The sequence below is a fragment of the Macaca fascicularis genome, chromosome 3 (genome assembly GCF_037993035.2).
Source record: "Macaca fascicularis isolate 582-1 chromosome 3, T2T-MFA8v1.1".
Classification (NCBI taxonomy): domain Eukaryota; kingdom Metazoa; phylum Chordata; class Mammalia; order Primates; family Cercopithecidae; genus Macaca; species Macaca fascicularis.
Genome location: NC_088377.1, coordinates 59,691,652 through 59,816,568, shown reverse-complemented (window position 1 = coordinate 59,816,568; position 124,917 = coordinate 59,691,652). Strand labels below are relative to the sequence as shown.

Here is a 124,917-nt window from a genome sequence, read left to right as displayed (position 1 = left end):
AGTTCTAGGGCCCGTCTGTCCCTCCTTCCTTCGGCTATGTTTGCTGATTTTCAGGGCTCTTCCCAGGGAAATAAGAAAAAAAAAAAAAAAACACCTGTACAGATACATGCAAAATTCAGTAAGTTCCCCAAAGTCCCTCCATGAATCTTCTAGTTAAAAACCTGCTTTATGGAACAGGCGCAGTGACTCACGCCTGTAGTCCCAACAATTTGGAAGGTCATGGCAGGCAGATCACCTGAGCTCAGGAGTTTGAGACAAGCCCGGCCAACATAGTGAAACCCCGTCTTTACTAAAAATACAAAACTTAGCCGGGGGTAGTGGCACATGCCTGTAATCCCAGCTACTTGGGAGGCTGAGGCAGGAGAATCACTTGAACCTGGGAGGTGGAGGCGGCAGTGAGCCGAGATTGCACCGCTGCACTCCAGCCTGAGTGACAGAGCAAGACCCTGTCTCAAGAAAACAAAAACAAAACCCCGCTTTATGGAGCTGGACAGAAAAGTCCTCAGGAGGCCCAGAACTTTCTGTAGCAAATGCAGAGGGGTGGCACCTCACCCTGATGTTCCCAGAAACAATCAAGAGACCCAGGGCTGCCCCTCAGGACCATCTCCAGGAAACAAAGTCAAAGGCGGTTCTCAGCCGGAGGCCATGGAGGGGCTAGGTAGTCCTAGCCAGGGAGGGTGACCCAAGGTCGCACGTTGACCCTGGATGGTTTGATGGAAAAGGAGGGTACCCAGCTCTAGAAATTTGGGACTGGAGTGGTCATGTTGTTGCTGAGCAGTCCTGGGCTGAGGCACCCACCCTGGTCTCCTGCTTGAGGTATAGAGAAAAGACCGCTGTTGGAGGGGATTCGAACTCTAGGGCTGAGGGGCGGAGTGTGGGGACTGTGTGCAGGAGGACGCCTCCACACCCACAGTGCGTGTACAAGATGGCAGGGCTCTGCGGCGCTTACTCATTCTTTATGGTGTGCTGACAGCCAGGCAGAGCTGCAGAACACTTTCTAAGCCCATCTCTGTCCCTTGCGACTGGAGTTCTAAAGACTGGCTATGGCGGTCAGATGACTACCTCCTGGGGCTCCTGAAAACGGGGCCAGAAGGTTTGCAAACTCCTGGAAGACATGGATTCACAGGGCCACCTGCCCAGGACTCCTCCCTGTGCAGGCGGGGGCTGAATTCCCGGGGTACCCCCAGCCCTGCTGAGAGCTGCAGCCTCTGTGGCCCCCCCAGGGCATCTCCCTTTGCACCAGGTCCTGGAATCTGCACACTGGAGAACAGCCCGGAGCCCTCTGGGGCTGGCTGAAGAAATGACAGATGGGACAGTTGTGGCTGAAAAGGGAGAAGTTGAGATGGGACAGTTGTGGCGCCCAGGATGTGGACACAGGGCACCCATCTCCGGCGCTTTCTGACCCTTTCTAACCCATTTTCACAGACCTAAGCTGGCAGGGGGCTCCCCCGAGAGACCTTCAGAGCCTGGGGTGATCAGGCTGGATAATCCTCTCTCCCTGTTGCCCTCACCTGGCTGCTCCAGACCCTGAGAAACTTCCACCTGTCCCATACCAGCTGAGGGTGTCTGAGGAGCTGACATCAACCCCACGGATCTCCCGGACTGTGCTGGAAGCTAGAGACAGGCAGGGAGGCTTCCCAATGGGTCAGGAGACCCTGACCCCACAAATCAACTGATCCTCAAGAGACAGGCTGGAGGGAGGGATCATTCTGGAGAACCCTGCTCCTTGTTCCTCCCTGTGGCAAAATCTGGCGCCAGGAAGAGTTTGAGTGTGCAGGCGTGTGTGTGCAGGCATGTGTGTGCAGGTGTACGTGTGCAGGCGTGCGTGTGCAGGCATGTGTGTGCAGGTGTGCGTCTGCAGGTGTATATGTACAGGCGTGTGTGCAGGCATGTGTGTGCAGGTGTGGATGTCCAAGGTGTGTGTTTGCAGGCATGCGTGTGCAGGTATATGTGTGCAGATTGTGCAGGTGTGCGTTTGCAGGCATGTATGTGCAAGCATGCGTGTGGGAGCTCCTTGAGGGACACAAACCCTGACCTGGGGCTGCCCCTCTGTGTCCCAACTCACACCCTGCACCCCATCCATCCTGAGCTGCTGCGCTCATTTTTCCCCGACTTTGCCAAAACCTCAGCTTCTGCTTCCCTTGCCAGCCTTAGCTCCTCCTCCCACTAAGAGCTCCCAAGGGAAACAGCCATGTGGTTGATGCAGGGCAAAGTGTGCAAAGGTGTCATGCCCAGGGTCGTTCACTCCACCGCCAGGCCGCAGCCTCATCTGTGTCAGGCCGCATGCTGCCACCAAGGGGTGGGACTGGTTATTGCTGGTGTGGCTTGGAAGGGTGGTACAGGTGGTTAAATATCTTGATGGACATTCAGAATGAAAGAACACCTGCCTTTGCCAGGAGGGAGCCCACAGTCAAGAGGCAGAAGCAGGCAGACAATACTAGAGCATTCTAAGTCCAGTGTTAAGGGGCATCGTGGTGCAAGCCTGTAATCCCAGCTCTTTGGGCGGCCAAGGTGGGCGGATTGCCTGAGCTCAGGAGTTTGAGACCAGCCTGGGAAACATGATGAGACCCCATCTCTACTCAAAATACAAAAAATTAGCTGGGTGTGGTAGTGCCTGCCTATAGTCCCAGCTACTCGGGAGGCTGAGGCAGGAGAATCACTTAAGCCCAGGAGGGGGAGTTTGCAGGGAGCCAGGATTGTGCCACTGCACTCAAGCCTGGGTGACAGAGCAAGACTTTGCCTCCAAATTAAATAAATGAATGAAACAATCAATCCCAGTGTTCAGTAGTGTTCAGCAGGACTTTGGGGCTTGGAGGAGCCATCAGCCCTATCCAAGGCTCTTGGGGTGGGATGAGGGGACAGCTTCTAAGTTAACTCCTGAAAGACCTATAACACACCCCAAAAGGCTGTATGGCGGGCGTGGTGGCTCACCTGTAGTAATCCCAGGACTTTGGGAGGCCAAGGCAGGCAGATCACTTGAGTCAGGAATTGGAGACTAGCCTGGTCAACATGATGAAACCTCGTCTCTACTAAAAATACAAAAATTAGCCGGGTGTCTTGGTGAGTGCCTGTAATCCCAGCTACTCAGGAGGCTGAGACAAGAGGATTGCTTGAGCGTGGGAGGCGGAGATTGCAGTTAGCTGAGATTGCGCCACTGCACTCCATGCCGGGGGACAGAGCGAGACTCCGTCTCAAAAAAAAAAAAAAAGGTTGTAGTGACAGAGGAGATGGATGATGCGTGGTACTTCCAGACAGAACCAGCAGCATAAGAAAGCCCACAGGCAAGACAGAGACATCTGATATGTTTGACAAATGGGTTTTAGCGTCCACAGAACAGGGAGATGAAAGCTGGAGACATGGACTTCTGCCAGTTGTCGTCTACAGAGCTGGGCTAGAGGAGCTGAGGTTTGCCTGGGGACAATAGTGTAAGCAGGGGAGTGACATGATAAGATTCGAGTTGTAGGCTGGGCATGGTGGCTCAGCCTATAATCCCAGCCCTTTGGGAGGCCAAAGCGGGTAGATCACTTGAGATCAGAGTTCGAGACTAGCCTGTCCAACATGGTGAAACCCCATCTCCACTAAAAATACAAAAAGTAGCCGGGCATGGTGGCTTATGCCTGTAATCCCAGCTACTTGGGAGGCTGAGGCATGAGAATTACTTGAACCCAGGAGGTGGAAGTTTCAGTGAGCTGCGATCGCACCACTGCACTCCAGCCTGGGCAATAGAGCGAGACCCCGTCTCAAGAAAAAATTAAAAAAAAAGATTCAAGTCATAGCAAAACCATTGTTCAATGAGGAAAGCTGATTGGGGAAGAAGCCTTCCCCTACCACATACTATACACCAAAATTAATTCTAAATAGGTCACGTAACTATTTGTAAAAGCTAAAATGATTTTTAAAAATTTCTAGGAGAAAACTGGGGGGAAAAAGAATTTTAGTTACCTTGGGCTTGGTAAATACTTCGGAAATACAATACAGAAAGGACAAAGAATACAAGAAAACAAATCAATAAATTGAACTTCACCCAAATGAAAAACTTTAGCTCTTCAAAGACACTATTAAGAAAATGGTAAAGGCCAGGCGCCGTGACTCACACCTAGGATCCCAGCACTTTGAGAGGCCAAGGTGGACGGATCACTTGAGGCCAGGAGTTTGAGACCAGTCTGGGTAACTTAATGAGACCCTGTCTCTAGAAAAAAAAATTTTTTTAATTAGCCAGGCACGGTGGCATGCGCCTGTAGTCCCAACTACTTGGGAGGCTGAGGCAGGAGGATAACTCGAGACCAGGAGTTCGAGGCTGCAGTCAGCTGTGATTGCACCACTGTACTCCAGCCTAGGTGACAAGAGTGAGACTTGTTGAAAGAAAGAGAGAGAGAGAAAGAAAGAGAAAGAAAAGGAAGAAGGAAGGGAGGGAGGGAGGACCAACGAGGGAGGGAGGAAGTTAAAGAAGGTAGAAAGGCAGGAAGGAAGAGGGAGGGAGGTAGGAAGGAAGAGAGGAACAAAAGGAGGAGGGAGGGAAGGAGGAAGGGAAAAAAGAAGGGAGAAAGGAAGGAGGGAGGGAAGGAAGGAAGGAAGGAGGCAAGGAAGGAAGCAAGGAAATGATAAAGATATGCGCCACGGACTGAAATTTTTTTTTCAGTTGTATTTAGACAACTCAATGTTAGGAAGACAAACAACCCAATTTAAAGATGGGCAAAACCTGGAATTCTCGTTCATGACTGGTGGGTGTGGAAAAAAACACAGCCACTTTTGAAAACATTTTGGCAGTTTCTTAAAATGCTAATAACACACCTACCATAAGACCCAGCCACTCCACCTGTAGATATTTCCCAAGCAACATGAAGACGTTTTTGCACATATTATACATGAATATTCATAGCAGTGTATTTGCAAAAGCCAAAAACTAAAAACAACCCAAATATTCATCAGTGGGTAAAAGGATAAACAAATCCAGCTATAAGCATACAATGAAACGCTATAGCAATTAAAAAAAAAAAAGAACGAAACTGGCTGGGCGCGGTGGCTCATGCCTGTAATCCCAGCACTTTGGGAGGCCGAGGTGGGCGGATCACAAGGTCAGGAGATCGAAACCATCCTGGCTAACGTGGTGAAACCCCGTCTCCACTAAAAAATACAAAAAATTAGCCAGGCATGGTGGCGGGCGCCTGTAGTCCCAGCTATTCGGGAGGCTGAGGCAGGAGAATGGCATGAACCTGGGAGGTGGAGCTTGCAGTGAGCCGAGATCGCGCCACTGTACTCCAGACTGGGAGACAGCACGAGACTCCGTCTCAAAACACACACACACACACACACACACACACACACACACACACACACACACACAAAACAAAAAACAAAAACTATTGATACATGCCGCAACATGGATGCATCTCAAAATCATCATCATGAATGAAAAAAGCCAGGCAATAAGAAAGTATGTAAGATTCTGGAAATTGCAGGCTAATCTATAGTGCCAGCAAAGCACATCAGGGGTCCTTTGGGGATAGGCGTGAAGGATTTGGGAGTTAGCAGCATCTCTTCTTGTGGTTCTCAACTTTGGCTGGAGATTAGAATGAGAGCTGGAAAGGTTTTAAAAATAATGATGCCTGGGCTCCACCCCCAGACCAATAGAACGGCCGAGGATTCTGCTTGGCACTGGACTTTTCTCAATGCTCCCCCAGGAGATTCCAGCCTGTAGCCTAATTGATACTGACCATAGCTGGTAATTGAAGAAAGGGAACAAGGTGAACCGCACCCCTGAGAAGGGTGTGGGGAGTGAAAAGAGAGGAGGACCCAGGACTGAGCCTTGAAGAGCCCCAACTTTAAGGGCTGGAGAAGGGAGAGTAGCAAAAGATCGGAGTAGCTGGGGAAGAAGTAGCCGAAAAAGAGGGGAGGAAAATCAAAATGCAGGTCACAGAGGAAAAGAGAAAGTGGATTCACGAAGGGAGAAGTGAAAACTAGTGTGGATGCACGGTCAAGAGATCGAGACCAGCCTGGCCAACACAGTGAAACCCCATCTCTACTAAAAATACAATAATTAGCTGGACGTGGTGGCGGATGCCTATAATCCCTGCCACTAGGGAGGCTGAGGCAGGAGAATCACTTGAACCTGGGAGGTGGAGGTTGAAGTGAGCCGAGATCGTGCCACTGCACTCCAGCCTGGCGACAGAGCGAAACTCCGTTTGACAAAAAATAAATAAATAAAACTAGTGTGAATGGCTGGGCGTGGTGGCTCATGCCTGTAATCCCAGCACTTTGGGAGGCCACGGCGAGTGGATCACCTAAGGGCAGGACTTCAAAACCAGCCTGGGCAACATGGTGAAACCCCATCTCTACTAAAACTACAAAAATTAGCCAGGCGTGGTGGCGCACACCTGTAGTCCCAGCTACTCAGGAGACTGAGGTGGGAGAATCGCCTGAACCTGGGAGGTGGAGGTTGCAGTGAGCCGAGACTGTGCTACTGCACTTGAGCCTGGGCAACAGAGTGAGACTCCATCTCAAAAAGAAAAAAGAAAAAGAAAAAAAAAGCTAAGATGAAGTGCTGCAGCAATTTTGAGTAAAATAAGGAGTGAAAAGAGTTCACAAGATTGATCCACAGAAAGGTCATTGGTGAACTTGAAGAGTTTTGGTGGAATAGGGGTGACAGAAACCAGGTTGGAGGGCATGAAGGAGGAAAGTAGTAAGTGAAATGTGTAAACAGTGAACACAGGCAACTCTTAAAATTACTTTGGGCTGGGTGCAGTGACCTGTAATCCCAGCACTTCGGGAGGCCGAGGCGGGCAGATTACTTGAGGTCAGGGGTTCAAGACCAGTCTGGGCAATATAGAAATACCTCATCTCTACAAAAGTTTCTTTCTTTTTTTTTTTTTTTTTTAATTAGTCGGGGTAGTGGAGTGCGCCTGTAGTCCCAGCTACTCTGGAGGCTGAGGTGGGAGGATTAGCCTCAAACTCCTCAAACTCCTTGCCAGGAGGTTGAGGCTGCAGTGAGCCGTGATTATGCCACTGCATTCCAGCCTGGGCAACAGAACAAGATTCAAGCGATCTCCTGCCTCAGCCTCCCTAGTAGCTGGAATTACAGGCACCCGCCACCACGCCCGGCTAATTTTTGTATTTTTAGTAGAGACGGGGTTTTGCCATGTTGGGCAGGCTGGTCTCGAACCTCTCCACTCGCCTCGGCCTCCCAAAGTGCTGTGATTACAGGCATGAGCCACCGCACCCAGTCCCATTTTACTTATTTATTTTTAGAGACAGGGTTTTGCTCTGTCACTCAGGCTGGAGTACAGTGGTGCAAACATAACTCACTGCAGCCTTGAACTCCTGGACTTAAGCAATCCTCCTGCCTCAGCCAACCGAGTAGCTGGGACCGTACACCACCATGCCTGGCTAATTTTTAAAATTTTTTTTGTAGAGATGGAGTCTGGCTATGTTGCCCAGTCTGATCTCAAACTCCTGGCCTCCAGCCATCCTCCCTCAGCCTCCCAAAGCATTGGGATTACAGCCATGAGCCACCATGCCCAGCCCCACTATCCCATTTTAGACATGAGACTGAGAGAATGGCTGGGAGTCCCTTTAGCTGGCATCTTGCAACTTGAATTGCTGAGGTTTCGGGTGCAGGAGTGTCCCCAGATGGTTGGGGTGATGGAGACCAGGTTGGAGAAGACCCTCTGGGGAAGGGGGATCAGCATAGGAAGTGAGGGCTGCTGTGGGCAGGGGGTGAAAGCCCAGCAGGGCCAGTGTGGGAGAATGTCACTTAGGAAGCTACCAGAAAGATATGCCAGACTCCTACCAGGCCTTGTCACTGCAGAGCCCCTGGCAAGAGAGGGACATTTGTGGACCCTGGAGGCTTGCATGGGATGGGCCTTAATCCCCACTGTCTTCCCTGGAAGATCACCCCTTTAAAGGCAGTGCAGTGGGCGCAGGTGCTACGGCTTAAAGCAGGCCTGTCTGAATTCTTAGCAGTGATCTCCAAGGGCACCGTAACCTTGCAAGAAAGAGGCTGCCAGGCCTGCATCAAATGCAGAAACCAGGGCCCAGAGAAGGTGAGTAAGCTGCTTACAGCCACATAGCTGTGAGTAGCAGATCCAAGCGCAACCTGTCTGTCCCAGGAGCTTGTGGAATAGCTAGACCTTTGCTGCCTAGAAGGCCCTCTTGTGAGTCCCCTCCCTGAGCTCAGCAACCCAGGAGGGCATGACTTCTGGCTGGGTTCTAGGGCTGGAGCCTCGGTGTCCTCTTGTCTTCTTTCCTTGTGCGACTTGGTTTTCCAGTCTATGAAATGGGGTGGGTGCGTCCAACTCCAAGCCTGCCTCTGCCCTGGGTCCTGGAGCCTGGAGGAGGAATGAGGTCATGTTTGTCTAGGGGCTGGAGCATCTTGGACGGAGAAACCTCGGCAAAGACAAAGGCCCACTGTCCCCCTTCCCCGGCCTTCTGCCAGCTCCCTCCCCAGTCACCAGACGAGGCCAGCCCTGCCCACAGCTGCCAGGGGCTGCCACGTGCCAATATGGGGTGACTCAGTGCTCCCCCGCTTCCCATTGGTTGATGATGCCTGGAATCCCACCATCAGAGCCTTGTAAGGTTGCTGTGGGATGGGTGGGGGTGAGGCAGAAAAAGACAAGAAGGTGGTGGGGGCCTCTGGCTTGTGGATTTTATAATCAGACCTTTATGGTGGGCTTGGGTGGGAGATCAGGCAATACTAAATAATAAAACCAACAAATTTCACACTTGCTTTTCAGTAGCTTTGGCATGAAACCTTTATAAGCATTATCTCAATGAATACCCACCACACCCCTAAGGGAACGTTGTTTGATACCCCATTCCACAGATGCAGAAACTCACATAACTAGTAGATATGGATGGCAGAAGCGGGGTTCAAACTGGAGTCTATGTGGTTCTAAAGAGTTCTGCAGGGCTAGGTGCGGTGGCTCATGCCTGTAATCCCAACACTTTGGGAGACTGGGGCTGGAGGATCACTGGAGGCCAGGAGTTGGAGACCAGCCTAGGCAACATAGCAAGACCCCGTCTCTATACAAATTTAAAACTTAGCTGGACATGGTAATATGTGCCTGTAATCCCAGCTTTGGGAGGCTGAGGTGGGAGGACTGCTTGAGGCCAGTTCACGACCAGCCTGGGCAACATAGCAAGATCCTGTGTCTATAAAAATGTAATAGCCAGGCATGGTGGCGTATGCCTGTGATCCCAGCTACTTAGAAGACTGAAGTTGGAGGATGGCTTGAGCCCAGAAGTTCGAGGATGCCAGGAGCTGTGATCCCACCACTGCACTCCAGCCTGGGTGACAGAGACCCTGTCTCTAAAAAACTAATGAAGAGTTTTGCAGAGTGGATCCAAGGGGTGGGGGCTGAACTAAGGGGACACGGAAGGGGGCAGGCCCAAGGCCTGGAGCTCACAGCAGTCGGGGGATCCCAACAGAGACATGGACACCTTCCCACTGAGCCCGTGGGACAAGGCTGAGGTCTTTCATTGCTTCAGAATGAAGTGATTGGGGCCAGGCGCAGTAGCTCTCACCTGTAATCCCAGCACTTTGGGAGGCTGAGGCGGGCAGATCACCTGAGGTCGGGAGTTTGAGACCAGCCTGACCAACATGGAGAAACCCCGTCTCTACTAAAAATGCAAAATTAGCCAGGTGTGGTGGTGGTGCATGCCTGTAATTCCAGCTACTCAGGAGGCTGAGGCAGGAGAATCGCTTAAACCCAGGAGGCAGAAGTTGTGGTGAGCCGAGATCGCGCCATCGCACTCTAACCTGGGCAACAAGAGTGAAACTCTGTCTCAAAAAAAAAAAAAAAAAAAAAAAGAGAAGGAAGAGGTTGGGGCAACTCAGGTCTTCTGCCACTGGGAAGGTGGTGGTGGCCCCAAGAAGTGGGGCTAGAGGATGCTCGAATAATTGCAGAGCCTTGAAACACCTCATGGGGCCACACATGAGCAGGAACACAGGGGAACAGGGGCGACTTCTGTAACTCTGAGGCCCACAGAGCTCTGTCAGTCATTAGCCAGGCAGGACAAATAACAGCTAGAACATAATGCGTCCAAAAGTCAACTCTTGGTTCCTTCCCCAGCCTGCCCCTGCCTGTGACTTCCCCATCTCGGGAAATGGCACCGTCATCATCTGCCTGGTGGCTTTGGCCAGAAAACTGGGAGGCATCTTTGGATCGTCCCGCCCTCACCACCCACACCCTGGCCACCGCCAAGACTCATCAATTCTACCTCCAAAATAAATCCCACATCCACTTCCCTCTGTTCTCGCTGACACCCCTGTGTTAAGGCACCACCATCTTGGCCCTGGAGGCCAGCACAGCCTCCTCCCCGCCTCCCTGCCTCCTCTCCACCCCCTCCAGCCAGAACAACCTGTGGAAAATGTAAATCAGGCCCTATCTCATTCTCCTGCTTAAACCGCCCCATTCCCCAAGGGCTTCCTATTGCATTTGTACCAAAATTGACACCCCCCTACCCCAAATGGCTCTCAGATTCACCATGACCTGATGCTGCCTCACCTCTCCCAATTTCACTTCCCCCAATTCTTTTCCCCTGGAATCTGTGTGTTTGCATATGCTGTTCCCTCTGCCTGGATGCTCTTCCCTGCAATTCTTTCCCCACTGGTCCCTTCTCATACTTTAGGTCTCAGCTGGGAGTTTACTTTTTTTTTTTTTTTTTGAGACGGAGTCTCGCTCTGTCACCCAGGCTGGAGTGCAGTGGCATGACCTTGCCTCACTGCAACCTCTGCCTCCCGGGTTCAAGCGATTCTCTTGCCTCAGACTCCCGAGTAGCTGGGATTACAGTCGCCCGCCACCACATCCGGCTAATTTTTGTACTTTTAGCAGAGATGGGGTTTCACCATGTTGGTCAGGCTGGTCTCGAACTCCTGACCTCAAGTGATCTGCCCATCTCAGCCTCTCAAAGTGCTGGGATTATGGGCATGAGCCACCGCACCTAGCCAGAGCTTACTTTCTTCAGCAACCCAAACTAGGTTTCCCTCAGTCTTTTCCCTAAGAGCCCCTTGTGTGTCTTCTTCATGGGAATTTACCTTAATTTATAATGTCATGTTCACCTTTTGTCTCTGCCACCAAACTGTAAGAGCCATGAGGGCAGGAGCCTTATGTGTCTCACGCACTGCTGTGCCCCCGGGAGGCACTCACATCTGCTAAATGAGTTTGCAACTGAAATAACAGTGTGAAAGCGTAATGAGGTAATATAATAATAACAGCATTAGACCGTGTCTCTAAATGAAAAACATTTTTGCAAGCAGCTAGCACTTATGTAGTGCTTCTCCTACTGGATCTAACTCAACCACCCTATGAGGCAGGGAGTATTGGTTCTTCCCATTTTTCAGATGTGGAAACTGAGCCTCAGAAGATGGGTTGGCTGGTCGGGTGTGGTGGCTCACACCTATATTCCCAGCACTTTGGGAGGCCAAGACGGGGTGGGGGGCGGCGGGATCACTTGAGGTCAGGAGTTCGAGACCAGCCTGGCCAACATGGTGAAACCTCATCTCTACTAAAAGTACAAAAATTAGCCCGGTGTAGTGGCATGCACCTGTAATCCCAGCTACTCAGGAGGCCGGGGCAGGAGAGTCTCTTGAACCCGGGAGGCAGAGATTGCAGTGAGTCGAGATCATGCCACTGTACTCCAGCCTGGGCCACAGAGTGAGATTCTGTCTCAAAAAAAAAAAAAAAAAAAAAAGCCTGGAGCCCATCTTCCTTTGCTAGGAAACATCATGTCCCTCCTTGTGGTTGGGACAGAGAGCGAGAAGTGGCAGGGCTGTCACTAGACTGACAGTGATGGTCCTTCCAGAGCCCACAAAGGAGCTGAGGCTGCATCCTGCAGGACAGGGGATTGTGAGGACATCAGGCAGCAGAGTGACAGGGCTTCCTCTGTAAGCTCGGGGGATGGAGTGAGGGTGACAGGGAGGCTGAGGGCAGCATGGATGCCTGGGAATGTCTGGGCAGATGCTGTCAGTGATCCCCAGCCACCCTTGGGCTGGACGGTCCAGGTGGCCTGGGCCAGTTGTTTGTTCTTGGATGCTTCCCTGGCATGACCAAACCCCCTGGAGAGAGGCCTGGGCCTCAGATGGAGTGAGGGCCACCTACCCCACCCAGGCCTGGAAATGTCTGGGCTGGCAGAGGGCCCACTGGAGGCTGGTGAGAGGCCCACTTACCATGACGGATAGGGGCCCCATCAGGCCACACCAATTAGGCAGTGCCAGGGCGGGGCTATAAATATCTTGGCCGCTGACTGGCCTAGGAATGTAAATGGGGTTGTTCAACAAGCAGGGAAACATGTTCGGTTCAGACAGGATGGGTTTTTTGTGTTTTAAAAAACATGTTCTGCCCTCCACGAAGACTTAGAGGTGGGCGGCAACGAGGCCGGTGCCTGAGGACTGGCTCCTTGTCCAGTCCCAGCTGGGGAAAGGGCCCATGAAATCAGAGTCTTGCAGGGGAAGTCCCTGGAAGGGCCAGTGCATTTGAAGCCCAGAAAAGGCCTGAACCTGGCTTGAAGCTTTGTCCCTGGTCACAGGGGACCCTGGGTGAGGGAGCAGCCTAGCCATCTGGTTTGGGGACACGCAGCCCAGCCGGGTATCAGGGGCACCAGCATCAGGTAGAATCGTCTCCCAACACTGGCTACTCTTCAGAGGTCTCTGCCTTGTTGTGGGTGTGTGGCTGGACAGGGTGTCGTGTGCAGGTTACAGGTCAGGCAAAGAGATGCAAGGGCCAAGGGAGAAGGGCAGGTACTTGGCGTGGCTGCAGTGTGGGCCTCTGCAGAGGGATGGGAAACCTTGCAACTGATGCACCTTACAATCAATGACTTTTTTTTCTTTTTTTTTTTCAGCTCTGTGGCCCAGACTGGAGAGTAGTGATGCGATCCCAGCTCACTGCAACCTCTGCTCCCCAGGTTCAAGTGATTCTCCTGCCTCAGTCCCCCAAGTAGCTAGGATTACAAGCATGTCCCACCATGCCTGGCTGATTTTTGTATTTTTTTTTTTTAGTAGAGACGGGGTTTTGCTATGTTGGCTAGGCTGGTCTTGAATGCCTGACCTCAAGTGATCTGCCCATGTCGGCCTCCCAAAGTGCTGAGATTACAGGCATGAGCCACCATGCCTGGCTAATTTTTGTAATTTTTTTAGTAGAGATGGGGTTTCACCATGTTGGCCAGGTTGGTCTCGAACTCCTGACCTCAAGTGATCCATCCACCTCGGCCTCCCAAAGTGCTGAGTTTACAGGCGTGAGCCACCATGCCCGGCCCCAAAGGAGCACTTTTGTGGGAGACCAATGGGTGCATGATATTGGTGTCACTTCTCAGTCTTCAAAAATGATGGACACTGCTGGCTGCTGTGGCTTCCTCCTGCATGGTCGGTCACTCCTGCACATGTCCGCTGTAGCGGTGTTCCCGGGGACCCCCTCACCACCCCACAACACCACTCACCACATGGCCAAACAGGTTCGTCTTTTTCCGTGTGATTTCTTCTTTTGCTAGAACATTTATAAAACTCCTTAGGAAGTTTCAGGAACATTAAGGAAGTTAAGGAAAAGTTATAAATGCTTTTCCAGAGGCTAAGAAGAATTAGATTTATTTCCTACTAGCTAGTCTAGAATTTCATTACTTATTTATGTAAGTTTTAACTTTATAATCTGTCTGGAGGTTGTTTTAGTGCCAAGAGTGGCATAGTCTCCTGGTGATGCTGAGCCCATGTCCCAAGGTTGGGGTCCTGGTTCCAGTGTCCAGCTCTAACCCCGGCCACTGTGTGTGTCTGGGCAAGCTGCCAACCCTCTCTGGGCCTCAGATTCTCTTTGTCAAAGGAAAGGCACCTCTCTGTGCCATGATGCTGTGAATGTCTTCCCTGCTAGTGGGGTATCCCTGGCACCCCCAACCCACTCTTCCTTTTCCTGGAGGTCACTGTTGACCTGGGTGAGAGTGTTTGGGTGGCGGGTGAGGGCCACAGTCAGGCAGGAGCCGGCCAAGGAGTGAGCAGCAGGTGAGAAATGGAAACACGTGTGCAGACAGCTATTTGCAGTTTGGCTGTGACAGAGAGGTGAGAGATGGGGGCAGCCAGAGGCGGGCATAGGGTTCAAGGAGAGGTTTCTTTTATTTTGCTCATGGAATGCTTAAATGCCAACGAGAAGGTGCTGAGAAAAGCTGGCGTGGCTGGAACCCTAAAGGTGGTGCATGGGCTGAGACATCTAAGCAGGTAGAGGGGAGGGAAGGGGAACCAGAGATGGGTGGGGTAGAAGTGGTCTCTTGTCAACAGGGAGGTGGCCACAGGCTTGGACATTTGGAGACACAAGGGCAAGGACAGTCCCCTAGAGCTAGCCTCAGGCTGAGGACGAAGGATCAGCTCTCAGACAGCGATGGGTGTGGTGGCTCACGCCTGTAATCCCAGCACTTTGGGAGGTTGAGGAGGGTGCATCACTTGAGGTCAGAAGCTCGAGACCAGCCTGGCTAACATGGTGAAACCCCATCTCTACTAAAAATGCAAAAAATATTAGCCGGGTGTCGTGGTGCATGCTTGTAATGCCTGCTACTCAGTAGACTGAGGTGGGAGAAGCATGTCTTGAACCCGGGAGGTGGAGCTTGCAGTAAGCCGAGTTCGCACCATTGCACTCCAGCCTGGGTGACAGAGTGAGACTCTGTCTCAAAAAAAAAGTTCTCAGACAGTGAAGGGGGAAAGGATTGCTGTGCAAGAGCTCAAACAGAGTGAAGCCCAAAACCAACTGGGACCTGGGCCACAAGTCATCGTGGGCCTTGTTCAGAGGACACGGTTGACCTGAAGCCAGGACTCAGTGCAGTGAACAACCTATACCACTATATGGGGCCATTTAACTTGCCATATAGACAGAAGAAGAAGGAGAGTGGTAAGAGCGTTTTGGGCAAAGAACACAATGTGAGCAAGGGCATAAAGATGGTAAATTCAGGAAGTGAAAGGACACTGAAGGCTTGCGCTCTAGAGCAGCGATAATGGGGTTGAGGTGGAGAGACCTGATTTAAGAGCTATCAGGGTTAGAATGGGTAGGACTTGGCAAGTGATGAAGGTGAGGCAGGTGGATCACTTAAGGCCAGGAGTTTGAGACCAGCTCACTACAACATGGTGAAACCCCATCTCTACTAAAAATACAAAAATTAGCCGGGTGTGATGGTGGGCACCTGTAATCCCAGCTACTCAGGAAGCTGAGGTAGGAGAATCGCTTTAACCCGGGAGGCAGAAGTTGCAGTGAGCCAAGATCGCGCCACTGCACTCCAGCCTGGGCAACAGAGGGAGACTCCATCTCAAAAAACAAAATAAAACAAAATTTTATTTTTATTTATACACACACACACAGACACATACATACACACACACAAATATACATGTGCTCTGATGCAGAAAGAGAGAGAGAATTTTGCTGTTGCCCGGACTGGTTTCAAGCTCCTGGCCTTAGGCAATCCTCCCACCTTGGACTCCCAAAATGCTGGTATTACATTATTTATTTTATTTTTAGGTGGTTTTTGTTTCTTGGGGGACTTTTTTGAGATAGGGTCTTGCTATATTGCCCAGGGTGGAATGTAGTGGCTGTTCACCAGTGCCATCATAGCTCACTGCATCCTTAAACTCCGGCTCAAGCAGTCTTCTCACCTCAGCCTCCTGAATAGCTGGGACTACAGGCATGCGCCACCACACCTGGCTATCCTACGCAATATGAGACCAGGAAGTTGTCATCTGTGTGGAGAGGAATAAGTGTAATCCCATGTTGGGGGGTAGTCTAAAACAACTTGGAGAGTATCTTTAGATCTGGATTTTGGGGCTCAGCCTTGCCATGGGAAGGAAACGTGTGTAGCAATGGTTACCAGACTTCTTCAGTAGTTTAAAATAAAAAAAAAAAAAAAAGAAAGACTGATATAGTGTTGTTCTCTTTTAATTTTGCCAAGGAAAGTCTTTAAAAAAAAAAACAAAAAAAACAAAAAAACCTGTGTTGTTCCTGTCATTTAACACTAAAACGTGGCAAAACACAATCTCAACAACAGCAAAATAGCAGCCAGGCGTGGTGGCACTCGCCTGTAGTCACAGATACTTGTGAGGCTTAGGTGGGAGACTGGTTGAGCCCAGGATTTGGAGTCTGCAGTGAGCCATGATCCTACCACTGTGCTCCACCCTGCTACTGCTAAACAGGTTAGCGGTGTCAGGAGGGTCTTCCCTCTTGCTGCTCGGTGTCTAGAACATTCTTGCCCAGATATTTGCATAGCACCACAGCTGGCTCCCTCATCTTTTATTCAGGTCACCTCACGAGGCCACTCCTGTCTATTTTGAAGCTGCAAACTTCTTGGTTGCAGTTGTTTTTTTTTTCTTTTTGAGACAGGGTCTTGCTCTGTCACCCAGGCTGGAGTGCAGTGGCAAGATCACTGCTCACTGCAGCCTCAACCTCCCAGGCTCATGTGATCCTACCGCCTCAGCCTCCAGAGTAGCTGGGACTATAGGTACAGGCCACCATGCCTGGCTAATTTTTGTATTTTTAGTAGAGATGTGGTTTTACTATGTTGGCCAGGCTGGTCTCAAACTCCTGACCTCAGGTGATCAGCCCGCTGTGGCCTCCCAAAGTGCTGGGATTACAGGCATGAGCCACCGCGCCCGGCCAGTCCTCTCTGTCTTAACCTTCACAGGAAACTTTGAATTGATATCCACTTTTTGTTACTGCTTTCCTCAGGCCTTTTCTATCTTTAAAACCAACCTCTTCTGCTCAGCCCATTGAACACCCATTCTGGGCCCAGGGGCCTAGGCTCATGCCTGTAATCCCAGCACTTTGGGAGGCCGGGATGGTCAGATTGCTTGAGTCCAGGAGTTCGAGACCAGCCAGGGCGACATGGAAAAACCTTGTCTCTACAAAAAAACACCAAAAACTAGCTGGGTGTGGTGGCACACACCTATCATCCCAGTACTGGGGAGGCAGAGGCAGGAGGATCACTTGAGCCAGGGAGTTGGAGGCTGGAGTGCACCGAGATTGCACCACTGTGCTCCAGCCTGGGCGACTGAGTGAGATGCTGTCTCAAGAAAAAAAAAAAATAATAAAAAACACTCATTCTGTTTTACAGAATGGTTTATAGAATGGTGTGTTGCCTGATTCTGTAATCACAAAAGTCTGTTAAGATCTTTAAAGTAAATGTTATTCTGTCTTTTGGTAATAGCAATTACCACCATCTAATGTACTACTGTAAATTTATTGTTTATTCCTTCCTCCACCTCCTCAGCACAGGAACTTTGTGTTTTGTTTGTTTGGTTTTGTTTTGAGACGTAGTTTCACTCTTGTTGCCCAAGCTGGAGTGCAATGGCGCAATCTCGGCTCACTGCAACCCTCACTTCCCAGGTTCAAGTGGTTCTCCTGCCTCAGCCTCCCAAGTTGCTGGGATTGCAGGTATGTACCACCACCCCTGGCTAATTTTGTATTTTCAGTAGAGATGGGGGTTTCTCCATGTTGGTCAGGCTAGTCTTGAACTCCCGACCTCAGGTGATCTGCCCGCCTCGGCTTCCCAAAGTGCTAGGATTACAGGCGTGAGCCACTGCACCTGGCCTTACTTTTGTTTTATACTCTGTTGTACCCTCAGCACAGCACACATTAGGCACTTAGGAAGAATCTGAGAAACGAATCAATTAATCCCCACTTTAACAATAACGAATAATGACTAGAAATTCGGGCCGGGCGCGGTGGCTCATGCCTGTAATCCCAGCACTTTTGGAGACAAAGGCTGGTGGATCACTTGTGGTCAGGAGTTCAAGACTAGCCTGGTCAATATGGTGAAACCCTGTCTCTAGTAAAAATACAAACATTAGCAGGGCGCGGTGGCTCACGCCTGTAATCCTAGCACTTTGGGAGGCCAAGGTGGGCAGATCACTTGAGGTCAGGATTCAAAACCAGCCTGGCCAACATGGTGCAACCCTGTATCAACTAAAAATACAAAAAAAAAAAAAAAAAAAAAAAGAACTGGGCGTGGTGACAGGTGCCTGTAATTCCAGCTACTCAGGAGTCTGAGGTGAGAAAATCGCTTGAACCCAGGAGGCGGAGGTTGCAGTGAGCTGAGCTCCCACGACTGAACTCCAGTTCAGAGTGAGACTCCCAAAAAAAAAAAAAAAAAGACGGAAAAATTAGGCAACCTGTCCAAGAACACCGCAGCGACAATTAGCAAAGCTGGGATTTCAACCCAGGTCTATCTCACAGCCACAGCACAGTATTTTCTTTTTTTTCTTGCTGTGACTGCACGTTACGCCATTGATGGCATCCAGGACGCACAGCAATTAGTATTTACTGTTTTAACATTCCTTACATGGGAATCACGTAAAGAATCACGTAAACAGGATTCAATTTGTGACTCAACCATTAATACTTTGTGACACTGGCTAATTTATTTCACTTCTGGGTGTCGAGTATGTTGTTTTTGAGACAGGATCTCGCTCTGCTGTCACCTGGCCTGGGGTTCAGAGATGGCATCTCTGCACCCTCAACTTCCTGGGCTATCAAACGATCCTCCCACCTCAGCCTCCCCAGTAGTTGGGACCACAGGTGCCCGCCATCATGCCCGGCTGATTTGTAAAATTTCTTTTGTAGAGACGAGGATCTTGCTCTGTGGCCCTGGTCTCAAGCGATCCTCCTGCCTGGGCCTCCTAAAGATTCAGCTGCTTTTGAATCAACCGATCGCCTTAAGACCTTTTAACTCGAACACCTGTCACATCCTAGGATCCGCGAAGGGCTGAAACTCATAGTTTTTGAAGCGTCCCTCGGCGCAGTGGCTCCGCTCCACCTGCCATTCGCGCTACCACCGCGGCCGCAGCGTCGCCCTCCGGCTGCTGCGCGTCGGAAGCCGGAAGCAGGGACTGAGCCACAGATTAGGAAACGCCGGTTTCTCCAGGGCTCCCCAGCGCCCCAGCTTTAGCCCGGAGGCCGCCCTCTTCCATTTGCTCTTCGGCGTCAGGGCGTTACCCCACTTCGCTCGACGCTTTGGATCCACTCGCACTTCCTCCCGTCAAGAACCAAAGGCCCCGGAAGTGACGTTTACGCGCCGTGCGTGACGTGCGCTCGCTGGCGGTGCCGGGGGCGGGGCGAGCAGGAGGGTGGGTGTGAGGCGGGAGCGAACCTGGGAGCCCCGACTTACCCGAGCGAAGCGGGAGAGCGGCGGTTTGGACGCCGGCGGAGACGCGGGCGAGGTACGGAGCGGACGGACTGGAGCTAAAAGCTGCCCAGCTCTCAGCTACGGGAGCGGGGCGGCGGGGCGTCTCGGGCTGGGGGCGGCGGGGCGATCGGTCCGTGCCGTCCGCGGGGCCGGGGCAGTTGCGCGTCGGTGCCTCCCGCTGTCCTTAGTCCCACATTCCGTCCCCCGTCACTGCCGCCTTCCCCGTTCCAGGCCGCCCTCGGCTCCCTTAATCCTCACAGTGCGCGGCCTCTACGTCCCAGGCGCTCGTTGCCGGAATCTCCAGCGCCGGCCGAGCCCCGACGGCCTGACGCGGAGCATTTCCTGGCCACCTCCCTCTCCGGCGGCTCCCCTCGGCCTGGCTCCCACCTTCCGTCCAGGCCGCTAGCTCCGAAGCAACGTCTGTGGTCGCGCGGGGCCCCTCCCACGACCTCCCCGGAACGCGCCGGTATGGGACACTCGGACCCAGACCACAGCCCCCGGCTGCGGCAGGGGCGCTGGTACTTGATCCCGCGTCACCCTGGGGGGACAGAAGCGTCCCGGAATTGGGAGGGGATTTGAAGCCTGTGGTGTTGACTTCCACCCCGTGGCTGAGGGCGAGGCTGCGGGGCTGGGGTTAGGAGCAGAAGTCCCTACTTCCGAACCGTCTGGGAGGAGAGCCGAGGGATGCCCATCACGGAAGTTTAGGGAGAGAGAGGGAGGTACTCTGCCGCTTTGGAGGCTAGGTCATAGGCAGCTGGCGGTGTCTCAGCGCGGGTGACCAATCCTTGTGGTTGGGAAATGTGTCGTGGGCGCCCGTGGGCTCGTTTTGCCTTTGAGATTAGATAGGAAATTTTCCCAGGACGAGTTCACAGGAGCACCTTGGGAGTTGGTTTTTGGCTTGGAGAGCTACTTTCCCCCTCTAAACCTAAAACTGCTTTGTTTTTCTTTATTATTTTTTTCGAGGTAGGATCTCACAGTGTTGCCCAGGCTGGTGGCAAACTCCTGGTCTTAAGCGATCCTCCCGCCTCGGCCTCCCAGAGTACTGGCATTATAGGCGTGAGCCAGACTCTTTAACTGCTGTTAAAGAGTCTGTTCTGGCCGGGCGCGGTGGGTCACTTCTGTAATCCCAGCACTTTGAAAGGCCGAGGCGGGCGGATCATGAGGTCAGGAGATCGAGACTATCCTGCCTCACACGGTAAAACCCCGTCTCTACTAAAAATACAAAAAAAAAAAAAAAAAAAAAAAATTAGCCAGGCGTGGTGGCGGGCACCTGTAGTCCCAGCTGCTCGGGAGGCTGAGGCAGGAGAATGGCATGAACCCGGGAGGCGGAGGTTGTAGTGAGCTGAGATCGCGCCACTGCACTCCAGCCTAGGCGACAGAGCCAGACTCCATCTCAGAAAAAAAAAAAAAGTCTGTTCCTTAAAATTGTTGTACCAAGATACTTGCCAGAGATGCAAGAAAATGTGATTATATTATTAATATTTAATGATAAATAACATTTTGCTTTTAAGAGTTACTGATTCATATCCGCAGGATTAAGAAATGTTCAGGATTTGAATTTTTAATGACCTTCTAAGCAGTCATGTTTCTGCTGTCTAGAAGTTGCCCAGTTGAGGAGAAGGGACAGTCAAGATACTTTGAAAACAGTGTGGTAAGCAGTGTGAGCTAAGATGGAGCACCGAGGAAGGAGCCGGGCATTTAGGCCATGCTGTTGGGTGTGGAGCCTGGAAGGGATCAGGGAATACTTTCTGCAGGTGTCCTGAAGAATGAGTAACATTTAGACTAACAGGGTGGAGTGAGGGAGATGGGCGAACCAAAGGAGAGGAGACCAGTAACTATAAGGAGGTGCTTATTTATTTAGAGACAGGGTCTCACTTTGTCACCCAGGCTGGAGTACAGTGACACGATCATGAGTCACTGAAGTATCAACTGCCTGGGCTCAAGTGATCTTCCCACCTCAGCCTTCCGAGTAGCTGAGACTGCAGATGGGTACTGTCACACCCAGCTGATTTTTAAATATTTTGTAAAGATGGGGTCTTGCTGTGTTGCCCAGGCTGGTCTCAAACTCCTGGACTCAAGTAATCCTCCTGCTTCAAGTGTCCCAAAGTGCTGAAATTACAGGCATCAGCTACAGAGCCTGGAGGGTGGTTATTAAAGAGAAAAAGTGCAGGACAGAGATACAGGAGCTTAGGATTTATCTGATGGTAACAGAACCAGGGAAGGGTTTTTAGCTGGGTCCTCGTGTGGTTAAAATGGGTTTCTCTGGCCGGGCGCTGTGGCTCATGCCTGTAATCCCTGCACTTTGGGAGGCCGAGGCAGGCGGATCACGAGGTCAGGAGTTCGAGACCAGCCTGAGCAACATGGTGAAACCCCGTCTCTACTAAAAACACTAAAATTAGCTGGGCGTGATGGCACCTCCCTGTAATCCTAGCTACTCAGGAGGCTGAGGCAGGAGAATTGCTTGAACCCAGGAGGCGAATGTTTTGGTGAGCTGAGATTGCACCAGTGTACTCAAGCCTGGGCAACAGAGTGAGACTTCATCTCAAAAAAAAAAAAAAGGAAAAGAAATGTGTCCGTCTCTCTCTGTCACTCAGGCGGAATGCAGTGGCAGGAACACAGCTCACTGCAACCTCCACCACCCAGGCTTAAGCAATCCTCTTGTCTCAGCCTCCCAAGTAGCTGGTACCACAGGCCTGCCACCTACTAATTTAGCTTGCCTAGCTAAATTTTTTTTTTCCTTTTTTTTTTTTTTTTGATATGGAGTCTTGCTCTGTCGCCCAGGCTGTTGTGCAGTGGTGTGAACTTGGCTCACTGCAAACTCCGCCTCCCGGGTTCACACCATTCTCCTGCCTCAGCCTCCTGAATAGCTGGGACTACAGGTGCCCACCACCATGCCCAGCTAATTTTTTGTATTTTTAGTGGAGATGTGGTTTCACTGTGTCAGCCAGGATGGTCTCAATCTCCTGACCTCGTGATCTGCTCTCCTCGGTATTCCAAAGTGATGGGATTACAACTGTGAGTCATCACACCTGGCCTAAATTTTTTTGTAGAGATGGAATCCCTATATGTTTCCCAGGGTGGTCTCCAACCCCTGGCCTCAAGTGATTCTCTAGCCTCAGCCTCCCAAAGTGTTAGGGTTACAAACATGAGCCACTGCACCCGGCCCTAACGTGGAATTTTATGTAGCTCTTACACACAGGCTGCTATGTAGCTGATAAGGATAAATGTTTTCAGTGTAGTGCTTGATTATTTGCTTTTTTTTTTTTGAGACAGTCTTGCTCTGTGACCAGGCTAGAGTGCAGTGGCGTAATCTTGGCCACTGCAACCTCTGCCTCCTGGGTTCAAGCAATTTGCCTGCCTCAGCCTTCTGAGTAGCTGGGACTGACTATAGGCATGTGCCACCACGCCCAGCTAATTACTGCTGTCTTGTATTTTAATTTTCTCTGCTTATTAGATGTTTGAAGTGATGCCAGGCATGGTGGCTCACGCCTGTAATCCCAGCACTTTGGGAGGCCAAAGTGGGAGGATCGCTTGAGGCTAGGAGTTGGAGACCAGCCAGGGCAAAATAGCAAGACTGCATCTCTACAAAAAAAAAAAAAAGATGCTTGAAGTGAATGTATACTCATTTTCTAGTTGTTTCTTTCTGTAAGGATGTCTGACCCAGCTAATTTGTAAACAGGAATTCTGCATTCATTTATCTCTACATTCTCAACACCAGTTGGGCACACAAGTGTTTAATGAGTACTTAACTGATTTTATAAGAATAATTCATTGATTTCTTTGAATTTTGTTGCTGGTTTTCAATGAAAAAAATGTTATCAGTACTTACTCATTGTGATGTCTACATATAGAACTAAGATTCTGTTTACTTATGTGAGTGTTTGGCTAGAGACATAGAATTTCTATCTTGACTGTGAGTTTAATTTCTGGCACTTGTGGTTTTATTGGCTGCAGAGCAAACATCTCTAGCAGAGATATCCCTCAAATGTAGGAAATACCTGTGTAAACCTAACACCTGTGACTGAGATAGAAATGGTACCAAGTGAGTGGCTTCTTAGCCCATCAGTAAAGGTATCACACCGTAGGCCGGGTGCAGTGACTCATACCTGTAATCCCAACACTTTGAGAGGCTGAGGTGGGCAGATCACTTAAGGCTAGGAGTCTGAGACCAGCCTGGATCAAGATGGTGAAACTCTGTCTCTACTAAAATACAAAAAACTTAGGCATGGTGGTGTGCACCTGTGATCTCAGCTATTCAGGAATCTTTGGCACAAGAATTTCTTGATCCCGGGAGGCGGTGGTTGCAATGAGCCAAGATCGTACTACTGCACTCCATCCTGGTCAACAGAGTGAAACTCTGTCTCAAAAACAAAACAAACAAACAAACAAAAAGTGATCACACTAAAACCAAGAGTTTCAGGCTGGTGCAGTGTCTCATGCCTATGATACCAGTGCTATGGGAGGCCGAAGTGGGAGGATCGCTTGAGCCTAGGAGTTCCAGGCTGCAGTGAGCTGTGATCAAGCCACACTGCACTACAGCCTGTGTTGGCAGAGTGATACCCTGTCTCTATAAAAAGAAGTTTCATAGTACAGACCAAACATCTTGAAAGTCTTATTAAATGCACACTTCTATCATAAAGCACTGTAGAAACATCATGTGTGTTACTTCACATGGCTGAAGTGAGTTTAAATAATCTGAACTGGCCGGGCGCGGTGGCTCAAGCCTGTAATCCCAGCACTTTGGGAGGCCGAGACGGGCGGATCACAAGGTCAGGAGATCGAGACCATCCTGGCTAACACGGTGAAACCCCATCTCTACTAAAAAATACAAAAAACTAGCCGGGCGAAGTGGCGGGCGCCTGTGGTCCCAGCTACTCGGGAGGCTGAGGCAGGAGAATGGCGTAAACCCGGGAGGCAGAGCTTGCAGTGAGCTGAGATCCGGCCACTGCACTCCAGCCTGGGCGACAGAGCCAGACTCAGTCTCAAAAAAAAAAAAAAAAAATAATAATAATAATAATAATAATCTGGACTATTGTTACAATATGTAAACATGTGAAATTACAGTTATCCCACTTAATACTATTTAACTTATGTTTATCTGTTTGATGTTTGGATAAAGGTCCTAAAATGCTTTAGGAAAACATTATACTTTTATGGTGCTGTTTTCAAGTTTCCTGTGAAATTCCTGTTTTCAGTGAAGTTACTGTCAGTGGGATACAAAGTGTAATTTATAGTAGACCTTTTTTTTTCTTTTTTTGAGACAGAGTCTTGCTCTGTCACCCAGGCTGGAGTGTGGTGGCGTGATCTCTACTTACTGCAACTTCCGCCTCCCCAGTTCAAGTGATTCTTGTGCCTCAGTCCAACCCACCATCTTGGGCTCCCGCCACCATGCCCAGCTAATTTTTTTTTGGTGAGGGGGTGTGGTGAGACTGAGTTTCACTCTTTTTGCCCAGGCTGGAGTGCAATGGTGCGATCTTGGCTTACATCCTCTGCCTTCTGGGTTCAAGTGATTCTCTGGCCTCAGCTTCCCAAGTAGCTGGTGTTAACAGGCACGCGCCACCATGCCGAGCTAGAGACGGGGTTTCACCGTGTTGGCCGGGCTGGTCTCGAATTTCTGACCTCGGGTGATCCACCTGTCTCGGCCTCCCAAAGTGCTGGGATTACAGGTGTGAGCCACCGAGCCTGGCCCTAGTGGAACGTTTTGTTTCTGGTAGCATAGCTCTCTTGGCAATGGATACTAAGATGACCAAAAACCATGATTATGATCAATTAATTAAATGTGGTTAAAAGTCAGAAGTTAGAGTAAGTATGTGTTCATGAATGCGTAAAATATTACACACTGAGAGAGTATTAAGCTTTTTATTTTCCCCTGGTAACAGTGAGGAGATTGCTGAAATCTCTGAAGCAGGAATGTAGCAAGAATTTTGAGGGCTCTAAATTCTCTGCTGTTTGACACTAAGGAATGGTTTGGCAGCATGCTCTATGCTAGGCACAGAACAACTCAGGAGGAATTGTACAAAGACCTTCTGAACCACATTTGAAGCTAGTCTATTCAGTTCCCATTCAAAATAAATACACAACTGTAATTGAATTTATGGTATTCTAAAATTAAAAATCGCTTTTGGGGGATTTTCACATAGGGGTATATTTATAATTTTCTGTGTGCTTTGCAGTTAAAAATACATAATGAAAGTGTTTTATTTTTGTAGTTCCTCTGTTAGAATTTTCTAATTTTAAGCACTTTCATTTTTCCTTTAGAAGGTACTTTGGAGCACATAAAAGAAAATGCCTTTAGAAATTGAACATAGAAAATGTTTATTAATCAAAGAAAATGTTTTCTTATTGAGCTATAATTTTTTTCAGTGGAATATATCATTTACTTGTTCCACATCTTGTTCCAGAAAGGATTTGTAATGACTTACAAAGATACGTGCGAAATGCTGTTGGTAACATACAGAGATAAGTGGGTGAGGAATTCAGGACTGAGGGGAAATTAAGATGGAAACAGGAATGAACTGTGTACACAGAGCACTTGGACTGAAGTCTTACGTGTTAGAAGGCCACACATTTGGCTTTGCTTTTGAGTAGCCAGTTCAGAGAGAAATATAATCAGTTACATGGGTCAGTGACCATAAGACAAAAGAGATCATTTCTGGTTTGGATTCCCAAAGACTCTTTACAGCATGCGTTTCAAAGGCCTAGTTGTCGAGTTTTACTTTATGTGTTAGTAAAACTCCTTATTGGCTTTTTGTGTAAGACGGTGATACAACATCAAAACATTCCATAAAAACATTTCTCTTGCTTGCAAAATAATGTGATCCGAGTACTTAGATCTCTAGACTGATTTAAGGATCTGTTTTAGATTATCTAGATAAGTAGGTAAATTGCACATTCTTCAGCTACCTTCCATACTTTCTCAGTGGATCTTTTGTAATGAATTTATCAGCAGTGGGGTTTGAGTTTGTGCTTCCTGACAAGTTCCTTGAGTGCATCTGTTTTCTGTTGTTGGTGAATCACGGAGCCATATGTTTTAACAGGCATGCTTTATCATGGGGGTATCACAATGGAACAGTCTGACACGGGCACATATTTGTTTGTTTTTTGGAAGAAAATCACTTTATTCTGATTAACTCAACAAAGAATAAAATCATAACAGCTAGTTTAAGGGTGCCACACAAACATCTACCCAGCCATCTTAATGAAATACTGCACAGTAAGAACACCCTTTTCCATTGCAGTCCTGAAGCAGGGAAGCTATGAGAGAGGAGAGGTTTACCTGACGATTATACTTTATACCTTCACTATCAATTGTATTTGTGGGCTAAATAACTTGGTTATGAGAGCTGATTTTCCATTTCTCCAATTCAGACTTTCTGATTAGACCAATCTGTTTGCAAGTCTGTACTGTTTCAGCACCTTATTGAAACCCTCACAGAGTTTCCTGTCACCTTGGTTCTGGGCACACTCCAAAAACTGTTTTATGTCATAGGAGCAAGACCGCTGCTGCCATGCCAGCTGGGTTCCCTGAGGCTCGTGGTAGGTGATATCAGGCCTTGAGGCTCACCATGACTTCCTCCACCAAAGCCTCAGTGGTGGCATGACCCAGTGTGTGTCCGACAGGGGCACATATTTGAATGAAAGCCATTTCACCTCCATACAGAGATGGGCTGAGGGAATACCAAACAGACTGAAGATTCATTTCTGGAAGTAGGTTTTGCGATGCGAGCGCCAGCACAGAGAACATTGGCTTGAAAGCCCAGGCATATGATTTATTTTTAAAATGGGAGCAGATCCACTCATCTTAGATGAAATATCCAGTAAGTTGTGTTGTCTGTATTTTGCTCCAGCTGAAGAGTTGCACTTTCAAGTAGTAATAGTTCAGATTTATCAAATGCTAACAGGAGCCAGGCATTGTGCTAATGGAGAGAGACCATCCTTATTCACTCCTACTCAGTAAACTGGGTGAAACTGCCTTTGCCTAAATATAGTTATGTAATGCTATCTTTCCTTAATTGTATATCTGTAAAGCTTTTGACATTGTTTTCTAAATGTGTTCGTCAAAAAGGAGTTGGGCTGGTGACCAAAGCTTTGAATAGAATATTGTAAGAAAGCAAATACAAAGTGTAAAAACAAAAAACACCTGGCGAGGTGTTGTTCACCTGTAGTCCCAGCTACTTGGGAGGCTGAGGCAGGAGGATTGCTGGAGGTCAGGTGTTAGAGGCTGCAGTGCACTATAATTGTATCTGTAAATAGCCACTACACTCTAGCCTCAGCAACAAAGCAAGACTCCATCTCTAAAAACAAACAAACAAACAAAACCATAGACTAACGAAATAGAATGTCTAAAACTTATCATAACTGGTGTCTCAGGAGATAATATGCTTGGGTCCTGTTTAGCAAGTTGGATTATACTTTTATTTGTGTAAATTTATTGGCCATTGCAGTTGGGGTTGTATTGAGAATGTAGATTTTGTCTAGTGAGAGTATAGATTTTATTTGTAATGAGTGCATGTGGATTTTATTTGTCTAGGGTTTTAAATGTTGTATAGTCGGCCGGGCGCGGTGGCTCATGCCTGTAATCCCAGCACTTTAGGAGGCCGAGGTGGGTGGATTGTGAGGTCAGGAGATCGACACCATCTTGGTTAACACGGTGAAACCCCATCTCTACTAAAAATACAAAAAATTAGCCGGGCGTGGTGGTGGGCACCTGTAGTCCCAGCTACTTGGGAGGCTGAGGCAGGAGAATGGCGTGAACCCGGGAGGCGGAGTTTGCAGTGAGCAGAGATCACGCCACTGCACTCCGGCCTGGGCGACAGAGCGAGATTCTGTCTCAAAAAATAAAAAATAAATAAAAATAAATAAATGTTGTATAGTCATGAATGGACACTTTTTAATACCATGTATGAGAAATTCAATGGCAAAGTGCTTTCATACCCATATGCTAACTGCTGATGCTTTTATAAAACATTGTTAAGGTGTTACTTGCCCCAGGAAATACAGTGTTTTATGACAGAGACAGTACTGAAATTCAGTATTTAAGTTCTTTAAATATCAGCTATATTGAGTAGACACTGCTTTCTCCCAAGAGCCTATTTTTGGCTTGTGACATATTAGGGAACAAATTGCAGACACAGTTTTTTCATTACCTGTAAGAGCACTTATAGGATGTAAGCTATTTCCTTAAAGAGGAATTTTTGCCTTTTCAATACTTCCATCTAGTAACTCAGTGCATTAAAAGATACATATTTTTCTAGTGCTGTAAATACATTGGTACATTTAAATATACACACATATAATGGTGCTTGAGAAATAAGTTGAGATTATTTTAAGGTTAAGGTTCTTAGATTCTGACAGAAAAACTGGTCAGCCAGTTGGACTACAGGTCCAACCAGTTCAGCCCCAAACATAAGCAATAGTGATTATGATAGTGATTCTGCCATTTAGGTCAGTGAAATGCAAAGATTTCAGTTTCATTCTTCAGCAAATGCTTTACGTGTGTTTGGAGAAGAATCTGAGTACTAGAAAATACTTTTCTTCTGTGTTTGTTCTGCTGTTAAATATACGGTTTGAATTCTTAATTTTAGAAGTTATACTTTTCAGATCTAGAATTTCAGTTTGACACTTAACAAATTCCAGTTTGCAGTTGAAATTCTTAATCTTTTTATAAGTTTTCCCTCTTTTCTTATTTTTTGAGACGGAGTCTCTCACATTGTTGCTTAAGCGGTAGTGCAGTGGTGTGATCTTGGTTCACTGCAGCCTCTACCTCCTAGGTTCAAGCAGTTCTTCTGCCTCAGCCTCCTGAGTAGCTGAAATTACAGACGTGTGCCACCACACCTGGCTAATTTTTGTATTTTTTAGTAGAGATGGGATTTCACCATGTTGGCCAGGCTGATCTCAAACTCCTGACCTCAGGTGATCCACCCGCCTCAGCCTCCCAAAGTGTTGGAATTACAGGTGTGAGCCACCGCGCCCGGCCTTCCCTCTTTTTTTCTGTTTTTAAAAACATACCATTAAGTAAGTCTTTCTGGTAAAATCAAGTATAAATCATCTGAGCATCTATTTCTATTATCTGCTTTTTCTGTTGGTTTTTAGTTTTCTGAATGTGAGGCATTGTGAATACAGTAAGGGTCTGGATGATGCTGTTTTTCAGAGAAGAAATCACTGTTCCTTTTGCTAGGCAGGTAGAGTGGGGCTGATCACCTAATACTGCTAGAGACTGAGCTGAGGGTTGAGGTTGTGTTGCAGGTTGGATAAGGCTGCATTTCACTCTGATTTGCCCTTATTCCTAGCAGGTACCCACCTAAGCCTTTCAGTTGATAGTCTGGTGAGTTTATAGGAGTCCCTCCCCAACAGTGGTTTTATACTGTCATACTTGTCTTTTGAGAACAGTGAGATTGCTGAAAATTTCACTCTTGATTTTCAGAGGCTTTCAGTTTTGTTTTGAAACCTTCCCTGTGTGGCTGTAGAATTTGGATTATATCTTCAGGGGAAAACCAGCCTCCTCCCCAGACCTTTGACTCCTATTTCACTGGGCTCTTGAGCCCCAGAAGTCATAATCTTAGGCTGGGCGCATTGACTTACATCTGTAATCCCAGCACTTTGGGAGGCCAAGGTGGGAGGCTCACCTGAGCCCAGGAGTTCAAGACCAGCCTGGGCAACAAAGACCTCATCTATATAAACAAAAATAAAAAAAAAAAAACTAGCCAGGTGTGGTGGCTTGAACTAATGGTACCAGCTACTCAGGAGGCTGACGCTCAAGATTGCTTGAGCCCAGGCATTCGAGGCTGCAGTGAGCCATGATTGTGCCACTGCATTCCAGCTTGGGTGACAGGGAGACTCTGTCCCAATTTTAAAAAGTCTTGGCTGGGCGTGGTGGCTTATGCCTGTAATCCCAGTACTTTGGGAGTCCGAGGTGGACGGGTCACAACAAGGTCAGGAGTTTGAGCCCAGCCTGGCTAACATAGTGAAACCCTGTCTCTACTAAAAATACAAAAATTAGCTGGGTGTGGTGGTGGGCACCTGTAATCCCAGCTACTGGGAGGCTGAGGCAGGAGAATCACTTGAAACTCGAAGGTAGAGGGTGCAGTGAGCCGAGATCACACCACTGCACTCCAGCCTGGGGAACAAGAGTGAAACTCCGTCTCAAAAAAAAAAAATAAATAAAAATAAAAGTCTTGATTTTTGTCTCTTCCAAAAGCTCTCTCATGGTTCCTCATATTCAGAAAAGGGAGTCTCCCACTGGGAATGAAGTCATGAGAATAAATGGACATTTTCGTAATTGTGGTGTTTTCTTTATCTCAAAGGTAGTTCCTAGCAGTATCACCTGGAAACTTGTTAAATTCAAATTCTCAGGCCCTATCCCAAGCCAGCTGAATCAGAAACTCTGGGGTAGGACCCAGTACTCTGTGTTTTAACTAGTCTTCCAAGTGATTTTAATGTGCGTTGAAGTCTGAGAACCACTGCTTGTCAGGTTAGTTGTTTGCTGTTTAATTTTTTTTTTTTTTTTTTTTTTTTTTTGAGATGGAGTCTCGCTTTGTCGCCCAGGCTGGAGTGTAGTGGCACAATCTCGGCTCACTGCAAGCTCCGCCTTCTGGGTTCACGCCATTCTCCTGCCTCAGCCTTCTGAGTAGCTGGGACTACAGGCGCCCGCCACCACGCCAGGCTAATTTTTTGTATGTTTTTTAGCAGAGACGGCATTTCACCGTGTTAGCCAGGATGGCCTCGATCTCCTGACCTCGTGATCTGCCCGCCTCGACCTCTGAAAGTGCTGAGATTACAGGCGTGAGCCACCGTGCCCGGCCTGCTGTTTAATTTTTTACTCCCACCTTTACTGAGCCCTGGAGAGTGTGTAAGGGACAAAAGTGAGAGAACACTGTCTCTGCATGTGCTTTGCCAGTCTTCTGGTGAATCGTTTGAGAAGCTTAGAAAACATCTGTTGAGGCCGGGCGCGGTGGCTCACGCCTGTAATCCCAGCACTTTGGAAGGCCGAGGCGGGCGGATCACAAGGTCAGGAGATCGAGACCATGGTGAAACCCCGTCTCTACTAAAAATAGAAAAAATTAGCCGGTTGCAGTGGCGGGCGCCTGTAGTCCCAGCTACTCGGGAGGCTGAGGCCAGAGAATGGCATGAACCCGGGAGGCGGAGCTTGCAGTGAGCCGAGATTGCGCCACTGCACTCCAGCCTGGGCGACAGAGCGAGACTCCGTCTCAAAAAAAAAAAAAAAAAAAAAAAAGAAAACATCTGTTGAGCACCTGCTCAGTTCCTGGCACTCTGCTAAGTGGCTAAGAGCATGGGGTGGACATGTAAGCAAGTAATTGTAATAGGACATGAGTATTATAATGGCTGTATTTATAAAAAGCTACAGGAACTGGAGAGAGAATTATCCTGTCAGTGGGGAAGATGGAGTCAGATGTCCCTTGATCCTTGAACAAGGTAGGATTTGAAGGTGAACAGACACAAGGGTATTCTAAGTGAGTTCATAAATAGGATGACCATGTAACTTACTATCCACAGGAGGTCACTTTTGAGAATCAAAGCGGGTGCTTTTAGGCCAGGACTGTTGCTTGCTAACTGGGGTGTATGACTGCCCTATTTGTAAAGAACAAGTGATGCTGTGAACCCAGAGTTTGATGTAAATTTGTGGAAAACTCATTTCTTCTAATTATTTGTAGAGTTTATAACAATTCTTATTGGATGGTATATTTTTTTCCCCAGGGCTACTGTAAAATATAACAGGCATACTTTAGAGATATTACGGGTTTGGTTCCACACCACTGTAATAAAGTGATTCACACAAATTTTGGGGTTACCCAGTGGATAGAAAAGTTGTATTTTGGGCCAGGCTCCTTCTGCATCTCTGTGTTCTAGTTGGGGTGGGGTAATTTTCCTTTCAGTTTGAAGAGCTCTCCCTGGTATTTCTTCCAGTGGATGTCTTTGCATAACAATTTTTTTTTTCTCCTCTGAAAATGTCTGTTTTTTGCCATCTTTTTTTTTTTTTTTTTTGAGACGGAGTATTGCTCTGTTGCCCAGGCTGGAGTGCAGTGGTGCAATCTTGGCTCACTGCAACATCTGCCTCCTGGGTTCAAGCGATTCTCCTGCCTCAGCCTCCTGCGTAGCTGGGACTACAGGCGCCCACCAACACCCCCGGCTAATTTTTTGTATTTTTAGTAGAGACAGGGTTTCACTATGTTAGCCAGGACAGTCTCAATCTCCTGACCTCATGATTTCCCCACCTCAGCCTCCCAAAGTGCTGGGATTACAGGTGTGAGCCACTGTGCCAGGCCTTTGCCATCAGTTTTTAAAGGAAATAGTCACTGAGCACTGAATGCTAGGTGGGCAGGTTTTATCTTTCAGCCTTTTTTTTTTTTTTTTTTTTTTTTTAAGCCATTCATACTTTAGAATCTTTCAGCATTGTCAGGTTATCTTCTGGCTTCTATTATTTCTGTTGAGAATTTAGCTCGGGCGTGGGGGCTCACACCTGTAATCCCAGCACTTTGGAAGGCCACAGTGGGCAGATCACATGAGCCCAAGAGTTGGAGAGCAGCCTGGCCAATAGGGCGAGGCCCTGTGGCAACGTGGTAGCTCTTTTCCAGTACATTGGCCTGTCCAGCTCAGTTAGATGTCATTTACATATGTGTTTTATACTTTAGATACAAGAGACTTCTTAAAAGCTTAGAGCATAGCACGAATATTTGATTGCGCATATCTAACAAATCTGAATAAATGCATTTCAGGTCTAGGCATTGCGTTTTGTATTTCTCTAAACCAGTGTGCGCGCGTGTGTGTATATCACTTTACCCAGCCACAGCAAGTGATTACGGATGAAATGGCTGCAGCAAAACTAAAACTATGATATGCCTTTGAGAAAAAAATTCTGAGCTGAGTGCATTGGCTCATGCCTGTAATAGCAGCACTTTGGGTGGCCAAGATGGGAGGATTGCTTGAGGCCAGAAATTAGAGACCAGCCTGGGAAATATAGTGAGATCCTGTTTCTGTTGCCCGGGTGCAGTGGCTCACACCTATAATCCCAGCACTTTGGGAGGCCAAGGCGGGTGGATCACAAGGTCAGGATATCGAGCCCATCCTGGCTAACACGGTAACTGTGTCTACTAAAAATACAAAAAATTAACTGGGCATGGTGGCAGGTGCGTGTAGTCCCAGCTACTCTGGAGGCTGAGACAGGAGAATGGTGTGAACCCAGCAGGTGGAGATTGCGTCACTGCACTCCAGCCTGGGCGACAGTGAGACTCCGTCCCCCCAAAAAAAAAAATTTAGCCAGGGATGGTGGTGCACACCTGTAGTCCCAGCTACTTGGGAAGCTAAAGTGGAGAGGATCACTTGAGCCCAGGCAGTCATGGCTACAGTGAGCTGTGATCATGCCGCTGCACTCTAGCCTGGGTTATACAGCAAGACCGTATGTCAAATAAAAGAAAAGAAGAAAAAAAACATAAAGAAAAGAAATGCCTTTAACAGAGACCACCTCATGTATTGCAGGTTGCTGTTCCTTTAGGTGGAGTTAGGAGAAATAATTTTTGGTCAGTAACTTAGTGAATAAATGGACCATTTGTGCTGCTTCCCTGGGTGAGAGCATAGAGAAATGGTACAAAGTAGGCTACAGTAGCCAGATTATCTTGTATGTAATTTTGAGCTGTTAGTCCAGAGAATGGCATGCTCAGATTAGAGTTACAATTTTGCTTAACCAAGGAGGGCTTGATCTAGTACAATAGAAGACTGTTGTCTGGAACTCATTCCTTAAGAATGCTGCCCTGCTTGCTCTGCTCATTCCAGCAGCAATCAACTCTACATTATGTTCCAGGGAGTTGATTATCATTTGGAATTATTTGTCCAGGCTAACGTTTGGACAAATATTGTTTTGTTATATTTAACATTAAAACTCTGACATTGACATTCACATTCATTTTGGAAGCATATTTAATCATATGAAAGTTGGTGAACCTTGGATTACAGATTGGAAATACTAATAAGCCTTTTATTAGAATGATGGTGTCTTCATACCATGAAGGTGAGGACTGAAAGATATATAAGAGGCCGGGCGCGGTGGCTCAAGCCTGTAATCCCAGCACTTTGGGAGGCCGAGACGGGCGGATCACGAGGTCAGGAGATCAAGACCATCCTGGCTAACACGGTGAAACCCCGTCTCTACTAAAAAATACAAAAAACTAGCCGGGCGAGGTGGCAGGCGCCTGTAGTCCCAGCTACTCGGGAGGCTGAGGCAGGAGAATGGCGTAAACTCGGGCGGCGGAGCTTGCAGTGAGCTGAGATCCGGCCACTGCACTCCAGCTTGGGCGACAGAGCGAGACTCCGTCTCAAAAAAAAAAAAAAAAAAAGATATATAAGAAGAGTATCTGGGCCAGGCGCGGTGGCTCAAGCCTGTAATCCCAGCACTTTGGGAGGCCGAGACGGGCGGATCACGAGGTCAGGAGTTCGAGACCATCCTGGCTAACACGGTGAAACCCCGTCTCTACTAAAAATACAAAAAATTAGCCGGGCGCGGTTGTGGGCGCCTGTAGTCCCAGCTACTCGGGAGGCTGAGGCAGGAGAATGGCGTGAACCCGGGAGGCGGAGCTTGCAGTGAGCCGAGATCGCGCCACTGCACTCCAGCCTGGGCGACACAGTGAGACTCCGTCTCAAAAAAAAAAAAAAAAAAAAAAAAAAAAAGAAGAGTATCTGTAAATCGAAAGAAAATAGTAATGATATGAAAAATGAGCAAAATCAGTTAAAGAAAATATGCAAGTGCTAATAAATATCTGTAAAGGTGGCTAACCTTAGGGAAATGCACATTAAATGATTTTTTTTGTTTGCCTGTCAGAGTGACAAAAAATTGAAGTTCAGTAATGCTATGCTTATGAGGTTATGGGAGACCAGATTCTCTCATACACTGTAGGTGGGAATGTAAATAGTATATTTTGTCAGACCAGTTTGGTATATGTCAGAATTTTAAAGGCACATACCTTTGGCATTCCGTTTCTGTTTCTAGCACACTGTTCACATTTTGTGGTCTGTTCAAGGTCATGGTCTGCCCATAACCTTTTCCTGCTTGTCTTTCACAGATTTATAAATTTTGTTAGTACTATTTCTGAATGTAATAAAATACTTCATTGTCCTGTTTACTTCAGATTTTTTTTCTAGTCTCTTATTTGCTTTTATGTTTTGGCTACAGATAGCCTATTAAAAACTAGCTAGACGTTTCAGTTTATGTGTTTTAAGTCTTGTTTCCTTTTTGACTTTTCCTGCAGTTTGTAACCTTAGATCCTCACCTCTTTAGGACTTTCATGAATACTTAATTTCAGTTCTTTCCATTTTCTGTTTGTCTCTAAAAACTTTAACTTTTTAAAGATACCTGTAATTAATGTAGGGGGTATCAGATTGCTGACCAGTTTTTGCAACACTATTTATTGAAAATTTCTCCTTCCCCTCCTTCTTCTAACATTAAATTACCTTATATTAGATTCATTTTTGAGTCAGTGTATACTGTAATGGTTTGTTTGACAGGTCTGTGAGTTCACAGTCTTCTAACTAGTTTGCAAATAAATTCAGAAAATTAATTTAGAAAATCAAAAAATAATTGAGTCTGTTTATTTTTGCTGACAGAATCATTTTGTTGAGTTCCAAAAAGTCTTGTGGGATTTTTATGGCCATTTGTAGTAAACTTACACATTTCGGAATGTTTGACATGGTTATAACATTTATTTTCGCACATTGTGTTAAGTATATTTCTGTATTTTTATGTGGATTATATTTTCTCATTAAAATGTTTTCTACAAGACTTTACATATTGATGCTGTTATGACTGAGATCTTTTTTATACTTTCTAACTTGTTATTGTCTGTTACAAGAGTTCCACAGATTTCATGTACCTGTTTAGCTTATTTCACATAAATATGAATTCTTTTTGAAAGTTAGCCATTTTAAAGTTAATTTCTCAGCATTAATAGTGTTTTATTTTCTTCCTTTAGGCCTTCCAAATATATAGTCATACTCTCATATTACACAGTAAGCTCCACAATGACTGAAACGGTTTATTTTTACTTAACATTTGTATCCCAAGTGCCTGTCGTACAGTAATCAATCAGTATATAAATATTTGAATGAATGCAGAGGGAACACTATAGGAATATGTACCATATACAGTAACTGTCTCTGGATGATGACTAAAACATTTTTTTCTGCTTGTCTATATATATCAGGTTTTGTAAATAGTGAGTATTATTTTCTAACTGGAAAAAAAATTAAGGGAAAACAATCACCCATAAGTTTTATTTCTTAACTGAGGTCAAAGGATAGCTTATCGTTTTGCTAGAATTGATTGGATGTTTCCTGTAAGTCCCAGATGAGTTGCCTGGAGGAGAGGAGTGACTTCTGAGGGCATGACATTGAACCCAGGAATAGGAAGCGGACCCTCAAGAAGGATAGCGGGAAACTACTCACATCTGCAAAGTGTTTTTGTTTTGCTTTTCTGAGACGAAACTGGCTTGCATCCAGAGCCTTAAGAAAGAGTACTAATAGTTCTGGGAGCTTTGTAAGTAAGCTTTGTACCTCTCTGTCCTTTTTAGGGTACCTGGACCCGGAATAAATCCTAGCCCTGGGGCACGATTTGTAGAATCCTAACTGTCCCAGCAGCAGAGATCATTTTTACTCTGTCTTGTCTGACATCAGTGGGACCAATTGAATTGTGCATTCTTTATGTCCAGGTTGCTCAATCAAGCTCCTCTTTATTGGAATGCAGTGCTCCCATAGGAGCTGCGTGTGGCCCCTCAGAGCTCCCTCTGGAAGCAGTGCTGGTGGTGGTTACCTGTCTAGGGAAAGGTCTGTCTACCCAGGAGAAGAAGAGTTGAGTTTCACGCAGTTGATCCTCCATGTTTCTTCCTGTGTTTACAGGATATGCCGTCTGTAACTCTGATGTCCAGTCTGGGTGTGCCAACTCTTCTGCCTTCTACCATAACAGACACTGTCACCACCACTACATAGCCTTTCAAATGATGGCACTCTCTTTTGGTGGTACCCTTGCTCTCTTTTTATACTTGGAAGCAGCAGAATGAGTGGTGTGTTTAACTGATACACATTGGTCCTGTGATAGTTGTTTATTTTTATTAAAAAACGTTCATGTGTGAATTTTAACAAAACTTTAAAATTTGGAACAATTAATGACTTCAAATCCATACGAAGCTGTGAAGATAGTACAGACAGGTCCTGTGTACTCTTCTAGTTTGCTTAATCTTACATAACTGTAATATGATGTCAAAACCAGGAAATTGATATTTGTGCAACGTATGTGTATAGTGTCATGCACATTTTATCTCATACGTAGATTCCTGTAGCCACCGCCATAGTCAAGATACAGAACTATTCCATTACCCCAAAGACTTCCCTCCTGCCTTTTTAGTCACATCCTATGTCAGCAGTCCCCAGGGCTGCCCCCAGGTTTCGTAATTCGCTTGGGGCTCTCACAGGTCATACTTACTCCTTGCTATGGTTTGTTGCAGTGAGGGGATACAAAGCAGGATTAATAAAGGGTAGTTGTGCATTGAGCAGATTCTACAGGACACCAGCACTGTTAAGATTCGAAGAGTCTTCTCCCAGCAGAGTTGCCCAGGATGTGCTTACTTCCCCAGCCATAAACTCTAGCAACACGTGTGAAGTGTTTTTTATTGTGAAAGCTCAGGTACGCCTCAGAATCCAGGGCTTTTACTGGAGGCTGGTCACATAGTGTATTCGTTCGTTCATTCTCACATTGCTATGAAGAAATACCTGACACTGAGTCATTTATAAAGGAAGGAGGTTTGATTAGCTCACAGTTCTACAGGCTGTACGGGAAGCATTGCAGCTTCTGCTTCTAGGGAGGCCTCAGGAAGCTTCCAATCACAGTGGAAAGCAAAGGGGGAGCAAAGTGTCTCCCCTGGTGGGAGCAGGAGCAAGAGAGAAGGTGCTACACACTTTTAAACAACCAGATCTCACAAGCACAGAACCACAGGGGGTGGTGCGAAACCATTCATGAGTAACTGCCCCATGATCAGATCACCTTTCACAGGCCCCATTTCCAACACTGGGGATTACAATTCAACGTGACATTTGAGTGGGGACACAGATCCAAACCATATCACATAGGCATATGCGACTTTATATCACATAGACTTTATATCACATATCACATAGGCTTTGCGACTGACTCCAGAAGGAAAGCAGGTGTTTACCATAAATCATACAGTTTGCACAAAATATCTAGACAAGCTGGAACAGTGTGGTTCAGTACCATAACCATACAAAACACCCTTATCACTTAGGGCATAGGGCTAGTAAAAGACCTCAGTTTCTAGGAGCTGACCAAGGGCCAGTCTCACCTGCAGGCCCGTCTGAGAATGTGCATCATTTGAGCAAGTCAGGCTTGCTGGGTTAACTGTTTATACCATTTTCCTTCCCCTCCTCTCCCTTGCTTTCACCACTCTTAACCTGGAAAAAGCACTAATTTGTTCTCCATATCTGTAGTTTTGTCATTTGGAAAGGTTGTATGAATCCTAGAGTGTGTGAACTTTTAAGATGGAGTTTTTCAAAAACTCAACATGTTGCCCTTGAGCCTCCAGGTTTTTACATGTGTTAATGGTTTACATGTGTTAATCCCTTGTAAAGTTGATTAGCATGTATAATTTTTTTTTTTTTTTTAAGACAGAGTCTCACTCTGTTGCCCAGACTGGAGTGCAGTGGCACGACCTCAGCTCACCACAACCTCTGCCTCCTAGGTTCAAGTGATTCTCCTGCCTCAGCCTCCTGAGTAACTGGGACTACAGGCGCATGCCACCACGCCCGGCTAACTTTTGTATTTTTAATAGGACGGAGTTTCACTCTGTTGGCCAGCCTGGTCTCAAACTCTTGACCGTGTGATCTGCCTGCCTCAGCCTCCCCAAGTGCTGGGATTACAGATGTGAGCCACCATGTCCAGCCAGCATGTATAATTTTAACATAATGGCTAATCACTCATGAGGGGAAGAGATTTTTGAACATTTTTAATTAATAGAGAGACAGGGTCTGCTGTGTTGCCCAGGCTGGTCTTGAATGCTTGACCTCAAGCCATCCTCCCACCTTCGCCTCCTAAAGTGCTGGGGTTATAGGCATGAACCATTGCACCTGGCCCCGGGGAAGGGATTTTTGTATTTATTAAGCATTTAGTATGTATCATTGCTTTATAGCCATGTTATTCTGTGGTCTCTACAATAACCTTATTCATTCAGTTATTGTTCTTTCAACAAAGATTTGAGAACCTATGATATGCCCAGTTGTGCAGGGAAAAACCTCCTCAAACTGTGTTTTTCCTCTGCTCATGCCAAGCAATACACAGAAGACTTCCATGACCATATGTGTGCGGATTCTTCCCCTACACACCACACCGACTGGGTGTCTTCTAGTTCACTTCCTGCACTATCTACCAGGAGATAGTGTCAGATTGCCCAGGGTGAGGACTCAGTCTCCATGACTGCCCCTCCTAACCCCCATCGGTTGCAACTCCGGGCCTCCAGAACTTCTAACTGACCAGCTCCAAGTTCGGGTTCCCATGGCTCCCTTTTTAGGTTCGATTAATTTGCCGAGGTGATTTGCAGAACTCAGGGAGATGCTTATGTTTACCGGTTTATTACAACAGATATTGGAAAGGATCCAGGTGAAGGAGATGCTGGGGGTGAGGACTAGGGGAAGGTGCGGAACTTCCATGCCCTCCCTGGGTGTAAGCCCTCCAGGAACCTCCACTGTGTTCAGCTACCTGAAAGCTTCCTGGGCCCAGTTCTCTTGGGTTTTTATGGAGGCTTCCTGACATCAGCATTCGTCCCTCAGAGTATAGAGCTGGACCCTCTCTGGGGAGGGTTTAAGACCAATCCAGAGTAGAGTCCTGCCTTGGGGCAGGTAAAAGGAGGGTAGAGAAAAGTCAGAGAGGCTGCCCATGAGGCCTAACACACCCAGCCTTATAACACAAAAGCCTGGGGCTGGCCATGGTGGCTCATGCCTGTAATCCCAGCACTTTGGGAATCTGAGGTGGGCAGATCACTTGATGTCAGGAGTTCGAGACCAGCCTGGCCAACATGGTGAAACCCCGTCTCTACCTAAAATACACCATGGGCATGGTGGCAGGCACCTGTAGTACCAGTTACTCAGGAGGCTGAGGCAGAATTGCTTGAACCTGGGAGGTGGCGGAGGTTGCAGTGAGCTGAGACTTCACCACTGTACTCCAGCTTGGGCAACAGAGCGAGATCCTGTCTCAAAACAAAACAAAACCTAGGAGGAGGACTATGGTAGTTACCAGCCAGGGACCGTGGATGAAAACCAATATATAACATCACACTGGTACTATTTGAGTCACTAGAAATGTAACAGTGGAGAAGGAAAATAAGGTCTCTGTCCTCAGCAAATTGCATTCTGGCAGTGAGGGAGACAGACCAACAGGTAAAGAAGTAAATAAAAAATACTTATTAGAAATAGGACATGGAGGCTGGGTGCAGTGGCTCACGCCCATAATCCCAGCACTTTGGGAGGCCAAGTTGGGTGGATCACTTGAGGCCAGGAATTCGAGATCAGCCTGGTCAATATGACAAAACCCTGTCTCTACAAGAAATACAAAACTTAGCCAGGTGTGGTGCCACATGCCTGTGGTCCCAGCTACTCAAGAGGCTGAGGCAAGAGGATCGCTTGAGCCTGGGGAGGTCGAGTGTAGTGAGTCATGATTGCACCACTGCACTCTAGCCTAGGTGACAAGGTGACACCCAGTCTCAAGGAAAAGAAACCAAAAATAAAAAGAAAAAGGAATAGGACATGAAGGCTGGGCATGGTAGGTCACATCTGTTCAAGCCTGGGCTACGTGGTAAGACCTGCCTCTAACCCACCTTGCGCCCCTCCGCCTGCCCCAAGAATAGTAAGAAATAGGATGTGGAGAAATGGCATTGGGTCCACGACAGAGGTGAGGGTGGGGTAGGTTGGGTGGGTAGTATTTCACAGAGGCTGGGGAAGGCTTCTCACAGTCTGATGTGAAAGCTTAAACCTAAACGATGAGAAAGAAACCACCTCCTGGACAGCAAGGGCCACAGCATTCCTGACATTGGAACAGCGCTTGCAAAGCCTCTCCCAACAAAGGGGGAAGTGGAAAGGATAGCAGTTTGAAACACTCATTTATTTTTTGTTTTTATTTTTTTAAAAGAGAAGGTCTCTGTTGCCCATGCTGGAGTTCAGTGGTGCCATCATAGCTCGCTGCAGCCTCAAATTCCCATTCTCAACCAGTTGTCCTACTTCAGCCTTCGTAAGTGCTGGGAGTAGAGGCGTGAGTCATTGCCCGTGTCCACAGTACTCATTTATTATCTCAAAGTTCTGTAGATTAGAGGTTCAAGCAGGCTCCACTGGGTATTCTGCTGAGGACCTCAGGAGGTCAGAATTAAGCATCGCTCATCCTGGGTTTTTATTTGGAGGTGATAGGGAGAGTCTCCTTCCACACACACTCATGTTGGCAGAATTCATTTTCATGTGGTGAAGGTGTGAGGTCCTTATTTCTTTGCTGGCTGTCAGCCAGAAGTCATTCTCGGCCTCTAGAAGCCACTCAAATTTCTTGGCTTTTAGTCTCCTCCAGCTTCAAAACCATCAATAGTGATTTGACGCTCCCTAACTGCACATTTTGTCTCTTCTGTTTTTGAAAAAGACAGCTTTATTGAGGTATAATTCACATACCATACAATTCTCCCTTTTCAAGTGCACAATTACAACCATTACCACAGCCAAATTTAGAATATTTTCATCATCTCACAAAGAAACCCATGCCCTTTCTCTATCCCCTTTATTTCCATCCTGTTCCCTCTCAGTACTAAGTGACCACCAGTCTATTTTCTGTCTCTCTAGATTTCCCTGGTATGGATGTTCGGATGAATGGAATCGTATAATGTGTGGTGTTTTATAACTGGCATCTCTCACTTAGCATGTTTTCAGGGTTCACCATGTTGTAGCATATATCAGTACTTCATTCCTTTTTATGACCAAATAATACTCCATTTTATGGATATACCACATTTTGTTTATTAATTCATCACTTGATGTACATTTGGGTTGTTTCTGCTCTTGGATTATTATGGATGATGCTGATACAAACGTTCATGTACAAGTTTCTCTGTGAACATATGTTTTTGTTTCTCTTAGTCTAGGAGTGAAATTGCTGGTTTCTATGGTAATATTGTTTAATCATTTGAGAAACTGCAGGGCTTCTCCACAATGGCTGTACCATTTCACATTCCTACAAACAGTGTATGAGGGTTCCAGTTTCCCCACATCCTTGGCAACACTTGTTATTTCTGACTTTTTGGTTCTAGTCATCCTACTGGATGTGAAGTGGCATCTCATTTTGGTTTCGTTTTGCATTTCCTTGATGACAGATGATGTGGAACATCTTTTCACATACTCATGACTGACTGTCTTTCTGGAGAAATGTCCATTCAGATCTTTTACCCGTTGAAAAAATTGTTACTTAGTTTTTATTATTGAGTTATAAGAATTTTTTATATATTCTGGATGGAAGTTCCTTATTACATAAATGACTTGCAAATGTTTTCTCTCATTCTGTGGGTTCTATTTTCATTTGATAAGGTCCTCTGAAGCACAAACATTAAAATTTTGTTGGAGTACAATTTATCTGTCTTTTGTTGCTCCTGCTTTTGGTGCCATATCTAAACATCCTTTGTCAAATCCAATATCATGAAAATTTTACCTCTGTATTTTCTTCTGAGAGCTTTAGTTTTAGCTTTTACATTTAAGTCTTTGATTGATTCTGAGTTAATTTTTGTATGTGGTATGAAATAAGCATCTAACATCTAACATCGTTCTTTTGCATGTGGCTGTCCAGTTTTCCCAGCACAATTTGGTGAAAAGACTCTTTTTTCCTCCATTGAATAGTCTTGGTACTTTTGTGGAAAATCAGTTGACAGAAGACGTGTGGGTTTATTTCTGAAATCTCAATTTATTCTGTTGATTTCTATGACTGTCCTTGTGCCAGTACCACACTGTAGTAATTCCCATGGCTTTGTAGTAAGGTTTGAAATCAGGAAATGTAAGTTTTCTTACATTCTTTTTCAGTATTGTTTTGGCCATTCTGGGTCCTTGTTCTCTTCTGCATTTTAGGGTTCGTGTGCTTTCATTGGGCCCATCTAGATAATCCAGGATAATCTCCTTATTTCCATGATTAGTCAACTTAATTATATCTGCAAAGTCTTTTTGCAGTGTAAGGTGACTTAATCACAGGTGTAGCACCAGAGAGTGAAGGTCATGGGTACACAGGTCCTGTGAGGCTTAGTTTGGTGAAAAGGTGGAGAATGATAGGAGCAGAGAGGTTGGAGAGGGACATCGGAAAGGGAGTTTCAGAATAATTATAGTTTGCCTAAAATCACATTTCCAGTACGTGGCAGAGCTGGGGTTCGAGTGCACATACGACTAATGTCTGTGATCACTCAGGACCTACAGGGCCTTCTACTTTTCTCTGCTTCTTCGGGTATGTCTATTTCACTGTGTAGACTATCCTGATACTCAGACCACTTGATGGAAGATGATCATGTTACACAGTTCCATCATTCAAGAGAACAGCCCCGACTTAGTCCCATTTCCAAAACTCCAAGCAAAAGACTCTAACACAGTTGGAGAGAATCAGCTGTGACCCTGAATTGGGGGACCATTCACCTTATACAAACATAGCTGCTGCCAGCTTATCTTTGCGGATTGAGAGGACAGTTTCCTGATAACACGGGAGGTTATGTGCTAGGCGGACTCCACAAACTATGTTCATTTTAGTAACATCATACATATAGTATACTTCATACGTATAGTGTACTTCATACATATAGTACAACATCATACTTATAGCACAAAATTTAAAACACTTAATTGATCTGTGCAAAAAAATAGATATTTCCTTTTTCCTATTTCTCTTGGAAGGGAAGAAAAGGAACATCAGGATGATAATGGCAAGATTAACTTAGACTTTCAAAATAATTTGAAACCCAGAACTTGGCATACTAAGTGTAGGCTTACTTCAGCCCAGGAGTTCAAGACCACCTGGGTAACGTGGCAAAACATCGTCTCTACAAAAAAATACAACAGTTAGCCAGGCGTGGTGGGAGTATTGCTTGAGCTCGGGAAGTCAAGGCTGCAGTGAGCTGTGATCACGCCACTGCACTCCAGCCTGAATGACAGACCCTCTTCTGAAAAAAAAAAAAAAAAAAAAGGAAGCTTAATGCTTAGTGATGTCTCTGCCACTTACCACCTTTTTGATGGAATAAGTCATGATTTCTTAATGTTAGTATCTTTATCTCTTACCATAGGACGTAGTAGATGGTCTTTAAAAACATTCTAGGCCTCTATTCTTTTCTTTTTTTCTACTTCTTATTTTCTTCTTTTCTCCCTCAGCCTTATCTACTATTTATAAATGGCTGATGTCTTAGATCTAAATCCTGACCTTGGAGGGCTTTAACCTTGCAGAGGAAGTAAACAGTAAACTTGAGAGTTCTTTCTAATTAGATTTCCCTCTCCCTGCCAATTCGCATTAAATAACTCTTACAGATCTGACCTCTAAGGTAGATTACCATTGTCTTCTTTCCATTCCCACTGTGTTACCTCTTATTATTTATTTATTTATTTATTTTTGAGACAGGGTTTCACTCTGTTGCCCAGGCTGGAGTGCCCTGGTGCGATCTCGGCTTACTGCAGCCTCTGCCTCCCAGGTCCAAGCGATTCTCGTGCCTCGGCCTCCTGAGTACCTGGGATTACAGGCAAGCGCTACCACGCCTGGCTACCCACTGTGTTACCTCTAGTCCTCTAATTGTAGTTGTCTCTTGGTCAGTAGCTGTGTCTCCTGTTCTGTACTTCTACCTAATCTAACCTAGAAATTGCCTCTCAAGTTTTTGTTTGTTTGTTTGTTTTTTTAGACAGCGTCTCCCTCTGTTGCCCAGGCTGGAGTACAATGGCGTGATCTTGGCTCACTGCAACCTCCGTCTCCCAGGTTCACATGATTCTTGTGTCTCAGCCTCCTGAGTAGCTGGGATTACAGGCGTCTGCCACCATTTCCAGCTAATTTTTGTATATTTAATAGAGACTTTGCCATGGCTTTGTCATGTTGGCCAGGCTGGTCTCAAACTCCTGCCCTCAGGTGATCCACCCGCCTCGGCCTCCCAAAGTGCTGAGATTATAGGCGTGAGCCACGGTGCCCAGCCGAGGTGGTGGTGGTGGTGGTGGTTGTTTTTTTATCATAGAGTAAAATTGATTTGGGAGGAGTATAATGTTCTGGGAATTTTAAAATTTTAATAGATTTATATAAGCACCTCCACAATCAGAATACAGAAGTTTCATCACCTAAAAACTTTCTTGTGCTCATCCTTTATAGTCACATCCTTTCCTACCCCTGGTTCCTAAATGGAATTATACAGTGTGTTAAGTTTTAAGATGGCTGCTATGGTCTGAATCTTTGTGTGTCCCCCAAATCCATATGTTGAAATTCTAAACCACAAGGTGATGCTACTAGGAGGTGGAGCCTTTGGGAGGTGAGTAGTTCATGAAAGTGGAGCCCCCATGACTGGGGCTTATAAGTGCCCTTATAAGAGACTACAGAGAGCCTAGCCTGTCTTCCGCTCCCACCATGTGAGGACATAGGGAGAAGGTACCTTCATTGAACCACCAGACACCAACATCTGTTGACTTCTTGATCTTGAACTTGCCAGCTTCCTGAACTGTGAGAAATAAATTTCTGTTTTTTGTGACCTACCCAGTTTATGGTATTTTGTTCCTGCAGCCAGAAGGAACTAAGATGCTGGCTTCTGTCAGCATAAAGCCTTTGAGATTCATTGAAGTTGTTGGGTGTACTGATACCTGTTGTTTTCCTGAGTAGCATTCTGTTGTGTGGATGTACCATAGTTTGTTTATTCATTCTCCCATTGAAGGATATTTTAGTTGTCATTTTTTTGTCATCACAGATAATGCTACTATAACTGTTTGTATATAGAATTTTGCAAATAGCAGTTTTTATTTCTCTAGAGGAAATACCCAGGAGAGGGATTGTATGGTTGGATGGTCATTGTATGTATACATTTTTGAGAAACTATAAAAGTGTTTTCTCTAGTGTCTGTACTATTTTGCATTCCACTAGGAATGTATGAGGGTTGTAGTTACTCTGCATCCCTGCCACCACTTGGTATTGTCAGTATTTATTTTTTTTCTGAGGTGGGGTCTCATCTGTCACCCAGGCTGAAGTGCAGTGGTGTGATGATACTGGCTTGCTGCAGCTTCCACCTCCTGGGCTCAAGTGATCCTCCCACCTCAGCCTACTGAGTAGCTAGAACCATATCCATGCACCACCATCCCTGCCTAATTTTTTTTTTTTTTTTTTTTTGTATTTTTTGGTAGAGAGTGGATTTTGCCATGTTGCCCAGGCTCTGTCAGTATTTTTTATTTTAACCATTCTAATAGATTTGAGTGATATCTCATGGTGGTTTTAGTTTGCATTTCTCTAATGACTGAACAATGTTGAACAACTATTCATGTGCTGCTTTGCCACCACATCAGTAACTGCAAGGGACCTGAGTTTTAAATCCTCCCTACTTAAAAGTAGCAAGTTAGTCTCCATAGTTGCATGGATATTGTCCCTAGACGAGAAACTTCTTGGTTGGAGGCAAAAGAGGAGGACACAGGTCACAGGACATCAGCAGAACCAGCTTCATGTCCACATGTACTGACTACCTTTGTCCTGTAAGTTCCCTGTGGGCAATGACACAAGTAGGAAATCCAAGCTCAGGGAACTCAGCTCTCCATAAGGGATGGCAAACAAACGTTTCAAACCTTTGATGTGAAGGGAGACATTATATTTACTGTACTGGACAGTTAACAAATTGTCTTCTGCTGTGGAAGGAACTGTCATCTTTCTCTTGTAAGGATGTTCAATATACAAACATTGTTGACTGGACAGTATGTAGCAAAGGCCTCTCACGGAAATGTGCGACACCAGTGTGTCTGTCTTCTTTGGTAAAGTGTCTGTTGAGGTTTTTTGCTCATTTTTAAGTTGGGTGTTTTGTTTTCTGACAACTGAGTTTTGAGAGTTCTTTATACATTCTGGGTATGTAAGTTCTTTGCCAAATTGGTGATTTGCTGCAAGTATGTTCTCCCATTCCTGTACTTGTAGCTTGTCTTTTTATTTTCTAAACAGTTATTCTGGCCGGGCGCGGTAGCTCAAGCCTGTAATCCCAGCACTTTGGGAGGCCGAGACGGGCGGATCACGAGGTCAGGAGATCGAGACCATCCTGGCTAACATGGTGAAACCCCGTCTCTACTAAACAAAACAAAACAAAACAAAACAAAAAACAAAAAACAGTTATTCCCAGAGCAAAATGTTTTGTTGCCAAGTTTGGGATGCAGATTCTGTGGGCTGTGGCTTTAATGTCAGTTCATTGTTCAGAGTTTTGTAGTGCTGTTTCCATCTGTTTCATGCATGTGCTGATCTGAGATTTGCATAGTGGTCTCTCTGTTAGTCCCAATTTAGAAACCTTTGGTACTGAATAGCATCAGATCCATGCATATGCAGCCTAAGGGTAAGCCTAGAAATTGCTTTCTTGAGTTCTCCTCAGCAGTTTTTCCCATACTTTTTGTTCCCCAGGAGCTCATATTTCCTTTCTTTGTCCAGAAAACTGTGGATTTAGTTATCCCACTCTGTCATGTCCTTCCACCACTGCCTATACGTTTGAGACCAAGGATAGAGATTGGGAAAAATCGATAGTTCTCCTGCCTCAGAGTTTGGCTGCTGTACTCTCTCATTTCAGCCATAGCTGCAAACAAAGCACACGATTGCTGGGCACTGTGGCTCAAGAGAAAGTGGGGATGGTAAGTGGAGAGATCCCCATATTCTCTCTGGCTGTTATGAGTTCCCTTTCACATGCCTAGAGCCCGATCTAGAGGAGCTTTCTGTGTGCTGTGGGGCCCATTTCCAGGTTGGCTGGTGGTATTGGATGGGAGAAGGAGGTAATCTCTTAGACGGCTGGGTAGTACTTCCAATTCTGGTCTTCCCCACTTCTCCATTTTGCTTTTCAGAATCCTCAAAAGTAGTGCACAGTGCATACTGACCAGGTTTGATAGCTGGGTGAAATCTGTGAGGCCTCTCTCCCCAGCAACTGCAGTCGCTGTGCTCAATTTTTCTTCCTTGTTTTCATTTATGCCTGACTTCCTTCTAGCTGTCACCCCCGTGTCTGCACACCTTAATATTCAGCCAAAGATTGTTGTTGGTTCAGACAAAGATTGAGATTGCACCCAAACATCTCAGTTTTTAGTTAGGCTTCCACTCTGATCAGCAGAGCCTGTGCATGCACAGAGGCGACACAGGAGAAACCTGCAAAAATAAGAGCGAAGTTAGAGGGGAGGGCTTGAAATTTGAGTTCATTCCTTGATCTGGACGTAGATACATCGCAGAAAGTGGAAGTTTTGTCCATCTTTACAGTTGCTTTTGCAGGAGGGGATTTATTTTCCTTCTCACTTGGTCATGCTAGAAGACAGAACTCTACATCTCAAGTTTTATGTCTTAAGATAGAGATCTTACCATGCTTTCCCCTTTTCAGGAGCTTTCAGTGTTGACTTTCAGTCCAGACTCTGTAGCTTAGAGTTTTAAAAAGCCATCATGATTTGACTTCCCACCTAACTTGTTTAGTTTACCTTCTGTCTATACAAATCATTCATATTTTAAATTTGCCTTCCTGCTTCTGAGCTTTTTGTGAAAGGCATCCTTCCTGTCCAGAATGTCCTTCCTCTTTCTGTCATCTTTCCAAGACCCTTTCAACACAAGGCTCTTTAAGGTCTGTCACCAGGATCCCCAAGTGGTCTCTGTACTCCCTATGTCAGAAGTCCTATGTCTTTTGCTCCCCAACAGTTTCCTAACACCCTCTTTTTCTGCATTTTTCAGTCTGCCTGTACTTTTGGTTATGAGCTTCATGAGGGCAAGGGACGTATTCTATCAGTTGCATCACCAGTGCCATCTATCTCAATTCTCTGCACACAGTTGGCACTTAGTAAATGTTTGAGTTAAATTAATAAGATCCCCAAAATATAGGGCTTAATTTTATCTGCACATGTGTGTCTCTTGAATGAATGGTGAGGAGTGCTGCTTTTTTTCTGTGCTTGTTTGGCAGTTTGTTATTGTGGAGAAGAATGAAGACCATGTGGTTTCAGTTTGAAAGGAAATTGTTGCATAGCGATTTACCATACAGCTGTGAGACTATGAACAAATGAGTTTAAATATTACACAGTAGAAAAGAAAACTGACTTTGGAAATTATGATATTATTTCAATTTTTTTTCTCTCCTCTTCTTTCTAGACAAGGCCTCCCTCTGTCACCCAGGCTGGAGTGAAGTGGTGTAATCATGGCTCATTGCAGCCTCCAACTCCTGGGCTGAGGCAGTCCTCCTATCTCAGCCTCCCGAGTAGCTGGGACTATAGGCGTACACCATCACACCCAGCTCGTTTTTGCATTTTTTGGTAGAGATGAGATGGGGTCTTGCTGTGTTGCCAAGGCTGGTCCTGAACTCCTAGCCTCAAGTGATCCTCCCACCTTGGCCTCCCAAAGTGGTATGAGCCACTGTGCGCATCCTGGGTTTGTTTTTTTACAGTAGGCATCCTAATGGGTATGAAATGATATCTCATTGTGGTTTTGATTTGCATTTCTGTGATGATTAGTGATGCTGAGCATTTTTTCACTTGTTTGTTGGCTGTTGGTATATCTTTGGAGAATTGTCTATTGAAGTCCTTTTCCCATTTGTTAACCAGATTATCTTGGTTTTTTTGTTATTGAGTGGTCAGAGTTCCTTTATATTCTGGATATTAACCCCTTATTAGATATGTGGTTTGCAGATATGTTCTCTCATTCTGTGTGTTGTTCACAGAATGGCTCACTGCAAGCTCCGCCTCCTGGGTTCACACCATTCTTCTGCCTCAGCCTGCCGAGTAGCTGGGACTACAGGCACCCGCCACCACGCCCGGCTAATTTTTTTGTATTTTTAGTAGAGACGGGGTTTTACCATGTTAGCCAGGATGGTCTCCAACTCCTGACCTCATAATCTGCCTGCCTCGGCCTCCCAAAGTGCTGGGATTACAGGCATGAGCCACCGCCAACGCCCGGCTAATTTTTTTGTATTTTTAGTAGAGACGGGGTTTCACCATGTTAGCCAGGATGGTCTCGATCTCCTGACCTTATTATCAGCCCCCCTCGGCCTCCCAAAGGGCTGGGATTACGGGCGTGAGCCAGCTCGTCCAGCCTGTGCAGACATTTTCAAGTTTGATGGAATGTATTTGTCTGACTTTGCTTTTGTTGCCTGTGGTTTTGGTGTCATATCCTAGAAGTCGTTGCAAAATCCAGTGTCGGGAAGCTTTTCCCCTAAGTTTTCTTCTAGGAGTTTTCTAGTTTCCAGCCTTTACATTTAGGTCTTTAATCTAATGTTAGCCCTTTCTTAATTTTTTTTTTTTTTTTTTTTTTTTTGGTATTTTGGGTGGGTAATAAGTCTTTCTTTCATATGGCTGTGTCATGAAATTTACTATATTTAATATTTCTTTTTTCTTTCTTCCTCCCCTCCCTCCCTCCCTCCTTCATTTCCTCCTTCCCTCTCTTACAGCTTGAAGATAATGGAATGACTCACTTTTTGTTCATAATTGGTAAGATTTTAGTTAGTAGAATGATAATCCATTTTCAACAACACTTTCTTGTTTGTTCATTGGTTAGCAGGAAGAAGATGAGCCTGAAGTCTGAACGCCGAGGAATTCATGTGGATCAGTCGGACCTCCTGTGCAAGAAAGGATGTGGTTACTACGGCAACCCAGCCTGGCAGGGTTTCTGCTCCAAGTGCTGGAGGGAAGAGTACCACAAGGCCAGGCAGAAGCAGATTCAGGAGGACTGGGAGCTGGCGGAGCGGTAAAAGGACTTAACTAGGGGTGATTGAACAGTGACGCGACTGGATACGTAGTTCTGTCACCTTCCAAATACATTTTTTCACTTCTGCTTTAAGCTATCAGCACGTCAGTTTAATATTAAGGAAAAGGATGTTTTGCCCTCTTCTCAGTTAACTTTTAATGAACAGCTTTCAGTAGTTTCTTCATTTTGTGTTTGTCTTAACTTCTGATTATTTTCTTTGGGTTGTGTTAGTTTTAGTTCCCAAATTTAGATAATAAGCTCCTTGGAGTGGAAGAATGGAGATAGACATATTTCCTAGTGAAGATTAAATGAGCTAATAAATATGTACCCAGTGCAGGGCTTGCAAATGGCACTCATCAAGCATTATTTCCCTCATTCTTTTAATATATTCAGCATTGCATCTAGCTCAGTGATAAAACACAGTAGTAGAAATCTGTTGACTTGTATATAGTCATTGCATTGTAGAAATTTAACTTTTCTTTAAAAATTAGGTCAAATGCAGTTGATATTATCCAGAAAAATAATGATGTTAAAAATTAAAAATTAAACGATGGGCCGGGCGCAGTGACTCACGCCTCTAATCCTAGCACTTTGGGAGGCTGAGGCAGGAGGATCACCTGAGGTTAGGAGTTCGAGACCAGCCTGACCTACATGGTGAAACCTAGTCTCTACTAAAAATATTTAAAAAGTTAGTTGGGTGTGGTGGTGCACATTTGTTATCCCAGCTACTCAGGAGGCTGAGGCAGGAGAATTGCTTGAACCCAGGTGTTGGAGGTTGCAGTGAACTGAGATTGTGCCACTGCACTCCAGCCTGGGAGACAGAGTGAGACTCTGCCTCAAAAAATAAATAAATAAATAAATAAATAAATGATGGGAAGGCTAGTGAGCATAGTAACTAATAAAATGCTCTTTGCCAGAGCATTCTAGAAATTCTAAAACTGCTTCAACAGAAGAGAGTCAAATGGAATTCTTCCAACTCCTCTAGCTAGTTTTTTGTTTTTTCATCCAGTCAGCCAATATTTGTTGAGTGACTACTTTGCTGACATCTGTGGTGAACGCAGAGAATTAGAAATCACACGTTGCTTTCAGTGACTGTGGTCAATCAAAGAGAGAAAATTTTAGCCCAGAACATGAATGATCTCCTCAAGGTTTCCCCTGCATGCCTGATGCTGTCAGTAGCAGATCCTGTTTCAAAAACAGAGTAGAGGCCACTAGGCACAAACTCCGTCAGCTTCATCCCCTCGCCACATAAAAATGTACTAATACCTTTATATTAACTTCTTGTCTGTCCCAAAGAAAGAGGTGTCCTGATTCCATCCTCAGGCTTAGCACCTCCACCTGTGACTTTTGTTCTATTTCTTACTGCTTTTAATTGTAACCCTGCTAAATCACTTGGAAAGTTTGTAAAAGCAGTGACTGCTGGACCTTACCCTCAGAGTCTCTGATTTTAGTAGCTTGGGAGTAAGACCAGATAATTTCCATTTCTAACAAGTTGCCTAATGATGCTGCTGCTGCTGTCTGGGGAATCACACTTGGAAAATCATTGTCTTTTAGATAGTGCTTGTGTTGTTTTTGTTTGTTTGTTTGTTTGTTTGTTTATTTGTTTTGAGACAGGGTCTTGCTCTGTCACCCTGGCTGGAGTGCAGTGGTGTAGTCTTGACTCACTGCAACCTCAGCTTCCTGGGCTCAAGTGATCCTCCTGCTTCAGCCTCCCAAGTAGCTAGGACTACAGAAGTATGCCACCACACCCAGCTAATTTTTATATTTTATGTACAGACAGGGTTTCACCATGTTGCCCAGGCTAGTCTCAAACTCCTGAGCTCAAGTGATCTGGCCACCTTAGCCTCCCCGCGCTGGGATTACAGGCGTGAGCTACCGCACCTGACCTGTGTTTGGGAATTAATACAGGTGGTTCACATGCAGCTAATCCAAAGCCAAATTTATTGCTTTTATTTATTATTCTCCCCATTCTGAACATTTTCCTCCTAACCCTTCTGATTCAATTAATGGCATCACTATTTACCAAGTTAGCTAAAAAATCTTGGTTTCATTCTTAATTTCTCCTTCATCTCCCTTGCTACCTACAACTTGACCAAGTTTTGTTTCTTTTTTTTTTTTTTTTGAGACGGAGTCTCGCTCTGTCACCCAGGCTGGAGTGCAGTGGCCGGATCTCAGCTCACTGCAAGCTCCGCCTCCCGGGTTCACGCCATTCTCCTGCCTCAGCCTCCCGAGTAGCTGGGACTACAGGCGCCTGCCACCTCGCCCGGCTAAGTTTTTGTATTTTTAGTAGAGACGGGGTTTCACTGTGTTACCCAGGATGGTCTCGATCTCCTGACCTCGTGATCCGCCCGTCTCGGCCTCCCAAAGTGCTGGGATTACAGGCTTGAGCCACCGCGCCCGGCCGACCAAGTTTTGTTTCTTCCAATTCAGAAAAGTCTTTTGAATTTTACCTTTTCTACTCCTATTTTCCAGGTACTTATTTTCTTTTACTTAAACCTTTGTAATATACTCTTACTTCTTGTCCCTGTCTCTAGTTTCTCTACCCTTCAAGTTGTTCACACAGCTACCTGCATGATCTTTCTAAAGCACAGATCTGACAACGATAACTTCTTGGATTTACAGTTTTTCTTTCTTTTTTTTTTTTTTTTGAGACGGAGTCTCACGCTGTTGCCCAGGCTGGAGTGCAGTGGCGCGATCTTGGCTCACTGCAAGCTCCGCCTCCCGGGTTCCCGCCATTCTCCTGCCTCAGCCTCCTGAGTAGCTGGGACTACAGGCGCCCGCCACCGCGCCCGGCTAATTTTTTGTATTTTTAGTAGAGACGGGGTTTCACTGTGGTCTCGATCTCCTGACCTCGTGATCCGCCCGCCTCGGCCTCCCAAAGTGCTGGGATTACAGGCTTGAGCCACCGCGCCCGGCCGGATTTACAGTTTTTCTTGCTTCCCCACCACATGATGAAATCCAGAATGTGGGCTTAGCAATCAAGATTCCTTACCCTCTGGTGCCTTCCTGTGTATCCAGCATCACCATTCATTACACACCCAGTGCTCTGGCTACATTCAGCTTGTTGTGAAGCAAACCACAGGTTTGCACATTTGTAGTTCCTCCTTCTTGGAATATCCTTTCACTTAGAATACTATTCGGCCTTATTAGTCAGGCGTGGTGGTGTGCGCCTGTAGTCTCAATAACTTGGAAGGCTGAGGCGTGAGAATCGCTTGAACTCAGGAGGCAGAGGTTGTAATGAGCCGAGATCGTACCATCTCACCCCAGCCTGGGCGATGGAGTGACACTGTGTCTCAAAAACAACCCAAAAAAAAGGATCCTATTTATCCTTTAAGACCCAGCCCAAACATCAGTGTTGTAAGGCCCCAACAGACTCCCCCAGCAGATTGAGTTGTTCTTTCCTGTGTTCTCACAGCACTCAATTTTTACTCTCTAATGTAGCAGCTGTCCCATTATGTAGCAGTTGTTTACTTACCTTTTTCTCTGTTCCAGCCTTGAGCTTGTTAGGGAAAAGGAGTAGACTTGATTTCTTTCATGTAGCCCTAGAGCAATTGCTGAATGAGCATGAGAAGATCCCATTTGAAATCTGTAGTGCATGAAGAGCAGTCCATCCTGTAGCTATGTGAGACCTCAGGCTGATTTAGTATATTTAGTCTCTAGTTCTAAAATCTTGAGATCCTCCTGAATTAGTGGAGTAATAACCTTCAGATAAAGAGAAACCTTAGAGAATATCTAGATCATTCTAATCCTTTCTTGAATTGCAGACTCCAGCGGGAGGAAGAAGAGGCCTTTGCCAGCAGTCAGAGCAGCCAAGGGGCCCAATCCCTCACATTCTCCAAGTTTGAAGAAAAGAAAACCAACGAGAAGACCCGCAAGGTTACCACAGTGAAGAAATTCTTCAGTGCGTCTTCCAGGGTCGGATCAAAGAAGGGTAATGTTCTGATACTCTTTTTTTCTTCTCTGCCTGAGTGAGACACAGAGTAGATCCACAATGCTCACAGGCTCAGGTTGTAATTTCTGTCAACTTTTTGAGAACATCAGCTCAGATTTGAGACTGAAAGTGGGTTTGAGGGTCAGACAATATATGAAACCAATACTCTCTTTGGTTGAAAGACATTGTGTTTTAGAGAAATTTGTTTATAGGAGGAATAAAGAGAATTGAAATAGGTAGTTTTGTTTATGAAAGTCATCCCCATCCAAATGACTGTCTCTTTGGATGTTTTGTTTTTTTGTGTCTTTATTTGTGGATCCTGGTTTGTTCTGTGGTGTAATACCCTCACTGTTCACAGCTTGTCAGAAATGGTGATTTCTAGGCTTGAAAGTCATCTGAGAGAGATTTTCTGCTCGAGAGCTTATTTGAGAGACAACTTGTGTCTTGAGAAAGTGTATTGAGAAAATATAGGAAAAGGCCCACGTTGGGCTCCTGGGGGGATGAGAGTGAGCTGTAGTAGCTATTTTCCAGTGCATGGGTTTGTATGTAGGTGATCATATTCACCCTGCTTCTTAAAATGCCATGTAACCAGCAAGAGGATTGTCACGTAAGTCACAGTTGTTCTACGATTGAGCAGCCTAGCCAGTTGAAGTGGCCCAACATGAAGCAGGAAAGAATCTTTGTTGTGAGGCCTCGGTCTCTGAAAATGTATGTTGTTACTCAGAGTTATGCAGTCAGCGTGAAATAATGAGGGAGACTGGGAACCACCACTGATGCTGTCAGAAGACCTGTTCTCTGGGAGCCCCCTCACTTGCTCCCCGGTTCCTGCCCTGGGGTAATTGTAATGAGGTCTTCTCTCCTGGAGGCAACGGAATGAAAAATAAGACAGTGTTACCCCTTAAGATCCTTGCCGGTCTTCTAGGTTTTGTGACTTTTGCTGTTTCCTTTTGTTTTATTAAAAGGAAATATTGCTTATAACCAAAAACACGCTTCTCTTTAAGACATGGATACCAGGCCTGGTGCGGCAGCTCAAGCCTATAATCTCAGCACTTTGGGAGGCCAGGACAGATGGATTTCCTGAGCTCAGGAGTTTTTGAGACCAGCCTGGGCAACATAAAACCCCGTCTCTACAAAAAATAGAAAACCCCGTCTCTACAAAAAATAGAAAAATCATCCAGGCACAGTGGCATATGCCTGTAGTCCCAGCTGAGGCCAGGAGGCTAAGGCAGGAGAATCATTTGAACCCAGGAGGTGGAGGTTGCAGTGAGCCAAAATGGTGCCATTGCACTCCAGCCTGGGTGACAGAGCAAGATCCTGTCTAAAAAAAGGAAAGAAAAGAAAAAAGATGGATTATATGATGAATTTGAAGTTGTTTCTTGGTTGGCTGCCAGTTGTAGCAATTTTGTCTCTATGAAAAACGAGCAAAAAAATTAGTTCCTGCCAGAGATTAAATAAGAATGTATTGGGCTCATGATTTATTTATTAGGAGGTGGAATAGACAGATGGTTAGTAAGGTGACTTTGGAATCACCCCTGGTTTGAGTCCTAACTTTGTCATTTACCAGCTTTGTGACCCTGGGTGGACTAACGACTCCGAGTCCTGTCAACAGTGAGGGACAGTAATACCTACCAGAGGCATGTGATGAGGGTTCAGTGAGTTAATGCGCGTTAAGAGCTTAGCACAGTGCCCGACACACACAGTAGATTTCCAGTAAGTGTTAGCTATTTTAAAATGGAAGTTGTTCTTCTGATAGAATAATCTTGCAGGGAGCACAAAGGCATTTACTATTAAGACTACTCATTCCTATTTAGCTTAAGGTCTGTTTCTTGATGATATGTAGTGAAATAAGTATTTATAGCAGATAAAATAATTTTAAAAATTATAAAATTGGCTGGGCGCAGTGGCTCAAGCCTGTAATCCCAGCACTTTGGGAGGCCGAGACGGGCGGATCACAAGGTCAGGAGATCGAGACCATCCTGGCGAACACAGTGAAACTCCGTCTCTACTAAAAAAAATACAAAAAACTAGCCGGGCGAGGTGGCGGGCGCCTGTAGTCCCAGCTACTTGGGAGGCTGAGGCAGGAGAATGGCGTGAACCCGGGAGGAGGAGCTTGCAGTGAGCTGAGATCCGGCCACTGCACTCCAGCCTGGGCGACAGAGTGAGACTCCGTCTCAACAGCAACAAAAAAAATTTATAAAATTATCAGCTCTAATAGCCTCATTTTGCAGGTGACAGTATGAAAGTCCATAAAGGTTAACTAATTTACCCAAGGTTGCACAATGAGTTTGTGTATGAGATCTTGGGTCTCCTAACTCCTGGGTCTATATTTTTCCATTATATTCCTTTATCCAATGTGTATACTTCAGAAACTCAGGTTATTTAATATATATATTAAATAATATATATATGAAATTTCTGTTACTTAAGTACATAATCATCATTTATATTCGCTGACTCTCCTTGGTGGTTTTAAAAACCTGTGTCCCAAAAGCCTCTGTACAGTTTGCATTATACTATGGAAAGAAGATTTACAATTTAGTACAGAGTCTGTACTTTAAAAAGAAACAATTCTGGAGCTGGGTGCCATGGCTTGTACCTACCTATAATCCCAGCTACTTGCAAGACTAAGGTAAGAGGATTACATGAGCTCTGGAGTTAGTGGCTTCAGTGAGCTGTGATTGTGCCACTGTATTCCAGCCTGGACATCAGAGTGAGACACCAACATTAAAAAAAGTAATTAATTAAAAAGAAAGAATCCAAGTGAATTTTGTTTTAAAAAATATGTATGCAGAATGGTTTTTACTTTTGTTCTTGTCTGCCCACCGCCCCCCATCTTTTTGAATGTTAGATTTGTACTTTAGATATTTTGTTCTTTAGTTGCTTTTTGTCTGTAGAAAGCTTTTGGGGATAAAGACCTTAAAGTATTTTAAAAATTCATGTTAGAAAAGAAGATTCCATTATGTCTTTGTTTCACAGACCACTTAATAGAACTTAGCCAGTTAAATTTTGCATTTCACACTGATTACTTCTTTGGCCATTGTGTGTGGATAAGGTTAGCCTGAGTGCAGTTTTAATGTATTGGGTCTAGACTAGAAACAGATTTTTTGTATTCCGTATTCTTGATCTTCTTTAGTCTGTGATGCCCTTGCTCTTGGTATTTTATTTGTTTCTGTTAGTAGCATAAAGGAAAGTTTTTATGCCATACATAAGAGCTTGGTAGCAGACAAAATACAAATAACTTTCTAAGGAATTTGAAGATATTTTCACGTTCTTGTAGAGTTGGATACGCCTTCAGAGAAAGCACATGGAATATCTTGACTGTAAAGACTCAGTTAAAGTGTTTTAGTCTCCACAGTCAGGGTGAGTGAGCTGTATAGAGGAAGTCATAGTGGTTGGCCAAGCTGAGATATTTGCTTATACATTTCAAAGTGCCCTTTTCTTTCAGAACTCCTGTAATCTTGTCATCCCAAGTATCATCTTATGTACCTCTTTCACGAACGGATCTGAAGACAGTGGTCCTACAAAGCATATCTTTTCTTTTTTAGAGTTAAAACACCAATACCGGCTGGGTGCGGTGGCTCACACCTGTAATCCCAGCACTTTGGGAGGCCGAGGCAGGTGGATCACAAGGTCAGGAGATCGAGACCATCCTGGCTAACATGGTGAAACCCCGTCTCTACTAAAAATACAAAAAATTAGCCGGGCGTGGTGGCGGGCGCCTGCAGTCCTGGCTACTCGGGAGGCTGAGGCAGGAGAATGGTGTGAACCCGGGAGGCGGAGCTTGCAGTGAGCCGAGATCACGCCACTGCACTCCAGCCTGGGCAACAGAGCCAGACTCTGTCTCAAAAAAAAAAAAAAAAATACCAATACCACCCAGACCTTAGACTCTAAATACTATTATTCTTTAAAGTGAACCAGGGCTTCTTGGAGAAATGACTGATTCTGGGACTGGGGCAGGGAAAAAAGGCCCCTTCAATATTTTGGGGACAGTTCAGAAGATCCAGAAGCCAGCTTGGAGGGATTTCCACTGACCAAGTCTGGGATAATTTGAGTGTCCAAATAAATAAGGACAATAAGGCCGGGCACGGTGGCTCACGCCTGTAATCCCAGCACTTTGAGAGTCCGAGGCGGGCAGATCACCTAAGGTCGGGAGTTTGAGACCAGCGTGGCCAACATGGCGCAACCCCATCTCTACTAAAAATACCAAAATTAGGCAGGTGTGGTGGTGAGCACCTGTAATCCCAGCTACTTGGGATGCAAAGTCAAGAGAATCGCTTGAGGCCTGGCGCGGTGGCTCACGCCTGTAATCCCAGCACTTTCCGAGGCTGAGGCAGGCGGATCACGAGGTCAGGAGATCGAGACCATTCTGGCTAACATGGTGAAACCCCATCTCTACTAAAAACACAAAAAATTAGCCGGGCGTGGTGGCCGGCTACTGTAGTCCCAGCTACTCGGGAGGCTGAGGGAGGAGAATGGCGTGAACCTGGGAGGTGGAGCTTGCAGTGAGCTGAGATCTTGCCACTGCACTCCAGCCTGGGCGACAGAGTGAGACTCCGTCTCAACAACAACAACAAGAAAGAGAATCGCTTCAGCCTGGGAGGTAGAGGTTGCAGTGAGCTGAGATCGTGCCACTCCAGCCTGGGCAACAAAGCGAGACTCCGTCTCCAAAAAATAAATAAATAAATAAAATAAAATAAAATAAAATAAAATAAAATAAAATGAAGAAATCAATAAATAAGAACAATAAATGAAGTAAAACTGATTGAACAAAAATCATAATCCTTGTGTTAATTTAGTAAAATAGAGAAATATGGCTGGTGCAGGGGCTCATGCCTGTAATCCCAGCACTTTGGGAGGCCGGGGCGGGTGGATCATCTAAGGTCGGGAGTTCGAGACCAGCCTGGCCAACATGGTGAAACCCTGTCTCTACTAAAAATACAAAAATTAGCCGGGGGTGGTGGCGTGTGCCTGCAATCCCAGCTACTTGGGAGGCTGAGGCAGGAAAATTGTTTGAACCCGGAGGTGGAGAGTGCAGTGAGCCAAGATCGTACCACTGCACCGCAGCCTGAGCAACAATGTGAGATCCTCATCTCTTAAAAAAAAAAAAATTTAAAAATAGCTGGGCTAGTGCTTGTAGCCCCAACTGCTTAGGAGGCTGAGGTGAGAGGATCGTTTGAGCCTGGGAGGTTGAGGCTGCAGTATGCTGTGTTCATGCAACTGTACTCCAGCCTGGGTGACAAAGTGAGACCCTGATTTAAAAAAAAAAACCAAAAACACAAGGTGACTTTAAGTTGAAGAGCAAGCACTTGCCATTTGAGCCCTAGCCAGAACTATAAACTGTAATGTGGGTGACATTGTTCTTTTCCATATTTTCTTCTTCTTCACTTCTTTCACCTTACACATTGAATCCCTGTTTGGCTATTCAGACATAACTCACGTCCTCCCTGTGTACCGAACACCTGAACCGTCTCTCACTTTCCCCTCTCTAATTCAAACTTCTAGCCTCTTAGTAGGGGTTAATTTTTAGGAAGCTTAGAGAAAAACAACCAAGTGTTGATTTTAGTAACTTGTATGATCATAACTAGCTAATAGAATTAATCCTCATTTACATTTTAAAAGGGGATTTTTTTTTTTTAAAGTAGAAGTGTCTCTTTGGATAAGTATATGTGGGAGGGAAGCATATTGTAAGCAAAGCAATAAAGGAAATGAGTAGGGTTTTCTTGTCTTTGACTGGCCTACAGACCTCCAAAGTCAGAGGGATTGGTGTTCTTCTGAAGAGTCTTCAGTCCTCTCTTTGGCTTACTGAGGTAGTTGTAGCATAGTCAACAGCTCAGGCCTTGGATTTAAGCGCACAGAGCTGGGTTCAAATTCCAGTCTTTACTGTATAAGTGACTGCAACGTTACTCAAGTTACTTAACATATTCAAGCCTCAGCTTCCTCATTTGTAAATATCATAAGTGTATAACCCGATAGACTTGTGAGGATTATACAAAATAGCATTGTAAAAGTACTTAGTGCTTAATAGACATTATCTATATGTAAGTTACTACCATTATTATTTTGTCAGATGGAATATGTATTATGTTTTTATTGGGTTGAGTGTTCTGTCAGAGTCAGATAGGTCAAATTGGTTGATAGCATTGCATTGTTCAAGTCTTCTGTCTTTAGTGACTTTTTAAAAATCACCTTTCTGTCAATTACTAAGTGAGGAATATTGAAATGTCCAAATTTGTTTCTCCTTTCAGTTCTGTCAGATTTTGTTTTTTGTGTTTTGAAGCAGTGTTATTAGTATATACATATTTAGGATTGCTATGTCTTCTGGAAAAATGAACCCCTTTTTTATGATGAGATACCCTTTTGTTCTTGGTAATATGGTCCATGTTCTTTTTTTTTTTTTGAGACGGAGTCTTGCTTTGTTGCCGAGGCTGGAGTGCAGTGGCAAGATCTCAGCTCACTGCAAGCTCCGCCTCCCGGGTTCACGCCATTCTCCTGCCTCAGCCTCCCGAGTAGCTGGGACTGAAGGCGCCCGTCACCATGCCCGGCTAATTTTTTGTATTTTTAGTAGAGACGAGGTTTCACCATGTTAGCCAGGATGGTCTCGATCTCCTGACCTTGTGATCTGCCTGCCTTGGCCTCCCAAAGTGCTGGGATTACAGGCATGAGCCACTGCGCCCGGCCAATATGGTCCATGTTCTTAAGTTTACTTTGTCTAACGTTGGTGTAACCACTTAAGCTCTTTTTCATTGTTTCAGAGTATCCTTTTCCTTTCATTAGTTTTTAACATGTTTGTATCTTTATATTTAAAGTTAATTTCTTACGGACAACATGAAGTGGGGTCTTGTTTTTTAATCTAATCTGATAATCTCTGACATTTAATCAGACTGTTTATAGCACATACATTTAATGTGATTTTCGATAAGGGAAAGTTTACCCCTGCCATCTTGCTCTTTGTGTTTATCTCATCTTGTCTTAGTTCCTTTTCTCCTCTTTTCTTGCCTTCTTTATGACCACACCTTTATCTCCACTATCAGCTTGTTAGCTATACCTCTTTGTTCTGTTTTTGTTACTGGTTGTTCTGGGGTTTACAGAATACATCTTTAACTTATCATCTACCCTCAAGTAATATTATACCACTTTACAGAAAAAAGAAAAAAATTTAAAACAATAGTATTATACCACTTTACAGAAAAGAATCTTAAATGGAATTTTTTACATGTAATTTATTATTTATTTTTATTATACTTTTAAGTTCTGGGTTACACATGCAGAATGTGTAGTTTTGTTACATAGGTATATGCATGCCCTGGTGGTTTGCTGCACCCATCAACCTGTCACCTACATTAGGTATTTCTCCTAATGTTATCCCTCCGCTTGTCCCCCACCACCCAGCAGGCCCCAGTGTATGATGTTCCCCTCCCTAAACAGGATTCTTTTTTTTTTTTTTGAGACGGAGTCTCACTCTGTCTCCCGGGCTGGAGTTGCAGTGGCCGGATCTCAGCTCACTGCAAGCTCTGCCTCCCGGGTTCCCGCCATTCTCCTGCCTCAGCCTCCCGAGTAGCTGGGACTACAGGTGCCGCCACCTAGCCCGGCTAGTTTTTTGTATTTTTTAGTAGAGACGGGGTTTCACCATGTTCACCAGGATGGTCTCAATCTCCTGACCTCGTGATCCGCCCGTCTCGGCCTCCCAAAGTGCTGGGATTACAGGCTTGAGCCACCGCGCCCGGCCGAAACAGGATTCTTCTATTTCTTCCTCCCCTCCTTTGTGCTGTGGTTCTACATGTTACTTGGTGGTTCTTTCTCTCATCTTGGGTAATTTCCTCATACGCATGTGCGGTACTCAGCCACACTCAAGGGAACCCTCTGCAGTTACCTGGAGCTTTTTCTGTGTAGTCCTCTCCCCTCCATAGCATTTGCATGATATTTTGCCTTGCAAATTCTGGTCACATTGGCCTCCCAGAACTCCAAATGCTGTCTCCTCAATTCAGCAAGTCAGCTATGCTCTGTTTGAGTGGCCTCTCCCTGTGCCAAGACTTTAAAACTCTCCCAGCAGTGAGCTGGGACACTCTAGGACAGACTATGTTTGTTTTCCTTCTTTCAGGAGTTAATCTGCTGTTTGCCTGTCATCTAGTGTCTGAAAACCTTTTGTTCATATATTTGTCTGACCTTCCAATTGTTAAGATAGTAGGGTAAACCTGATGCGATCAGAGTTTTCCATCATGACTAGAAGCGGAATTATCAGAGAAGGATTCACTTCCAAACACTAAAGAATTTCTAATCATACCGATGTCAGCACAATCTTTGGTTTTCAATTGAGATAAACAATACTTTAGAAAAGATGTTCCCTTTTTTGTTTTGAATTAGATTGTACATGATTTATTTATGTGCTTAAAAAATAGGTAGTATATCCAAATGGCGCTAACAGGTATGGTCAGAAGTTTCGTTTCTAGTTTGTCTCTTGCCCATCTAGTTCCTAAGCAACACTGCTTTGTTTCTCCCACTTTCAGACAACTTTTGTTATTACTTTCTTGTGTATCCTTTTGTGCTTTTATTCTGAGTTATAAACACATATATTCTTATCCCACTACCCCATTTTACATAAAACATAGCACAGTGTACATACCTTACCTTTTTTTTTTTTTTTTTTGAAAAGACAAGGTCTCATTCTGTCGCCGAGGCTGGAGTGCAGTAGGGCGATCTCATAACTCACTGCAGTGTCAAACTCCTGGGCTCGAGCGATCCTCCTGCTTCAGCCCCCCCCAAATAGCTGGCACTATAGGTATGCACTACCATGCCTGGCTAATGTTCTTACTTTTTGTAGAGAGAGCAGCTACTCGGAGACTGAGTAGCTCGGTAGGAGAATCGCTTGAACGTGGGAGGTGGAGGTTGCAGTGAGCTGAGATCATGCCACTGCACTCCAGCCTGGGTGGCAAAGCAAGACTTTGTCTCAAAATAAAACGTACTTTTTAAAGAAATTATTTTTCTTTTTAGGAAATCATTGGGATATGGGAAACTTAAATTCCTTATAAACATTAGAGAGCATAGTTCAAAATCAGGAGGTTTAGAATGTGATCAGAGACCAAGTGGTAGTTCGTACTTTCTAAAAGCACATACTGCCTGTTACAACATCCTTATCTCTCTTGTGTAAATGTCCCATTTTCCTTTCAGTGTGTTTATTTGAAGAGGGGAAAGAGTTGTCTGCCCAGCTGATCAGATAGTGTGGTGCATGTTTCCCTTGTCTCTTCATCGTGTGTTTTGTCGTGTTCATCATGCTATTAACACTTTGGATGCATTCTTTCACTTTGATCAGTATGACTCACCAATGAAATGGTGGGTAAATTATTGTGAGTCTCCACATAAACACATTAACCTTTGCCTTTTTGTCAAGTAAAATGGGATTTGGAAAGGTTGTCTAACATTTATAAGTCATCTGACATTTCAGTGCTTCTATTGATTGTTTTCTATTTGTTGACTAGTTTTATAAACTCAAGCAGTCTTTGAGAAGCCTAGTGGTGCCATTTCAGTGTTCATGATTGAATATATAGATCAAAGCATGATATATTTTGGCAAAGAAAATGCTAATAGAACAACTTTTATTTCAGTAGGAATATCTTTTAGATAATGTAGTTTTGTCTACTCATACTTCCTACTTGTAAAACAGATTTAGTTTACTTTAAGGAAAGTTGTCCAACCATTCAAACATAAAATGATTTAAATTCAAGTTTAACTTTGATGAAACATAATTTAAATAACCTTAAGTTACATACTTAAAGTAATTCCATGCATGGATCTTTTATGTCATGAAACTTACTATGTTTAATTTTCCCAGCAGAAATTCAGGAAGCAAAAGCTCCCAGTCCTTCCATAAACCGGCAAACCAGCATTGAAACGGATAGAGTGTCTAAGGAGTTCATAGAATTTCTCAAGACCTTCCACAAGACAGGCCAAGAAATCTATAAACAGACCAAGCTGTTTTTGGAAGGAATGCATTACAAAAGGGTAGGTTGGGAATAACCACGTAGAAACACAGAGTTTTGGTTTGAGGAAAGGTCTTAGAGATAATATAGTGTAACGTTGTCATTTTATACCTGAGAAAATCAAGACCAAGAGATGTTAAATTACTTACCTAAGAAAAGCCTCTGAATCAAGCCAAAACCCGACTCTCAGGCTAGTACTTTTCCACTGCAACTCAGTGGTGTTTGGATCATCTTTGTGTGGAAATCTGACCTTGAAGCCACTTGAATGATGTGCTTTAGTAACAGGCCTTTTTGACTTGTAACCTTGTAAATGGTATAAACCGCCATAGACGACCTTTAACTCTGTGCAACCATCGTCAGGCCGGTGGCAGTAATTTTAACGGTTGTTGCAGTAATTTTAAGGGTGGTGGTTGTTGTTGAATTCTGTTTTGTTTTTTGTATTTTGATTTAGAATTTTTCTCATTCAGTTAGAGAAAGGACAGATAGAATTTAGACAATGAAAGGAACTTTAGCAGCTATGGAGTTTCAGTCCCTTTGTTTTATAGATGAGGAAGTTGAGAGCCAAAGAGGATAAGTGACCTGTCCAGGTTACACAGCTAGATTTTGCCAATGTCAAGCAGAACTTGTGACTTTCACACCTGTTACTTTTACCCATAATTTCAGTGGCAGTAATTCATAAGACTGCCTGTAAAGGAATTCATTTTGTAAATAGGGATTAATTCTGTTGTAACATTCTATAACCATTAAGCTCAGAATTAGCTCCAAAAGTTCTTTCTAAGGAAGTCTTAGAAAAAGGAAATTAGAAAAGCAGCAGAGTGTTTAACTGTTCAGCTATATTCTAGCTGGGGTCAGCAATCACTAGGCTAATAAGCAGTAGACCTGTGTCAAAATAGTTTTTAGATATTGAATTCAGCTTGTAAAGGAGAAAAGCTGGCTTTCTCACCCTTCAGAAATGTAATTAGACTGTGTAAGTAAGTAGCTCTCTTTCTTTAGGTATTTTTTCTCTCTAGAGTAAAACATTTAGAGTTAAAACAAGTAAGCTTTCATTGATCTTTTTTTTTTTTTTCTTAAGTTAGGAACCATGATAGAGATCCTTTTTTTTTTTTTTTTTTTTTTTTTTTTGAGACGGAGTCTCGCTCTGTTGCCCAGGCTAGAGCAATGGCGCGATCTCGGCTCACTGCAAGCTGTGCCTCTGGGTTCACGCCATTCTCCTGCCTCAGCCTCCCAAGTAGCTGGGACTACAGGCGCCCGCCACCACGCCTGGCTAATTTTTTGTACTTTTAGTAGAGACAGGGTTTCGCCGTGTTAGCCAGGATGGTCTTGATCTCCTGACCTTATGATCCGCCTGCCTTGGCCTCCCAAAGTGCTGGGATTACAGGCGTGAGCCACCGCGCCCGGCCAGATAGATATTCTTAATATGGAAAAATTCAGAGTTCATGTGACACTATCTTTCATTTTTATCAGAACTAAAAACTGAGGTTTTGTATTTATTTTTTTCTTGAGCCCACATGAAATGTTGATGAGATAGCTATATTAAATTAGCATATGTATACTGTAGTACTTATAGCATATATGCTGTATCATAATATGTTTTAGAAAATTGCACAACTCAGATTTGTTGTTTCTCTTTTCCTTAGAAGTGTGATGTGTTCTTATTCTATGATAATTTAGTAGACTTCTAAATGAGTATACTAAAGTAAAGAGGTAATTAACTGGTACAAATATCACCATATTTATTTGTAAGGCATCACTAGTTTATATCAGAGACCTGGATATGGCCTCAGATTCCTCCTGTTTTAAGAGCCACTAAGCCACCTATTTTCCATTTCTATACTATGTGTTTCATGGTTAGGTGGCCAAGTCCTATGCATGTATCTCAGGTATCTTTAGTGTGAAGTCTGCACATACTGCATATGAAAGAGATGTTTTTTAAACTGAATGTCCCTAGAGAAGCCCTTTTGGCCTTTGGCCACAAGTTAATGTCCTTTCAAATAAGTAAATAAGGCGGGGCATGGTGGCTCAAGCCTGTAATCCCAGCACTTTGGGAGGCCGAGACGGGCGGATCACGAGGTCGGGAGATCGAGACCATCCTGGCTAACATGGTGAAACCCCATCTCTACTAAAAAATATAAAAAAACTAGCCAGGCGAGGTGGCGGGCCCCTGTAGTCCCAGCTACTCGGGAGGCTAAGGCAGGAGAATGACGTAAACCCGGGAGGCGGAGCTTGCAGCGAGCTGAGATCCGGCCACTGCACTCTAGCCTGGGCGACTGAGCAAGACTCCATCTCAAAAAAAAAAAAAAACAAATAAGTAAATAAACATTCTTTACACCTGAACTAACCTAACTAACTTCAGATCAGTAATCATATAAATTTCTTGGGGCAGTTCCTCTGACATTGTGAAGAATGTGGTAGTATAAAATAGCCTTTGTACTCAATTTATCAAAACTGCTCAAAACCTTTAAATTAATATTATTACCACCAACTAAACTTTCCAGATGGTATCCTAAGGGCCTATGCAATATGAGAATTCATTCTTACCTGTTTAAAAACTGCCCTGGCGGCCTTGCCATAAACGGATAATTGTTCCTACTGCATCCCACAGTATTATTCTTTCTAAAATTTCTGAGATCCAGAAGAGTGATCTGCTGTTGCCCACATCTTTTCCCACATCATTTCTGTTTTTTCCAATCCCAGTATATGCCAGCAGTGAGCAGTCTTTTCAGCATATGGGTCAAGTCTAGAAAATTACATCTTTTCTGAACTGCATTAAAATTTTTAAGCCATTTTATCTTTATCAAGAAACACTTTATCTGTCTACACTTAGATTTTTTTTGTTTTTAGAATTTAAATTTCAGCACCTACATAATTTTCATACCCACTGCAGTATTGACGTGTAATGCTTTACTATGCAACACATCTCTCTTTCTTTCTTTTCTTTCCTTCCTTCCTTTCTTTTTTTGAAGCAGCGTGGAGGTTTGTATTTATTTTGTATTTGCACCTAGAGTGGAGCCCAATGGTGCAGTCACTGCTCACTGCAGACTTGACCTCCCAGACTCAAGTGATCCTCCTGCCTTAGTCTCCCTGGGACTGTCGGCGAACACCACCATGTCTGGCTGAGTTTTTTATTTTTTGTAGAGACGGGGTTTCCCTATGTTGCCCAGGTTGGTGTTGAACTCCTGACCTTAGGTGACCCTCCCAACTTGTCCTCCCAAAGAGCTGGGATTACAGGTGTGAGCCACGGCGCCCAGTGCTATTCAGCAAATACTGTTGTTTGCTAATACTTTTCTGAAGCTTGTTTATTTTGCTCTTTTTTCTTTCTTGTTAGTCTTACTAGCTACTTAATGTTAAAACATGTATACTCTTATAGTACCTCTATACATTCTTTAAAACAAGATATTTCCATTGCAAATTAGACAGGCAGCTATGTCATTAACACGGAATCCTTTTATGTTGAAAATGCAGTTGTCATCAGCTACTTTTCTGTTCTTACAAGTCATCAGAGCAAGAATTTAAATTGCTGAGCCAAATTAATAAAGCTTAATTTTTAAAACCTAATCTGTACAACATAACTTGAATTATTATTATTTCTTTTTGAGATAGGAGTCTTGCTCTGTTGGCAAGGCTGGAGTGCAGTGGTGTGATCTCTACTCACTGCAACCTTTACCTTCCAGGTTCCAGTGATTGTCCTCCCTCAGCCTCCCAAGTAGCTGGGATTATGCATGCATGTGCCACCATGCCTAGATAATTTTTTTTTTTTTTTTGTAGAGACAGGATTTCACCATGTTAGCCAAGCTAGTCTTGAACTCCTGACCTCAAGTGGTCTGCCCGCCTCAGCCTCCCAAAATCCTGGGATTACAGAAATGAGCCACCATGCCTGACCTGATTGTTTTTTTGTTTTTTTTAATGGAGTCTTGCTCTGTTGCATATGCTGTAATGCAGTGGCATGATCTCGGCTCACCGCAGCCTCTGCCTCCCAGGTTCAAGCAATTTTTATGCCTCAGCCTCCTGAATAACTGGGGTTACAGGTGTGCACCATCATGCCCAGCTAATTTTTTGTATGTTTAGTAGATACGGGGTGTTACTCTGTTGGCCAGGCTGGTCATGAACTTGTAGCCTCACATAATCTCCTAGCCTCACCTTGGCCTGCCAGCATGCTGGGATTACAGGATTGAGCCACAATGCCTGGCCTAACTTGAATTTAAGAATCTCACCTTAAGAACCAAGCTTCACACAGGTCTGAGAGTGATTATGGATTCAGGAGGATTCAGGAGTGTATATGGTCACTTATGAAGAGGTATACATTCTCTTTGTCATCTGTACAGAGCTTCATTTGGTGAGGGTAATTTTATAGCATTATAGAGACCCAGTTAAGTGTTAACCTTTCCCATAATAACTAGAAAACCATATTACCTAACTGAATGAGATCTGTGGCTTTGTAACGAACTTTTTTCTGTAAATTATTTATATGAAAACGCTCACTTTAAGATATCTTTAGACAGCAATTAAATAAAAGTAAATAAAACTTCTAGAAAAACTCTTTTGCTGCTCAACCTATTTAAATCCTGCCCTTGCTAAGTGTTAGTAAATCCCTCAGATACATTTTTTCCCTATTCTGAAAGTGTAGCTTGTCCTACTTTTAAAGGGGGCAGGCTCTACTTCCTCAAAGTACCTACCCTTTAATTTGTTGGATATTGCATTAATGCTTTTTAATAAACTCGGGGCCAGACGCGGTTGCTCACACCTGTAATCTCAGCACTTTGGGAGGCCGAGGTGGGTGGATCATGAGGTCAGGATTTCAAGACCAGCCTGGCCAATGTGGTAAAACCCTGTCTCTACTAAAAATACAAAAATTAGCTGGGCAGGGTGGTGCTCACCTGTAGTTCCAGCTACTCAGGAGGCTGAGGCAGAAGAATCACTGGATCCCGAAAAGTGGAGGTTGCAGTGAGCCGATCATGCAACTGCACTCCAGCCTGGGCAACAGAACAAGACTCCATCTCAAAAACAAACAAACAAAAAACACCCCTCATTTTTTGGGTTTCTCAATTCAGTTATTTTTATTTTTTTAATTTGTATTAATCCCTTAATACTCCATTCATGGCAATCAATTCAGTTTCTACAATAAGACTTCTTAATAGTCATTCTGATAAGCTCTTTTTTTTTTTTTTTTTTTTTTTTTTTTTGAGACAGAGTTTCACTCTGTCACCCAGGCTGGAGTGCAGTGGCGCAATCTTAGCTCACTGCAAACTCCGCCTCCTGGGTTCACACCATTCTCCTGCCTTAGACTCCTGAGTAGCTAGGACTACAGGTGCCCACCACCACGCCCAGCTAGTTTTTTGTATTTTTAGTGGAGACGGCTTTCACTGTGTTAGCCAGGATGGTCCCTATCTCCTGACCTCGTGATCCTCCCGCCTTGGCCTCCCAAAGTGCTGGGATTACAGGCGTGAGCCACCGCGCCTGGTCGATAAGCTCTTTTTTCTAAGGAAGCAGTTAAGCACAACATAACACCTTTTGCTTGTTTCACTGTTATTCTTCTAGCCAGTCCTTCTATAAAAATCTGATACTGAGCCGGGCACAGTGGCTCACGCCTGTAATCCTAGCACTTTGGGAGGCCAAGCTGGGTGGATCGCCTGAGCTCAGGAGTTCGAGACCAGCTTCGCCAGCATAGTGAAACCCCGTCTCTCCTAAAAATACAAAAATTAGCTGGGCGTGGTGGTGGGTGCCTGTAATCCCAGCTGCTAGGGTGGCTGAGGCAGGAGAATCACTTGAACCTGGGAGGTGAAGGTTGCACTTACCCAAGGTCGCGCCATTGCACTCCAGCCTGGGCAACAGGAGCAAAACACTCTGTCTCAAAAAAAAAAAAAAAAAAAAAAAAATTCTGATACTAATTATATTATATGGACTTAAAGCTTTGTACCTGAATGAGGACAAAAAAATACACAGTTTAAGACATGGCTATATCTTAATTCCCATGTTCTTTTCCAGAATAAGTAGAAAGATAAGTGTCCTCCTATACCTTAAAATGACTCTGCTATTCTAAAGTATAAGTTTAATCAAGGAGTAGTTTGCCCTGCCATGTAATTACTGTTAGAAGAACAGAAGTATGTGCCCAAAATAAAGAACCTTTAGCCAGCAAATAGGCTTTAATTATTGTGAGAACTTCAGTAGGGGTAGCAACCCAGGACCCAATTTTAAAATTAGAAGCACCGAGGATGAGAAGTGAGGCAGTGGAAATAGCTCTGAGCTCTCTGAATCTATGTCATAAGGAACAAAAGTAGATACAAGATGTATTTGATAATTGTGTTGAATTAATAAAAATAATTTAAAATGTTTCATAGAAGCACGTACTGATAGGCAAGGGGAAACTTGTATCATCATCCCGGGGCAGCCATGGTGGCTCCATGCGTGAGGCTGGTGCCACACAGTCTCCCGGTGTTGGCAGTGTCTCCAGACCTTCTCAGTTCTGCACACAACTACAAAACAAAAGAACAGTTGCCAGCACTTGGAAGAGGATGTGGATCCAAACCAAATGGGGGACAGATACTCCCTCTACAGACAAGATACTCATGGAAGAAGTCAAGTTGGAAGAGCAGCTGAAGGAGGCTGTGGAAGAAGATAAGCAAGCATTGGCAGATACTGAGGGCTCGCAGCAGAGCAGCCAAAAATTGGTGGAGGCGGCAAATATGTATAGCATTCAGGGCTTCTGCGAGGACTCGTTAGAGGTGGCAGAAGTTTTGGAGAAGGCAACACTGTGTGTTCCAGAAGAAGAAATTAAAGACAATAACCCTCACCTGAAGAACCTCTGTTGAGACTCTCACAATGAGTGAAGTCCAGATTCAGGAAGTGTTCAGCAAGCACTGCCAAGCCGAACCCTGTCAGTGCCAAGTTCCACCCTTATGAGCATGTGGTCTTTTTTTCATCTTTGTTCACATCCGACAGGCAATGTGCCGGTGTTGTAACAAGGTTTGAGGGAGGCATATCTCACACATGAAAACCCAGCGTGAAAACCCAACCGTCACACTTACGAATCACAGGAAGATCTAGCATGAGGTCTTGTTCCACATGCTGGTTTAGGGGAAAGAGCTGAGCCCGGTGGTTCTGGTTACTAAAGTGAGGTTCAAGCTGCATGGGCAGCTCCTGAGACCCGCCCTTGTTGGTGTGGTGAAGAAGGCTTAGCTGCCTCTTACAAGATTTTTTTTTTCCTTAAATCTCTTTCCATAATTCATGAAAAGCTGGTTCATCTTTTCTCATCTATGAATACTTTTTACTTTCCCCAAGGCTCTTGGAAAGCAGAAGTAACCAGTGGGTAAACAGCCCAGTAAGCTGATCTCACAGTTACATTAATGAACTCGTATTCAGGAGTGTTCTCTGATTTTTAGTACCACATGTTTAATCATTCCACTTACTTAGTAAAAAAAGGCCAATAGGAGACTACAGGTTATCTGGATTTTCATTAATCACACTGTATCTGCTCAGACTCTAGTGACATCAAAGTATTTTAAATGAACGAAATGTCTGGGAATTCTACTTTTTGGCAATCTGGACACTCCCGTCTGCACTGTGTCTCTCTTGTGCAGCTTGTAGCATGGGAGTTACTGGATTTCTTAGCCCACTACACATTTCATTCAATAAAGGGAAAGCAAGGGTCGAAACATTTCTTGTGCTAAAAATAATTTTATGATGACCTTTATGAAGAACATGTGAGTTCCTTAGACACTGTCTAGCTGCTAAAAATGACAGATTTCTGGCTTTTTTGTTTGTTTTTGGAGGTGCAAAATGAGCATATGTACCTTAATGGTTCCCACCACCTTTATTTTGCCAGTAATTGAATTTGAGAAAATCAGTTAGTTTTGCCCTGTTTTCTTCATCTAAATGTGGAAATGTTTAAATCTGTGTTCTACTAGTTACTAATGACCTCAAGATATATTCCCTGGTGAGATGGACTTTCTCAGAATATGAGGGCTGCATCCTTGGCACTCTTTAAATGTGTGTTTCATTTTTAAAGAGGATTAAAGCCCTCATGTTTCTTTTCCTTTAAAAAATTATTGAAGGTAGCACAAATTGATAATACAAAAAAATATGGACATCAAAGCTAAAACCTAAATAGGTTAAGCAGTTAACAGCAGTACAGACAAAACTTAATGAACCCAGAAAATAGACTGTAACGATTCACATTGTAATGACAGAAGTTCCAGATGAAATACACAGAAAACATGGTCAAGGAAAATAGTCAAAGGTTTTCAAAACTGGAAGTGGAAACAAAGATCTCAGCCAGACCGTTAAGAAAGTGTATAGAGTGCCTCTCAGCATAATATTCAAAGATAGACACCTACTTGTCAATGTCTTAATCACAAAGTAAAACTTTATTTTAGAAAAATAAAATAGGCCGGGCGCGGTGGCTTACGCCTGTAATCCCAGCACTTTGGGAGGCCGAGGCGGGCGGATCACGAGGTCAGGAGATCGAGACCATCCTGGCTAACACGGTGAAACCCCGTCTCTACTAAAAATGCAAAAAATTAGCCGGGCGAGGCGGCGGGCGCCTGTAGTCCCAGCTACTCGGGAGGCTGAGGCAGGAGAATGGCGTGAACCCGGGAGGCGGAGCTTGCAGTGAGCCGAGATCGCGCCATTGCACTCCAGCCTGGGCGACTAAGCGAGACTCTGTCTCAAAAAAAAAAAAAGAAAAATAAAATAAAATGACAACTTTACTCAGATGTTGTAGAAAAGATGCCAGGTGCGGTGGCTCACGCCTGTAATCCCAGCACTTTTAGGAGGCCGAGGCAGATGGATCACGAGGTCAGGAGTTCAAGACCAACCTGGCCAAGATGGTGAAACCCCATCTCTATTAGAAATACAAAAATTGGCGTGGTGGCACATGCTTGTAGTCCCAGCTACTCGGGAGGCTGAGGCAGGAGAATTGCTTGAACCTGGGAAGTATAGGTTGCAGTGAGTTGAGATCGCGCCACTGCACTGCAGCCTGGCGACAGAGTGAGACTCCATCTCAAAAAAAAAAAAAAAAGCTGTTATAGAAAAGATGATCCCATACAATGATTAGAGAGTACTTGAGGAAAAGGATTTGCTCACTGCTCTACTATCTTTTTTTCTTGGAAGACTATGACAAACCTTTTGGAGTTCTGTTGAGCCTAAAAGGACTTACCAGCACAAACCTGCTCTCACTTTGCCCCTTTGGCAAACACTGTGAGGGGCCTGAGAGTTACCTTATTTGCAGGCAAACAAATTAACCTCCCATGGTTTCACAGATACTGGCCGAAGACACGAGTCTCCTGGGTCAGAGACAAGGCCAGTTTCTTACAGCAGCAGCAGTAGCCAGAGTATTTGCATTTGTGCTTATCCCCTGAGTATCTGTTGCTATGGGATAATGCAGAGAAGACCAGGGAAAGCCTGTGCATGCAGTGAGTTGTATTAGAGGAGAGGAACCTTGGACTTAGGGATCCTTATTAGACAGTAAGCAGTCTAGCCTTTTCTCTTGAAGGAGGTACTATCTCTGTCTCCTAAAGCTGTTTGCTATACAGAAATCCTTGAAAAGATGTTGCAAAACAAAGGCAATCATTGTCTTTGCTCACAGATGGGTAGAAAGAGATCTATGGAGAATTGTCTTCAGCATCTTATAAAGGGAGGAATGGTAATAAATGGCCACATTCATTCAGTCAACCCATACTGAACACTAACCATGTGCCTGGCCCTGTTCTAGGCGTGAGGATATGGTGGTGAACGGTGCCCTTGTGGAGCTAACAGTTTAGTGGGGGAAATGGACAATAAGCAGATCTGTAACATAGTGTAAGTCCTACAAGAATGGAAAGCAGGACGAGAGACAGAGTGGCAGGGGAGTTCTTTTACATTATGAAATAAATACTCTACTGGAGCATAAACTGCAGTGGAAATAGAAAAGGAGTTTTCTGCATTGTACTGTAAAATTGTAGGGGTTGTGTGGAACTGAGGAGAACATGATCCCCTGACACCAGTAAGACAGGCCACTCGGGTCTCTAAAAGGAACTCAGAGAGTTTCTAGTTGGAAGTGAGCACTACAGGCTGAGCATCCCTTATCCGAAAGCCTTGGGACCAGAAGTGTTTCAGATTTGGGGTTTTCCCAGATTTTGGAATATTTACACCTATATAAGATAACTTGGGACTGGGACCCAAGTCCAAACACAGAATTCATTTGTTGTGTATATACCTTACATACATAGCCTGAAGGTAATATTATATACCACATTTTAAGCAGTTTTGTGCATGAAACAGTTTTGGCTGCTTTTTGACTGCAGCCCGTCACATGAGGCCAGATGTGGAATTTCCCACTTGTGGTGTCATGTCGCCACTGAAAAATTTGGGATTTTAGAGCATTTCAGATTTTTGATTTTTGGGTTAGGAATGCTCAGACCTGTAATAATAATCACAAGAATGAATATGGTTTGTTCTAAGTGCTAAAATTTGGTGTAAATGAAAGGTGTAAAACCATGTGTAAACTACCTAAGAAGATTAAATGAATGGATAAGCTTTTGCAGAAAATACATGAACTAGAAGGATAGATTTGGGCACCGCAGTGTGTACCTGCTGTCCCCCCTACTCAGGAGGGAGACAGGAGGATTGCTTGAGCCTAGGAATGTGAGGCTGCAGTGAGCTACAATTACATCTGTGAATAGCTACTACACTCCATCCTAGGCAATGTAGTCAAATGCAATTTCTGAAAAAATAATAAAACAATAACAAGTTAAATTATAGCGCCATAAAGGAAAATTCAAATATCAGTTAAAATGTTGTCCCCCATAATAAAGTTAGACTTGAGGGTTTAATAGTTTAAAAAAAAAAAAAAAACTCATCTTGGCTGGTCGCGGTGTCTCACATTTATAATCTCAGCACTTTGGGAGGCCGAGGTGGGCAGATCACCTGAGGTCAGGAGTTCGAGACCAGCCTGGCCAATACGATGAAACCCTGTCTCTACCAAAAATACAAAAACAAGCTGGGCGTAATCCCAGCTACTTGGGAGGCCAAGACAGGAGAATTGCTTGAACCCAGGAGGTAGAGATTGCATTGAGCCAAGATCGCGCCATTGCGTGATGGGTGGTGACAAGATGGGTGATTTCACCTGGGTGACAAGAGTGAAACTCCATCTCAAGAAAAAAAAAAATCTTACATTCCATAATGGTAGTCGTTTTGTTATATAGACCCGTTCTGCTTATTGAAAGGATTTGAGGTTTACAAAATTAATTTAAAATAGCAGTGAGAGAATACGGTCATAATTTGATGGTACTTGGAGTTAAAAACATGTTCTTATGGGCATATTCTTCACGTAGCTACTACTGCCATTACCTACATAGAAGTCCAGGCATAGGCTGGGTGCGGTGGCTTATGCCTATAATCCCAGCACTTTGGGAGGCTAAGGCAGGCAGGTCACTTGAGGCCAGGAGTTTGAGACCAGCCTGTTCAACATGGCAAAACCCTGTCTCTACTAAAAATAGAAAAATTATCTGGTGTGATGGCACTTGCTTTTAATCCCAGCTACAAGGGAGGCTGAAGCACTTGAACCTGGGAAGCAGAGGTTGCAGTGAGCCGAGATGGCACCTCTGCACTCCAGCTTGGGCAACACAGCAAGACTTTTGTCTAAAAAGATTAAAAAAAACAGAAAGTCCAGGCTGAAAACTAAAACTAGTTCTCTGAAAGAATATCTCCAGCAAACCTAAAGTATAGTCCATGGATATATTTGTCTGGTGATCTAATTTAGTACAGAGATATAACTTAGAGAATGTATCATGTAAATATATTTCATCAATTCATAGGTGAGGGCTAGATGGAAGTCTCCTTGGAGAACTGGAAATAGAGGTGTGGGGTGGTGGTAATAAAAACCCACGCATTTGACCTACGGAGCATGCTCAGATCGAGGCCCATCCTGCTTTCACAGTCAACTCTGGGGTAGGGTGGGTAGCATCAGGACTTTTCTCATAGAGTAGTACTGGATCTACTTGGGTTCACACCTCAGAGCAGGAAGGTAACAACTTTTCTCGCGAGCATCGCTAGAAAGATCTGGTCACCACCATCTCACCACAGGCGTTAGTATAAAATAAGCACACTTACTGCTGCTACCACCGTACCAATCTAGAGAAGGAGACAGCTCCAGTAAGAAAAAGTGACACTTACAGTGTGCCCCACGGTACTTTGTCCTTCTTGTTTGTAATTACAGAATATTATAATTATTGCATTCAGTCTTCCCATGTAAATTGAAAGCCATCTGAGCATTTTCTTGACTTTTTTATAGAATTGGTACAGTGACTTGAGTTCTACTCATCGTGTAATGAGTAATGAGTGCTTTTAGAATGAATACAAATGTAATTTTTAGGAAGTTCAGGAAAACATCTTACTAAGAATATCCAAGGGGAGCCGGCAAGTCCCAGTGCGAGTGGAGGGTGCCAGAGATAGGGGGCCGAGAAACAAAATTCCCAGGGCCCCCCTCCAGGGCCGTGGTCGGGGCTGCGCGTTTGGCTGCCCCCGGCCTCGCGAAGACAGTGGCTTCCAAACTCCTGCGCACGGTCATCCTCGGGCCACCCGGCTCGGGCAAAGGCACCGTGTGCCAGAGGATCGCCCAGAACTTTGGCCTCCAGCATCTCTCCAGCAGCCACTTCTTGGGGGAGAACATCAAGGCCAACACCGAAGTTGGTGAGACGGCATAGCAGTATATAGAGAGAAGTCTTTTGGTTCCAGACCATGTGATCACACGCCTAATGATGTCTGAGTTGGAGAATAGGCGTGGCCAGCACTGGCTCCTTGATGGTTTTCCTAGGACATTAGGACAAGCCGAAGCCCTGGACAAAATCTGTGAAGTGGATCTAGTGATCAGTTTGAACATTCCATTTGAAACACTTAAAGATCGTCTCAGCTGCCATTGAATTCACCCTCCTAGCGGAAGGGTATATAACCTGGACTTCAATCCACCTCATGTACATGGTATTGATGATGTCACTGGTGAGCCATTAGTCCAGCAGGAGGATGATAAACCCGAAGCAGTTGCTGCCAAGCTAAGACAGTACAAAGTCGTGGCAAAGCCAGTCATTGAATTATACAAGAGCCGAGGAGTGCTCCACCAATTTTCCAGAACGGAGACAAACAAAATCTGGCCCTACATTTACACACTTTTCTGGAACAAGATCACACCTTTTCAGTCCAAAAGAAGCATATTGACCCTGCCCAATGGAAGAACCAGGAAGATGTGGTCATTCATTCAGTTGTGTGTGTAGTATTGGTGCTGTGTCCAAATTAGAAGCCAGCTGAGGTAGCTTACAGCATCTTTTCTAGTTGAAATGGTGAACTGATAGGAAAACAAATGAGTAGAAAGAGTTCACAAGAGGCCCTCCTCTGCCTTTCAAAAGGAAGGTCACCTACACATGTTTAAGGTGTCTCTGCACACGTCTCAAGCCCTTCAACAAGAAAGCAAGTACAGTGTGGATTTCAAATGGTGTGTAACTTCAGCTCCAGCTGGTTTTTGACAGCTATTGCTGTGGCATTCTTTTTTACACGTGATGGTGATAGTATCTGGTTCTTTCCATCCCCACAAAGGCTGTTGAACCACAGCACCAGGAAGCCTGAGAATGAATCCTAAGGGCTCTAGCCCAGGCTTTGTCCCAGGCTTTCTGGTGTGTCCCCCCCGGTAACAGTGAAATTGAAGCTACTTACTCACAGTGGTGGTTTCTCTGGTCTTGAGTGACTGTGTCCACAGTTCAGTTTTTTCTGGTGGGAATAACTCCTTTTCTGTATCCACACTCCATAGAGTCTCTCCTTTTCAGACATCCTGGGATGAAAGAATTTGGCTGGTTTTTTGTTTTTTTTTTTTTTTTTTTGACATCTGTTTTCACTTTTAGGCTGTTAAACAAAACTGATAGTTACTGCTCTTATCCTTCTCAAATTCTTCTAAGAACTGAGAGTGATGGGGCTGTATTGAATTTCTGTATGCACCGGGAACTGAGCTATGAAGAGGATCTTATTAAACTGCTGGTCTGACTCTCATGGATTGACACTGTTCCTTTCTTTTATTGTGAAAAAAAATTAACCCCCTAAAAGTCTTGGGAACCCCCTAAAGTCTTTTGGGAATCCTCAAAAAGCATGGGAAGTATAAGTATTTAGCTACATAAATGTTGTAAGATCATATCTTATGTATAGAAGTAATAAGACCATTTGGAATTACTGGACTAATTGAATACTTACGGTTTCTATTCAGTACAACAAAATGTATTTTGAAAGTGCTACTAACTATTGATGCTGACAGTGTTTCACTCCTATGAGTGACCCAAACACATTATAAATAGGTGGTAAAGGGAGTGGAGCCTGTGGGGTTGAGCAGAATGTTGTACTAGCTGTGCCTGGACTGAGTATAATAACTTTATGATTATGGGAAAACAAAATCTTTATTTTTTTTTTCTGTTCCAAAGATTCATCCTGTGGGCCGGGCACGGTGGCTCAAGCCTGTAATCCCAGCACTTTGGGAGGCCAAGACAGGCAGATCACGAGGTCAGGAGATCAAGACCATCGTGGCTAACATGGTGAAACCCCGTCTTTACTAAAAAATACAAAAAACTAGCCAGGCGAGGTGGCGGGCGCCTGTAGTCCCAGCTACTCGGGAGGCTGAGGCAGGAGAATGGCGTAAACCCGGGAGGTGGAGCTTGCAGTGAGCTGAGATCCGGCCACTGCACTCCAGCCTGGGCCACAGAGCGAGACTCCGTCTCAAAAAAAAAAAAAAAAAGATTCATCCTGTGGGGTGGCCATGAAGTCTAGAATTAGATACTAATATTTTGTCATGCATTATAACATAGTATCAATAAACCATTTGTTAAAAGATTTAAAAAAAGAAAAAAGAAAAAAAAAGAAAATTCAAGGGAAAACAGAACAGTAATAGAAACACAGATACAGCAACATGGCAAGATAAGTCCACAGAATTTACTTACAGTGTACATACTAGTGATAAAAAAAACAGCCTAGCATTTTTTTTTAAATAGTAATTTTAGGCTGGGTGCTGTGACTTAACGCCAGTAATCCCAGCACTTTGGGAGGCCAGGGCAGGCGAATCACGAGGTCAGGAGTTCAAGACCGGCCTGTCCAACATGGTGAAACCCCTTATCTACTATGAAAAATACAAAAAATTAGCTGGACGTAGTGACAGGCGACTGTAATCCCAGCCACACAGGAGGCTAAGGCGGGAGAATTGCTTGAACCTGGGAGGTGGAGGTTGCAGTGAGCTGAGATGGCGCCCCTGCACTCCAGCCCGGGTGACTGAGTGAGACTCCATCTCAAAAAAAAAGTAATTTTAAAAGACAACAGCAATAAAGAATGTTAAATATTGAGAATTTAATGTGGCAACTTAGAAGTTCATTCAAAGAATTAAAAGACAGTTTGATGGTGGCCGGGTGTGGTGGCTTACGCCTGTGATCCCAGCGCTTTGGGAGGCCAAGGCGGGTGGATCACTTGAGGTCAGGAGTTCAAGACCAGCCTAGACAACTTTGCGAAACCCCATGTCTACTAAAAATAAAAAAATTAGCCGGGTATGGTGGCGCACACCTGTAGTCCCAGCTACTGAGGAGGCTGAGACAGGAGAATTGCTTGAACCTGGGAGGCGGAGATTTCAGTGGGTCAAGATCACGCCACTGCACTCCAGCCTGGGTGACAGATTGGGACTCCGTCTCAAAAAAAAAAAAAAAAAAGGACAAACTTTGCAGGTCAGTATAAACACTTAAAATATCATTTAAATTACAATGTTTCATTATTCTAGAAAAACAGGAAAACACATATACCATATGATTTTTTTTTGTGAGGGGGTAAAAAGTAGGAATTTGTGAAGCAGGGAGGCTTCTAAATCCAGCAGACTTTTAAATATGTTCTAAAATGAAAGTCGTCACACCTAGATAAGATTTAGGTAAAAAATGAAAATATAGAACAGTGAAATAAACCAGAGATTTCAAAAATAGATTTCATTTCTCAGGAGCAAGTTATATGACAACTGGGAGGACAAGAGGGAATAAGGTCATGCTTTACTAACTGCTGCTGATGACAGATAGGCTTGTATAAAGTTTATTTTAGTTCTGTGTTTCATACCATGCACCTTACATTTCAGCCAAATCAAAGAGCTAACCGTGAAAGTATTGAGAAGAAAGTAAATTGGGATATGAGCTTGATATGGTAGCTCATGCCTATAATACCAGCACTTTGGGAGGCCGAGGCAGCTGGATCACTTGAGACCAGGAGTTCAAGACCAGCCTAGCCAACATGGTGAAACTCTGTCTCTACTAAAAATACAAAAATTAGCTGGGCATGGTGGCCGGTGCCAGTAATTCTAGCTACTCGGGAGGCTGAGGCAGGAAAATCACTTGAACCGGGAGGCGGAGATTGCAGTGAGCCGAGTTCCCACCATTGCACTCCAGCCTGGGTGACAGAGTGAGACTGTCTCAAAAAAAAAAAAAAAGAAGGCTGGGCGCGGTGGCTCAAGCCTGTAATCCCAGCACTTTGGGAGGCCGAGACGGGTGGATCACGAGGTCAGGAGATGGAGACCATCCTGGCTAACACGGTGAAACCCTGTCTCTACTAAAATGCAAAAAACTAGCCGGGCGAGGTGGTGGGCACCTGTAGTCCCAGCTACTCAGGAGGCTGAGGCCGGAGAATGGCATGAACCAGGGAGGCGGAGCTTGCAGTGAGCTGAGATCCGGCCACTGCACTCCAGCCTGGGTGACAGAGCGAGACTCTGTCTCAAAAAAAAAGAAAAAAACAACAAAAATTAGCTGGGTGTGGCGGTGCATGCCCGTAATCCCAGCTACTTCGGAGGCTGAGGCAGGAGAATCGCTTGAACCCAGGACACAGAGGTTGCAGTGAGATCACGCCACTGCATTCCAGCCTGGGCAAGAGAGCAAGACTCCATCTCGGGAAAAAAAAAAAAAAAAAGAAAGTAGATAGGATATGTACTTCAGCTGTAAAGAGGAGCTAAAATTGAACTATCAAAAAATTGTTTTCCCCGGGCGCAGTGGCTCACACCTGTAATCCCAGCACTTTGGGAGGTCAAGGCCAGAGGATCACTTGAACCCAGGAGTTTAAGACCAGCCTGGGCAACACAGTGAGACCTTGTCTCTATATGTGTTAAAAAATTAAGTAAAAAGAGGAATAAAATTTAAAACTTAAAAAAAAAAAAAGAATTTCTTTGTTTGTCTTGAGTCAGAATCTCACTCTGTCACCCAGGCTGGAGTGCAATGGTGTGATCTCGGCTCATTGCAGCCTCCGCTTCCAGGGTTCAAGCAATTCTCCTGCCTTAGCCTTCTGAGTAGCTGGGATTACAGGTGTGTACTAGCATGTCCAGCTAATTTTTGTATTATTAGTAGAGACGGGGTTTCGCCATTTTGGCCAGGCTGGTCTCGAACTCCTGACCTCAGGTGATCCACCCGCCTCGGCCTCCCAAAGTGCTGGGATTACAGGCGTGAGCCACTGCGCCTGGCCAAAAGAATTGTTTTTAATGACCAGATAAAAGGCTTAATAGTATTAACTTTAAAAAAAAATCTGTGCAATAAAAAATAAAACAGTGGGAAGTCATGAATATAAATAAGAGCTTAATATAGTGAAATATCTGAACTTTACTAAAGGTAGTTCCTAGGCTTTTATAGATGAGGGATCAGTTTTAATTCAACAAATGGCATGGATATGGGTAAGCAGTCGACAGTAATGAGGGCTGCAGTCACGGTGATCACAAAGTGCCGTGAGTGCTTTTGGCCTTTTTCACTGAGGGAACGAGGTGACTGCCCGTGACCCTGAGAATCCTGCCATTCTTTTAGACTTAAGCCAGACCGTCAGACTGCTGCAGGCTTCCACAGGATGTATTGGCCCTTGGCGTGTGATGTCAATGGCCTATGTAGATGAAGTCTGTGACAGCCGGTCCAGGGGGTTTGTTCTTGGCTTTATTCATGCTCTTCTACCGTGACATCCTTGTGAGAACCCTTGGGAGAAATTTTTGATTTTGATGTCAGAATTTCACCTGAAGGATTGGTTTGCTTTCGTCTTTTGAACCCTGAATTATGTAACTGTTTTCATCTTAATGATGACTGCTAAAAAGTTTAGTTAGAAACAGATGTGTATGGGCTGACTCTTGACTAATTTAGACATCTTCCAGGAAAACATTTCTGTCTTGTCATCTGTGGCTCTGCTTTCCGTCTCTCTCCGTGTTTAATTTGCTTTTTTTTTTTTTTTTTTTTTTTTTAACTTGTTGTTGTTAAAAATTTTTAACTTTTCTTTTCTTTTCTGAGATGCGGTCTCACTATGTTGCCCAGGCTGGTCTCGAACTTGTAGGCTCAATCGATCTCTAGCCTCAGCCTCCCAGAGCACTGGGATTACAGTTATTTGTTATTCTTTTTATTTTCTAGTCTCTTTTGCTGAACTGCATATATCTTTTAAATAGACTTTAAATTCTGTTTGGTAGAAAGTGAGAAACATACATATATTACACCTATAAAATCAGTAAAACCAAATGAAAATTATCAGACCCAATGTTGTAAGGGCCATAGGGAAATAAGCACATACACGTGGTTAATGACAGTGTGCACTGAGTTTCTGAGGAGTATGAGTAGCAATAGATGCTTAGAGTTATAACGTCATTTATTCTTATTAAGTGGTTAATGCCACTTTTGGAAATGTATCACAGAGAAGTAACCCAAAAGAAGATAGTCCTTACAAAATTATTTATAGCTACGATGCACAACAGTGAAAGAGGGGAAGCAACTCAAATGCACAGTGGTAGAGAAGAGTCAAATAAGTCAGTTAATATGATGGAATGTTATAAAGCCACCAAAAATGATTCAGTGGGTTAAAGAGAAATGTCCATAAAATATGTAAATTATCAAAACATGCATTAAATCTATTTAAGACTATGTAGATATAGAAAAAAGAATGAGATGGTCATGGTGAGACTGCTAGGTGGGAAGGGGTCCCCGGAAAAACTCCAGCCGGCCTGCCCCCCGGGGTGGAGCTTTGGGAAGTTTGCACCATTTGTAGCGGGGAGGAGCCTGGCGCCTCTTCTTTCTGTGTGGAGCCTGGGATTTTAGCTGCTGGCAGGAAGCACTCTAGCAGGGATTCTGGCCTTGTGAGAGTCTCTGATTCCCCCTTTTCTTCCTTTTCATCTAATAAAACCCTGTCTTACTCACCATTCAAACTGTCTGTGAGCCTAAATTTTTGTGGCCGTGAGACAGACAAGGACCCCATCTTTAGCTGAACTAAGGAAAAGTCTGGCAACAGTGGATATTGGAAATAATATTAATGGATAGGATTTACTCTCCTGCAGGATTAATATAGCCTGTGAGTACTTTTAGGCTTACTACCAGTACAAGGAGTGGCTTTTGGAGAGTTCTTAGAATGTAGAGCTGTGCTTCTGCACTTTGTTCAGCTACAAGTGGCCACTTTGTCTCTCTTTCAGGATCTGAGCATTGAAGAACAGTCAGAGTGTGCTCAGGATTTCTACCACAATGTGGCCGAAAGGATGCAGACTCGCGGGAAAGGTAACACTGTTAGCCATTGAGAGATTGCGGGTATTGCAGAGGTTCGACTGCTTAGTCTCTTAGCAATTTCTTTCTTTCCCTGATGGTCTGGCTGTTTTGTAGACTTCATCCTGTAACCTCACTGACATTCTGGGAACTGGTCTTACACTTAGCAGTGCCTTTAACTGTGCCATGTGTATCTTTCCAGGAGCAATTGGATAATTTATTGAGTAATGTTTAATAACTCCATTAGGGGCAGGGGTGGAGCAGACGAAAACCTCTTAGGGCCTGGTGCAGTGACTCATGCCTGTAATCCCAGCACTTTGGGAGGCTAAAGTGGGCGGATCACTTTAGGCCGGGAGTTCAAGACCAGCCTGGCCAACATGGTGAAACCCCACCTCTATTAAAAATACAAAAAGTAGCCGGGTGTCGTGGTGCATGTCTGTAATCCCAGCTACCTGGGAGACCGAGGAACAAGAATTGTTTGAACCTGGAAGGTGGAGGTTGCAGTGAGCTGAGATTGCACCACTGCACTCCAGCCTGGGTGACAAATCGAGACTGTCTCCAAAACAGAAAGAGAGAGAGAAGGAAAGAAAAAAACTTCTTGGAAGGCTTTGCTAAATGAATTTCCCATCTTGGAATCACCATTTTGGTGAGTCATTGTATTAATAGTTAAAAAAAAAAAGTTGGGGGGGGGCACTTCAGGTTTTTAGGGATTCTTTATGGATTCAACCTCCAGTGATGTTAGACTTTAGGATGTACTCAGGACATGTGTGTATCTGAGAAATCTGCTCCATTTGTATACCTCCGAGAGCTCTAAGGTGTTATGGTAAACCTCAGAAAAATGAAAGGATAAATTTCATCAGCATTCATCAGTCTTGGGAGTTGCAAATGCCTTTTCAATGTAGGACAGGGAGTGACCTTGCTGAGGTCTCCCCATTTGGCAGGGTGTACACTGTTAGGTCCTGCCAGACAACTTCAGTTAGAACTGAGGATGCTATGGAAGGCAGCCCAACATTTGAAAGAAGTTTTTTTGTTTGTTTGTTTTTGTTGAGACAGAATATCACTCTGTCGCCCAAGCTGGAGTATAGTGGTGTGACCTCGGCTCACTGCAACTCTGCCTCCCAGGTTCAAGTGATTCCTGTCTCAGCCCCCGAGTGGCTGGGACTACAGGTGCGTGCCACCACACCCAGCTAATTTTTGTATTTTTAGTAGAGAGGAGATATCACCATGTTGGCCAGGCTGGTCTTGAACTCCTGACCTCAGGTGATCCACTTGCCTCAGCCTCCCAAAGTGCTGGGATTACAGGAGTGAGCCACCGCGCCTGGCCAGTAAGTTATTTTGTAAGCATATTTTTATTTATTTATTTATTTATTTATTTATTTTGAGGTGGAATCTCGCTCTGTCGCCCAGGCTGGAGTGCAGAGGCATGATCTCGGCTCGCTGCAAGCTCCGCCTCCTGGGTTCACACGATTCTCCTGCCTCAGCCTTCTGAGTAGCTGGGACTACAGGCGCCCGCCACCACGCCTGGCTAATTTTTTTGTATTTTTAGTAGAGATGGGGTTTCACTATGTTAGCCAGGATGGTCTCAATCTCCTGACCTCGTGATCCGCCCGCCTCGGCCTCCCAAAGTGCTGGGATTATAGGCGTGAGCCACCGCGCCCGGCCTGTAAGCATATTTTTAAATATAACATTCTTATACTTTTGTTCTGAGTGTATTTAATGTATTTCTAGTAAATTAGTTTTTTGCTGTGTAGAACGTACTATGAAAACATACTCTTGGCCGGGCATGCTATCTCATGCCTATAAACCTAGTACTTTGGGCGGCTGAGGCAGGTAGATTGCTTGAGCCCAGGATTTTGAGACCAGCCTGGGCAACATGGTAAAACCCCATCTCTACAAAGAAAAAAACCTACAAAAATTATTCAGGTATGGTGGTGTGTGCCCGTGGTCCTAGCTACTTGGGAGGCTGAGGTAGGAGAATGGCTCGAGCCCAGAAGGTGGAGGTTGCAGCGAGCCAAGTTCATGCCGCTGCACTCCAACCTGGGTGACAGAGCCAGACTCTGTTTCCAAAAATATATATATACACACACACACACACATATACACACATATATATGCACACATATATATACACACACACATATATACACACACACACACACACACACACACACACACATATATATATATCTTGATCTTTTCTCTGTCTGGTTATTTCAGTGCCTCCAGAAAGAGTCGAGAAGATAATGGATCAGATTGAAAAGTACATCATGACTCGTCTCTATAAACACGTGTTCTGTCCAGAAACTACTGATGATGAGAAGAAAGATCTTGCCATTCAAAAGAGGATCAGGTAGTTGCTTATTTTGTTTTGCTTTATACTTACTATTTACTAATGGAAGAACACACTGGGGGAAAATAAGGCACCTGCCTTTCAAACCTTAAGGGAAAGCAACAGTTCACGTTCCTGCTTCCTTAGAGTGGAAGCTGCTCTGTTGTGTCAGAAAGACAAGGAATGTGACTTTACCTATCCATCTCTGTCAAAGCAGCTTTTGGTAAGAGTTGTGTTTGGCGTTTGAGATTGTTTTCAATCCCTGAAATCGCCAAGGAATTGGGGGACTGTGTTCTTGGTCCATTACCATTTCCTCAAGCAGGAAGCTGTGAATATCCGTATCAACGCAGGGGATGTTGGCTGGGCCCAGTGGCTCATACCTTAGTTCTAGCACTTTGGGAGGCTGAGGTGGGTGGATCACTTGAGGCCAGGAGTTCAAGACCAGCCTGGGCAGCATGGTAAAACCCCGTCTCTACTAAAAATACAAAAATTAGCCAGGCATAGTGGCGCACGTCTATGATCCCAGCTACTTGGGAGGCTGAGGCACGAGAATAACTTGAATCCAGGTGGCAGAGGTTGCAGTGAGCCAAGATCGTGTCACCACACTCCAGCCTGGGCAACAGAGCAGGACTGCTTCTCAAAAAAATAACAAGTCAGTGGATGTCATCTTTCCTCATTCCTCCCAGGGGTGCACATTTTTCACCATTCCCCAGTCACATCTTTCACTAGCATTGGATTGATGACATTGCCCACAGCACCCAGTCTTCCAGGCTCACTGGGGCGAGCCCCAGCACTCTGCACTCCAGTTGTGGTGGACAGTGAGGAAAAGACCACCTAAGTGTGGGAACAGGGCCAAGGCTGAGCTGATGAGGTGTTTTAAGGGGAGAGGGGCCTTGGAGTCCCAGGTTCCGGACAGGGGCTGGTACTTGCCAGATCTGTATTGGAAGTTTCACAGCTGAAGTGAGGAGTTGATACTGGGCAGGTTGAAGATACGGAGCCCAAGGTCAGGAGTCAGAAGTAACCAGAGGGGCCCTGGACCAAGATACAGAATGGAAGCAGTAACCAAGCAAGAGGGGAGGCCCGCAGCAGGGTAGTTGGAGTGCAGTTAGGGTGGGACCAGGAAACACACAGTGAGTGATTCAGGCATGGTGATCCTGCCCGTGGCCTCCTACACGAACTCCAGTGTGCCTCAGAAATTGAGGGCTGAGGCCAGGTGCAGTGGGTCACACCTGTAATCCCAGTACTTTGGAAGGCCAAGGTAGGCAAATCACCTGAGGTGAGGAGTTTGAGACCAGCCTGGCCAACAGGGTGAAACCCCGTCTCTAGTAAAAGTACAAAAATTAGCTGGGCATGGTGGTGGGCGTCTGTAGTCCCAGCTGCTTGGGAGGCTGAGGCAGGAGAATTGCTTGAACCCAGGATGCAGAGGCTGCAGTGAGCCAAGATCGGCTCTTCAGCTGGGCAACAGAGTTACTCCATCTCAAAAAAAAAAAAAAAAAAAAGGTTGAGGACTGAGTGTAAAAGAACATTAATGCTGTAGACAGTGAGGACAGGCAGCAACCAGTTCTCAAATGGTGACTTTCAAATACCGAGTGCATTTCAGTGTTGGTAGTACTGTGTGATGTCATTTCAGTCAGCAAGATGGCCTTCCATTCTTGTGATAAGTGTACAAGTCTCATTTTAGGATCCTAGCTGCTTTGTCATGTCATTTGACCTCCTAGTACTTGGAGGGTTGATGTGTGTGGGCCTGGGATTGTCTGAGTGATCAATGATGCCTCAGGCTTTCCCTAAACTGAAGGAGGTGACAAGACGAATGGCCACGGTTCATCCTTGGAGCCCTTGTTTACTGTCTCTCTCTCTTTAGAGCCCTGCGCTGGGTTACGCCTCAGATGCTGTGTGTCCCTGTTAATGAAGACATCCCAGAAGTGTCTGACATGGTGGTGAAGGCGATCACAGGTCAGTGAAACCAAGAGCCTTTTTATTGGGATGTTCTCCCCTTAAGGGTAACATGTTGCTGTAATATTAGTCTATACATTTGTAAAATGCAGATTGTCGAAGGTACATTGGAATGTAGTAAAAGTGATTTGTGAGATTGTTAGTTTTATGAATTTGATGGCATTCAGAAGAGCAGGTTAACTCTTTTCCCCCTTTATTTTCAGGGATTATGGTCCCGTTTCTTGGGCATTGAACTCAACTAAGGTCAAATACAGAATAAATATTTTTTTCTCTTTTTATTCAGCTGACTGTTCCCATGATAGAACAAATTTGTTCCTTTTTTTTCTTTTTTTTTTTTTGGAGATGGAGCCTCGCGCTGTTGCCCAGGCTGGAGTGCAGTGGCGCGATCTCGGCTCACTGCAAGCTCCGCCTCCCGGGTTCACGCCATTCTCCTGCCTCAGCCTCCGAGTAGCTGGGACTACAGGCGTCCGCCACCTCGCCCGGCTAGTTTTTTTGTATTTTTTAGTAGAGACGGGGTTTCACTGTGTTAGCCAGGATGGTCTCGATCTCCTGACCTCGTGATCCACCCGTCTCGGCCTCCCAAAGTGCTGGGATTACAGGCTTGAGCCCCCGCGCCCGGCCTACAAATTTCTTAAGTTTCAGTTGCATTTATATATTCAAAATAATTTTGGAGAGAGGAAGGGAACTGGTAAGGCAAGGTAATCCCCATGCTGGAGGAACATATTAAAATGATGCCTCTGACTGGTTGTTAATTAGAGAAGCCCTGAGAGTTATTTTTCTGGTTTGATCACTAAATAAATGAAGTGCCCCAGGTTGATGTGGCGCTGCCGTTCTAGACAGGTGCAGCCTCCTTATAAGGTTTGTTTGTCATTCATGGGAATGACCCAGCAAGACTGCAACACAAACGTTTCAATTTTAAAAAAAATCTTAATGAAGGGATGTTCAACTTTGGCCAGTGTCTCCTTTATTAGAAAGAAGACTTAGAAAGGCTTGTTCATGTAGACATTGTTAATGAAATTCTACTGGAAAGGAAGCGGGTCAGTTGATTAGTAGTGTTGGAGGCTGGCCATCGAGTAGGCTCCTTTTGTTATAGGAACCAGAGACTCACTCAAGCCACAGGAAGAGATGGAGGTTTGCTGAGGGTATTATCAGGATTATAAAGGAGGCGAAGTCTCTCAGGACCCTACCCCCCAGGTTCCTCCAGGGAGTGGGCTATCTTACTGCCTTTACAACGGCAAGAAGGTCTGCTCCAGGCATTCTCTGCTGATGTGATTCTTCCACTTTCTCGGGTTCTGCTTCTCTTTGTGTATCTTCACATGTCAACTCCTGTTATTAAGTAAATTACTGGTTTCTATAATTTCCTGTGCAAGTTCTGGAGGTAGAATCCAAGTGGCCCAGGTCAATACTATTGTGTTTTTTTCTTGCAAGCTTTTCTGCTAGGCTATGGCATAGGTCATGACTACTCTGCCTCCTGCACCGTTTGCTCCGGGAACCCCATAAGAAGTTGAAGGTGGAGGCCTTCTAAAAGCCTGAATACGGACCTGGGACTTGTGTTTTTTCTGACTCTTACTAGAAAGTTCAAGATCAGCTGGTTTATATTTAGAGTGTTCCATGGGAGTTTTGTCCAAGCCAACGTAGCCTTTACGGCCTGTTGCTAACAGGGAAGTCCCCAGGCTTCCTGGCCTCTTTCTCCCAGGTAGTGCCTGGTTCACTGGGGCATCAGCTGGTAGCAAGTGTTTGTGTGACGCATCAGTGGTGAAAGTAGAGGTGGGTGGCCTGAGGTATCAGGGAAGTGTATCTGTGTTCCCCGAATAGTGGGACTCGATGCGAGAGGCTGCCCATCAAGTTACGCAGTGTGGGTCACATTCTTCTAGGGCAGGAGACTCATGTTCTGGGCTGACAAGTAACAAATACGAGGTCTGTTGAAGAGAACTGCATAAAATTTTGAGAGTCTTCAAGGCCTCTTCCCTGAGGTCGAACACTCTTCAGGACTTCTGAAAGGAAGAGTGTGTCACCCCAGGAAGGGGACCAGAGAGTCCATCATCAGCTCCTCTTAGCTCCAAGAGTTTAGGACAAGGAGAGTGTCAGGGCCTGTGGCTGATGGTGGAAGTTTCCCTTTCTCTCTCTGTTTTGTTTAATTTTTAATTTTTGTGTGTACATAATAGGTGTATAGATTTATGAGTTCCATGAGCTATTTTGATCCAGGCAGGTAATGAGTGGTAATTGCCTTAGGGGAAATGGGGTCCATCCTCTGAAGCATTTAGTTGTTGTGTTACAGACAATCCAGTTATATTCTCTTAATTAATTTTTAAGGTACAATTAAATTACTTTTGACTATAGTTCCCCTGTAGTGCTAGCAAATACTGGGTCTTATTCATTCTTTCTAACTTTTCTGGTTATCTGGTTACCCCTTGGCCGCTATACCCCACTATCCCCCATGCCCCGCACTACCCTTCCCAGCCTCTGGTAACCATCCTTCTGGTAAAACATGCTTGAATTGTTTTAAGTTTTTAGCTCCCGCCAATGAGTGAGAACATGTGATGGTTGTCTTTCTGTGCCTGGCTTATTTCACTTCATAATATCCTCCCGGAGTTTCATCCATGTTATTGCAAATGACTGGATCCCATTTTTTGATATGGCTGAATAGTACTCCACTGTGTGTGTGCGCCACATTTTCTTTATCCATTCATCTGTTGACAGACACCCTTTCCCATTTGGCTTCGCCTGCATGACTTCTGTGTGGCTATGGGGGCAGTGGTTCTTAGCCGGGCACCAGTGGTCCCCCAGAGACATTGGATAGCATCTGGAGACTTACTTATTTATTTATTTTTGAGACAGGATCTCTGTGTCACCCAGGCTGGAGTGCAGTGGCACGATCGTGGCTCACTGCAGCCTTGACCTCACAGGCTCAAGCGATCCTCCCTCCTCAGCCTCCCGAGTAGCTGGGACCACAGGCACGTGCCACCACACCCAGCTAATTTTTGTTCACATTCTGTAGAGACAGAGTTTCATCATGTTGCCTTGGCTGTTCTCGAACTCCTAGACTCAAGTGATCCTCCCACCTTTACCTCCCTAACTTACTAGGATTACAGGTGTGAGCCACTGAGCCAGGCCTGGAGACATTTTAAAATGTCCAGCTGTGGGGGTACTCCTAATATCTAGTGGGTAGAAGCCAAGGATGCTATTAAACATTCTACAATGCACAAGATAGTTCCCTACAACAAAGAATTATTCAGCCCCAAATGTCAGGAGTGTCCATGTAGAGAAACCATGACCTGGAGGTATAGCCTTTGATTTCACAACTCCATTAAAGATAAGCCTGGACACCTGGACCCAGCAGAGATGGAGCGCACACTCAGCCCTGTGCTTCCTATTCACGACAAGGCAGAGCCCTGGGAGAAGACATAGAGCAATTATGCAGGGCTCTGAAGAGTAAATCATAGCAGGCAGGCTGGGGAGGGAAATTATTAGACAGCAGTGAGTTTCCTGGGTGTTGCTTTCTACTCGCATATCTCCTAGTTGAGACTTTGAAGCAATGCAAATCGTGGAATCGCACACCAGGATGGGAATCCAAAGAGTTCCATGAAGACTTCCTTCAGGCTGGAGGATGCTAGGAAGGGGTATCTGCAGGATGAAGCATGTGGAAGAAGTCCCTGGGGGTGTTTATCTTCCTTTATTCTCCTTTTCCTTCCCTTCTCTCCCTTTTTCCACCCCAGCCCTGCCTCATGGCAATAGCAGCCACACACACATCCAGATAAAACATAATTCACTTTTTACTCGCTTTCAAAATGTCAACAATAAAGATGAATAGGATGCCAGATGAAAGAACACTGATAAATAAAGATTAACAAGAAAGTGGTTTAAACTTTAAAAGAGAAAGAAAAAATCAATAAAAGGTAGAAAGCTAAAGATAAATCAAGGTAGTAAAAATGGCTTTAAAAAATCTTACCCAATCTTACCCAATTCTTATGTATAATAAGTTCCATATAAAAAGAAAAATAAATAGATCAGTATAACAATAATTATAACCCAGAATTAAAGGATTAAAGGAAGCAAACAATAAAATAAGCAAAAATTATGTAATTCACACAGTAGCCTCATAAGGGAGTAAAAGCACTCATAAGTTAAAATAAGGCCTGTGCACTACCTAGCACATCTGTCCCCTACATGTTGTCTGTCCCCTACACGTTGTCTTTCATAGCAGATGGGCCTAGGAGGCGACCTCAGGGATGATCTAAGAACAGAAAGAACCCTTTGGTAGACCCCACTGCCTGGCCCGAGTCTGAAACTTTTATTCCTGCTAGTGGCAAGAATTTGGTGTAAAATTAAGCTGCCTTGGCTATTTTATGATGTTCCAAGTTGCCGGCAGATGTGCACCCCCAGAGGCATGCGTGTGTTTCAGCACCCTTCGCTGTCCCCCAGGCTCGTTGGAAAAGAGTGGGCGTTCATGAGAGCCCACTGCTTGGACTTAGTGGTAGTCGTGGGTAGTGAAATTTTTCCCTGGGAGAGGTAAAATGTTATTTTGAGATTAAATGTATTCCCTTGCTTGATCCCCTCTGCCAATCAGCAGGTGTGAATGTCGTGATTTCTGTAGCTAGGGGAGATCCACATGCTGGAGAGTTGGTCACTGTAGACCTAAGTGTGTTGGATTCCAGTAGCTGTTTTTTTTTAAAAAAAAAAAAGAAAAACAGGATTTTGCTCTCTTGCCCAGGCTGGAGTGCTGTGGTGTGATCACTGCAGCTTCAACCTCTCGGGCTCAAGCCATCTTTCTGCCTCAGCCTTTCGAGTAGTTGGGACTATAGGCACACACCACCACACCCGGCTAATTTTTGTATTCTCACATCCAATACAAAGATGCTTTGTGTAGTAACCACATTTCTAAATAGCAGTATGCAAACTGGGACTGTCGAAAACATTCTAAAATGTAACAGAGGCACAGAAGCAGTAAAAAGATTCTTCATCAGACAACTTCTTCCTTCTCCATGGAGCTCAGAGGCAGCTTACATTGTGATTAGAAGTGTGGGCTTGGCCAGGCATGGTGGCTCACACCTGTAATCCCAGCACTCTGGGAGGCCAAGGTGGGCGGATCACCTAAGGTCAAGAGTTTGAGACCAGCCTGGCCAACATGGCGAAACCCCGTCTCTACTAAAAATACAAAAAGTAGCTGGGCATGATGGTGGGTGTCTGTAATCTCAGCTACTTTAAAGGCTGAGGCGGGAGAATCGCTTGTACCCAGGAGGCAGAGGTTGCAGTGAGCAGAGATCAGGCCACTGCACTCCAGCCTGGGCAACAAAGAGTGAAACTCCCTCTCAAAAAAAAAAAAAAAAAAAGGAGTGTGGGCTTTACAGTCAGGTAGACATGGTTTCAAATTCCCACCCTGCTCCCTACTGTCTGTATGATCTTGGGCAAATCATTTAACCTCTCTGAATCTCAGCCCCCTCATCACTAAAATGGATAATATTAATAAGAGTATCCATTGCATAATCTGAGGATTAGAGAAATGTGCTTGTAGGGCACACTGTGTAGTACCTGGCTCTTGGTTCTGTTTTATGTGAGTGTGAGATCATATTTAGTAAGTCATGTATACACTAAGTTAACTGCTGGAAAGGGGGTTAGTGAGGATTCCTTCATAACTTTAGAGATAAAACATGATTTTCCTATTGCTTCTTTTTTGTGATTCTTTTCTCATGGGAAATACTGTCTTTTCTGCTTTGTAGATATCATTGAAATGGATTCCAAGCGTGTGCCTCGAGACAAGTTGGCCTGCATCACCAAGTGCAGCAAGCACATCTTCAATGCCATCAAGATCACCAAGAACGAGCCGGCGTCAGCGGATGACTTCCTCCCCACCCTCATCTACATCGTTTTGAAGGGCAACCCCCCACGCCTTCAGTCTAATATCCAGTATATCACGCGCTTCTGCAATCCAAGCCGACTGATGACTGGAGAGGATGGCTACTATTTCACCAATCTGGTGAGTAAGTGAGTTCTTGGTGTTGTAGAGAAGGACTAGGAAGGTGGTGGTTTTGGGGATGTGACAGGTGACTCAGGCCCATGACAGGTGAATGCTCCTGTTTGAGAAGGCAGCATGGCTGAGGAAGCTCACTTTGCATCAGGGAGCACAAGGACCAGGCCATACAGACACTCTGCCTCCCAGCACTTGATCAGAGCTTGTGTTTGTCCTACGGAAACAGATGACATGTGTTGGGCATCACTCCCCACGGTCCTGGGTAGAAGAGTCCTTCACTTGGCTGGGCCTTTTCAACCATGAAAAAGGCAAATTATATTTAAATTAATAAGGCTGAATATTTCCCTCATTCATTCATTCATTCATTCTACTACAGAGTCTCACTCTGTCACCAAGACTGGAGTGCTGTGGTACAATCGTAGCTCACTGCAGCCTTGACCTCCCGGGCTCAAGAAGTCCTCTCACCTCAGCCTGCTGTGTAGCTGATACCACAGGCATGCACCATTACACTGGGCCAATTTTTTCGTTCTTTTTTTTTTTTTTTTTAAAGAGATGGGGTCTCGCTATGTTGCCCAGGCTGGTCTCATACTGCTGGACTCAAGCAATCCTCGCACCTCGACCTCCCTAAGAGTTGGAACTGCAGGCATGAGCCGCCACTCCTGACCTGAATTCTTCCTTTTTCTTCCTACTAAACTCTGCTTATTTGCTTTCAAGGGAATGTACTATGAAGCTAATGAATTTGGAGCCTTGGGGCAGCTTATGGACTTGGTTTTTTGTGTTGAGAGCCTGGGAACTAAGAGGTGGGGAGGGGAAGCCAGGATGCATAGGGGGCATTTCTGATAAATTGCCAAAAAATGTCTTAAGACAGGTACTTGAATCTCTGAGACTCTAAAAATATGTCATGATTTATTTCTATATTCTAAGTATATATTCACATTTATACCTACTTTTGTATTTGTCACTTTTTTTCCTTTTCCTGTAAGTAGATTCCAAAAATTGTATAAGCCTCAGGTTCCTTCATACCTGGACCTGCCCCATCACTCATCACCCTCCACCATTGTGTTCAGCTACGTGTTACTCTAGTCACCAGCATCTCGGGAGTGATTTGCAGGTGGAGGGACTTGGGAATGCTCTTGATCAGATGCTTTCACCTTTATTCACACTGTTTTCCATCCTCCCAGGCACATGGTGGTTTAATCCATAGTATTAAAGTTTAAGTGGCCCATATAGAATGAGATTAGAAGTACTCATATATCTTTTTTCTTTTTAATTTTTATTTTTTGAGATGGAGTCTCGCTGTGTCACCCAGGCTGGAATACAGTGGTGTGATCTCAGCTCACTGCAACCTCCATCTCCTGGGTTCAAGCGATTCTCATGCCCCAGCCTCCCAAGTAGCTGGGATTACAGACGTGTGTCACCATGCCCGGCTAATGTTTGTATTTTTAGTAAAGACGGGGTTTCACCTTGTTAGCCAGGCTGGTCTCGAACTCCTGGCCTCACGCAGTCCACCCACCTCAGTCTCCCAAAGTGCTGGGATTACAGGCATGAGCCACCGCACCTGGCCTCATATTTCTTAATATAAATGAAACATACACTTGCCTGCGAGGGAAGAGCCTTTTGGATTCAGCTCTTTATCCAGAGTAGGTCAGACAACCTGGAAGTCCCTGAGAAGTGTGGACATGGCAGGTAGTGAGAGAAGTGAAGGAGGACCAGGACACATTCAAGTGTAGCCACGGTCACTGACAGTAGAGGTGGCTGGCTTGCACACACTCAGCAGCTTCTAGGGCCTTTGGCCTGCAGCCTTAAGTACTTTTGTGCCTTCCCTCTTCATCTTCTTCTGGCCTGACTCAGAGTCTGTCTCGTCCCCTGCACCCACTGCTCCAATGAAACTGCTCTGGCAAAAGTAAAAAGTTTCCAGCTGACAAACCCCGCGGGCACTCGCAGACTTCATCTTCCTTCGCTTCTCGTAGCACTCTCCATGAGTCCTTGGTTCTGCAACTTGTTCCTTGGCTTCCACAATCCCACTACTTCCTTGTCTCTTTGTAAAGTCTGTGTCTTCTACTTCCACCTTGAATTGTGTCATTCCCTGGGACTCCATCGTCTCTGCATCTCTTCCTGCACCATCTCCTCTGTCAAAGAGCTGTCACTCACCTGTGCAGTGATGACCCACAGCTCTGTGTCACCTGTCTTGACCTCACACTTGTATCGCACCTCAAATATAATTTGTTCAGAGCTACGTCCCCTTCAGATGTTTGTTTCTTTTCCAGTATTCTTTATTTCTGTTAGTGGCCATGCCATGTCTCCATTCACCTAAGTGAGGAGTTAGAATCACCTCCTCTCTCCAGTCACAGGGGCCACAGCAGCTCCACACACACCATGAGCCAGATGGGCGTGCGCTTCCGTTCTCCTCGGATGAATCACATTTTTCTTTTTCTTTATTCCTTTTCTCTAGAAGTGAGGTTCCACCCCAACTGTTTCCCAGGCTGGTCTCGAACTCCGGGTCTCAGGCCTCCCAAAGTGCTGGGATTATAAGCATGAGCCAACACACCCAGCTCAGATGTCTGTTGAATTGGGCATTTGCAGTGGTATTTCTGTACTAGTAATTGCTACCATGTATTCATTGCTCACTGCAGGCCTCTTAGAAGCCTGTGACATGTGCTATGTTGTTAATTCTCACAATAAATCTGGATGGTATTTCCCCCCATTTACAGGTACAGAAACCTCAGAGAGCTTAAGTAACTTTCCCAGGGTCACTCACTGTTGTTGTTAAGTGAAAGAGGTGACAGTCAACTCAGGTACTGTCGCTTCAGAGCTGTTCTTTTTTTTATTTTTTTTTCCTCCTGAGACAGAGTCTTGCTCTGTCATCCAGGCTGGAGTGCAGTGGCATGATTTCGGCTCACTGCAACCTCCGCCTCCCAGGTTCAAGCGATTCTCCTGCCTCAGCCTCCCAGGTAGCTGGGATGACAGGCACCATAACTGCACCCAGCTAATTTTTGTATTTTTAGTAAAGACGGGGTTTCACCATATTGGCCAGGCTGGTCTCAAACTCCTCACCTCATGATCCACCCGTCCCAGCCTCCCAAAGTGTTGAGATTACAGGCTTGAGCCACCGGGCTCGGCCTGGAGCTGTTCTTTTAACCACTTGGTGTTAAAATATTTATTTGAGGATCAGAGGTCCGTGTGCCACATCAGTGTCTTGAGGACCTACACCCACTGTATCCTGGGTGGGGATAGCAGGTCTGGGAAGACTCAGACAGAATGGCTTCATGGTGTACCTGGGGAGGCTGCACCCAGACATTGGCCCCAGAGCTCCTGGGAGTGTACAGGAAGCATGACCGGGGATAGGAGTAGGTAATTTTCCAGGCTGAGTTACACGGAAGTTCATGAGTTTGTTTTGTTTACTTTTGCTTCTATTTTAAATTCTCTGTGATCAAAAGATTTTTACAAATCGATTGGAGTATGCGTAGCTTTCCTAATATGACTGTATTAACGTCCTCTTCCTGTAGTGCTGTGCCGTGGCTTTCATTGAGAAGTTAGACGCCCAGTCTTTGAATTTAAGTCAGGAGGATTTTGATCGCTACATGTCTGGCCAGACCTCTCCCAGGAAGCAAGAAGCTGAGAGTTGGTCTCCTGATGCTTGCTTAGGCGTCAAGCAAATGTATAAGAACTTGGATCTCCTGTCTCAGTTGAATGAACGACAAGAAAGGATCATGAATGAAGCCAAGAAACTGGAAAAAGACCTCATAGATTGGACAGATGGAATTACAAGAGAAGTTCAAGACATTGTTGAGAAATACCCGCTGGAAATTAAGCCTCCAAATCAACCGTTAGCAGCTATTGACTCTGAAAACATTGAAAATGATAAACTTCCTCCACCACTGCAACCTCAAGTTTATGCAGGATGATCACAGTTTACATGGAGAGTATTTATTTGAGCCTAAATTACAGGTAGCCCTTACTACACTGAACTGATTGGGATCTAGAATGTAACTAAATTGCTTATAAATGTCAGAGCATTTTTAAAGGTACAGTATATGGGGATTGTTTTGTTTTGTTTTTCCTAGCAGGGGAAGCTTAGTTAATAATAAAATACTATTTATTTGAGTTACTGATACAGATTCATTTAAGGCTTGTGTGCAAATTTTGTCTCAATCTTTTTTCCCTCCATGATTCTCCTATGTGCTTCCTCTGGCATCCACTGTGGTTTGGTAAATAATTGCCTTTTAAAGGACAAAACAAATGAATGCTACAAAGTGTATGTCCACAGTTCGAAATAATTTTATAATTGTAAAGATAGAAATTATATTGATAAGTAAATATGTAAAATTGTAAATATGTAAAAAAAAGAATGGTGTCTGCTATGCATGGCATTTTATATGTTAATTTTTTAGTTTAAAATGAAGTATATTGAATGTTTGCCTTTAGCACCATTTTATTTGGTTTGTCCTACTAAAATGACTCGAGAAGTGTTTAGACAAACTCCCCTTAAGATGTGCACTCCATCTTTAAGAACGTATTAGCCCTAACTTTGAGGTTCTTTATAGTCAGAGACTATGACACCACTAAGGTTCAGAATAAATTTTAGGCCACATAAAATTGCTGTTTAATGTAGTCAATGGAAGACTTTAAACCATGCTTCTAGCTTATTTTTCCCTCATTCATTCAGCAAATCTCTGTTGGGTTCTTCAGTGAGAAGGAGCAGGCACTGGGCCTGGAATGGAAGGCGGGAATGAACTGGCCTCCCATGGTGAGAGGTGACAGGGTCCCTCAGCTGTGAGATGCAGGGGGCGCCTTGCAGCCTCCATAATGTACATTTGACTCTCCAACAGTCCAGACACATTTTCTGAACCTCTTTCAGCACATTTCAGCCTCGGGACTGTTCACATTAGTGGCCTGAGAGGTGTTTGCCGTGGGGCCACCCCGTGCCTGGGGGAATATTCAGCAACATTCCTGCCATCCATACCCACTAGATGCCAGTAGCACCCCCCAGAGCTGTGAACAGGTCTCTCCAGACATAGTCAGATGTCTCCTGGGGCCATATCACCCTCCATTAAGAACCACTGATCTCTTTTACAAACCAGGAGTTATGCTCCTGGTGGTTAATATGGTGTAACCAAAGAATCTTGCACTCAATGCACAGTGTGATGTTAACTAAATGAATAAAATATTTAGGAGGCTCAACAGCTACTTGCATTGTAGAACCTTTTCTTATCTCAGAAGAACCTTCCATAACCTAAATATACCATTAATGATGATTCTTCCATTCAGTGACTTCCATAGATTATGCAGCTATACTTGTGAAATAGTGCATGAGGCCCCAGGGCACCGTTCTCTAACAGCATCACTTCACACAGGCAGCTGAGAAAGGTTCCCTTGCTTTTCCAGTATCTTCCTAAGGATGGAGCCCAAAATTGCAGAGCAGTAATTTTGGAATAAAACCAGGGTGGGTATAAAACTTCTTATTCTTAAATTTACATGTAAGGGCCGGGCATGGTGGCTCAAGCCTGTAATCCCAGCACTTTGGGAGGCCAAGATGGGCGGATCACGAGGTCAGGAGATCAAGACCATCCTGGCTAACATGGTGAAACCCCATCTCTACTAAAAATACAAAAAACTAGCCGGGCGAGGTGGCAGGCCCCTGTAGTCCCAGCTACTCAGGAGGCTGAGGTAGGAGAATGGCGTAAACCCGGGAGGCGGAGCTTGCAGTGAGCTGAGATCGCGCCGCTGCACTCCAGCCTGGGCGACAGAGCAAGGCTCCGTATCATCTGTCTCAAAAAAAAAAAAAAAATTTACATGTAAGGTCTATCAAGCTTGACACATCTGTGTCATCATGCACTGAAGACAGGAAGCAGTTCACTCAGCTGGTTCCCAAGCTCGCACAGAAGGTGATGAGTTACTATCAAATGCCAGTGAGAATCTTCGTATAGAATAACCTGGGCCCAAGTGATTTCAGTAAAAAACTTCCCTTTCTTTGGTTTAATTTTCTATGTGCTTTTAGGTGCGAATCCAGATATGCGGTCTTAATTCCCCCTGGAAATACACAGTTCTTTTAGTTACTGTACACTCTGTTTGTTCAATAAACTGCATATCAACTTCCCTCAAAAGCTGACTTTTTTGGGTCTCTTACATACCATAAAGTAGGTCATTGAATTGATTTTTTTTGGAAGTATCTCATATTGGTTAAATTCTTCTGGTATGGACTCTTGCCTTATATAGAGGTTTCTATTTTTCTTAAGTCAGCATCAATACAATGGCCGGAGTTTCTGTTTTTGCAACAAGAAGGTGTTGGTATTTTATGTAGGGTAAATGTGAATGGAATACACCTTTGGAACTGAAGTTGTTATCAATAAAGTTTCATAATCCATCCCTCTTTCAAAAATTGATTTGGTTCTTTCTTAGGAAAATATACATTATTATTAATATTCTTATGCTACAGAGGTTTTCTGGTTAAGCTATACCTAAAAATGAAACATGAAAGACATTTGCCAGTTAAAATTAAGAAGACAAGAATATTTGCTGTCACCATAATCAACCTTGTTCTGGCAGTCTTCAAACAGACATAAAAGTAGAGGAAAAAGGAGTTAACATAATCAGTATAGAGCTGTTATTGTCTGGTGGTGAGGACATGAACTCTGGAGCTGGAAGACTTGGATTTGGTTTTGAATTTTATTCCGCTAGTTATTAGCTCATTGGCCCTAAACAAATCTCTTGTTTGAGATCCATCAGCTGTGAAATGGGGTTAATAATATTACTGCTTCATGGGGTTGTTGTCCGAACTTAGAAAAAATGATAGCTATTATTTGTAGATGGTTATTTTATGTAGAAAACTCAAGAGAAGGCTGGGTGTGGTGGCTCACGGCTGTAATCGCTTTTGGAGGCAAGGCAGGAGGACTGCTTGAGGCCAGTAGTTTGAGAGCAATGTCAGCAACATTTTGTAGAGACCCCCCTCTCTACAAAAACTACTAGCTGGGTGTGGTAGTGTGTACCTGTAGTCCCAGCTATTGCGGAGGCTAAGGTGGGAAGATCACCTAAGCCCAGGAATTTGAGGTGGCAGTGAGCTGTGATCTCACCACTGCATGCCAGCCTGAGATCCTGTCTCGAAAAAATTAAAAAAAAAAAAAAAAAAAAGGGCCGGGCGCGGTGGCTCAAGCCTGTAATCCCAGCACTTTGGGAGGCCGAGACGGGTGGATCACGAGGTCAGGAGATCGAGACCATCCTGGCTAACACGGTGAAACCCCGTCTCTACTAAAAAAATACAAAAAAACTAGCCGGGCGAGGTGGGGGGCGCCTGTAGTCCCAGCTACTCGGGAGGCTGAGGCAGGAGAATGGCGGGAACCCGGGAGGCGGAGCTTGCAGTGAGCTGAGATTCGGCCGCTGCACTCCAGCCTGGGCGACAGAGCCAGACTCAGTCTCAAAAAAAAAAAAAAAAAAAAAAAACCCAAGAGAATTTATATTGAAACTATAGAATTTCATCTCTATATTAGTGAGAGATGAAATTCAAAAATAGCCATAAAAGCTAGGCCGGGCGCGGTGGCTCAAGCCTGTAATCCCAGCACTTTGGGAGGCCGAGGCGGGCGGATCACAAGGTCAGGAGATCGAGACCACAGTGAAACCCCGTCTCTACTAAAAATACAAAAAATTAGCCGGGCGCGGTGGCGGGCGCCTGTAGTCCCAGCTACTCAGGAGGCTGAGGCAGGAGAATGGCGGGAACCCGGGAGGCGGACCTTGCAGTGAGCCGAGATCGCGCCACTGCACTCCAGCCTGGGCAACAGCGTGAGACTCCGTCTCCAAAAAAAAAAAAAAAAAAAAAAGCTAACTGTACAAAATGACTTTCCTATATACCATTACTAACCACTTAGCAAACATTATGGAGAAAAAATCAATTTGCAATAGAAACATATAAATCACCTATGGAGAACAAGAGCTTTCAGGATCAATATGAAAAACAAAATTGAGAAGCACAAAGGTGTGTCTGCACAGGGTCCCATGCTTGAACTTTAGGGCTTTGTAGCTGCCATCGTGAAATTCTTTTTTGGTTTTGGGTTTTTTTTTTTTGTGGGGAGGGAATAGGGTCTGGCTCTGTCACCCAGGCTGTGGAGTGCAGTGGTGCGAACATAACTCGCAGCAGCCTGGACCTCCTAGGCTCAAGCTAGCCTCCCATCTCAGCCACCTGAGTAGCTGAGACTACACATGTACGCCACTGCACCCAGCTAATTTTTAAATTTTTTATAGAGACAGACTCTCACTATGTTGTCCTGGCTGGGTTTTTTTGTTTGTTTGGTTTTTGGGTTTTTTTTTGAGATGGAGTCTCACTCTGTCACCCAGGCTATAGTGCAGTGGCCCAATCTCAGCTCACTGCAACCTTCGCCTCCTGGGTTCAAGTGATTTTCCTGCCTCAGCCTCCCAAGGAGCTGGGACTACAGGTGTGTGTCACCACGCCCAGTTAATTTTTTGTATTTTTAGTAGAGATGGGGTTTCACCATGTTAGCCAGGATGGTCTTGATCTCCTGAACTCGTGATCCACCTGCCTCGGCCTCCTGAAGTGCTGGGATTACAAGGTGTGAGCCACCACGCCTGGCGGTCCGGGCTGGTCTTAAAGTCTTGGGCTCAAGCAATCCTCCCACCTTGGCTTCCTAATGTGCTGGGATTACAGGCATGAGCCTCCATGCCCCGCTCTGCCAAAAAAAGAAATTTGTACTTAGTTTTTTCCCCCCAGGTTCCTCTGTGTGTTAAAAAAGGTTGAATGGGGAACCTGAAATTCCTCCTTTCCTGCTCTTGGAAATGTAGGGCACTTCCCTTTCTCCACAGTGTCAGTAGACGTTGTGTGGAGACTGAACTTCCAGCCCTGCCTGGTAAGAATGAAGTGTTTGTTGCTGTCCTCTCCACCCTCTCTGTGGTATTGGTCGGGGCTGAGAGGGGAGCCTGGATTTCTACCTCCACCCGTGGTAATGAGGTCGCAACTCCCTTTTCCCACCAGTGTGATGTTGGCTAAAGAATATTTAAATCAGATTGAGAGCCTCCTAATATAACACCCCAAACTTTCAAGATACAATAAAAAAATCACTCACCATCTGAGGGCAGTGGCTCCCACCTGTAATCCCACCACCTTGGGAGGCCAAGGTAGGCGGATCACCTGAGGTCAGGAGTTCATGTCCAGCCTAGCCAACATAGCCGAACCTCATCTCTACTAAAAATACAAAAATTAGCTGGGCGTGGTGTTGGGCGCCTGTAATCCCAGCTACTCAGGAGGCTAAGGCAGGAGAATCACTTGAACCCAGGAGGCGGAGGTTGCAATGAATCGAGATCGTGCCACTGCACTCCAGTCTGGGAGACAAAGTGAGACTCTGCCAAAAAAAAAAAAAAAAACGCAACAAAAGGCCGGGCACAGTACCTCATGCCTGTAATCCTAGCACTTTGGGAGGCTGAGGCGGGCAGATCACCTGAGGTCAGGAGTTCCAGACTAGCCTGGCCAACATGACAAAACCCTGTCTTTACTAAAAGTACAAAAATTAGCCAGGTGTGGTGGTGGGAGCCTGTAGTCCTAGCTACTCAGAAGGCTGAGGCAGGAGAATCGCTTGAACCCGGGAGGCGGAGGTTGCAGTAGGCTGAGATCATGCCATTGTATTCCAGCATGGACAACAAGAATAAAACTCCTTCTCAACAAACAAACAAAAAAGTGCTAGCATGTGCCAGACGGATCCCAGACCACCATCTCGCTCTCTTTTTTTTGTTTTTTGAGACAGTGTCTTGCTGTGTCGCCCAGGCTGGAGTGCAGTGGCACGATCTCAGCTCAATGCAACCTCCGCCTCACAGGTTCAAGCAATTCACCCACCTCAGCCTCCCAAGTAGCCGGGATCACAGGTGCGTGCCACCTCGCCCGACTAATTATTGTATTTTTTTGGTAGACACGGGTTTTTGCCATGTTGGCCAGGCTGGTCTTGAACTCCTGGCTTTAAGTGATCCATCTGCCTTGGCCTCCCAAAGTGCTAGGATTACAGGCGTGAGCCACTGCACTCGGCCTCTGATTTCTTTTCTTAAAAATAGACATAGAGGGGGAGGGATAGCATTAGGAGATATACCTAATGTAAATGACGAGTTAATGGGTGCAGCACACCAACATGGAACATGTATACATATGTAACAAACCTGCACATTGTGCACATGTACCCTAGAACCTGCATGTTGTGCACATGTACCCTAATTATTACACTTAAAGTATAATAATTTAAAAAATAGGTATAGAGACGGGTTCTATGTTGCCCAGGCTGGTCTTGAACTCTTGGCCTCAAACCATCCTCCCTCCTTGACCTCCCCAAGTGCTGGAATTACAGGCGTGAGGTGCTGCGCCTGCCTCCTATTCTGATTTCAAAGCACTAAGACCACAGCTGATTGCTGAATAAGGAGTGGGCGTGTCAGCTACCTCAGTGGGGACGGCCGGCGGCGGGGAGCAGACAGGCTCCTGGGCCCTGTACTCTCCCACCACCCAGTTCCCCCCACCATCCACCTGTAGGCACCCCCTCTCCCCTGGAGTCTCTAACACAGAGCTGGCAGGGTACAGCCGGGCCTGGGCTGCCAACCTGGCTTGCCTGGTTCCTTAGGCCCTGAGGTTGGGGGCCAGCTCCTCCCCACTTCCAGCCTGGCCCTCCAAACCCAAACCAGGTCAAGGTCATGGTGCTGGGACAACAGACCTCCCCCTGAGCTCAACCTTACCTTGAAAGCCCTGTCTCTTCAGGTTCTCGTCCACCAGAGGGTCCCCGGAGTCCCTCTCTGGGGGCAGGGCAGGGGGAGAGAAGCCAAGTGAGGAGGCAGTTCCTGGGACCCAAGATGGCATCGTTAGGGGAAACCCAGTGCGGGGGTGTGGGGAGAATGCCAGGGCCAGGATGGGAGCAGGACAGAGGCAGCAGGAGGAGGGGCTGGTGGCAGAGGCCCCTGGGGCCCTCCCTTGCCCGCCCACACCACGGCCCACAACCCTGCGCTGGGTACCTTGACTCTCCACGATGGGCTCTTTGAGCAGCTCAGGCCTGGAAAACACAAGTGGGGGCCATCACAGAGGTCCCTCCAAGCATCTGTGGGACTGCCCAGCACTCCCCTCTGGGCCTCCGTCTGTATATCCCTGTAATGGACCCTCCTGGGTCCGCACAGTTCAGGCCTGGAGTCCCTGTCGCCCCATGTGTGGAATCTGGGGGGCTGCGCTGGGCTTGAAGGGTCCAGCTGGGAATGAGACCCGCCCAGTCCTGAACACAACTGTCTGATATCTCACTCCTGCTCCCAGGACATTGCACGATTGTCACTGCCGGGGATTGGAGCAGGCGGCCTCAGAGGGCCTCCCGTGGAGCTGGTTTAAAGTGTAGAAACAAGGTCTGGTGCAGTAGCTCATGCCTGTAATCCCAGCATTTTGGGAGGCCGAGGAGGATGGATCACTTGAGGTCAGGAGTCTGAGACCAGCCTGGCCAACATGGTGAAACCCATCTCTACTGAAAATACAAAAAATCAGCTGGGTGTGGTGGCAGGCGCCTATAATCCCAGCAAGTCGGGAGGCTGAGGGAGGGAAATCGCTTGAACCCAGGAGGGGGAGGTTGCAGTGAACTGAGATAGCGCCACTGCACTCCAACCTGGGTGACAGAGCAAGACTCTGTCTCTAAATAAATAAATAAATAAATAAATAAAGTGTAGAAACAGTCGGGGCCCACTACATAGCAAGAACTCCAAGCTTCTGGAAAGGTCTGAGATCTACGGCTCACATCTGAGACTGCTGTGTCACTGCAGTCGGGAGCACCAGTGACCAAGCCCAGCTCCGTATTATACTAATGTCTTTAGCTCCACAGACTCCAGAAAGCCTTGCCCGGACATGAGTCAACCTTCTTTATCATGAGCACTGCTTCTTAAGGCCCCATCTTCAGCACAACTTGTCCCCTTAGAGCAAGCCTGTTGGGGGGCTGGGGTTTGTGGTGGGTAGAGGACACTGGGAAAATCATGCTGGCCAGAGCAAGGCTGTCGGGGGATGGCAGGGTGGGCCATGGAGTGCAGAGGTAATGAACTCTCTGGAGAGGTAATGGACTTGGAGAGGTAATGAGCTCTCTGTCACAGGGGTAATCAAGCAGCTGAACCGAGGAGTCTCTGCCTGGGAGTGAGACCAAGGGCCAAACTCTCAGGGAGGGCACCCCCTGGGTCCCCAGTAGATGAGGATTTGGTGCCCACTCTGGCGGTGGGCTTCTGTACAGTGCCAGGCACAGAGCTGAGGTCACGGGGCCAGGGCTGGGAGTGGGAAGCATAGCCCTGCCTTGAACCACAGTCTCGGGAGCTAGAAAAGGCTTCGGACTGCATTTAGGCCCCTCCTGTTTATGGGAGAACTCAGGTTCCGAAAGGGGAAGCGAGTTCCCAACAGTAACCTCAGAGAGGCCGAAGCTGGGCAGAGCCCCTGAGTCCAGGTCCAAGTAGTGACAGTGGTTCTGCTTAAATAGCACAGCCGGCTGCCAAGGCCACGGGGAGTAACAGGAGGAGCTGGCCTCAAACCCACCAGACGGCCTCTCCCGTCGGCCACTGTGCTAACCTGCCTCCCTTTCCAAATGACAGGTGGAGAAAGCCATCGTGACTTTAAAAACTGCTCATGGCTGGGCGCGGTGGCTCAACCTGTAATCCCAGCACTTTGGGAGGCTGAGGCAAGGGGATCGCTTTGAGCCCAGGAGTTTGAGACCAGCTTGGGCAATATAGCGAGACTCCCCTTCTCTATAAAAAATGTAAAAATTAGCCAGGTGTGGTGGCGTGCTCCTGCCGTCCCAGCTACTCAGGAGGCTGAGGCAGGATTGCTTGAGCCCCAGAGTTTAAGGCTGCAGTGAGTTATGACTGTGACACTCCAGCTTGGTCTACAGAAAGACCTGTCTCTTAAAACAAATGCTTATGGCCAGGCATGGTGGCTCACACCTGTAATCCCAGCTACTTGGGAGGCTGAGGCAGGAGAGTTGCTTAAACCTAGAAGGTGAAGGCTGCAGTGAGCCGAGATGGTACCACTGTACTCCAGCCTGGGTGACAGAGCGAGACTCTGTCTCAAAAAAATCCACAAAAGGCCGGGCATGGTGGTTCACGCCTCTAATCCCAGCACTTTGGGAGGCCAAGGTGGACAGATCACTTGAGGCCAGCCTGGCCAACATGGTGAAACCCCGTCTCTACTAAAAATACAAAATTTAGCCAGGCGTAGTGACATGCGCCTGTTATCCCAGCTACTCAGGAGGCTGAGGCAGGGGAATCGCTTGAACCCGGGAGGCGGATGTTGCAGTGAGCCGAGATCACGCCACTGTACTCCAGCCTGGGCAACAGAGTGAGTGAGACTCTCTCAAAAACGAGGGAAAAAAAACACAAAAACAAAAAACCAATGCTCATGAGCACACGATGTCTCTGCACAGAACCATAGAAAATGTCACTCATGAGGACTTGCTGTTGAATGGGCACCTAACCTCAAGCTGCCCGGGTGCCCCTGGTTTATGCTTTGAGGGAGTGGGCGTTGAAAGCAAAAACCAAAACAAAAACCAGAATGAGAGCCTGTCTCTAAGAACTTTTAAAAAATAAAATAACATTCAAACTCTTTTTTTTTTTTTTTTTTTGAGACGGAGTCTCGATCTGTCGCCCAGGCTGGAGTGCAGTGGCACGATCTCGGCTCACTGCAAGCTCCGCCTCCCGGGCCGACGCCATTCTCCTGCCTCAGCCTCCCGAGTAGCTGGGACTACAGGCGCCCGCCTCCGCGCCCGGCTAATTTTTTGTATTTTTAGTAGAGACGGGGTTTCACCGTTTTAGCCAGGATGGTCTCGATCTCCTGACCTTGTGATCCACCCGCCTCAGCCTCCCAAAGTGCTGGGATTACAGACGTGAGCCACTGCGCCCGGCCTTTTTATTTATTTTTTTTTTGAGACGGAGTCTCGCTCTGTCGCCCAGGCTGGAGTGCAGTGGCCGGATCTCAGCTCACTGCAAGCTCCGCCTCCCGGGTTCCCGCCATTCTCCTGCCTCAGCCTCCCGAGTAGCTGGGACTATAGGCGCCCGCCACCTCACCCGGCTACTTTTTTTGTATTTTTTAGTAGAGACGGGGTTTCACTGTGTTAGCCAGGGTGGTCTCGATCTCCTGACCTCATGATCCGCCCGTCTCGGCCTCCCAAAGTGCTGGGATTACAGGCTTGAGCCACCGCGCCCGGCCTCAAACTCTTTAAGCTGTCCCCAAACCCATGTGATCTGGCCCCTGCCCACCTTTTTATTTTTCTTTTAATTTATTTATTTATTTATTTATTTATTTATTTATTTATTTTTGAGACAGAGTTTTTTTTTTGCTCTTGTCACCCAGGCTGGAGTGCAGTGGCACAATCTCAGCTCTCTGCAACCTCTGCCTCTCAGGTTCAAGCAATTCTCCTGCCTCAGTCTCCTGAGTAGCTGGGATTACAGATTACAGGCCCCCCTCATCCCCCATGCCTGGCCAATTTTTGTATTTTTAGAGACGGGGTTGCACCGTGTTGGCCAGGCTGGTCTTGGACTTCGGACCTCAGGTGATCCACCTTCCTCGACCTCCCAAAGTGCTGGAATTACAGGCGTGAGCCCCTACTCCTGACCTGTTTTTCTTTTTTATAGAGGTAAGGTCTCACTATGCTGCCTAGGCTGTTCTCAAACTCCTGAGCTCAAGCAATCCTCCCACCTCAGCCTCCCAAAGTGGTAGGATTACAGGCGTGGACCACCGTGCCTGGTCCCTTGCTACCTCTTTGGCCTCAATCTCACCATCCTTCCCTCACTCAGCCTGCAGCAGCTACAAGGGCACCTTGCGAGCCTTCAAACACACAAGCACGTTCTTGCCTTAGGGACTTTGCATGACTTTTTCTCTGTCCCCACAGTCTTTTTTTTTTTTTTTTTGAGACAGAGTCTCCCTCTGTCACCCAGGCTGGAGTGCAATGGCGTGATCTCGGCTCACTGCAACCTCCACCTCCTGGGTTCAAGCGATTCTCCTGCTTCAGCCTCCTGAATAGCTGGGATTACAGGCACACACGACCACGCCAGGCTAATTTTTGTATTTTTAGTAGAGACGGGGTTTCACCATGTTGATCAGGCTGGTCTCAAACTCTTGACCTCATGATCTGCCTGCCTCAGCCTCCCAACGTGCTGGGATTACAGGCGTGAGCCACTGCGCCTGGCCTGCTCCCACACTCTTTATGCACCACCTGGCTGGCCCTCTCCCTTCATTGGGTCACTGCTCCATTGTCACCTCCTTATCCAGGTTCCTCCTGTCCCTCTCTCCCCCTCACTCTGAGTTACGTCCTGTCACAGCAGTTATCTCTACCTGACATGATACTGTGATTTTGTCTGGGTGACATCAGCAACTCCAGGGCAGGACTTGGTGGCATTTACCACTGGGCTGCAAGCCTGGGACCCGGCAAGCGCCCAGGATGGTTTTTTAGTTTGTTTGTCTCTTTGTATTTTATTTATTTATATTTATTTATTTATTTATTTATTTTGAGAAGGAGTCTTGCTCTGTCGCCCAGGCTGGAGTGCAGTAATGTGATCTCAGCTCACTGCAAGCTCCACCTCCCAGATTCAAGTGATTCTTGAGCCTCAGCCTCCTGAGGAGCTGGGACTGCAGGTGAGCACCACCACCCCCAGCTAATTTTTGGTATTTTTAGTAGAGATAGGGTTTCACCATGTTGGCCAGGCTGGTTTTGAACTCTTGACCTCAAGTGATCCATCTGCCTTGGCCTCCCAAAGTGCTGGGATTACATGTGTGAGCCAGCACGCCCGGCCTCTCTTTGTATTTTTAAAGGGATGAGGTCTTGCTCTGTCCCCAGGCTGGAGTGCAGTGGTGCCATCATAGCTCACTGGACCTTCACATAGCAGCCTGGACCTTCTGTGCCTAAGCGATTCTTCCGCCTTCCACCTCAGCCTCCCAAGTATCTGGGACTACAGGCACATACCACTGCACCTGGCTAATTTTTTTAATTTTAAAAATAAAATAGAGACGGGGTCACTATGTTGACCAGGCTGGTCTTGAACTCCTGGCCTCAAGTGACCCTCCCGTTTTGTCCTCCCAAAGTGCTGGGATTACAGGTGTGAGAATTTTTTAATTTTTTTGTGGAGATGGGGTCTTGATACAGTGCCCAAGCTGGTCTCAAACTCCTGGGCTCAAGCGATCCTCCTGTCTGGGCCTATTACAGGCGTGAGCCCAGCCAGAATGTAATTACTTTTTTTTTTTTTTTTTTTTTTTTTTTTTTGAGACAGGGTCTTACTCTGTCACCCAAACTGGAGTGCAGTGGTGCGATCATGGCTCACTGCAGCCTCAACCTCCTGGCTCAAGTGATCCTCCCACCTCAGCCTCCTGAGTAGCTGGGACTACAGGTGCATGCCACCAAGCCTAGCTTTTTTTTTTTTTTTTTTTGAGACAGAGTCTCGCTCTGTCGCCCAGGCTGGAGTGCAGTGGCCGGATCTCAGCTCACTGCAAGCTCCGCCTCCCGGGTTCCCGCCATTCTCCTGCCTCAGCCTCCCGAGCAGCTGGGACTACAGGCGCCCGCCACCTCGCCCGGCTAGCTTTTTGTATTTTTTTAGTAGAGACGGTGTTTCACCGTGTTAGCCAGGATGGTCTCGATCTCCTGACCTCGTGATCCGCCCGTCTCGGCCTCCCAAAGTGCTGGGATTACAGGCTTGAGCCACCGCGCCCAGCCTATTTTTTTTTTTTTTTTCCCCTAGAGATGTGGTTTCACCACATTGCTCATGCTGGGAATCTGTTGAAGGAAACTCTCCTTCAACCAGTACAGTACTATACATGTATACAGTAGAGCCAATTACTGTGCTATAATTACACATATTCTCTTGTGAATCTTTATTTCCCTATATTTTCATACATCTGATGGGTTATACGTCTATCACAAGTTTATCCTTAAACCGCCTGAAATGCAATCTTCCCTTTTTATTTATTTATTTGTTATTTTTTGAGACAAGAGTGTCACTCTGTCCCCCAGGCTGAAATGCGGGGGTGCGATCTCGGCTCACTGCAACCTCCGCTTCTCGAGTTCAAGTGATTCTCCTGTCTTCGCCTCTTGAGTAGCTGGGATTACAGGTGCATGCCACTATGCCTGGCTAATTTTTTTTTTTTTTTGAGATGGAGTTTTGCTCTTGTTGCCCAGGCTGGAGTGCAGTGGCGCGATCTCGGCTCACTGCAACTTCTGCCTCCTGGGTTCAAGCAATTCTTCTGCCTCAGCCTCTTGAGTAGCTGGGATTACAGGCACCCACCACCACACCCGGCTAACTTTGTTTTTTTGTTTGTTTGTTTTTTATTTTTGAGATGGAGTCTCGCTCTATTGCCCAGGCTGGAGTGCAGTGGCGCAATCTTGGCTCACTCTAAGCCCCGCCTCCCAGGTTCACGCCATTCTCCTGCCTCAGCTTCCCAAATAGCTGGGACTACAGGTGCCTACTACCACACCCAGCTACCTTTTTGTATTTTTAACAGAGGCGGGATTTCACCGTGTTAGCCAGGATGGTCTCAATCTCCTGACCTCGTGATCTGCCCACCTCGGCCTCCCAAAGTGCTGGGATTGCAGGCGTGAGCCACCACGCCTGGCCTAATTTTGTAGTTTTTAGTAGAGATGGGGTTTCTCCATATTGGTCAGGCTGGTTTCGAACTCCTGACCTCAGGTGATCCGCCTACCTTGGCCTTTCAAAGTGCTGGGATTACAGGTGTGAGCCACCGCACCTGGCCTTCATTTCTGTATTTTTAGTAGTCCTGATCTCAAATTATCTGCCCACCTCAGCCTCCCAAAGTGCTGGGATTACAGGCATGAGCCACTATGCCCAGTTCAATCTTCCTTTTAATATGCCCAGACACACCAGGTATGTGGCTGCATTTCATCCTGGTCTGCTGAAGCCTTTGATTCTACTGCACAAATCACAACTCTTGCTCTCCAGCCCTGTTGTGTAGCTTTTCGCTATCTGCTCTTTGTGTGTCGTGGAGCAGCAGCCTCCCTCCTGGCATAGAGCAGGCCCTGCAGAAGAGCTCCCTGTCCGAGCGGGTCTCCTCGCCACTGTATGCTAAAATGACACTGTGAGTCTCCCAGTTTGAGAACCATCTATTCCCCTGGAGGAATAAACCCTTAAGAGTCTCTTCTTTCTTGCCACTTTCAAGCAAACCAAGCATAATTTTTTCTTTTCTGTTTTTTTTTTTTTTTTTTTTTTTTGAGACAGGGTCTTACTCTGTTCCCCAGGCTGGAGTGTAGTGGCGTGATCTCAGCTCAATGCAACCTCCGCCTCCTGGGTTCTAGTGATTCTTGTGCCTCAGTCTCCTGACGACAGGGAGATTACAGCTGGGATTGCAGGCGTGAGCCACCACGCCTGGCTAATTTGTATATTTTTAGTAGAGACAGGCTCTCACCATGTTGGCCAGGCTGGTCTCAAACTCCTGACCTCAAGTGCCCGCCTTGGCCTCCCGAAGTGCTGGGATTACAGGCATGAGGCATCGTGCCCAGCCGTAAACCAAGCGTAAATGTATGCTATTACAGTAACACAGAATTAACAAACACAGAATGGAAATATGATCCTCCCATTCCCTGTTTTGTTGTTTCATTTTTTTGAGGAGGGGTCTTGCTCTGCTACCCAGGCTGGAGTGCAATGGTGCAATCATAGCTCACTGGAGCTTTCAAACCCCTCCTGGGCTTAAGTGATCCTCCCACCTCAGCCTCCTGAATAGCTGAGATTACAGGTGTAACAGGTGTGCACCACCATGCCCAGCTAATTTAAATTTTTTTTAGAGATGGGGTCTCGTTATGTTGCCCATGCTAGTCTTGAACTCCTGGCCTCAAGTGATCCTTCTGCTTCAACCTCCTGAGTAGCTGAGACTACAGGCATGTGCTGCCACATCAGAGCTTAAAAAAAAAAAAAAAAAATTTGTAGTGACACAGTCTTGCTATGTTGCCCAGGCTGGTCTTGAACTCCTGGACTCAAGCAATCCTCCCACCTCAGCTTCCCAAAGTGCCAGGATTATAGGCATGAGCCACTGTTCCTGAAATCACCCACCACATTTTTACTCAATAACTGCCACCACCTTCTCCAAAGGGACTTTTTATCCTAGCTGGGCACACATGGTGTATCCACGGATGCTGCCCTGGGCCCTCACTGGCAAAAACACAACACACTCAAGGAAACAGAAAGAGCCTGGAGAAGCTACTGCCAGACTTTCCCATCCTGGGACGATGGGACATTGCCCCCAGCCCCTGGCCCAGGACACCAACACGCCAGCCTGGAGAACCCGTGAGCTGATGGGACGTTCCCATTCTGCATCTGGACAAACTGAACACTGCTCTCCTGAGACTGCGAAAGGGGTCAGCTCAGTGACTTTGGGTCTGGCAGGCCTGGGGAGCCTCATGTCTGCCAACTGCAGCCAAACCCCATCTAACACCTTGCTGTCAAAAAAAAAAAAAGGTGAAAAGAAAAGGGGCCTGGTGCGGTGGCTCACGCCTGTAATCCCAGCACTTTGGAAGGCTAAGGTGGCTGGATCACTTGAGGTCAGTAGATCAAGACCAGCCTGGCCAACATGGTGAAATCCCATCTCTGCTAAAAATACAAAAATTAGCCAGGCGTGGTGGCCGGCACCTGTAGTCTCAGCTACTCGAGAGGCTGAGTCAAGAGAATCATTTGAACCCAGGAGGCTGTGGTTGCAGTGAGCCAAGATCGCACCACTGCACTCCAGCCTGGGAGACAGAGGTGAGACTCTTGTCTAAAGAAAAAAAAAAAAGAAAAGAAATAGTGGCCAGGCATGGTGGCTCACGCCTGTAATCACTTTGGGAGGACCAGGCAGGAGATGGCTTGAGTCCAGGAGTTTGAGAACAGTCTGGGCAATGTGGCCAGACCCTCTCTCTAAAAAAATTAAATAAATAAATAAATAAATAAATAAATAAATAAATAAATTAGCTGGGCATGGGCCGGGCGCGGTGGCTCAAGCCTGTAATCCCAGCACTTTGGGAGGCCGAGACGGGCAGATCACGAGGTCAGGAGATTGAGACCATCCTGGCTAACACAGTGAAACCCCGTCTCTACTAAAAAAAAATACAAAAAACTAGCCGGGCCAGGTGGCGGGAGCCTGTAGTCCCAGCTACTCGGGAGGCTGAGGCAGGAGAATGGCGTAAACCCGGGAGATGGAGCTTGCAGTGAGCTGAGATCCGGCCACTGCACTCCAGCCTGGGCGACAGAGTGAGACTCCGTCTCAAAAAATATATAAAAATAAATAAATAAATTAGCTGGGCATGGTGACACACACCTGTGGTCCCAGCTATTGGTGTGGCTGAGGCACAAGAGTCGCTTGATGGCAGTTCGGTGCTGCTCCTGCCCCTGGGTGCTGAGCAGGCCTGGCGCTGTCTTCTGTGGACCTGGTCGGGCCTTACCTCTTGAAGACAAACTGGATGCTATTGCTGGCCTTCAGAACCTTCTGGAACTTGGCGACCCCAAAGCAGTTGGACCTGCGGAGGGAGATGCCTTCACGCAGCTCCACCACCAACAGCTCCTCCGGGTGCATCAGAAACTTGGAGTACGGCACCTTGACGGGCTCCGAGATGCCAATGGCCTTGGCTGCAGAGACATGGCTGCTGTAAGGCCACCCGGTGCCATGGGGCCAGAAGCCTCAACCCCTGTGTCCTGTGCCTATGTAGGGGGCAAAGCTGCCAGAACCCTTTTGAAGGCCTGCCAGCCTTCCTGGGAGGTGGGCAGAGTGGCCTCCCAGCTTGCAGGAAAGGACCCTGGAGCTCACAGGGCACGTGACTTGTCTGAGGTCACAGAGCCACTGAACAGCAGAGCCAGGGGATAAGAACTCAACCCATGCTTACCCCAAGGCCCACGCTGGGTCCATGCCCTCATGCCCAGGCAGCACAGAAGTCACCACTAATGGCTGCTGAGATTCGGCATTACCTCCCCCTAAGTCCACTTGACCTCACCCTTCCAGTAAGGCCCCTCCAGTGTCCCTCCTGCCACCACAGGCAACCCCACACGCTGGTGTGGCCCAACACCACGCCGTGGAATGAGCCTGATCTCTGCCACTGAGTAGTGTGGGGCCTTGGATGAGCCACACCCCTTTACCAGGCCTCAGTTCTCTTCATCTGTAAAGTGGGTCTTAAGACATGGGGATTTTGTGAGATGGGATACAACAACATGGGGGGCTGGGCACGGTGGCTCATGCCTATCATCCCTGCACTTTGGGAGGCAGAGGCGGGCGGATTGCTTGAGGTCAGGCGTTCAAGACCAGCCTGGCCAACACAGTGAAGCCCTGTCTCTATCAAAAATACAAAAATTAGCTGGGCGTGGTGGCGGCCACCTATAATCCCAGCTACTCGGGAGAGTGGGGCAGGAGAATCGCTTGAACCTGGGAGGCAGAGGTTTCAGTGAGCCGACATTGTGCCACTGCACTCCAGCCTGGATGACAGAGTGAGACTCTGTCTCAAAACAAAAAAACAAAACAAAACAAAAAAACATGGGGAAGCACCTAGCCTCATGCCTGGCACACCACTGAGGTTAATCTTATCTTATTCTTTTCTTTTTAAGGAGGGTCCCAGCTCCTCCCTTCTCTCCCTCCCTTGTCCCTGCCCAGAGAGCAGCTCAGATGGGAGCAGGCAAGGGGATGGGTCCAAAGTCCTTCTGCAAACAGGGCAGCTGGAGGGGGCCGGGATGCCCCCAGACCCCGTCCCACTTGTTGCTCACTGTAATGTGTGTTGACGAGCAGCTCCACCTGCTTCCACAGGGGCTGGATCACGTCACGGTGGCTGTCTGGAAGGCAAAAGGCAGTCTGTTGAGGCTTTTTGGTGGCAGCTTCTTGGCTGATGTTCCTGCTCTGCTGGTACCAAGATTGGCCCTGTGGTGGGATCTTGGAATGGGGGAAGGCTGGGGCGGTGGCGGTGGATAACTTATTTCCTCAGAAATGTCACACGCAGACAGATCCACAATTCCTGGGCTCACAATCTTGTTTGTGAAATCAAATCTAGGGCACCACCGGTCTAAATGAAGATTTGGAAGGTTCTGTGTACTAGCAGTGACCATGGGTCTTTCTAGGTATGTGACTGAGTATAGTACGTGACTGAGAACTAGTGGGTACACACTAAGCCTGCGAATTGAGCACGCCGCCACCAGGTGGCAGTGGAACTGTGTTAAGACTTCCTGGTTCCTCCAGCCAGGCTGGGTTCTCTCCTTTGACACTCACTCATTCCATTCCAGGGTACTCCAGAGGTGAAACAGACCCACCCTCACCTTGGCCTCCCTCTCTCTCTGTCCTACTTCCATTCTCAGCAGGGTGGGAATTCTCATGTTCCTCAGAATGGGCGTGTCTGCTGGACACAGCCAATTTTGTGCTTTCAGGCCTCTATTCTACTTGTTCAGATAGAGGAGGCTCAGTTCCCAGTCTTAAAACCTTTGCGGAAGGCAGCAGGGTGTGTAATGAAAACAAAGCCTTGTAATTTCCCTTAGCAGTGGGAACCGCTCGCAGCTCTGACCAGGTACCTCCTAAAGACCTTCTGGAAGACGGGTCTTTAAATCTCCCCCCACCTCAGGCAGCCCACAGGACTCCCATCCCCAAACCAGGGTGCTGGAGAGAGATGGGATGGAGAGAAGGAAGAGACCCCGAGGCCAAGGGGAGGTGGAGGGCAGGGGAGAAGAGATGGGGTGGGGGTGGGCATAAAATGTGGGGGGTAGACAGGGCCTCACCCTCCATGGGCCACTCCTCGGGCTAAGGGTCCTCACTTGGACCTTTGTCTAAAAGAGAACAGAGGACGCCGGGAAGCCACGTTCATCATCTCCTAAGCCACGCACTGCTGACGTCAGACCAGAGAGCTGGGGAATGGCAGGCCAGGGGGCCCCAACTCTGAAGCATGGCACCCACTCCAATGGGCTCAGGGACCCCAATTCCGTACAGGTGCCCACCCTGGCCTTCACACAGAAGCAGGCTGAGAACATTTTGCATGCACCTCCCAAGCTAGTCTGTTTTAGACACCGAGGACACGTGGGAACAAGACAAAGTCCTTGTCCAGGCATGGTGGCTCACGCTTGTCATCCCAGCACTTTGGGAGGCCGAGGTGGGAGGCCAGGAGTTCGAGACTAGCCTGGCCAACATCGGGAAACACCGTGTCTACTAAAAATACAAAAATTGGCCGGACCTGGTGGTAGGCACCTGTAATCCCAGCTACTCGGGAGGCTGAGACAGGAGAATCACCTGAACCTGGGAGGTCCCGTCTAAAAAAAAAAAATTCCAGGTGAGAACACGGTACAATTTGTTTAAAATTGTCATCACATGAGTTAGCACATAGAAAAAAAAACATACAAAAGGGTAGATACTAGGAATACTAGTGGTTGCCTGAGGAGGATGTGACCAGAGCTTTTTCCTTCACATGTTACATATTTTTTGTTTTGTTTTGCTTTGTTTTAAGAGACAGGGTCTTGCTCTGTTGCCCAGGCTGGAGTACAGTGGTGCAATCACAGCCCACTGCAGCCTTAACCTCTTGGGCTCAAGCAAATCTCCCACCTCAGCCTCCCGAATAGTTGGGACTACAGGTATGTACCACCACATCCAGTTAATTGTTTTATTTTTTTGTAGAGATGGGATCTTGCTATGCTGCCCAGGCTGGTTGTAAACTCCTAGGATCAAGTGATCCACCTGCCTCAGTCTCCTCAGTAGCTGGAACTAGAGGCGTGCGTCACCACGGCTGGCTACTTTTAAAATTTTTTTGCAGAGAAAGGGTTTCACCATGTTGCCCAAGCTGGTCTCGAACTCCTGGGCTCAAGTGATCCTCCCACGTTGGCCTCCCAAAGTGCTAGGATTACAGACATGAGCCACTGTACCTGCTCAATGTATTACACAGTTCTGTATCATTTAACTGTTTCATATCATACATGTGTAAAGAGAAAAAGCACACACATGCAAAATCCTCTAATCCATGGTGGTCCTGGACATCTCAGAATTTTCTTTTTTTGTTGTTGTTTTGTTCTTTTTGAGACAGAGTCTCGCTCTGTCACCCAGGCTGGAGCACAGTGGTACAGTCTCAGCTCACTGCTACCTGCGCCTCCTGGGTTCAAGCGATTCTTCTGCCTCAGCCTCCCGAGTAGCTGGGATTACAGGCATGCATCACCATCAGAATTTTCTTTTTCTTTTTTCTAGACAGAGTTTCGCTCTTGTCACCCAGGCTGGAGTACAGTGGTGCGATCTTGGCTCACTGTAACCTCCGCCTCCTGGGTTCAAGTGATTCTCCTGCCTCAGCCTCCCAAATAGCAGGGATTAGAGGTGCATGCCATTATGCCCAGCTAATTTTGTATTTTTAGTGGAGACGGGGTTTCACCATGTTGGCCAGGCTGGTCTCGAACTCCTGACGTCAGGTGATCCACCCGCCTTGGCCTCCCAAAGTGCTGGGGTTATAGGCGTGAGCTACCACACCCAGCCATAATTTTCTTAATTCATCGAGTTTGACTGGGGTGCCTGGGAAGGAGCCCTGCATGGGAAACGTGTTCCAGCCCAAGGCTGTGTGACCTGTGTGGGGAGGTGGCTGAGCCTGACTGAGCCTGTGTTCTGCTCTGTGAAACAAACAGCAATGGTGCTATGCTCATCCAAGGTCCCCAGCCCCTGCAGTGCCACCCAGCCTCTGGCTGTGAGTGCTGCGTGGAGGCTTCTATGGTGTTTTCTAATGCCACTGCGAAACCCAGCTGGGTGCCATGTCAATTCCTTAGCTGCCACGCCATGCTGTCATCTCAGCCTGAGCTTGGCGTCAACCAAACTCTCTGGATAGCTACACCACAGACTGCTGTCAAGTCTAGTCATGCCCAGTTCGTGCTGGACAAAGCATAGTTTTTTTTCTTCATTACCAAAGTATTAGAAGTGCATCATAACTGATTTAGAAAATAAACGCAAATCAGTTTGCCTAGCACTGCTACTGTTTTGCCATACCCTTGTTTTTCCCCAGTGATTACATTTGAAACACAGTTGTAAGCAAAGCACAATCAAATTTTCTTCTTTTGCTTAGTGTTACATCCTAAGCATCCTTCCTTGTTGCCTATTTTTGTTTGTTTGTTTGTTTGTTTCTGAGATAGAGTCACTCTGTTGACCTGGCTGGAGTGCAGTGGCGCGATCTCGGCTGCAAACTCCGCCTCCCAAGGTAGAGTGTACAGAAAAATGTACCTCCCTGATAAGCAAAAATTGTAACATTTCCAGAGAGCAATTCAGCACAGTATGTCGTGAGCCTTAAAAATCTTTTTAGGCTGGGAGTGGTGGTGGCTCATACCTATAATCCCAGCACTTTGGGAGGCTGAGGCAGGAGGACCACTTGAGCTCAGGAGTTTAAGACCAGCCTGGGCAATACAGTGAGACCGCATCTCTACAAAAAATTTTTTAAAATATTATTTGGGCTTGGTGGTACACACCTGTAGTTCTAGCTACTCAGAAGGCTGAGGTTGGAGGATTGCTTGCACAGCCCAGAAGGTTGAAGCTACAGTGAGCTGTGGTCACAGCACTGCACTCCAGTCTGAGTGACAGAGTGACTCTGCCTCAAAAAAAAAAAAAAAAAATTTTACTTTTTGGCACACTAACTCCATTTCTAGACATCTATCCTAAGATAATAATCAAAAACATATAAAAAATGCACATACAAATATTGACTATAGGAATAAAAGATTTCATTGTTTACATTGTACAGGTGAATGTTTAAATTATGGTACACCCATTTGTGTTATTTATTTTTAAAAATTTTGAAGTATAACTATGTAGAAAACTGTCCTAGCATAATGTTAAGCATGGTTCCAAATGTGTTTCAAAATCTGATGCAAAGCACACAGAAGGCAGGCAGGTGGGAAGGAAGGATGGGGGAAAGAAAGAAAGGAACAATGAAAAGAAGAAAAAGGAAGGAAGAAAGAAAGAAAGAAGAAGGAAAGAAAAGAAAGAGAAAGAGAAAGGAAGGAAGGAACATAGGGAGGGAAGAGGAAGGAAGGAAGATAGGGAGGGAAGAGGAAGGAAGGAATGAAGGGAGGAAGAGAGGAAGGGAGGGAAGAAAGAAAAAGAAGAAAGGAAGGAAAAAGGAAAGGAAAAAGAAAGAAAAATGAAAGAAAAGAAGCAAAGAAAGTAGGAAGGAGAGAAAGGAAAGAAATAGGAAGGTAGTGAAGGAGGGAGGGAGGAAGGAAGGAAAGAAAAGAGAAAATGGGAAAAAAAGCAAAATCTTAGCAGTAGTTACCATTGGGTTTGAGGGATAGAGGTGCTTTTAATTTTCCTTTTTAATATTCTCTAAATTTGCTATAGGGGTAGAATCATCCCCTTCTGGCAGGTTCTGAGACTTGTCTGTCCTTACTGGAATAATGAGTTGAGCCTGATGCAGTGGCTCACGCCTGTAATTCTAGAACTTTGGGAGGCTGAGGCAGGTGGATCACAAGGTCAGGAGATTGAAACTATCCTGGCTAACATGATGAAACCCCATCTCTATTAAAAATACAAAAAAATTAGCCAGGCATGGTGGCATGTGCCTGTCATCCCAGCTACTCAGGAGGCTGAGGCAGGAGAATGGCTGAAATCCGAGAGGTGGAGGTTGCAGTGAGCCGAGATCACACCACTGCACTGCAGTCTGGGTGACAGAGCGAGACTCCATCTCAAAAAAAAAAAAAAAAAAAAAAAAAGTGAGCTGTTTGTGGGGTAGGTATCTGGTTTACATTTCCTCTATAGAACTGCGCATCTGCAGAATGCTTTCACTGCCAGAGAAAATTGCTTGCTCCCTTAATAAAAAGTCAATGAAGCTGAAAGAAATCTACTTCTTGGATTTGGGGTGGAAGCCCGAAGACTGGTAAGCATTCTTAAATACCGAGGAAACTCACCAAGGCACTGAGAGGGGACGGTTGTCAGGATGGACCTGAAATTCTCATGACATTTGCTGTGGGGATGGTGGGCAGGGCCTCTAGTCACTGTCTCCTGATTTGAAAAGTTAGAAGGGTGAATGAATGCACAGGACCATGATTTCAAGTGGAAACGTTATCACTTTGTAAATAATAGCAACTCATCCTGAACTCCCTACCTTGTCTGGTGAATGTAGATGAATCCATCAATGGGGGGCTGGGCTAGATGCACTTCCTTTCACACTGTGTTAATTCTGTGCCCTAAGGCCAGGCACAGTGCCTCACACCTGTAATCCCAGCACTTCAGGAGGCTGAGGCAGAAGGATCACTGGAAGCTCAGGAGTTTGAGACCAGCCTGGGCAACATAGTGAGATCCCACCTCTACAAAAAATAAAATGAAAATAAAGTTCTATGCCCTAAATCTCTGTCCAGCTCAGGCTACATATCTGTAGTGCTGATGGGCCTGCAAGCACACACAGGTTCTGGACCTTGCCTTCAGTTTATTTACAATCCAGTGGAAATGGAAAAACATGAAAAGATGCCAAGCACAGTGGCATGTGCATGTCATCGCAGCTCCTGAGGGGGCTGACACAGGAGGATGGCTTGAGCCTGAGAGTTTGAATCCAGCCTGGGCAACATAGTGAGACTCCCTCTCTTAAAAAAATAGAAAAAGGGCCGGGTGTGGTAGCTCATACCTGTAATCCTAGCACTTTGGGAGGCTGAGGTGGGCAGATCACCTGAGGTCAAGAGTTCAAGACCAGCCTGGCCAACATGGTGAAACCCCATCTCTACTAAAAATAGAAAAAAATTAGCATGGCATGGTGGCATGTGCCTGTAATCCCAGCTACTCCAGAGACTGAGACAGAAGAATAGCTTGAGCCCGGGAGGGAGACGTTGCAGTGAGTCGAGATCACACTAGTGCACTCCAGCCTGGAAGACAGAGTGAGACTCCATCTCCCCGGGAGGAAAAAATTGCAACTTTTGGCAGGGCATGGTGGCTCATGCCTGTAATCACAGCATTTTGGGAGGCTGAGGCTGGCAGATCACTTGAGGTTAGGACTTCGAGACCAGCCTGGCCAACGTGGTGAAACACAGTTTCTAATAAAAATTAGGCCAGGTGCAGTGGCTCATGCCTGTAACCCCAGCACTTTGGGAGGCCGAGGCGGCGGATCACGAGGTCAGGAGATGGAGACCACCCTGGCTAACACGGTGAAAAGCTATCTCTCCTAAACATACAAAAAAAATTAGCCAGGTGTGGTGGCAGGCGTCTGTAATCCCAGTTACTTGGGAGGCTGAGGCAGGAGAATCGCTGGAACCCAGGAGGCAGAGGTTACAGTGAGCCGAGATCGCGCCACTGCACTCCAGCCTGGGCAACAGAGTGAGTGAGACTCCGTCTCAAAAAAAAAACACAAAAAACAAAAAACAAAAAAAAACCCAACTCGGGCGCTGTCGCTCGGCTGCAGAGGCTGCGGTTGGCGGTGGTTGCGGCGGCAGCGCAGGCTAAGCGGCAGCGCCGGAGTCCGCGGTTGGCGCTGCCCCAGCGGGGACCCGGCGGCTCGCAGGCAGCGGCCGAGGCGGGGCAGGGCGGGCGGGGGCCGGTGGGCGGCGGCCGGGCCGGGACGATGACTCTGGAGTCCGTGATGGCGCGTTGCCTGAGCGATGAGGTGAAGGAGCGGATCAACGCCGAGATCCAGAAGCAGCTGCGGGGGACGAGCGCGACGCCCGGCGCCAGCTCAAGCTGCTGCTGCTCGGCAGGGGCGAGAGCGGGAAGAGCATCTTCATCAAACAGACGCGCATCGTCCAGGGTGCCTGCTACTGGGAGGAGGCCAAGCGCGGCTTCACCAAGCTCGTCTACCACATCTTCACCGCCACCCAGGCCACGATCCGGGCCGTGGAGATGCTGAACATCCTCCACAAGGAGGAGCAGAACAAGGCCAGTGGCTCCTGATCCGAGAGGTGGACGCAGAGAAGGTGACCACCTTCGAGCGTTGGTACGTCAGCGCCATCAGGACCCTGTGGGACGACCCTGGCATCCAGGAGTGCTGCGACCGCAGGCGCCAGTGCCAGCTCTCGGACCCGGCCAAGTACTGCCTGACGGACGCTGCCCGCAGGGCCGCCTCGGGCCACCTGCCCACCCCGCAGGACGCGCTGCGGGGCCGCGTGCCCACCACCGGCATCTTTCGACCTGGAGAGCATCATCTTCAGGATGGTGGATGTGGGGGGACAGCGGTCGGCTCCAGGAAGCGGATCCACTGCTTTGGGAACCTGACGTCCATCCTGTTTCTCGTCGCCCTCAGTGAATACGACCAAGTTCTTGCGGAGTCGGACAAGGAGAACCGGGTGGAGGAGAGCAAAGCCCTGTTCCGGACCATCGTCAACTATCCCTGGTTCCAGAACTCCGTCATCCTCTTCCTCAACAAGAAGGACCTGCTGGAGGACAGTATCCTGTACTCGCACCTGGTGGGCTCCGTCCCCGAGCTCGACGGGCCCCAGCGGGACGCCCAGCGGCGCGGGAGTTCATCCTGAAGATGTTCGTGGACACGAACCCCGACGGCGACAAGATCATCTACACGAAGAACATCCGCTTCGTGCTCGCGGCCGTGAAGGGCACCATCCTGCAGCTCAACCTCAAGGAGCACAACCCGGTCTGAAAGCGCCCAGGCCCAGGGATACCGGACGCAGACAAGGGCCCGGACAAACTTTTCTTCACACCGAGCCCGCGGCTGCCGCCGGGTGGCGCTGCGGAGCCCGGGCCGGGGCCTCTGCCTGCGGAGGAGTTGTTTTGTTTGTTTTTTAATATTTTTAAGAAATGGTTTTTATTTCACAGTTATCAGAGGATGTATATCTCTCCGAACACTTCGCGCGCCTTCTCACCTTTTGTCAACGGGCAAAGGCAGCCTTTTTCCGGCTTTGACTTATGACTGGCTTTTTTCTTAAAAAAAAAAAAAAAGAAAAAGAAAAAAAGAAAACACCCAACGAAACATAAAACACACGAGTGCCCCGTGTCCCCAGCGACTCTGGGCCTCACGGAGCCCCTTGCCAGCCAGCATGGGGGTCCCCACACCAGCAGCCTCCCGCGGCTGTCCTTCCAACCCCATGTGCTTTTTCTTTCTCTTTCCCGCTTCTTTTCTTCTTCATCAGGAAAGGCGTGGAGACTCGGGGACTGACATTTTTCCCCTTTTTTAAGTTATTGACGCCCAGTGCGCCTGGCCTCTCGACAACTCAATGCTGTGTTATGCCCACTGGTCTCCTGAAGAGGGGCTGGGGGACTCCCTCAGTCGCCCACCCTGGGAAGTGTCTAAACTTTTTTTTTTTTTTTTTGTAAAAAGAACCG

The 124,917-nt window shown here is 46.0% G+C and overlaps 1 protein-coding gene and 3 pseudogenes across 10 annotated transcripts; 3 read left to right on the top strand and 1 right to left on the bottom strand.

The window, feature by feature from the left end:
• Positions 1-19,077: 19,077 nt before the first annotated feature.
• Positions 19,078-101,121, top strand: RABGEF1 (RAB guanine nucleotide exchange factor 1). 10 transcript variants are annotated; one of them, XM_065541838.2, is made up of 10 exons: positions 19,078-19,168; positions 50,897-51,085; positions 54,850-55,016; positions 64,843-65,012; positions 84,426-84,507; positions 86,710-86,842; positions 88,683-88,774; positions 94,492-94,748; positions 98,249-98,690; positions 98,726-98,868. In XM_065541838.2, exons 2-9 carry the CDS (start codon positions 50,907-50,909, stop codon positions 98,645-98,647), a joined length of 1,479 nt encoding a protein of 492 aa, XP_065397910.1. In that variant the 5' UTR covers positions 19,078-19,168; positions 50,897-50,906; the 3' UTR covers positions 98,648-98,690; positions 98,726-98,868. The 10 variants fall into 10 exon arrangements, with proteins under 10 accessions (XP_065397910.1, XP_073890957.1, XP_045243881.1 ...); XM_074034856.1 differs by having other exon boundaries at positions 50,900-51,085; positions 64,846-65,012; positions 98,249-101,121; XM_045387946.2 differs by having other exon boundaries at positions 50,900-51,085; positions 98,249-101,121.
• Positions 71,917-72,027, bottom strand: LOC123572684 (small nucleolar RNA U13; annotated as a pseudogene).
• LOC102136303 (adenylate kinase 4, mitochondrial pseudogene) lies at positions 76,060-78,368 on the top strand (annotated as a pseudogene).
• Positions 101,122-123,057: 21,936 nt separating the features above from the next.
• On the top strand, positions 123,058-124,234 carry LOC123572218 (guanine nucleotide-binding protein subunit alpha-11 pseudogene; annotated as a pseudogene).
• The last annotated feature ends 683 nt before the right edge of the window (positions 124,235-124,917 follow it).

Excerpts from the sequence above, each read along its gene's own strand:
- RABGEF1 (XM_045387946.2), top strand. The coding sequence starts at position 50,907 with ATGAGCCTGAAGTCTGAACGCCGAGGAATTCATGTGGATCAGTCGGAC. Across the intron at positions 51,086-54,849 it reads GACTGGGAGCTGGCGGAGCG|ACTCCAGCGGGAGGAAGAAG; the intron begins GTAAAAGGACTT and ends CTTGAATTGCAG. Across the intron at positions 86,843-88,682 it reads GCCATTCAAAAGAGGATCAG|AGCCCTGCGCTGGGTTACGC; the intron begins GTAGTTGCTTAT and ends CTCTCTCTTTAG.